Source organism: Bubalus kerabau, chromosome 4 (genome assembly GCF_029407905.1).
Source record: "Bubalus kerabau isolate K-KA32 ecotype Philippines breed swamp buffalo chromosome 4, PCC_UOA_SB_1v2, whole genome shotgun sequence".
Lineage (NCBI taxonomy): Eukaryota > Metazoa > Chordata > Mammalia > Artiodactyla > Bovidae > Bubalus > Bubalus kerabau.
This window is the reverse complement of record NC_073627.1, coordinates 48,624,509-48,767,546: the sequence shown is the minus strand read 5'-3', so window position 1 is coordinate 48,767,546 and position 143,038 is coordinate 48,624,509. Positions and strand designations below refer to the sequence as shown.

At 46.9% G+C, this 143,038-nt stretch overlaps 2 protein-coding genes and 4 long non-coding RNA genes across 9 annotated transcripts; 4 read left to right on the top strand and 2 right to left on the bottom strand.

Moving 5' to 3' along the window:
* The first annotated feature begins 12,234 nt into the window (after nt 1-12,234).
* LOC129651390 (uncharacterized) lies at nt 12,235-13,188 on the top strand. The gene is made up of 2 exons (XR_008714115.1): nt 12,235-12,368; nt 12,487-13,188. It is a non-coding gene; the product is annotated as an uncharacterized LOC129651390 (long non-coding RNA).
* Nucleotides 13,189-17,099: 3,911 nt separating this feature from the next.
* Nucleotides 17,100-30,196, top strand: LOC129651389 (uncharacterized). Its single transcript, XR_008714114.1, has 3 exons — nt 17,100-17,851; nt 27,618-27,725; nt 29,068-30,196. It is a non-coding gene; the product is annotated as an uncharacterized LOC129651389 (long non-coding RNA).
* A 24,748-nt stretch (nt 30,197-54,944) lies between these two features.
* Nucleotides 54,945-119,430, bottom strand: LOC129649631 (uncharacterized). The gene is made up of 3 exons (XR_008713203.1): nt 119,377-119,430; nt 117,208-117,357; nt 54,945-55,522 (listed from the first exon to the last, which is right to left on the bottom strand). It is a non-coding gene; the product is annotated as an uncharacterized LOC129649631 (long non-coding RNA).
* LOC129649630 (uncharacterized) lies at nt 90,597-92,035 on the top strand. 2 transcript variants are annotated; one of them, XR_008713202.1, is made up of 3 exons: nt 90,597-90,727; nt 91,528-91,642; nt 91,754-92,035. It is a non-coding gene; the product is annotated as an uncharacterized LOC129649630 (long non-coding RNA). The 2 variants fall into 2 exon arrangements; XR_008713201.1 differs by lacking the exon at nt 90,597-90,727 and having other exon boundaries at nt 91,233-91,642.
* Nucleotides 107,526-112,872, top strand: CCL1 (C-C motif chemokine ligand 1). Of its 2 annotated transcripts, none has more exons than XM_055577261.1 (4): nt 107,526-107,572; nt 109,335-109,469; nt 110,828-110,942; nt 112,330-112,872. In XM_055577261.1, the coding sequence occupies exons 1-4, from the start codon at nt 107,541-107,543 to the stop codon at nt 112,435-112,437; spliced, it is 390 nt and encodes a 129-aa protein (XP_055433236.1). In that variant the 5' UTR covers nt 107,526-107,540; the 3' UTR covers nt 112,438-112,872. The 2 variants fall into 2 exon arrangements, with proteins under 2 accessions (XP_055433236.1, XP_055433237.1); XM_055577262.1 differs by lacking the exon at nt 107,526-107,572 and adding an exon at nt 109,555-109,708.
* A 14,380-nt stretch (nt 119,431-133,810) lies between the features above and the next one.
* LOC129651388 (C-C motif chemokine 8) lies at nt 133,811-135,733 on the bottom strand. Of its 2 annotated transcripts, none has more exons than XM_055580132.1 (3): nt 135,658-135,733; nt 134,741-134,858; nt 133,811-134,334 (listed from the first exon to the last, which is right to left on the bottom strand). In XM_055580132.1, the coding sequence occupies exons 1-3, from the start codon at nt 135,731-135,733 to the stop codon at nt 134,229-134,231; spliced, it is 300 nt and encodes a 99-aa protein (XP_055436107.1). In that variant the 3' UTR covers nt 133,811-134,228. The 2 variants fall into 2 exon arrangements, with proteins under 2 accessions (XP_055436107.1, XP_055436108.1); XM_055580133.1 differs by having other exon boundaries at nt 134,741-134,852.
* Between the last annotated feature and the right edge of the window lie 7,305 nt (nt 135,734-143,038).

The window sequence follows — 143,038 nt, the reverse complement described above, 5'->3', positions numbered from 1 at the left end:
GGGGGGAAAAAAGTATTATAATTGCCATTTATAAATACAAGAAATTCAGATTCAGAGAGAGTAATTTTCCTAAAGTTACGCTGACAAGTGATAGATGTAGAATTTGATTTAGTCTATTTGGCTCTAAGGACTTTATTTTCTCAACTCACTAGGAGTGATTTAGAGATTAGTAGGAGTCTGTGGGTAAATGGAAGTGCATGTGACCTTCCCTGAAGCTTGGCGAGACCAAGGGATGTTGTTCCAAGGTTTTGCTGTGGTTCTCGGAGAGCAGCCAATGGGATTCTCTATCCATGGTGCTGAAATGTGCCCGCCACCCAAAACTCTTGATTATTTGCACGAATGAGTGGGAAAAGGAGTGACGATAAGCCATAGCCATTCACGATCTGGAATCTATCCATTTTGTTTTTCAAGTCTAATGCAATGCATGGCCCCATCCTTTGCTGTCCGTGGGTTTTGCTCATGTTCTGCATTACGTTTTTCCATATTTTGCATAATATTTTTCCTCAGAGGTGTCAGTAGAGAGAGGGGAGGGGGGTCTTTATGTATTCACATCACCTTCCTATAGATCTACTTCAATCCAATTCTTATTTCCTGAGTTTAGTGAGGTGCCTAATCCTCTGCAGAGTATCGAGGAAGGCAGAGAAAATGGGACCCAGTGCCTGCTCTTTGGGAGCACCCCCTTGAGAATGAGCACAAAGAAGGAGTGGAAGAAGGCCAGCCATGTGGACTCAATCTTTGCTGCGTGTTTGTGAAAAATCTACCTTGCAACTTAAGAGGACTTTGAATGGCACTGTGAGTTGGGAGAAATCATAAAAGGCTTTCTAGAAGAGATGGGATGTCACCTGGTCTATAAAGGCTAGGCTCAGGAGAGGAAAGGAAAAGATCATCCTAAGACACAGAAGGTGCTTAATAGACATTTCTTAAATGAAGGAAATGTGGGCACAATCCTTTTGTTTCTATTTTTAAGCATCTGTTTTGAAAAAATGATTTATTTAAAATATTAACAGTCTATTTTAACACTCTCAGTAATAGCTCCAAACTGGAAACTACCCAAATGCCCATCAACAGTGGAATGAATAAATAAATTAGGATATGCTCACACAATGGAATACCACATAACAATGAGAAGGGGAACTCTAGCATGACACGAAACAGTTTGGATGAATCAGATGAATCTCAGAAGCACAATGTGGTACAAAAGAAGGTAAGCACCAAAGAAGACCTATTCTAGGATTCCATTTATATAAAGGACAAAAAGAGGCAAAACTCATCTACAACTTTTGAAGTCAGCATGGTGGACCTGAATGGCCGTGAGTGGAAGAAGCACAAGGGGTGCTTCTCAGGGACTGAGAAGGTTCTGTTTCTTGATCTGGATATTGGTTACATGGATGGTTCAGCTTTTGAATGTGTTATTGGGCTGCACTTTTACAATAAATGCATTTTTTTCTGTGAGTATTTTGGATTTCAACAGAAAAGTTAATGAAGAAAAACGGGGTGTGTTCCCCAACTTGGCTTTCTAGAACCCCATGCTCTCTTGCTCTTTCTCATTGATATCAGGTGACCTGACCCTTTGGTGGTGGTTTTCTCCTGTAGGAGTCACTTCTCCTAAGACCAGGAGAGAAAAGACAGAGCCTCTTACCTCCCGTTTCAGTGATGGGGAAACTGAAGCCTGTAGATGGGAAGTAACTTTTCTTCTTGTCACATAGTGAGTCAAGGAAAGTAAGGACTTTGGTCTCTAGGGAACCTCCTTTCTGTGGCCCAAGTAACAGATCCCTGCTCAGCCTGATCCTCCTGAAGAGACAAAGGGTGTCTCAGGAAGTTAGAATGATGGTTGGGAATGGCTGGAGGTGTTCAGAGGGCTCTGGAGCCTCTGCTCACACTGCCAGGTCTGTATAAAGCAGCATCTGGAGGACCCTGGGCCTGCTATCTGCTTCTGTGAGATTTGAGACAGCCAGCTCCTCTCCCTAGAGCTGCGACCTGAACTGTAAAATTAGAGATTTAACTTGATGACAGCAAGGCTTAGGTGTCCTTCCAGTTCTAGCATTTCAAGATCTAGATCTGAACTGCGGTTGTCCGAGTCTGATTAAGCACAGTCTGTACTGCTCTGTACCCTCATGGGCTGGGCTGGATCAGGGTTAGAGAAGGGAGTCCTCAGGACTCTTACAAACTGTTCATTCTTGGATAAAGAAGATGTGGTACATACATACGATGGAATATTACTCAGCCATAAAAAGGAACAAATCTGAGTTGTCATGCAATGCATGAACCCAGAGCCTATTAATACAGAGTGAAGTAAGTCAGAAAGAGAAAAACAACTATCTGATATTAACACATATACTCTTGGAATCTAGAAAAACAGTACAGATGAATCTATCCACAAGGGAGAAATAGAGACGCAGACATGGAGAATGGACTTGTGGACACAGTGGGGGAAGGAGAGGGTGGGATGAATTGAGAAAGTAGCATTGACAGATGTACACTATCATGTGTAAAACAGATAACCAGTAGGAAGGTGTTATATAACCCAGGGAGCCCAGCCTGGTGCTCAGCGATGACCTAGAGGGCTAGGATGGAGTGGGGAGGGAGGCGCCAGAGGGAGGGGATATATATATATAGATATATATATATAGATATATATATATATATGATTTATATATATATGCTGCTACTGCTGCTAAGTTGCTTCAGTCGTGTCCGACTCTGTGTGACACCATAGACAGCAGCCCACCAGGCTCCCCCGTCCCTGGGATTCTCCAGGCAAGAACACTGGAGTGGGTTGCCATTTCCTTCTCCAATGCATGAAAGTGAAAAGTGAAAGTGAAGTCGCTCAGTCGTGCCTGACTCTTAGCAACCCCATGGACTGCAGCCTACCAGGCTCCTCCATCCATGGGATTTTCCAGGCAAGAGTACTGGAGTGGGTTGCCATTGCCTTCAAATATATATATATATATATATATGAATGATTACACACATATATATATATATATATATATATGACTATGACTGATTAGCACTGTTGTATGGAAGAAACCAACCCAACATTGTAAAGCAATTATCCACCAGCTAAATTTTTTTTTAAAAAAACCTATTCATTCATTCAGCATGCATTCCTTTATTGAGCAGCTTCTCTGCTACAGAGGCACTGTGCTGGGGATGTGTAGATGAATGACCAGGTTCCCTGTCCTTGTGGAGCTGATACTCTGGAGGAAGAGATAGAGTAAATGGTTGTAAAAAGTGTGATGAGTGTTGCACATACAGGTAAGTATCAAATGCTACTGATGCACGGAAGAGTCGATTCCTGTTGAGGTGAGACCAGGGAAGGCTTCTAAGAGGAGGCAATATTTGAGCCGGACCTGGAAGAAGGAATAGGTCAGACTAGAGAAGCACCCTTGACAGAGAGGACAGCATATCTGGAGGCACAGAGTGGGGAAGACAAAGCATTTCTTTCTGTGTGGCTAGACCTGGGGAAGGGGAGAGACAGCAGAGGTGTGGCCACAGGTTTTGATGCTGAGACAACCAGCTCGGGTGCAAGGGCGAGGATGCCCGCCCAAAAGGAGCCTGAGACTGCAGGAGGCGGCAGGGGCCTGCGGGGGGCCCCCTCCTCATGTATTCTTCCACGTCTTTGTCCCACATTTGAATGAGACTCAGGTTTCTGCTTCACGAAGCCAGCCCCCTGAGGCTCTCCGGTCAATAAGCTCTTTAAGGAGCCAAAGAGAGGCAAGATCAATGCAGTTGCCATTGATTCCACCGCGGTGGCCAATTAGTATCAGGGACTTGGCCGGCCCGGGAGGCCCTCGCTAATGCATCATGGAACTGAGATTAAACTGGGAGACCCCAGCGGCCCTGGGGAGAGCTTCTGCCCACCCCATATTCTGGGGGTGGGGTCAGGGGAATAGAGGAGGAGGTCCTGATCCAACCTGCTGAGGACCCTGCCACCTGGATGAACCCCGTAGACAGCTCCAGACAGGCAGTTATGGTTATGTCATTTCCTTGCTTAAAATCTTCCAATGTCCCCCATCGCCTGTGGGGTCTGCAGACTCAGTCACAGGGCAAGTGTCTCCTCTGTGATCTGGACCCTTGTTATTGTTGCCTCCTCCAGCTTTATCTCATGCACTTTCCCCTCACGCTCTGAACTCTGTCCAGAAGGACTGCCTGCTGTTCTTCCAACTCATCATCCCCATGCAAGGGGTCATTTGCCATTTCTTCCGGGAAGTCCTCCCTGACCTTCCCCTTACCACCTCCACCAAAATCCGACAGGCGCCCTTCCAAGTACTTGCCTGAGCAGAGCAAGGATGAGAACGATCTGTAACTGCTGATTTTATTGTCTCATCTGGCTGCACATTAGAGTCGCCCGGGTGCTTTAAAAAAGTACTGATTCAGATTCACTTGGTCTGAAAGAGGTCTGGGTGCTGGTGTGTGTGTATGTGTGTGTGTTTTTCCACTCCTTCCAGGGGATCCTAAGGTCCATCCATGGCTGAGAGTCACTGGATTAGAGTTTAAATTCCAGAAAAGCAGGGGCCACGTTGATCGCTTTCACCCCTCCATTATGCCCAGTGCCCAGCGCAGGGTATGGCACCGTGTGTTCATGGACTCTCCTGACCTGGGGCACCCCCTCTGCTGGGACATCTCTCTCTGCCCAGCCACCACCCCTTCCCTCTGTGGGGCAGCATGGAGAAGCAAGGGTTAGCTCTTGGAGTCAAATAGGATCACTTAGGAGGCTCTTTTGTAACATGTCACATCGCATTTAATTCTCAATGTGTTTCTATGAGACAGGAAGATGAGAAATAAACGTCCCATTTTTGCATAGGGGTGGGGACCCTGAAGCCCTAAAACTGTATGTAAAAGTGATCAGACCTGGGTGCCACGGCCAGAAATAGACAAAGCCAAGATCCTACCCTGTTGCCAACTTGAATTTTTTTTTCGCATGAGTCTCATTACCAGGGGCTCCTTTGGGCTAAATCAGAGCCTTCTCTGTGGCCATCAGTCTTGCAGCCACTGGCCCTGATCCTTGCCCTTTATGCTCCCCTCTGGGGAACAGCCTTCCCAAAGAGCGTGGCAGTGGTCTTCCAAGAGCCGTCCACAGTGGAGGCAGCCCTGGTTCTCCCAACTTCATGGAGCAAGGCAGGGAGGCTGACGCGGTGGCCCAAGGGAGCTCCAGACTGGGAATCAGAGCTGGGCTCTAGGCCTGTCTGTGCCAGCCATGTTTCATGGACCTGGGCCTGTCCCCTGTTTTCCTAGAGTCATCCTGACAAACTGGAGACTTCTCTGTCCTGAGACAGAAAGTGGGGACAAAAGCTTTCGAGACAAGGTCAAGGGTATTACACATAGTGAAGGGTTGCGTGTACCCAAAGGGCTGTGTTCAAGTGTCCTAAGATTTTCGGAAGAGGCTCCACCCAGGTGTGGGCCCCGCCTCCTCCTGAGCTTGGCCTCTGACTTTGCCTTCCCGCCTTCTCCAATATCATCAGCTTTGCTCACCTTGCCCATGGGAGCCTGGACATAGCATGGGAGGTCTCACTGGCAGGCTCCACGATATTTATTTAGACGTACGAGCGTATTTAGGCTTCCCAGGTGGTGTTGGTGGTAAACAGCCTGTCTGCCAATGCAGGAGATCTAAGAGATGTGGGTTCAATCCCTGGGTCAGGAAGATCCCCTGGAGGAGGCCATAGCAACCCACTCCAGTATTCTGGCCTGGGGAATCTCATGGACGGAGGAGCCTGGTGGGCTATAGTCCACAGAGTTGCAAAGAATCAGACACGACTGAGGCAACTTGCATGCATGCACGAGCTTATTCAGAGATGAGCTGTTTGAACAAGGAGAGTGAGCTAAGGATCCCTCCGTTCTCTGCTTCCCTGGGGGCTTGGAAGCAAGGGACCAGGGCCTCTGTGAGACTGAGACGGTGGGAACCCAGCCCTCCTGCTGCTGTGGGAAGGAGAGGAAATCTTCAGGAGCACCCATCCACAGCCGGACAGGTGAGATGGGAGAGCAAAGTGAACTGGGCAGCCCGGCACCTTCAGGGGCTCTTCCTACAGAGCTGTCCCGGATGGGAGTGGAGGGGTGGGAAGCGAAGATGAATGGGAGGTGGGAGAGGGGTCAGTGCCCTTGCCCTGGTCCTGCAGAGTGGGTGACCGTGGTATCAAAACCCAGCCCTTCTCAGGCCCAAGTCAGGACAAGATTCTCAGGGCGGAAGCCCTAAAGTGGAGGACAGACCAGGAGAGCAGGGCCTTGGGCTCCATTGCCCCTCACCCACCCCTTCAATCCCATTAAATACCCTGGAGTCATGACCCCTTGAGTCCCGGCAGAGCAGACACCATTTAGCCTACAGTGCTGTAGGATAATTTGTTTTCAATTCACAATATTTTTTCCTTGTCCAGGACACCAAGGAAGTCAGGCTGCAACCTGCTTTAAGAGAGGAAATTTTCTGGATAATCTGAGCCTCAAGACTCTACCTGGACAGCCAGGAGGGCTCACGGATCCAGGTGTCTAAGAAGCCGGACAGTGAAGCTGATCTTAGAATTTATGTTTTCCTTTGATATTTTCCCCAGCGCTTTGAAGCTCAGATACATAGAATTTGAATAATTATTCCATATAATCTTTGCCACACTCTCCTCACTGGTCCATGTTTGGAGCTATTTTTCATTCATTCACTCATTCTTTTGTGTTAAAAATAAGTACCTTTAAATCCACCACCCAGCATAAAAGCTAAGACCTTGACAATGATCTCTACGTAATTGTGTGGCTTCCTCCTGTCCCTCCCATCTCCTGCCTTCCTCCCCCCAAAGTAAGCATCATTATGAATCCTCTATCTGCCATTGATTTGCTTTCTTTTTTAACATACTTGTTTTATTGTATCTAAATGTTTTCCAGTGTCTTTGCTGACACCTCCCCCTCCCTCTCCTTAGGGTACTTACAGAATACAGGAAATGAGATGTGAGTTGCTCCATTATTTTTAGCGGCAATAAAACTCTTACTGAAACCACCTTGGCATCCAGTGTTCTCTGGGGGGAGGGGACAGAGGGGGAGGGAAATTCTCCTTCCAGAGCGGCCACTATGTAAGGAAGGGGCGTGAAAGATGTGCTTTGCTGAGCAGAGTTCAGAAGGGTGGGCTTTCTAAGTAATCCCCCTCCTTCCAAGGCTTCAATTAACCCATCTTTGTCCGAAGCTGAAAGCCTTGTAAAATTGGCATCTCCTCTGCACTCCGCCACCCCAGGCTGTGGCTGCCCAGCCCCAGCCAAGCGGCTCTGCAGAAGCCCTGTCTAGGTGGGCCTAGTTTATTCTCAATGATTCCAGCCAGCATCTGTCCTCTGGAGGGCCCAGTGCAGGCGCTGACCTGGGGATGCTTCTGAGATGTAATTATTGAGATGGGAGGGCAACCCTAGTGTCCAGTCCTGGACTGGTCACAGCGTCGACCCCACCCCAGGCCACCTCCCCCCAACACGAGCCCTAGTCCATGCTCACGCTGGACCAGGGCTCCTCCTGGACTCTTCCCTTGCTGCTCTTCAGGCCGAGACCCAATTTTATCCATGAGTGAGTCTGCGTAATCCTCTTCTGGTCGCGGTCCACGGCCTGGGGAGGCCCTGGTGGGGGCAGGGCAGGATGGGGCCCCGGGCTGGGAGGCCTGAGCCACTTCTGGGCTGCAGAGGGAGCCCGTGGATACACAGGCACCAGCTGCCAGGACAGCCACCTCTCCTGCTGGAGTCCTCCCCTGGCCGACCCACCAGCGACCCTCACTTCCTCCAGGAGGGAAGGGAGGCATGAATGAGCCCAAGAGGTCAGCTGGAGCCCACCAGCAGGGCTGAAGTCCCATCACATTTTTGCTCTAAGTAGATTTGGGGTGGAGTCCTGGTAGGGAGACCTTCCCTGCTCCTCCTTCTCCTTTTTTTTAAAACATTTATTCAATTTACTTATTTGGCTGAGTTGGGTCTTAGTTTAGAGAGAAGTTAGAGAGCTTAATTTAGAGAAAAGTTAGTGGGCTTCTCTCCAGTTTCAATGCATTGGCTTAGTTGCCCCACAGTGTGTGGGATCTCAGTTCCCCTACCAGGGATTGAACCCACGTCCCCTGCATTGCAAGGCAGAGTCTTAATTCCTGAACCACCAGGGAAGTCCCTCCTTCTCCTCCTTAATGCTGAGGGTTGAGTGAGGGGTTGGGTGAAGAGAATAACCCTGCCTGAGCAGAACTAGAGATACAGCAGAGGCCTGGGAAAGCTGAAGACTCCCCGAACCAAACGGGTCTCTAGAGAGCCCCCACCCTAGACTCGTGGATGGGAAAACTAAGGGCCACCACGGGAAGTCACTCAGTTCGGGTTTCTCAAAATCAGTCTGGCAGAATAACGCTGGCCCATCACTCCTGTCCCCTACACTGAACCCCTTCTACATGTTTCCTCTACAGGGGGCATTCTCCTCCCAGGAGGCTGTTATCCTGAGCACCTAATATCCCACTGGCTAAGCATAAAGGCTGGAATCAATGGTCTGAGGTTCAGGGCCTGCCTCTGTGACCTCAAGCACATAACACAGCTGCTCCAAGCCTGTTTCTTTATCTGGAAATTAAAAAAAAAAAAAAAAACAAACACATTGTGTTAATCATCATGTTTATCTTCAAGGCTTGTTGTGAAGTTGGAATGAGATGCTGCAAACATCCAACACGGTGCCTGCTGCTGCTGCTGCTGCTGCTAAGTCGCTTCAGTCGTGTCCGACTCTGTGCGACCCCACAGACGGCAGCCCACCAGGCTCCCCTGTCCCTGGGATTCTCCAGGCAAGAACACTGGAGTGGGTTGCCATTTCCTCCTCCAAAGCATGAAAGTAAAAAGTGAAAGTGAAGTCGCCCAGTCATGTCTGGCTCTTAGCGACCCCATGGACTTCAGCCTACCAGGTTCCTCCATCCATGGGATTTTCCAGGCAAGAGTACTGGAGTGGGTTGCCATTGCCTTCTCTGACACAGTGCCTAGAGCATAGCAAACACTCAAGGAACCCTAGTAGTTGTATATGATTGTCATGGACCCAGTGGGCTCCTATTCATCCTTCACAACCCTGCCCAGATGTCCCCTCCCCCACAAAGCGCTCCAAGGTGGCTCCACACATAGGCTTGATAACTGACCCCTCACCCCTCTAGCTTCATCCTGCTTTCTCCTATGTTTGATCCTGCAAACATCACTTTCTCCTATGGCTGGTTGACACATGGACTGTCTGTGCAGGGATGTGAGTTCCCAAGGGGAAGAGGTGTGTCTCGCTCTCCCATGGTCCCCGTGTCAGCTGCGGTGGGGCCAGGGTTGAGCAGATGGCTTCTCAGCGATGGGCATGGCATGGCGCTGTTTTGACTTGTTGGTACCCAACCTTGCAAGCCAACTCCTCTCCTGTCCTTATTTATGTCCCCTCTTTGATGCTATTCAGGTCTGTATTTGGTGGCCTTCGCTGCCCTCTCCTGACCGCAGAGGGCAGGGCAGTGCCTTGGGAGGGGGTGAGGGTGGCATTGGGGCAGAGAGGCAGAGGCTGAGTGAGTTTTGCTTCTCCCTAGACTGCCTTTTGGAGAAGGCCATGGCACCCCACTCCAGTACTCTTGCCTGGAGAATCCCATGGACGGAGGAGCCTGGTAGGCTGCAGTCCATGGGGTCGCTAAGAGTCGGACACGACTGAGCGACTTCACTTTCCCTTTTCACTTTCCTGCATTGGGGAAGGCAATGGCAACCCACTCCAGTATTCTTGCCTGGAGAATCCCAGGGACAGAGGAGCTTGTTGGGCTGCCATCTATGGGGTTGCACAGAGTCAGACATGACTGAAGTGACTTAGCAGCAGCAGCAGCAGGAGACTACTTTGGGCTTCCCAGGTGGCTCAGTGGTAAAGAAATTGCCTGCCAATGCAAGAGACATGGGTTTGATCCCTGGGTTGGAAAGATCCCCTAGAAGACGAAATGGCAACCCACTTCAGTATTCTTGCCTGGGAAATCTCATGGACAGAGGAACCTTGTGGGCTACAGAACATGGGGTCACAGAGTCGAACATGACTGAGCACACATGCGCACACAGCCTTTACATATCCTTCTGCATCTTGGGCTTTGACCCCTCTGAGCCCACAGGGAAACCCACAGAAGATGTGTGTCAAGTGGGCAGATAGATCTCCAGAAGGGCCATCATCATGTGGCAAGCCAGCCCTGCATGGTGCACAGGTACAGACCTCAGAGCGAGGGACAGCCCACTTCACCCTGGAGCTCACCTGCCCAGCAGAAGCCCTGAGGGTGAGCCCTCAGCCACGTGGTTTTACACACACAGGTACCAGGCTCGCCCAGTTGCTCACAGCTATCTCGTGCCTACTTTGGGGAGTGTGACAGATTGAATGAAGATGGTTCCAGCTAAGAGAGTCCTATAATTATCAACTGCGGATTATTTTAATTAAAAAGCTTTGCATCCTCAGCTCTTAATTTCTAAAATGATTATAAATGTTATTATTAAAGAAAAATCCTTGAAGTGAGATCCATAAATCTCAGCCTGGGCTGAGATGGGTGAGCTGGCACAGCAGAGGAGGCCCCGTGCAGGGCTGAAACCACAAGGGAAGAGAAGGAGGGAGAGAGAGGGCAGGCAGACAGGCTGGAAGGAAGGGAATGGAGGAAGGACGAACTCCCCTGTGCCTCTCTCCCTCTTGCTTCACCTCTGGATCGTTAAGCATTTAGGACTGAGCCAATAGACCAGATCTGGGTTTGAAATCTGAGTCTGCTCTTTGTGGTGTGACTTTGGGCAAGTCAAGTGACCTCTCTGAGCTTCAAGCTTCTCTCTAATGTAGTTTTCATCTTTCAGGTCTCTCACATAAAGAATGGAAATGATTGCCATCTGGTGGGGCTATTTTGAGGTATGTTGATAATGTGTGGAAAGCACTTGTCACAGAGGAGCAGTTTTTTGTTAGCTCTGGCCCCGTCTTCAGGAGGGGTCCTGGGAGTCTTCTGTTGCTTCATAGCTCCATTCCGTGGTGGTCCTAGGCTCATGATAGGTTGACCCCTCATTCTCCAGGAGGGGACCTCAGGAGGTGTGATTACTACCAGCCTGAGTCTGGGACCAAGGGAAGATCCTTCAGCTTTCCCCGGTTTCCCACCTCGGCAAGGGAGGGCAGAAGGGATAGAAGAGCCCTGCTTTTTCACTTGACATACAAAGAAATGGACTGGGGGCCCAGAGAGGGAAATGTCTAGCCCAAGGTCACTCAGCAAACTCCCGGCAGGTCGTTTTACCCATTTTAGCAGATGGCTAAAGCCTGTCTTTCTTATTTATTTTAAGCCTGTCTTTCTAATGGCTGAGAACAGATCATCTGAACCAGGAGGTGATGCTGATGTTGACATTGGCACGGTAGCTGGGGGAATGGGTTGGCAGCCGTGAGACGAAGAGGTCGAGGGGCCGCCGGGGGTCGGGACAGCTGGCTGCCAAGCGCACCCTCGGTCCCATCCCTTCTCTCCCTGGACCTTAGTTCTCTCCTCGGTAAAGTGGGGATGATAATCACAGCCCCGCTGACCTCCTAGGCTGGTGGTGAGCGTCGGATGAGATGATGGATCGGAAAGTGCTTTGTAAGCGGGAAAGCGTGAAGCAAATGTAGGAGATTATTAACATTAATATTAATGAACTTGCTCACAGTTGGCCACTGGCCACAGATGATGGAACGTGGGGAGCCGGGGGAAGACGAACTTTTCCAGGCTTTCTGTCGGGCAAGCTGAGGGGTCAGGGAGGGAGTGTCTCTGTGGTCATTTCCCAGATTCCTATAGCTAGAAGTACTTCGGGGAAAAAAAAACCCTCCAGCTTTTCAGCCATGGGAGCTGGTAGTGTGCGGGCAGCACCAGGGATGGTGCGGGAGGGACCTCTCTTTCCTGGCTAGCACAGTGATGGAGATTGCTGGCATTGTGGCTTGAGGCTGATCTCTTCTTGGGACCTGAGGACTGATCCCCCTCTGTGAACCCCACTGAGGGCAGAAGGGCTCCTTTCCCTGTTTGGTCTCCCTCTTATCCTCAGAAGACTAACCCATCCCCCCTTGGGGAAACTGCCAGGTCAAAGAGATGAGGATGGAGTCAGGCGCCTGCATCCTCTTTCTGGCACATTCCTCCATCTCTCCTCCCCCCACACCCACAGGTGGGGGCCTTGTTTCTGGGAATGCACCTGTGCGTAGAGTTGATTTGTGTCTTGGGCTAGTCCTCCACTCATTCATTCACTTCATTCACTCACTCACACGTTCTGTAAAGCTTCCTGAAATGTCTGAGATGTGCCAGGCACTGGGATGCAGGGGTGAATGAGACCCTGTCCCTGCCATTAAGGCTCAAAGCTGCTGTCGGTGACAGATGACAGAAGCGCAAACAGGCCCTTCCGCTCGCCATGGTTTGGAGCTATGGGAATGTCTCGGAGCCCGAGGTGAGGGGAGATTTTCAGAAAACATTTCCTGGAGGAAATTGTTCTGAGCAGAGGCTCGGGGTGGGGAACATGTGATGTTCATACTCACCCATTACTTAACCCAAATGGAACATTCCAGATTCTCGACTTACAGAAGAAGGAGGTGCAGATCCACAGGCTTCAGGAGCTCTGCTTCCAACTAAATCCCCGACCAGCCGCAGTGCCCAAGGATGAAGAGCCTTCCACAGCTTCTGCCCGCAGGGGCTGGGGAATCAGAGTCTAAAGATGGGATCTGAACTGCAGCTCTGCCTCAAACAGACCACGCCCTCTGGTCTCTGTGCTTGAAAGATGCGGCCAGGTTGTAAGAACCTGAGATCGTGGTTGTGAATAGCGCCCTGTCAAAGGAGAGCCATGCTGTCATTCCCTATCATTTTATTGTTCAGCTGGAAGTGTTCTGATATCCCCAGCAGGACGGAAGCTTGGAGAGCACAGTCATATTGCACTTCAATATTTGTCAATTCCTTTGCACCAAGTATAGGGCTTAATAATGTGAAGATTTATCAGGATTCTGCGTGCTTTGTGTGTGCATGTGTGACAGAGACAGAGAGAAGTGGGGAGGATGTGTGAGTGCTGGCTTGTTTCAAGAAACTCTTGCACTGAGGGTCCCACATGCACACTCGTTGGCTATGGTCCATATACGCACATCCCCTTCTGTCCCCTAGCACAACCATACCCTTGACAATTTTACTCTGTGCACCCCATGAGTGCCCTGGAGCAGCCCTGGCTCCCACTCACTCACTACGTCCCCAGGATTCTCTCTCATTGGCCCAGTCAGATCTCACTTCTTGGTCCATGAACCAACTTAATTGTGGATTTGGAGGATTAGGTGCCAGTGCTAATTCCTCTATCATAAAGAGATGATGCTGAACCCTGGGATGAGGGGTCCAAATCCTGCAGAGTTGGAGAGAAAATATTCTGGCTGGTAGGATTCTGGAGGGAGAAATCATTTTAGGGTGATGGACCTTCCAGGTGGAAGAGAGAGCAGGAGCAAAAACAAAGAGACTGGCTAGGGTAGGCTGAGTCTTAGGGATGATGGTGGTGTGGAGCAAGGGGAGCCTGGAGCCTGGCATGATAGCTATGGTCAGGCATACACACCAGGTGCTGTGCTGGTTGTTCCATCCGGCTGGGGCATTGTGAGTGCAGCTGGCTTTGACCGCCAGGTGGAGCAGTTGGTGATGGGCAATGAAGTTGGGCCTGGAGCAGAGGATACAAGCAGCCACGCATGGGCTTCTGGGAAATGAATGTGCAGCTGTGTGCTTGGTGGGCCTGGGGGAGGCCCAAGGCAGGGAGGCCTGGAGGGAGGTGGCTGGGACAGATCAGGGCGACAGTGGAGAGGTTGGCCAGGCGGGTCAGAATGGAGAGAGAAAGAAAGGATGGCACGACAGCCCGGATGTGTGGCTTGTCACTGAGTCACGGGGAAGATACTTCTAGGGAGCCAGAGAGGAAGGGCAGCTTGGAGGGGTGGGAAGGATGGCAGGCTTGGTGATGGGACACCTGAGCCCGCCCCATCCCTCCCCTTTGTCTAGAGGGATCAGAAGCACCACTTGAGAAGCGCCTGCTGGGTGCTATGCATGGGCGCCTGTGGCTATATCATCCCATTTCACAGATGAAACAATGAAGGCTAAGGATGTGTGTGGCTGGCTGGTATTGCAGGGTGAGGGTCGGACAGCACCACAAACGCTGGTCTCTCCCCTCCCTTCCTCGAGCCTGAGCTGGCACTGACAGCCCTCCCCTCCCCGCCAGTTACATGCCCACCTGGGCAGTTACAGCCCACAGCCTGGGCCGGCTTGAGGCATTTCTCTGAGCTCAGGAGGATAGTAAGAGCTCTTTTCTGGATTCCCACCCTCAAAGAGCCCAGCCCTCTATTTGCAGCGGCTTACTTACTCGGCAGGCCCTTTGATTTGCAAGAGAAGCAGGCGGCAGGGCTGTCCCTGGCCACCAACAGATTTAGAGATCTGGCTTCGGGTGGGAAAAAAAAACCTTCTTTCTCCTCTCTCTCTCTATTTCCCTTTTTTCCTTCCCCGCCTCCTCTTCTGACTTTTTTTTTGAAGATTATTTTTAACAAGGGATTTGAAACTTCAGATGAGGCAAAGCTCTGGGACAACGGGAGATGGAAGGTTGATGCTGATTGGCTGGAGAGAGGAGCGGAGATGGAAGGTTGATGCTGATTGGCTGGAGCGAGGAGTGGCCCGGAAGTAGGACTGACTCAGTCCTGTCCCTTAGCATTGAGTGAGCACCCAAGTGCACACATCAGGCTGGGTGCTTGACACCCATCCTGTCCTCCCCATGCTCCTAGGAGGGAGATTTAATTCATGTTCCAGCTGGAGAAAGAACGTTTCGCTCCAGGTCACACTGTGAGTAAGGGGTGGAGTCTAGCCGTACCCACTCCTGAGGCTGGGACGCTGAAGATTACTGGGCCCTCCGTGGACCCCATTCCCCATGAGACCAAAAGCAAAGGGGCTCAACTCTTTCTTTGCCTTCTCTGCTCCCAGACAGATTCCTGGACATTTAGAGATGTGCTTCGCAAGAGTCCATTTTTCTGGTCAACCAAGAGGACTTACTGAAGCAGGCTCCTTCCTTCCTTGGCTGTCCCATCCTGGGTAACTTGGGACTGTAATGGCGTAAGGACATTAGCCTAGCTCTGTTTTCAACCCCTCTTTGTGACTAGGAGAAGAAAACCCTAGCCTGGGAACCCCCAGGGTCCTCACTCTGCCCACTCTGTGACTATGGGCAGACTTTCTAAGGAGGTGACCGCCTTTCTAAGGTGGGCTCCTGTCCCTTCTGCAGGAGAAGCATGAGGTGGGAAAGGACAGCACAGGATGGTGGTGGGAACCTGGCTTTAGAGGCTCATTGATCCTGATAACGTTTGACAGCAGCCTCCCATCACACCTAAGAGAAAATCCAGAACTTCCTACAGAGCCAGTGAGGTCCTGCCTGGTCCATGCTATCCATCAGCTATCTGTCTTTGCACAGGTCCCAGCCACACCAGCCTCAGACACCCTCAGGGCCCTCTTGCCCTCCTCAGGCCCTTGCATATACTGTCCCCTCTTCCTTCACTTCTGGATGGTTCCTCTTTGCAACTTGGGCTGCAGGGAGACCTGTCCACCTGCTACCGTCATTTCCTCAGCAGCACTTGCGGCCGATTCTGACTCTGCCACAAGGCCAAGCATCACCCCCAGTTTGTATATCTTTGCATTCCAAGGGCTCCCCTGGAGCCTGCTGCAGCCTAGACTCACCATGTGTGTGTGCTAAGTCGCAGCAGTTGTGTCCAACTCTTTACGACCCCACAGGCTGTAGCCCACCCGGCTCCTCTGTCCATGGGATTCTCCAGGCAAGAATATTGGAGTGGGTTTCCATGCCTTCCTCCAGGGGATCTTCCCAGCTCAGGGACTGAACCCACATCTCTTGCCATCTCCTGCATTGGCAGGTGGGTTCTTTACCCCTAGCACTACCTGGAAAGCCCTTGTCCATGGGTACCTATTAACAAATCATTGACTTTAACCTGGCCACTCCCTCCATTTCTTTTTTTGCAAAATGAGTATAAGAACATCTACCCCATAAGGTTGCTGCAAGGGCAAGACCAAGTAAAGGGCTGGGCCTGAAGGACCAGAAAATACCATCTTCTACTCATATTAATATTCATTCTCAAGTAGATCCTGTTCAGTGTGGCTGGCACACACACGCATCTTGGAAACTGGCAAAGAGGAAACCAAGATTCATTCATAGAGGCAGCTCAAGACTGGTTCATAGGCATGCCGGCCACCTGGGTGCTTGGAGCTCTTTCCTGACCTGTCCATGCCTCCTGCTGACCATGTGGATGGTCATGTGGCCTCCTCTTTTTAAAAAATATTTATTTATTTGGCTGTGTTGGGTCTTAGTTGTTCCACGCGGGGTTTTTGTTGCAGCACATGGGCTCAGTAGTCGAGGTACGCAGTCTTAGTTGTCCTGCAGCAAGTGGGATCCTAGTGCCCTGACCAGGGATCAAACCCACGTGCCCTGCACTGGGAGGTGGATTCTTAACCACTGGGCCACCAGGGAAGTCCCCGTGTGCCTCCTCTTTCCTCATCGTGTCAAATATGACTGATGGGATACAGGATGCAAGACCTCGGAAAGAATGAGTGGGGTGTGGAGATGCTTCCCATGAGGGACCAAGAGCTGTCCCTCTACATGCTTCCCCACCCCCATAACAGGCTAGTCAAGCCCTTGGTCTGCCTTCCAGCTTGCCCATCCCATGTCCTTCAGCGGACTTCCCTCCCTAACGAAGGACATTGGCATGAGCAAAACATCTCCAGCGACTGCCTCCTCGCCACCTGCTGCTGTGGCTGTCTCCCCACCTGAAGCCATAAATACATATGCAAAGGCCAGTATGTTAATTTGTGTTTAAGCTCGGAGCCCTGACGCCACCTAGAAAGGGGATTAGGCGGTGGCCGTGGGTGGGAGGCAACAGATGGCCTGATTGCTTTTACCTGTTGCTAATTTGTTGGGCACCGATTCCTCGTTTGGCTTAATTGTGCCCAGACCTCCCCAGACAGCAGGGTGCCGGACATTGGACGGCCCTCGGGTACGCACATGGGGCGATGAGTCAGGCGCCTGCCTGGCAGTGAAATGTCTGCCTTGTTCTCTCCTGATTGGGCTCTGATCCCTCTCCCGGGCCAGGCACTCAGGACCCTCGGGGCACAAGCTGCAGTGAGGAGGGGGCTGACAGCGGGGCAGCAGGCCTGACCCTTATGTTAATCAGCTGTGTGACCTTGGGTGGGTCGCTTAGCATCTCTGGGCCCCATCTGCCTGATGGGGAAATGAGCCTAGTCACACCTGCCCTATCTACTTCGCAGGGTTGCTGTGAGCGTGCGCTGAGATAATGGACCTGGGAAGCACTTTGACATGTGGAAGCCTCTCTAATAGGGAGGCATTATTTGCCAGCGGAGCGGTTAAGAGCTTGGATTCTGGAGTCAGTGAGACCAGGGCTGAATTCTTCCTTAAAAATTTTTTTTGTTTATGGCTGTGCTGGGTCTTCATTGATGTGCATGGTCTTTCTCTCGTTAACGGTGAATGGGGGCTGCTTTTCATCATGGTGTGTGGGCTTCACATCGTGGTGGCTTCAGTACTTGTGGCTCCCGGGCTGTAGAGCACAGGCTCAATAATTGTGGCCCACAGGCTTAGCTGCCCCGCGGCACATGGGATCTTCCCGGGCCAGGTACTGAACCTGTGTCCCCTGCATTGGCCGGTGGTTTCTTGACCACTGGACCACCAGGGAAGCTCCGGGACTGAATTCTGACTGCCACTTATAACTGTGAGGCCTTGGGCAAGAAAACTCAAGCTTCTGGAGCCTCAGTTTCCCCACCTGTGCTCTGGGTGAGACTAGCCCCTACTTCAGGGCTGTTGGGAGGAGCAAAGAAGTTAATGCACCTGCTGGTCCGGCCCTGTGTCCCCAGAATGCAGCCCCGGTGAGCCATTTTTATTTTGCTACTGCTCTCCCTTCAAGCCTCGTCTGAGCTTCACCTATTCAGTGAAGCCCACTGTGATCTGTGTTCCCTTCTTGTTTTTTGTTCAGTCACTAAGTCATGTCAGACTCCTTGGGCCTCCACAGACTGCAGCATGCCAGGCTTCCCTGTCCTTCACTATCTTCCAGAGCTTGCTCAGACTCATGTCCATTGAGTCAGTGATGCCATCCAACCATCTCATCCTCTATCACCCCCTTCTCCTCCTGCCCTCCATCTTTCCCAGCATCAGGGTCTTTTCCAATGAGTTGGCTCTTCGCATCAGGTGGCCAAAGTATTGGAGCTTCAGCTTCAGCATCAGTCCTTCCAGTGAATATTCAGGGTTGATTTCCTTTAGGATTGGCAGGTTCTATCTGTGTCCCCTACCACTGCCAATTGTCTCCTCCTGGTGGAACTTGCTGGGGGTTTATTACTTCCCCAATAGCTGCAATCTGGTGGGATGGTAATCTGGGGCTTGTGAGCCTGTCCCCAAAAGGACAGCACATGAATAAGTGTGGCCTGAATTCTGAAAGCATCTTCTGGAGTAGAAAAACCAAACCTCAGAAAACAGGGGGAAGCTCATGAACCCACAGGGCAGGGGCCACAGCGGAGGGGCACAGCTGGCCTCCTTTCATGCCTGGCCCTTCAAGTGGTCCTGGGGCCCATCTACACCCAAACCTGACTCCCCAGCCTTCCCGCCGATCCTTTGAGCCTCAGATATACTTCCAGAAAACTTCCCTTTGCTTCTGTGAGCTTATCTTTCAAGAACCTAACTGCTATACCCCTAGGCCGTATACATACTTCAGAACAGCACTGAGAACTTTGAAACGTCTTCTATATTTGACTCCATGATTTGTTTGTTTACGGATCTTGGGCAAAGCCGATCGCCTCTCTGAGCTTCAGTTTCTTCTTCTGTATAATGAGTCAGGGGGCGGGTGGAGGGGAGGGCTCCCTGGATTATTTGGAGGGTGAAAGTGTCCTGCTGGCCTCAAGCATGTTGCTGGCCCTCAGCGATGATATGACTGGTTGGTGGAGCTCTATCAGTGGAGGATGAATGGCATCGCTCTCATTTGAGATCATGGAAAAAACAAGGCTTGCAAGTTTGTTGAGAAAAGCATCCCTTTGAGACGCTTGCTTGAGGGCTTATTGATGGAGAAGTCATCGTCTCTCTCCTTGGCCTTTGAGTCTCAGGGAAATGCACAATTATTGAATGAGGGCATGGAAGGTGGCAGAACGCTCTCTTGGGTCAAGTGGGAGTGGGGGGCGTGTAGGGGGAACCAGGGCCAGGGTAGGGGGCGGCAGGTGCTGTGGTGGAGCGGGCTGGGTTCCTTGCTGCGCCTGTGGGAGAGGGGAGAGGAGGAAGCTAGAGAAGGAGGGAGTGGGGATGGGAGGAGGTGGTGAGAAAACCTCTGACTTCCCTTTCCAGCCTTCCTGATTTCCATTGCATTTCACCCTCTCCTCTTATTTATTTTTTGATATGCTAAGTATCATGCTAAGTTTTTTTTTTTTTAAGTTTTATGTATTTTACTTCTGTCTGTGCTGGGTCTTCATCGCTGCATGTGGGCTTTCTCTAGTTGCAGTGCTCGGGCTTCTTGCTGCAGCGGCTTCTCTTGTTTCGGAGCGCGGGCTCTAGGCACACGGACTTATTAGTTGCAGCTCGCAGGCTCTAGGCATGTGGGCTTCAGTCACTGTGGCACACGGGCTTAGTTGCCCCGTGGCCTGCATCTTCCAACGCAGCATCTTCCCAGACCAGGGATCGAACACTTGTCCCCTGCATTGGCAGATGGATTCTTAACCATTGGACCACCAGGGAAGTTCTCTCCTCCTAAATTTGATTCTGCATCTAAATAACACCCTCCCTAAATCATGCCCCCGCCCCGCCACCCGCAGCCCCTCATCTGTGTTTAACTTGGAGAGGACACATCAAATGGTCCAGGAGTTTCTCACCTGAACTGAAGCCTTGGAGAAGGCTCTCCTGCATGGATCTCTCCGGTAGTTTCCCCTCTCCCAGGTGGGGGCAACACGGGGTACCCGGAACAAGGGTACATGGAGTTTGAATGAGGAGTTTCTCAAGTACCCGCTGGAGGCTTGGAGCAGTTCACAACCCCCTGTGCTCCTCTCTCTATGCAGAGCTGACGCTCTCTACCGTGCAGGAGTTCCTCTTTACAGGGTGCCCAGTACGGCACCCAAGATGTAAAAGTTCCATCTTTACAAGATGCTGGGGCTGCTGCACATCCTCCAGCCTGACACATGTTCACACGTTTGGTTCAGGGATCTCACTGCATTCGTGTCTGAGGCAGGGATGTGAAACCATTTCAGTGCTACAGAGCCTGATTACATCAGCCAGTCGGACCCAGGGATGGTTTTTTTGGGGGATATTATTGAATCTGTCCCACATTCACCTAAATTCTGCTCTTGCCCTTTTTCACATCTCTCTTCTCCAAGTCTGCTCTGCCAGACACCCTCCCTTAGAGTTAAGAAAACAGAGAGAGAGAGAGAGGGAGGAGCCGCTGCTCTGGGCCAGCACCTCTGTTTACCTTATTCCTCTAATCCTCACCACAGTCCTTTGAGGCTGGTCATCTTCTCTTTGTTGGGAGTGAAAACATTGAGGTTTAGTGAAGTTAAGTGACCTGCCCATTGTTATGTGGCTGGTGGAACTCGGGTTGGAACCCACAGGCATCTGAACGCCTCTTTATCACGCTGGCTCCTCCCTCGGTCTCTTAGCTCACAAGCATTCACTGCCCCAGTGGTAGCTGTAGATTCTTCCATCTCTTCTGACTCAGAAACCACATAATTCTATGACATCTAGACTTCTGCAGACTCTAAAGCAACTTCCTTCCTCATACCATTTACTCCCACTGTGTTCCACCCCCATGGAAGGTACACTGACCATACATATTAATAGTAATCCAGATAATGGTGGAAAGCAGAACAGGCCAATAGGAAAGGAGATGGTGATGGAAGGTTGGGGGTCTGGCTCTATGTGTGCTTGGCAAAGAGGTGCTGTGGAGCCCAGCAGGAAGCAAGCTTACCCTTAAACCCAAATTTGACTGATGTTTATGGAGAAATGGCTGCTCTTGGAAACCCAGCAACCAGTTGCTTGGAAAGTGTTGCCGAATTTTATCAGGAATTTCTGGGGCTTCCCTGGTGGCTCAGACTGTAAAGAATCCACCTGCAATACAAGAGACCCAGGTTCAATCCCTGGGTTGGGAAGATCCCCTGGAAAAGGGAATGGCTACCCACTCCAGTATTCTTGCCTGGAGAATCCCATGGACTGAAGAGCCTGGTGGGCTACAGTCCATGGGATTGCAAAGAATCAGACACGACTGAGCAAGTAACACTTACCGGGGAAAATTGGCGATAGGAAAATAACACTGAGAAGCTTGGGAAGACCAGGAATGATGATGCTGCATTGGAAGTCAACTGCTTAAAAAAGGACAAAGAGAAGCAGTTCTCAAAGGAAGGAGGACCCCAGGGAAGGCAGGACCCCTGTCCCTCACCCCTCATCCATCATCACTGGGACCCTACAACTTGTGTAAAAGGCAGCATCTGGGTGAAGGTTGAACCCTTATGGGATTCTGCACACTTTATAATTAATCTGTGTTTAACTTAGCTGTCCCAGTGCCCCTCACCATAGCTCTCATCCACTTGTGGGAAAGTGAGAAAGACAGGAGTGAGTTTTTCACAAAGCTAAGCATTCATTTTCAACAGGATTCTCTCCCCCCACCCCAGTATTCTCTCTTTCCTATTTTCTTGGTGCTAAAACATCCTTTTATGTATGAAACAATGTTGTTGGTAGACCAGACTTGACTTCTTAAGCATCTGTGCTTGGCAGGATAAAGTTGACAAACTTATGTTGAATCCTTCAATTTTTCTCTTGAAAATTTTTGCTGAACTACAAAATCCTGAAGTCTGAGGACCACTGGATTGTACACTGTCAGTTATCATTCGTATCAACTCTCTTCCCAATCTTGAGGCAATTTTTTTCTGCTTAGTACAGATAGTCTTTTGAAATTCAAATACTTCAACCCTGGGCTTAAATTTAATAACTTTTTTTTGGTCTACAGGGTAACAGGTATTATATTCCACATATGCCATAATTTGGGCACAGGATATATTCTTTTATAAGATTGTATCTTTTGCTTTTCTAGATCTGTTACTATGACTTGCTTTGAAGAGTGTTCAGTTCTTTAAGAAGACTCCATCTATGACACCCTAGGCTGGACTGAGGTTGGGAGGGGGATGAAGGGGAGGCGCGGAAGGCGATGAGTCCCCAGGGTATCCTGTGACAATTTAGATAGAGCAAAAGCTCCGATTTTAGGCAAGAGACTGCTAAGTTCCTTGGCCTGGGAAGGTCAATGCCAAGAAATTCAAATGGCAAGATGGGGGAGAGTGTGTTAGAGAGATCAATCATTTTAGAGGCTATAAGGATCTATTACAGAATGTAGTGGAGAATGAGAAGTGCCAGGCGTTCTCGACCATGGGCAGGCAGGCAGCAGTTAGGGCTGGAGCTCCGTGTATTCCCAGTGGATGCTGTAAGGTTAGAAGCTGGGTGTAGACACTGCGTGCGTCCCTGGAGCAGGGGTTAGGGCCTGTGGGTTAACATCACTGCTGTGCCAGACAAAATGCGAGGTGGCACCACATCAGTGCGTTTTGCATGGTCACAACCACTACTATTGATAATGCAGAGTGAACAACCTACTTCCTTCTTCCTGTCTTTTCCTGAGCGTGGGGTTGAGGAGTGAAATTAACTATAAATGGCTGTGAAGGATCTTACTGGGGTGATGAGAATGTTTCAAACTGGATTGTTGGTAATGGTTGTACATCTTGAAGAGGTACTGAAAAATCGTTGAGTTTAATGATTAAACATAAAATGGGTGAGTTGCATGGTATGTAAATTATACCTCAATCCTGCTTTTGAAAAATGAATGAATGGATGCTTCCTGGGCATAACTGCCTTAGTCAGGGATCTTGGAGAGGTAGGGAGCTGGTGGTGGGGACCAGGGCAGGATCTAGACCTTTCTGGCCCCTTCCAGCTGATTACCAGCATGGATGAAAGGGGCCTGGTGGGTGTGGAACAGGGACGGGTAGGAGCCTAACAAACCCTTTCTACTGATGGAGCCTCAAGATGAGAAAGCCTCTGAGGCCAGGGTGTCTGAGGAGGGAGGGCGGGAACAGAGGAACACCCCACAGTTGGCAGGCGGGAAAAGGGTGCAGACAGGGAGGTCTGAAGTCAATAACGGCTTCAGGGAAACAGAAGGGCAGCCAAGGGAGGAAATAAACCCATGGAAAGTCTTGGGGCCGCCAAAGGGAATAAGAAGGGCGTTTTACAAATATATCAGGGGAAAAGGAATCCTTGAGAGCCGCCCAGGCCATTAATAAATGAGAAGGGAAATAAAATTAATGATGATGATAAAAATGGCTGAGCTGCTGAAGTGCTTTGTAAAATTGGTCTTTAACAAGGAAAAGAAGAAAAGAAATCCAAGAGATGGGCAATTAGAAAGGGACAGAAGCCCTGGCAATTGAGCTGATGAAAGGTAGGAAAGAGAATACTGAGAAAAATTGGCTGATGCCTGCCCAGTTCAGATCACCACATCCGGATGCAGAACTTGGGGTCTGAAGGGAATTAGGTGATGAAGGGATGAAACTGTTGGCAGTTGTTTTAATTATATACATAGTTAATTTTCATATATATATATATGCATATATATATATATATATATATATATATATATATATATACACACACACACTTTTTTTTTAGAGGAGAGACAGTGAGGATTCAAGAGCTAGAGATAGAAGAGGAGGAAGTACTATATTACCATCGTATGTCGAGTTCCTCCATGGGGCTTGGCACTGTGCTGGGTACATTGCACACATCCTATCATGGAATTCCTTCAGTGGCCCTGAGTGCTTCTATGATCAGCCCATTTCACAGGCTGGGGAAACTGAGGCTCAGAGAGCTTATGTGTCCCTCCAAGATTACTCAGCTACACACATTGGTGGTAGACTTCAAACCCACATTTCTTTGACTCCCAAGAGGGTTCCTTTCTGTTCTACCAGCTGCTTAGTCTAACTTTCAAGATTGGATTCTACACATCAGACAGAAAGGTATCCACCTGCCAGTGACCTACTTCTAGTGACTGTTCTTTGTCCTGAAGCCTGGGGATTCTGACAACATAGACACCCCTGTCTGGTTGTAACTTTGAGATGTTTAGGGAGGATCTCAGACTTCACGTGTTACAGAGAAAGAAGTGGGGCAGAGTTTGGGGAATGATGGGCCTGAGGCCACAGGATGTCAGTGTCCTCAGCGGTGTATGGGATCCCAGCGTCCAAAGGCCTAATCACACCTGGGGAACCGAGGCCAGAGAGCAGGCAAGAGTTTGCTCGAGGTGGAGCCAGGAGCTGGAGCTGACTTGAAGTCCAAGACTCAAGGGTTTTCTGCTCTTCTTGGCCCAAGTCCATCATTTGCCCTCACCATTGACTTCTTTGCTTTGTCCTACAGGACTGACCTTGACTTTGATTCTCAGCTTTGGCTCTGTCCCCTTCTCTCTGCTTTTGGTGGCTCACGCCAGTGGCTTCTTTAATCTAACATCTGTTGCTGTTTTGTTAACCCTCATGCCCTGGGGGCAGGGGGTAAAGGGTAGGGATGAGGACAAGAGGGAGTAGCCCATATGACCCCTCTTGTCCCACTGGGGGCCTGTCGCTGAGGGGTCTTGTGCATGGTGTGGTGAGAACCCGCCTGTGATCGATTCAAACCCTGGCCCAAAGTCCTTACCTGCTTCATCTAACCCTTGCCACAGTTTCCTCCCATGTGGAGTTGACTTCCTCTGGACATTGGGCTTGCCCATGTGCCTTGCTCTGGTCAGTGAAATGTTAGCAACATGGAAAAAGCAGGGACTTGGAATGTGCTGTGTGGGTGGGCATCTTCCCTTGTACATCTCTGCCATGAGATGACCATGCCACACCCATCCTGCTCACTGAGGGTGGATGAGACACAGCTAAAGTGGAGCCTCGCCAGCCAGCTCCAGCCCGTCATGAAGAAGCAGAGCTATCCTGGCCACCACAAAAGTGAAACTAAAATTCACTCAGTTTTGCACAACTCTTTACGACCACCTGGACTGTACCGTGCCGGGCTCCTCTGTCCATGGAATTTTCCCGGCAAGAATACTGGAGGCAGTTGCCTATCCCTTCTCCAGGGGATCTTCCTGACCCAGGAATTGAACCAGGGTCTCCTGCATTGCAGGCGGATTCTTTAGCAGCTGAGCCACAAGGGAAGTCCACCATGGTTTGAAGCAGAATTTCCTGGCTGCACTTAGTCCAGCTAAGCTTCCACTGACCTGAATATCTTTGAGAATAGATATTCATTATCATATACCACTGAGATTTTTGTGGTTGTTTGTTACACCTCATAACTAACTGATAGACAAGGTATCAACACCATGTGCTTAGACAACTCTAGTTCCTATTTAAAAATCTCTTTTCCCCTCAATTTATTAAAATAAAAATCACTAAGCCATGTGATGTGTTTATAAGTTTGGGTTACTGTTTTTGAGGAGCTCGGCATGGGGGAGGTAAAAAGATGATCACAAAATATGATGTCAAGAAACGCTTCCTTTGGGCGGGGAGTAATGATCTCTGAGTGAAGTCTTGGGGGAGGAAAAAGAAGGGAAGGATGCTCAAGGCAGAAAGGAGCGAAGCAAGCTTGTTCGTTGGTGGAACACAAGCCCTCTTTGTGCTGGGGCTGTTACCCTTAGCATAGACAGGCAGCTCGAGTTCAGGTTTGATTGTGGCATTTTACAAGTCCCTGACCAAATGTTTATACGAAAAAAAAAAAAAAATAGACATCAACGACAGCAATTTATTACCAGATGATGAAGTTCAGGGAAACTCTATTAAATAAAAAAGTGGCACAAGAGATGATAAAACTCAAAGAAACTCAAAGGGGATAAAAGACTCAGGGTAGCGTTGCGGATGCAATAAACAACAGCATAATCTAGGAAAGCCAGCGGCGCAGAGGTAATTACACGCTGACACCTGCTCCTGGGAAGTTGGGCTGGGGTCCAGGCGGCTGCTGACACGGGGGTGCCCAGCACTGCCCTCACCCCACCTTACCCAAGCCTTGCCTTTCCCCTGGGCTTCTCCCGGCGTCCCTTTCCCTAGGATTTTTCTCAGTGGCGCTTGCTTCCTGCCGGGGCGGGAGGTGGCTGGGGGCGGCGGGGAGGGAAGGTGGGCAGCCTTTCGGACCCCACGCAATAAACACGGCCTCTCCCTCGAGCCCACCCCCTGCTTCCAACGCTCCCCCTCCCTCCAGCCCAAGTGTGTGTGATTTCCGAGTTAATCTGTCTGCACTAATTAAATATTGACGGCTGTTAAATATTCATGGGGCGTTTTAGCTGGCAGGTTTGATGTCTCCAGGCCCTGCTGACTGCAGCTCCGCTGACGGGCCATTTTGACTGGGCACGTTGCGCTCCTGACCGCCCCCTGTCATCCAGCTGTTCCCAGCTGCTCTGGGCGACCCCACCTGCTAGGGATCGCTCAGACCCCACCAGGACACGCCTGTGAGCCTGCTCATTTGGGAGGGGGTGCTGGCAGCTTTGGCCCTGGGGGCTTGATATGTGCCACAGAAGGACTCTGGCCTGGGGTGTGTGTGTGGACAGGGAAGGGGTGGAACCCAGGGGTCGCTGAGAGGTTGGGTGGCCTGTCCTCCAGTGGGGACTCCTGGAAGTTCCTTCCGTCCATCGCCTTCCGCTGGCAGCTCCGGTTCTGGGCCGTGTGGGAGGTGCTGGGGAGAGTGGTGGCCAAGGACAGCCTTTCGGATCCCTGCAGGAGGTCAGACTGAGTGGCATGGTCCTGCAAAGGGCGGTTGCGATCCCCAGGGAGAGTGTCGTGGAGCTGAGGAGTCTCAGGAGACGCCAGCCAGACTGGGGAGGGGGAGGTCAGGGCAGGCTTTGCAGGCTGAGACCGCATGCAGAATCCTGGGAGACAAGCAGAAACCAGACCTGCTGGGAGGAGAGGGTTATTGTGGAAGGTCTCTCATCAGGGGAAGGGCACAGACAGTGAGGGCCTGGGCAAGTGTGAGAGAGAGGAGCCCTGAGAGTGGGCATGGAGGCGTTCTGGAGGCTGGGTGCAGACAGGGGGTGTGGAGGGGTGGGGGGTCCTGCCCCGCCCACGATCAAGGACTGTGCTTCCTTCCTGTCTCATCTTCTAAGCCCAGCCCGCCCCAGCGCCTCGCTCCCCAAATACCTGGTTACCTCCCCTTTCTCTTCCCTGGTGGCTCAGATGGTAAAGAATCTGCAGGCAATGCAGGAGATGCAGATCTGATCCCTGGGTCGGGAAGATCCCCTGAAGGAGGGCATGGCCACCCAACTCCAGTATTCTTGCCTGGACAATTCCATGGGCTGAGCTGCCTGGCAGGCTAGAGTCCATGGGGTCATAAAGAGTCAGACACTGAGCGACTTTCATTTCACATCCACTTCCTGTGGGGGAGGACGGGTGGGAAGGGGAGGGTCAGGAGGGCTGAGGTCAGAAAGCAGGAAGTCCTGGGGGGGTACTTCTCCCTGGCTGGTGGGAAAGTCAATTCATTGCTGGGTTTTCTTTATTTTTTAAAATTATAGTTGATTGGGTTAGGTTCAGGTGCACGGCCTAGTGATTCAGGATTTTTGCAGATTATTTTCCATTAGAGGTTATTACAAGATACTGGGTGTAATTCCACTGATGCTTTGTACCACAGAGCCACACAGGCTTGAAGTGGGCCCGGCATCTTAGGCCTAAGAACCTGGTTTCCTGAAAGGGGCTCATCTCCCGGGAAAGGAGGTCGGACTGCAAGGCACATGTGGAGGTCAGTCAGCTTGCAGCCACAGGCCATAGGCAGATGGCTTCCCGAGGCCCCGAGGAGACCCCAGGACCGTCCACCTGCCCCCTCCCCTCTGGGCTGTGGGTCTATTGCTGGCCTTGGGCACCTCTGTGTGGCTTCGAAACTCAATGCAGGGCCAGGGTGTCCAAGATGGCCACCTTCCTCCCGGGTGTGCAGTTCTGGTTGGGGTTGGGGACGGAGGAGAGGCGGGTGGAGGTTGGGGAAGGAGGAGGGGAAGGGGCATCCACGTGGTTCAGGGAGACACCACCAGGGTGATAACCCGTGTCACCTCTCCCTCTAGAGGGAGAGGCTGTGCCCTTACTGTGCTGGGTCCCCGAGTCTGCCTGGCCCCAAGGACTTGTGAATCCCACTGCATTGAGTTTTGGGTCCAAGGGAATCTGAGAATCTGGAATGTTCCCTTTGTTAAAGAAACCTGGGGCAACAATTCGGACAGTAGCAATTATAACTTGTACACCGAGTGCCATTGTATCAACACTTCACATGCATTATCTCATGGGACCCTGCTGGCTAGAAACTTCTATGGCCCACATTTCACAGACAAGGAAATCGAGGGAAAGAGAGGCTGAGAAACCTGTCCAGGGTCACAGCTGGCCTCTGAACCCAGGCGGTCAGACTCTAGCGTCCACGTCTTCAGATCAGTGCTAGTGGTTTTCAAAGTACCCTCAGGCAAAAATCCCCCTTTGTTGCTCAGTCGTGTCCGACTCTTTGAGACCCCATGGATTGCAGCATGCCAGCCTTCCCTCAAAAGCTTATTAAAATGCAGATTCCAGGCCCATCTTGGTCCCACTGAATCCGAATCCTCAGGGAGGGCTAGGAAGTAGGTTCAGCTGGCAGGTGGGTCCTCTGTTCGCTGTGCTGGCACCCGTGGTCTGGTGGTCTCCTCCCCCAGGGATGGAGCAGGTAGGAAATCAGCCTGGGAACAGGAACCCCCACCTGACGACCCCAACTGCTCTGATGTTTAGCAAAGTGCTCTTTAAGATGCCAGCCTGACTTGGAGCTGCTAATGGAGCCCAAAAGAGTTAGTGTTTCCCTTGGGCCAGAGCTACAAAGCAGAGACTGTAAAATGCTGGGATGCCCCACAGCAGTGGCAGCAGAAACCAGGGAGGGAGGCAGGCCAAGCGGAAGGAAGGGCTCAGGGCTGAATTGAGGGCACAGTGTTTGGCCAGCCACCCTCTCCTGAGAGCGATGGAGTCAGAAATGTGTTGGGATACTGGCTTTGAAGTCTTGAGTAAGCAACTGATGGCCTCCAAGGCTCAAGATTCTGATCTGCAGAATGGGCTGATGGTTTGTTTCCCTTACCCTGCAGGGCCGCTATAAGCCTCAGACAGATGTGTGACGCGCAGAACACCAGCAACGGAGGCCTCTTACACAGTGCTTTGTTGTCGTTACTGTTTAATCACTGAGTCAAGTCCAGCTCTTTGCGGCCCCATGGACTGCCGCTCGCCAGGCTCCGCTGTCCACGGGCTTTCCCAGGCAAGAAGACTGCGGTGGGTTATTTCCTTCTCCAGGGCATCTTCCCGACCCAGGGATCGAACCCGCCTTTGGCAGGTGGATTCTTTACCACTAAGCCACCCAGGAGTTACTTCCTGTGTGTCAATCACTGTTCTGTGCGCTTTACATGCATTGACTCCTTTAATCCTCACGACAGCCCTGCCAGGCTGCTATCATGACTGTTCCCAGTTGTGAGACTGGGGCATGGAGATGTTCACGCACTAGCCTGCAATCTGCAGGAGGTCAGAGGCAAAGCTGGGGATTGAGTCTTGCTCCTCAGACTCCAGAGTTGTTCTCTTAACACCCAGAGGCGTCCAAAATAATAGTCTCTCGACCTCTGCTTTGCCAAAACTTCTGGAAAATTCTACGCTCTGTTATGAACAAGGCCCCTTTTCAGTGGACGATCGTCCTCTCAGGAAGCCCCCTGAGCTGAGAATGGATATCTCCTTGGTCGGCTTGAGGCAGGAGGTAGATAGATGCCCCCTCCACCCCACTGCCAGGGTAAAACAATTGGAGATTCATTCTCTGTGAACTGAAACTCCAAGACCAGAATAGCAGGACAGTTAAGGCAGGAAGCTGGGCCCTGCCCAGGCCACATCTCTCTCATTCTCGATGTGAGGAGACCTGCCCGACCACACAGGCACAGAAAAGCTCCTTGGAGATCAAAGGGTAGTGATGTCAAGGGATGATCTACCCATAGGCCTTTGTGGTAGGATCCATCTTGGCTAAGAGATGCGTGCGCAGACATGGGAGGATCCTCAGATGCATCAAATATGGACTGGGAACCAGGCAAATCAAATGATGAGCCAAAGGAAAACCAGATGAAACGCCCCATAAACGTAATTCAAACTGCCATGCGGGTGTGACTCTGACTCTCTCTCTCTGAGCCTGCCCATCTGTCTATCCACACATACTGTACCCTTTTCTTCTCCTAATAAATACTTTATTTGCTTCAGTACTTTGCATCTTTGTGGAATTCTTTTCTGCAAAGCTGAAAAGCCGGGCCCTTGTCACTGACCCCTGGCCTCGTGGCTAGGATTTGGTGCTCTCACCGCCGTGACCCAGCCTTGATCACTGGCTGGGGAACCGAAGCCCTGCTTCAAGCTGCTGCAGCCTGAGGCCGCCCGAGATCAAGCTGAGGCTCTTTTATGGGAGATTCACCCACTCACGCCCCACCCACTCGTCATTGCACAGGAGCCCTAGTCATACACCCATCCTGGGGACACCATGTGGACACTGACTATGACTCCAGGGGGAACACAATCGGGGAACAACAACAACAAGGCAAATAACAAGAGACTAAATGAAATGTACAGTGTGTGAGGGTGCGGCCACGAAACGGAGCAGGACCCCGTGGGGCCTTCTGGGGACGGGCCTTCTCCCCGTCCTCTGCTTTAGCTCCTCCGGGAAGTATCTAGATGGTAGTAACCAATGCACATTTCCTGAGTTGTTTTGCAGATGTAAAAAAACCTCCCCCACTCCAACAAAAGTGAAAGTTGCTCAGTCATATCTGACTCTTTGTGATCCCATGGACTACACAGTCCATGGAATTCTCTAGGCCAGAACACTGGAATGTGTAGACTTTCCCTTCTCCAAGGGCTCTTCAACCCAGGGATCGAACCCAAGTCTCCCACATTGCAGACAGATTCTTTACCAGCTGAGCCACAAGGGAAGCCCCTCCAACAAAAGGAAGATGTCAACCACTTGCAGTTGAGAGAGCACGTAGCCCCAGGCCTCTTGGAGCAAAGGACTGATAATGCTAACCCCTGGGACACGCCCTGCTACCCCACTGTCTGCCAGTCAGAGAACTGTGCTCAAGCTGATCACAGACCTCGTGACCCCCAGTCTCACTTGGCTTTTAAAAGCGCTTTGCCTAAACCCTTGGGGGAGCTCGGGGCTTTTTAGGGCACAAACCCACCCATCTCCTTGCATGGCCTTGCAATAAACCTTTCTCTGCTCCAAACTACAAGGTTTCCCCGGGCTCTATGGGAGGTGTGACCTGAGGGAGCCACGTGGGCGGGAGATGTGGAGAGGGTGCCAGGCAACCAGACGCCAGGATCAAAGCCAGGAGACCGGGGTGGCCGGGGAGGGGGCAGTGGAGATGCAGGACATGGATGGACAAGACCTGACTCCTCAGGGTTTGGATGGGCTGCCCTGGCTGCCATGGAGAAGAGCCTGTAGGGCCCAGGTGGGTCAGGGACCCACCCGGAGGGCCAGGTGACAGATGACGGTGGTGGCCGTGGCAGGTGTTACGTCTGAGATGGCCAGGAGGGCTCGGACGGTGACGGGTGGTATTTTGAAGGTAGAAGCAACAGTATTTGCTGTCAGGCTGAGTGTCAAATGGGGAAGAAAAAGTGACTCCAAGGGTTTTGGCCAGAGCAATGAGAAGGATGTAGTGACCATTGATCGAGATGCAGGAAGAGTGGGGGTTAGTGTGTGTGTGTGGAGGGCGGGGGAATGTTTGGTTTCTGACTATAGGTTTGATCTCTAACTACAGGTTCAAGGAGGACACTGGAATGCAGCCTGAATTTAAGGAGATGTCGGGACTAGAGATGTAAATTTGAGAGTTATCAGCTGCTTTAAATGGTGACACTGGATGAGAAGGCCCAGGGAGGAGGAGAATAGATAGGAAAGAGCAGAGGTCTGAGGACGGAGCCCTGGCAGCAGGGCTATCTACAGGGCAGGGAGCAGAGAAGGAACCAGCGCATGTTACCGCAGCCTTCAGAGTGAGGCGGATCGGTTCCAGGCGCTGGGTTCCCGGCCTTTCCCAGCGCCAGCTCTGCGCTTTCGGCAGGCCTTTCCCGCCCTCTAGTGGTTATAGTTGGGATTGCATCCAGTGGCTCTTGAGAGCCAAACCACATTTCCTGGGGTCTTCTGAGTCACTTCACTTGTTCATTAAGTGCGTGCCTATGCGCTAAGTCGCTACAGTCGTATCCGACTCTTTGCGACGCTATGGCCCATAGCCCACCAGGCTGCTCTGTCCATAGGATTCTCCAGGGCAAGAATACTGGAGTGGGATGCCATGCCCTTCTCCAGGGGATCTTCCCGACCCAGGAATTGAACCCAAGTCTCTTATGTCTCTTTAATTGTCCGGCGGGTTCTTTACCACTAGCGCCACCTGTGAAGCCTGTTCAATCAGTAGACAATCTCTAAGTGACTGCTATGCTCTGGGCTTCCCTGGTGGCTCAGATGGTAAAGAATCTGCCTGCCATGCAGGAGACCCGGGTTCTATCACTGGGTCAGAAGATCCTCTGGAGAAGGGAGAGCTACCCATTCCTGTATTCTTGCCTGGAGAATCCCATGGACAGAGGAGCCTGATGGGCTACGGTCCATGGGGGTCACAAAGAGTTGGACGCAACTGAGTAATACACACAGGCACACATGTTCTGGGCACTGACCAATGCAGAAGAGAATAGAATCATTTCCTAGAATTCAGCATGGAAGAAAAGACACAAACCCAACAACTGTCAGACTGTGGTTGTCAGCTGGAGGTAGTTATAGCAGTGTCTGGAAATAATTTTTCAGTTGTCATAAGTGGGTGGGGAGTGAGTAGGTTGCTACTGGTGTCTAGTGGGTAGGGGTCAGAGATGCTGCAAAAGATTCTATCATGTACAGGACATCCTTCTATGGCAAAGAATTATCTGGCCCAAATGTCAAGAAGTGTTTTGAGGCTGAAAAGTATTGCTCCAAGACAACACATCAGGTGTTATAAAAGGAAAAAAAAATGTTAGTCACTCAGACGTGTCTGACTCTTTTCGACCCCATGGGCTGCAGTCTGTCAGGCTCCTCTGTCTGTGGGATTCTCCAGGCAAGAATACTGGTGTGGGTTTCCATTCCCTTCTCCAGGGGATCTTCCCGACCCAGGGATTGAACCTGGATCTCCCGCTGTGCGGGCAGATTCCTTGCCATCTGAGCCACCAGGGGAGCTCTAATAGAGGTGGTAACCAAACCGTTTGGGTGCAGAGGAGAGAGTAATCAGACCTGTCTTTGGGAAGCAAAGAAGGCTTCTCTTCACAGAGGATGTGAGGCTGTCACTTCTCTTGAAGAATGAGTAGGGCTTTGCCAAGTAGAAAGGAGAGAGATTAGAAAAGAGAGGGTGGGGGCATGTTCCAATCATGTCCCTAAAGAACCTGGCTTAGCTAGGTTGAGCACAGGCCAGGCGCAGGGGGGACAGGCCCGTGCACACAAGGTATTCCAGCATCAGTTCAATTCAGTGGCTCAGTCGTGTCCGACTCTTTATGACCCCATGGACTGCACCATGGCAGGCTTCGCTGTCCATCACCAACTCCTGGAGCTTGCTCAAACTCACGTCCATCGTGTCAGTGATGCCATCCAACCATCCCCTCTGAGCATCTCTGGGAAGGCCAGGCCTGGGTGAGAGTTGGCAAGAACATGCTAAGGGCACCCCACAGGAATGAGGACAGATGGAAGCCCCCCCAGCCCAGGGTGCATCGTCTGGTCCCCCTCTGCCCTTGCAGGCCCTCCCTTGTTGCCTGTCCCCAGGAGGAGGTGATGATGAGGCAAGGGCAAAAGCCGAGGGTCAGGATTTAACTTCAGCTTTACTGCTGCCTCCCAGGTGGCTCAGTGGTAAAGAATCTGCCTGTCAAGGCAGGCAGACACAGGTTCGATCCCTGGGTCGGGAAAGTCCCCTGGAGAAAGCAAATGGCAACCTGTTCCAGTATTCTTGCCTTGGAAATCTCATGGACAGAGGAGCCTGGCAGGGCTACAGTCCATGCGGTCACAAAAGAGTTGGCCGTGACTTGGTGACTAAACAACTGCTGTGGACAAGCCTTGTGATCTGGGGCGGGTTTCAGCTCTTTCAGGCTTTGTCTTTTTCCCATGTCCCAGAATCAAGTGGACCAAATGATCCTTAAGAACCTTTCCAGTCTCCACCTCCTCTGTCCTTGCACTCCTGAGCCCCTCCGAGAGGTGGGTCCTGCAGCCCTCCAGCCCCTATTCTGGAGTTTTAGCTTCTGATCAGCCAGTGGGTGGGACCTCTTCCCAGCTCCAGGACTTGGGTCTTGAACAAAACGGGGATAATTCTATTCACTTGGAGAAGACAGTCCTGTGGGACATGTATTATCAAGTGCTCCCCTGGGGCACCCCAAGAGTCTCATGCTTGGAATCTATGGCTGCGAATTCCCAAGACCCTCCCCCCTCCCCCGGGACCTGTGTCTGATGGAGCGAGCCCAGTCGTGTTTCTGGAGAGCAGGTAATCAGGCTTTTCAACAAGAAAACCAGAAAGGGCACAGCCCAAAAAGCCATCAGAGAGAATGCTGTCTTGCTATTTACAGAGGGTTTAATTTGAGTGGGCAGAGGTGACAGCAGATGGGGCCGAGGCAGTGGGAGAGGGCTTTCTAACAAGACAACCTTCGGTATGCCAGTGACTCATAGCTCCCGGGGAGGGGGTGTGGGTGGATCATCTCCATCCATAGAGCTGAGGTTCAAAGGGGAGCTCTTTCAGTGTATGGCTAAGCACGTGGGTGGAGAACCTAGGCACTCCTGTTTTATGCTGTTTCCGGAACATCAATTCTGATGCCTTTTCTTTGATAGAGGAGGATGCCGGGGTCTAGGATGATTAAGAGACCCACAGGTCATCTAGCTGCTCAGTGACACCCTGGGGACCAGATCTGACCACTTCACCAGTGTCTCCTGCATGTAACAGGGTAAATGACGAGTGATGTCGTCCGTCTCTCTTATTTCAGAAACTAGCTGCCTCTGTGCTTCCCTCTCCCTACATACATCAACAAATGACATCACACACAAGTCTCTTCCATTATAAAAAAGACCAAGAGAGTCTAAACAATAGAGCAAAGTAGGAAGAAGAAGCATTCCACTACCCAAGCATTAATTTTTGGGTACATTCACTTCCATTGTTTTACCTGTATGTGATCCCTTTTTTTTTTTTCCTTTTCACATAGTTGAGTTCATATTGACTAGACCATTTCATGCCCTTATTTCATTCACATTATTATAAGGATTTTCCATGGTATTACATACACTTCATAAATGTCATTTTGAAGGTAGCAAGCTCACTGGACCAACTTCTGATTGCTGGATGTTTAAACTGTTTCCAATCTTTCACTGTTACGCACAGTGCTTCAAAGAGCAGCTTCATGTAGGATCACTTTGAATGTTTGGGATGATTTTCTTGGGCTGGAATTTTAGGGAGAATTCTGCACACAGGCACACAGGTGCTTCTTTCCTGAGACCCCTTCATTAAAACCCATCACATTCACCAGGATTCTCTCTCTCTGTTGAAGTGAAGGGGAAAAAAAAAATCACACCCTAAACAATATCATCAAAAATAGAACATATTGTTTCAATAAACTGAAAAGTTCTGGCTTCAGGAATAGCTGGATCCAGGCACTGAGGTAATATGATCAGAGCCTGATTTTTCACTGACTCTCAGCCCAGTTCTGCTGGTGGCTGTATCTTGAGGCCCCACACACTGTCAGGAAGACGTTAGAAGACTAGTTTCAGCCTGCCTGTTTCCACGCCTGCAGGAGAGAGAAAGTTTCTCCCTGGTAGCTCTTACATAAACCCTAGAATCCACTCTGATTGGACTTCGTTGCTCACTCACTCCTGAACTAATCACTGTCATATGGCCTGACCTTAAACTTAGACAGGAAAGAAGTTATAGGTCCTGAGTGAGAAAATGAGAAAAAGAAATCAGTGCAGACTTCAGAAAGACTGTAGAGAGAGGAGAGGAGACCTGTTAGCCTTCTGTCTGGGACCCCCAAGGCTGGGTCACCCATGGGAGAGCAAACCATGGGAGCACCTGTGTGCCTGTGTGCAGAATTCTCCCTAAAATTCCAGCCCAAGAAAATCATCCCAAACAGTCAAAGTGATCCTACATGAAACTTAGTCTCCTGTGGAGGTATGGGTTGGTGGTGGCCTGCCGCTGGGACAGGGGCTCTGGGTGCAGCAGACTTGGGTATGGCATAAGCCCTCTTGGAGGAGGTCGCCATTAACCCCACCACAGAGCCACCAGAACTTACACAGGACTGGGAAATAGACTCTCGGAGGGCACAATAGAAACTTATGTGCCAGGACCCAGAAGAAAGGAGCAGTGACCCACCCAGGAGACTACCCTGGACTTGCCCGTGGGTGTCCGGGAGTCTCGGGCAGAGGCGTGGGTCCGTGGTGGCCTGCTGCAAGGCTGGGGGCACTGAGTGTGGCAGTGCATGCATGGGACCTTTTGAAGGAGGTCACCATTATCTTCATTACCTCCACCATAGTTTGGGCCCAGGTAAATAGCAGGGTGACCATTATATCTACTACTGTGGCCAGAAATCCCTTAGAAGAAATGGACTAGCCATCATGGTCAGCAAAAGAGCCCAAAATGCAGTACTTGGATGCAATCTCAAAATGATAGAATGATCTCTGTTCGTTTCCAAGGCAAACCATTCAATATCGCAGTAATCCACGTCTATGCCCCAACCAGTAACGCTGAAGAAGCTGAAGTTGAACGGTTCTATGAAGACCTACAAGACCTTCTAGAACTAACACCCAAAAAAGATGTCCTTTTCATTATAGGGGACTGGAATGCAAAAGTAGGAAGTCAAGAAACACCTGGGGTAACAGGCAAATTTGGCCTTGGAATACGGAATGAAGCAGGGCAAAGGCTAATAGAGTTTTGCCAAGAGAACGCACTGGTCATAGCAAACACCCTCTTCGAACAACACAAGAGAAGACTCTACACATGAACATCACCAGATGGTCAATACTGAAATCAAATTGCTTATATTCTCTGCACCCAAAGATGGAGAAGCTCTATACAGTCAGCAAAAACAAGACCAGGAGCTGACTGTGGCTCAGATCATGAACTCCTTATTGCCAAATTCAGACTTAAATTGAAGAAAGTAGGGAAAACCACTAGACCATTCAGGTATGACCTAAACCAAATTCCTTATGATTATGCCGTGGAAGTGAGAAATAGATTTGAGGGACTAGATCTGATAGATAGAGTGCCTGATGAACTATGGACTGAGGTTCGTGACATTGTACAGGAGACAGGGATCAAGACCATCCCCATGGAAAAGAAATGCAAAAAAGCAAAATGGCTGTCTGAGGAGGCCTTACAAATAGCTGTGAAAAGAAGAGACATGAAAAGCAAAGGAGAAAAGGAAAGATATAAGCATCCGAATGCAGAGTTCCAAAGAATAGCAAGGAGAGATAAGAAAGCCTTTCTCAGTGATCAATGCAAAGAAATAGAGGAAAACAACAGAATGGGAAAGACTAGAGATCTCTTCAAGAAAATTAGAGATACCAAGGGAACATTTCATGCAAAGATGGGCTCGATAAAGGACAGAAATGGTATGGACCTAACAGAAGCAGAAGATATTAAGAAGAGGTGGCAAGAATACACAGAAGAACTGTACAAAAAAAATCTTCAGGACCCAGATAATCATGATGGTGTGATCACTCACCTTGAGCCAGACATCCTAGAATGTGAAATCAAGTTGTCCTTAGAAAGCATCACTACGAACAAAGCTAGTGGAGGTGATGGAATTCCAGTTGAGCTATTTCAAATCCTGGAAGATGATGCTATGAAAGTGCTGCACTCAATATGCCAGCAAATTTGGAAAACTCAGCAGTGGCCACAGGACTGGAAAAGGTCAGTTTTCATTCCAATCCCAAAGAAAGGCAATGCTAAGGAATGTTCAAACTACTGCACAGTTGCACTCATCTCACACGCTAGTAAAGTAATGCTCAAAATTCTCCAAGCCAGGCTTCAACAGTACGTGAACCATGAACTTCCAGATGTTCAAGCTGGTTTTAGAAAAAGCAGAGGAACCAGAGATCAAATTGCCAACATCCGCTGGATAATGGAAAAAGCAAGGGAGTTCCAGAAAAACATCTATTTCTGCTTTATTGACTATGCCAAAGCCTTTGACTGTGTGGATCACAATAAACTGTGGAAAATTCTTCAAGAGAGGGGAATACCAGACCACCTGACCTGCCTCTTGAGAAACCTATATGCAGGTCAGGAAGCAACAGTTAGAACTGGACATGGAACAACAGACTGGTTCCAAATAGGAAAATGAGTACATCAAGGCTGTATATTGTCACCCTGCTTATTTAACTTATATGCAGAGTACATCATGAAAAACGCTGGGCTTGAAGAAGCACAAGCTGGAATCAAGATTGCCAGGAGAAATATCAATAACCTCAGATATGCAGATGACACCACCCTTATGGCAGAAAGTGAAGAGGAACTAAAAAGCCTCTTGATGAAAGTGAAAGAGGAGAGTGAAAAAATTGGCTTCAAGCTCAACATTCAGAAAACGAAGATCATGGCATCTGGTCCCATCACTTCATGGGAAATAGATGGGGAAACAGTGGAAACAGTGTCAGACTTTATTTTTTGGGGCTCCAAAATCACTGCAGATGGTGACTGCAGCCATGAAATTAAAAGCCGCTTACTCCTTGGAAGGAAAGTTATGACCAACCTAGATAGCATATTCAAAAGCAGAGACATTACTTTGCCAACAAAGGTCCGTCTAGTCAAGGCTATGGTTTTTCCAGTGGTCATGTATGGATGTGAGAGTTGGACTGTGAAGAAAGCTGAGCACCAAAGAATTGATGCTTTTGAACTGTGGTGTTGGAAAAGACTCTTGAGAGTCCCTTGGACTGCAAGGGGATCCAACCAGTCCATCCTAAAGGAGATCAGTCCTGGGTGTTCTTTGGAAGGGCTGAAACTCCGATACTTTGGCTGTCTGATGCGAAGAGCTGACTTATTTGAAAAGACCCTGATGCTGGGAAAGATTGAGGGCAGGAGGAGAAGGGGACGACAGAGGATGAGATGGTTGGATGGCCTCACTAATTCAATGGACATGAGTTTGGGTAAGTTGCAGGAGCTGGTGATGGACAGGGAAGCCTGGCATGCTGCAGTCCATGGGGTCGCAGAGTCAGACATGACTGAGTGACTGAATTGAACTGAACTGAAACTTAGAGAACATGGATACCATGCTTTACGCCTAGGGCTGGAGTTGACTCTCCTTATCCCCAGAGCGTATAGATTAGGAGAGGTGGTCCCTGCAAAGTATGCTTGGGAGATTTATTATCCCAAGAAAAGCCAGTGGAACCTGGATGGGGGAAACACAGTACAATAGATGCTGCTGTATTTGGGGAAAGACTCAGAAGCGTAGCATTTGGGAACTGAAAGCTCCTGGGAACACATGCCTCTGCCTTTCCAGAGAAAGAGAAGCCTGTGTCAGTCTCTGAGAAGCAGCCCTTCTGATTTTGCTTGTATGGCTCTAATGACAGGGAGCTCACCACCACTGTCCAGACCAACTAACCCTGCCACTGGGATAGCTGTGATCACAACAGGGTGAATTCTCCTCTACACTGAATGTTCAGTCAGCCCTGCCCATCTATCTAACAGTACCCACATCGGACCCATCTGGGGGCCATCAGACATGTGACCACTGGAATCAGAGCCATCCTGAGGTCTTCTTGAATCAACAGCCCCTGGACTTTGTTGTGTGGGGCTCAGTTTCCCATCCTTGCCATTAGTAGGCTTGCTCCCATGGGCTCCCATTAGTCAGCATAAAGTCAAGAACTGACCGTGAGGCTGGGGTCTGAGGCAAGCACACAGATTCTGACTTTTTGAGAAGTCTTTAGTAAGCGACTCAGGCCTCCTCTTTAAAGAGCTGCCCAGCTGCAGAGAGAGTTGGTTCCAGCCCAGGTACCCGAGTCATTCCTTCCCTTGTGGTTCACGTGAATTGCTCTTTTAACCAATTTCAGGGCCCTGAAAGCCAAAGTCACAAGCTCAACCATGTGTTACTTAAAAGGAGATTTATTGCATTGAATGGACGGGATCCTTTTCAGGAAGAGAGCTCCAGGTGTGTGCAACGTGCCCACCGTGTGGCTGGCTGTGTGGTCCTCCCCCCGAGCCCCCTTTCCTGCCACTGCTGCCCTGCTGCTCAGAGCCCTTGTCAACATCCAGCGCCTCACAGGCCCAGCATATCATAGTCCACGCAGCACAGGGGTGGATCACTATGACTTGGTGACCCTACAGCATCTTGTCGACTCTGATTTTCCTCCTGCGGCCCTAGGGGGCTGCCATTCAAGATAGCCACCTATGCCCCCTTGTTGGCCAGCCTTCAATGTATGCTGCCATCATCCCTCCAACTGCAAAAAAATAAGCAAGCAAGGGGTCTGGGAAATATCCATCCGGTGGTTCAGTCAGAGTCAGAGCTGGGTGGCTCATTTTAACTCTCTGCCGTCCCTGTGGGTTAGGGTGATTCTTGCTGCTGTAAAAGATAAACCCTCAACCGTATAGTGGCTCAGATGCACCAGAAGCTATATATGTATATATATATAATATATATTTATATATAATATATTATAATTTTTTAAATTTATTTTTAATCAGCAGATGATTGCTAAAGCTGAAGATCCAATACTTTGGTCACCTGATGTGAAGAGCCGACTCATGGGAAAAGACTCTGATGCTGGGAAAGAGTGAAGGAAAGGAGTGAAGGCTAAAGGAGAAGGGGGCGGCAGAGGATGCGATGGTTAGACAGCACCACCACCTCCATGGACGTGACTCCGGAAGAGAGTGAAGGACAGAGGAGCCTGGCGTGCTGCAGTCCATGGGATCGCAAAGAGCCAGACAGGACTTAGCAACTGAACAACAAAATGCTTTACGTTGTTTTACAATGCTTCACAATGTTGTGTTGGTTTCTGTCATACAACAACATGAATCAGCCATAAGTATGCATATATCCCCTCCCTCCTGAGCCTCCCTCCCAACTCCCATCCCCCCGCTCCAGGTCATCGCAGAGCACCAGGCTGAGCTCCCTGGGTTATTCAGCAGCTTCCCAGCTGTCTGTTTTACACATTAGGTAATATGTATATGTCAATGTTAGTTTCTCGGTTTGTCCCACCCTCTCCCTCCCCCTCTATGTCCAGAAGCCATTCTCTATGTCTATGTCTTTATTCCTGTTCTGCAAATAGGTTTATCAGTATCATTTTTCTAGATTCTATATATATACGTTAACCTAGGATATTTGTTTCTCTTTTCCTGACTTAGCTCCCTCTGTATAACAGGCTCTCGATGCAAGCCATGTATTTCCTCCCTCTGTCATAGGCCTGGAGTGCGATCAGGTCAGCAGGAGGCTGTCCTTCATGCTGTCTCTGGACCCACCCTAGGCTGCTGGAAGCTTGGCCACCTTCAACTAAAGGCTTCCAGCAGACAATCCAAGGGCCGCCTCCATTCAGCCAGCCGGAGAAGGGCTCCGGCAAAGAGAAGGCTCACCGGGAGTTGCGGGGGTTGGGGGGTGGTCCCGGAAGTGACACATGTTCCTGGAGATCGCCCATTGGCCAGGGCAGACTTTATCATGTGACTGCCAGACCCTGGGAAAGACAGTCTAGCCGTGGGCCAAGAGAAGGACATAAACGTTGGTGATCAGAGAGAAGTCTTTGCCACATGATCCTAATCCAAATGACAAGCTTGGCCTATTCCAAGGGCTCAGGGGTCAAGAATCTGCCTGCAATGCAAGAGCCTCAGGAGACGCAGGTTCAATCCGTGGGTCAGGAAGATCTCCCGGAGCAGGGCACATCAACCCACTCCAGAATTCTTGCCTGGAGAATCCCATGGACAGAGGAGCCTGATGTGCTATAGTCCATAGGGTCACAGAGTCGGACACAACTGAAGCAACTTAGCCTGCACGCATGCAGGGTTGGAAGGACGTGGCTGCAGGGTGGCCAGGCAGTCAGCCAGTCCTTGTGGCCAGTCCTACAAGACTCCCCTCCAACTCTTCTTCAAGCCCAGGTCCCAGCACCCTTGGCTGGTTACGTCACCCATTCTCAGGGCAGAGGCAGACACATAAACCCTCGAGGGGATTCTCCCATCTCTCCACTCCCCTCTTTTCTTCTCAAACACACATCAGACATGATTTAAAGACATCCTGATAGAATCATCTGCACACATTCTGCAACTTCAGCTAAATCGCTGGGGATGTCTGAAGGCTTGTCAGGCAAGAGGAACTGTGATTTGTAACTTGGAGACACACAGAAACTCGGGGATGGGTTGCCGATAACGTGGCGTGATCGACGTGCAGACTTTCCTGACTTGCGAGAACAGCCCTTCAGCTACTCCATCTTGTCAGCTCACTTTATATTAACGTTCGCTCCCTTTCAAAGGACCAACACGACTCAAGAATCTTTTACAGACTCTCAGCTGGCTCAGGAGCTGTAATTATTGTCTTGATGCCCAAGTTCAAGTTCTACTTGTTTGTTTTTTGTTTTTCGCTTGACAACTTCCACAAGAGGGATCCTTCTAACCGCTTACCCCCAGGGTGGTCCGATAGGTGCTCCCCACCCCCAAGCAGAACCTTATTGCTCTCTGGTCGCTAGGTGCTCCTGATTCAGCTTTCTTTCCTGAATCTATCTCCGGAATGGCCCATCCTTCAGGGGATCCCAGTCTTCTGAGAGTAACTGTCAGGAGTGGTTGCATTTGCACTTGTGACTGTGTTGATACCACTTCCGTGCTTCTTGGTAACAGGCAAGGCTTCTCCATTGGCCATTGGGTCGTCTCAACTGAGAAAGGATTGTTTGTATTTTTAAAGTCATGTGTTGATGCTGATGTATTGATGATCATACCATGTCATCAAACCCCTTCTTTTATTACTTTCATATAAGAACCTCTTGATTTATGTCCTCGTTTCCTTTTCAAAGCTCTCAGCATTTCCTCTCACAGACAGACAAGTTTCTAAATGCCAGGCTGTACCTGGTCAAATGAAACTGTATGCTGAATTATCATAACACCCACAGCTTTCAAAACATTGACACTCAAATGCCAACCTGTGGCTATTTACTCTCCTGATAGCGCTTTATGACATTCTACACGCCACACATCAGTTAATATTTATCTGAGCCAGGGGGCTGGCATTCCTGATTGACTTTTCCCACTTTACTCGATTTATTAACAGCAGTTTCTATAGCCAGCCCATTCAGGAAACTGCTAATGGGGTAATTTCACCTGAGGTTCCACGTGTCCTTTTAATATGCTTGGATCCTTCCCAAGCGTTTCTTTAAGAAAGAATACTCCCCGTGATTAAGACGTGGACTCTACCAGAATCCTTTCCTGTTTGGACTGGCCTTTAGAATAATCCTATTCACACAGCATACGACACAACCAGGTCATTTTACCCAGGGAAGATGGCCCTGAATTGTTTCAGGAAGGCATGTGTGTGTGTGGTGGGGATGCATGGGGAACGGGGGTGGTTTAGGAGTGGAAGGTAGCGATGAGAAACAGCAGGGCTGGCGTGACCCTGGGAAGACCATGCTGGGCCCCAGGAGAGAAGCATCCCAGACTCCCAGTCTATTGTGATAGAGAACACACAGACACACACACATACAGAGACACAGACACACAGACACACACAGAGACACACACATACAGAGACACATACACACAGACACACACAGAGACACACATAGAGACACACAGAGACACAGACAGACACACAGACACACCCACGCTGAGTCTCTGTGGCTACTGCCTGTACAGTTTCATTCCTTCCGCCTGGAGCACTGCCTTCCGCCACGTCTGCCCAACCTCTGAGTTATCCTGCCTCTGCCTGTGATGTTCTGTCATGCTGCCCACACCCCCGGCCTGCTGTGCCTGACACCATATCTACACCTCTCGTACCATTTGGCACACACTCGGCTGTAGTATATATGTGTGTGTGTGTGTGTGTATATTTGCATGCAGGTCTGTCTGTGTCCCTATCTTCCCTTTTGACCACGGGCTGTTAGGGTTAAGAAGCACTTCTTCCTCATCTTAATATCTTTAGTGTCTGGCATGGGGCCAATACCCATCGACTTGTGAATGAATGACTAAATTGGTATCCAACTTATCATAAAATCTCAGCAAGCATTAAACTCGAAGGGAACGCTATCCAGTCCATAGTCTACTCTTTGGCAATATCCAGGAAGATATTTGAGGTGCAAGCTCATGACGACCATAGATATTTCATAGAAACATTTCCAGAACCTACCGTACCCCCACATCTATCATTCACAGTGGCATCATCTTATCCTACTGGTAACCTATTTTGCTTTCTTTGGTCAGGCCCCTCTTCTTTGACTTTATCACAGGCAATACCACTGCAGATGTGTTTTTGTTTCTTTGGGGCTAATACCACGAACTCTGTTACCAGAGAAAGGATTGCCGTGTTGGAGAATATAAACAGCTCTCACTCTGATTGCCTGATTGCTTATGTAAATTGGTCCAGTCTTTCTCGAAAGCGATGCTGAAAGATGTGTTTTCACTGGCTGCCCATCTTGGGTTTCATCACATTTTTTTTTTTTTTTTTTTGCGACTTTAATAGTCAAGTAATGGGACCTGAAAGGTGCTCGGTTCTAAATTTTATTTCCTAGCTGGCAGGATGGTGCCTGTTTCCATGTGGTGATTTACTGTCTCCATTTCTTGGTGCAATTCTGTTCATCTCCTTTGACCGCTTATCAGGGGGAGTCACGTTGTGGCCTGTCCATTATTTTTTGGGGCAGTAAGCAGGCTTGGGAAGGGGATATGACAAACATAATGGAGGCCACTGTTGTCCTTTTGATATTTATTTTTATTACATGGTGGTGCAAAAATTTCCATTCTTATGTGTCTGAACCCATCCATCAGAGCCCTGATGTTACCTGTTTCTTCAGGAGCTGGGAATTTATCTCCTCATCGGCCACAGGGATGCTTGTCCCTTGTTTCCGGGTTTGTCACAGATTAACGGTATGATATGTCTGAACCTGACAGGCCTGCTGTATGAATTTAAATGAAGTCTCCCATGCCCCTTAGCCAACTGTCCCAGTGATGTTTATTAAATAACCATCTCTTTCCTTTGTCAGCCTATCGTTAGCTTTACTGGGGTTCAAGTTCATCTCAGGGATCTCTCTTCTGATGCCCTTTGCTGCTTTTAACTTAGCTTTGGATGGTTCCACTGACTGGCATCGCATATCATAATTGCTCCAGAGGGATGGTCTGTTGTGACCATCGAAAGATGAATCCTTTGATGGGTCTTCACTTGGAAGAATGAACGTCCCACACTCCAAGCTGTCAATTTCTATTAGAGGACTTAGGGGGATTTACATCGTTACTGCATTAACTCTATATATTGACTTTGGGACGTAGCATATGTACTTAGGGATTACAGTTAGACCCGAGCTGGAAAGTTCCCCAAAGGACTCAGAGCTTTAGACAAAAGGAATACTCACTTTTCCTTCCAGTGGACCTAGCCTGGGGACAGTCCCCAAGAGTCATGTAGCCCCGAGGCTGATGGTTTTGAGTAATGCCACTTGTCTGTAGCTTCCCCCTCCCTCACTCCCAGAGGATGCTCTGGATATCAGAGAGAGAGGACCAAGAAGGAATCCTGACTGGACCCTATGAGTCCCGTGGTGAGGGTGTAGTGGGCAGGTGGTGGGTAGGAGTAGAGACGGCAATAGCGGATGCATAGCACCTTTAATCGGGCTGGAGTCCACGGAGTGTGTCTCCTACCACTTTAGTGTCAACATTTTCCTTTTCTCCTTTGTCTTTGGGTTACATTCTCCTGGTAAAGCTGCCAAATTGACTCAGTCTATCCGTCCACCTCCTCCATTACACCTGGGCTGCTGGGTACTACTGAGGAAGACCAATGCTACCGTCTCCAAGCCCAGGGATGCCGGTGGCCCTCCTCTGCCCCCAGGGTCTTCACTCTCCCAGCCTGTCTTCCCAGGAGCAGCATCCTTGCTCCTATTTGGATCTGTTCCTCCTGGAGTCCATCCCTTTTTGCCCTGTTGAGGACCTCACTTACTGGGTGATACTCACTGTCCTGTATCCCCAAACTCATCTTCTCTATTAACTCCTTTCCATCCACACTTAAATAGGCTTGACCATTTCTGCTATTGAAAAATTCTTTCTTTCTGTAAGATATTTTGGGATTTGGATGTTCTTCAGATATTCAACATAAAATAGTGACGATGGATAAACGCTCTGGCAAGGCGTCGTGCTAGGTCACTTCAGTCATGTCTGACTCTGGAACTCTATGGACTGCACCCCACCAGGCTCCTCTGTCCATGGGATTCTCCAGGCAAGAATACTGGAGTGGGTTGCCATTGTCTTCTCCAGGAGATCTTCCTGACCCAGGGGTCGAACTTGCGTCTCTGGTGTCTCCTGGGTTGGCAGGTGTATTCTTCACCACTATCACCACCTCTGGGAAGGTACTCCTCAGCAAAGCCTGAAACTCTCTCTGGCCACGGCCTTCCTCCAGCCCCCGCTTCAACAGCACATCAAGAGCTGGTCTACACTTGCCGTCACATCCCTTCCCTTACAACTAGCTTCTCAACTCACTAGCTTAGGGATTTTGCCCCCAGAACTCTACAGAGCCCATTTTTTCCCAATTAACAATAGACTTCTTGTTAGGTCTCACTCCCACAGTCATTGCTTCATTCTCCTCTTCTGGGTGAGCAGTGTACGGCGATGCCATTCAATATCTCTTTCTTGGACCACATTTCCCCCCCCCCCCCTCTGGCTTGGAAATAGCCTTCCCTCTTGGCTTCCCTCCCACTTCTCTGGCCAACTGCTCAGTTTCATCTTTTGGTTCCTCTTCTTCAGTGTTCCTCTGGGGGCTGTTTATGCCCTTAGTAACCACATCCATCCGTGGGTTTGATGGCCTTCTGTTCATGTGTAGATGAATTTCCAGTTACATCACTAGGCTCAGGACACCTCTCTCCTGAGCTTTACTTCCTTCCTGTGAGCTCTGGAACCCAAATGACTTCATGGGAAATCACCTCTGCCTCCCAGTGGCTGTGTGACTTTGAACAAGTTGCTTGACATCTGTGTGCCTCGTTTTCCTTCATCCTGAGGTTGTCATGGGGGCTACATTGAGTGTTGTCATTGTTATTATGAACAGTCAACTGCCTGTTGGACATCGTCTTCTTCAGGTGACCCAAAGACATAGCGAACGTGACCTGCCCAAATCTGACTCACCGTCTTCTCCACGTGTCCTCTGAAACCTTCACCTCCCCAGGGGTTCTTTTCCTTTTGATGGATGATACCACTGAAGTCCCCAAACATCCTGGACTGCCCTGCTATCTTCATCCCTGTAGCCAGTCAATCATGGAGTCCATGTATCTATCTCCTAAACATTTCTCTTCTCCCCTTCCTACCCACAGGCCCTGCCCCCACGCTTGCTCTAGTCACCACCATCTCTCACTTAGGTTTGCCCAAGTGAGCATGAGATCTCCATGGGGCCCCTTTGCTCTTGAAGACCAACTTCCTTAGCATAGCTCACAGGTTCCTATATGGTCCAGTGGTTCTCATTTCTCTTTCCAGAACCTCCTCTCCTCCTCCTAACATTCAGCCACTATCAGTGTGATTACTTTTTTACACTCGCTACATCCTCTTACATTTTCACCCACTGTTTCCTCTTCCAGGAATAGTCTTTCCCTGTTTCCTTTTTGGGCATCGTTGACTCCCCATCTCTAGAGCCTCATATTAAAAGCTATCTTCTCCAGGCAGCTTCCCAGACCTCCCAGTGTGGCAAGCGATGCCTGGTTCTGTATGCTCCCACAGCACCCTCTATTCTACCCATCCATGGACCACCCCCCGCCCCGGCCCCTGCAACACAAGCCTGTTTAGAAGCCCACGTTCCCCACTAGAGGAATGATTACACTCTTGTTCACTCTCGTTTGTCTGGTGCTTGGCACATAGTAGGTGCTCCATAAATATTTGCTGAGTAAATATCTCATTTCACATCCTCATGATGATACGCATGCTCTATCCATCCCCTTCAATACATCATTCCATTCAGCACCGGGAACTGGATATTGAGTGTATTTCTGTCCTTGAAATTATTCCCAGTCTGTGCCATTAGGAAGCTCAGAGTGCAGAGATAGAGATGTACAAGGCAGCAGGGAATGACCAGGGGGATGACCTGAGGTGATTTGTGTGTACAGGAATCAATGGTGTGGGATAGAGGCAGTGGGGGTGGGGTGGGGGTGGGAATACTTCCTGAAGAAATTGACTCTTGAGCTGAATTCTTAAATATAAGGAAGAAGTAGACTGGGGGATGAAGGAGGTGAATGGTGCTTATATTCTTCTATTGGCCAAATAACAGCTGCTGCTGCTAAGTCACTTCAGTCGTGTCTGACTCTGTGTGACCCCATAGACAGCAGCCCACCAGGCTCCCCCGTCCCTGGGATTCTCCGGGCAAGAACACTGGAGTGGGTTGCCATTTCCTTCTCCAATGCATGAAAGTGAAAAGTGAAGTTGTTCAGTTGCTCAGTCGTGTCCGACTCGTAGCAACCCCATGGACTGCAGCCCACTAGGCTCCTCTGTCCATGGGATTTTCCAGGCAAGAGTACTGGAGTGGAGTGCCATTGCCAAATAACAGCTAGGCAGACACAACCCCTAAGTCTATCTCCACTAACAAAGTTTGCACTTCCCATCAGCTCTGTTTCCTTGAAAGACTGTGATGCACCTCTGGATAGAGCATGGCACGCCTTCTGGAAACCCCTGCTATGTCTTCACTCATCTAAAGAAACCTGGCTGATCCTGCAGGGCAAGCTCTGCATAACTGATGCTACCAAGGTCCAGGGCATGCCTGCCTTCAGTCCAAGCTTGCAGGGAGCTAATTAGAAGCCCAGCCAGGAGTCAAGACCAAGGAGCTCTTCTCACCTGCTGCTTGCAACATTTTAAACGTGTGTGTACCAAGGAGTGACATTAAGGATGGCTGTTCGATGGGGATGGGCTATATGGTAGCAACACCCAAATCTTGGACTTTACTGGTTAGCCTTCCTGAATAGATTCTTCATGGAATGCACCGCTTCTCAGGAAACAAGGATATTTATTCAATAAGAAAAGACAGAAACATTTCGCCTTCCATATCCTAAGACTGCACTTCAATGAAATCAGGAATAAATCTCACAAGCCAGAAGGGGTTAGCCAGTCACACAGAAGTTGGTGCTCCTAAATAAAACCACGGAAAGGGAAGCAATTCAGAACAGAGTATTTAAAGAACAAAGATATAAACACAGCATATCATATAAATTTATGGGATGCTGCCATGCTGGTACTTAGAGGAAAAAAATATTGCGTGTGATGGTCTCTAACAGTGAGAAAGAAGAAAAACTGGGAATTAAGTCTCTACCTAAATAACCCAGAAAGGGTACAAATTACCAAGTGAAAGGCAAGTGGAAAGAGTAATAAACCCAAAACCAGAAATGAATAAAACAGAGACATAAAATTGAATTTGAAACACAAGCTAAGCCAGCTTCTCCTAACTCCAGCAATGCATCAGAATTACCTGAGATGCTTGTCTGAACCTTGGATGCTCTGGCTTGAGCCCGGACTTGCTGAATCAAACTTACCAGGGATAGGACCTTGGAATCTGTATTTTTGATAAGTGCCCCTCATGATGGCTATGGTCTCAGAACTGCTATGCTTTCTATCCTCTGATGTCGAGAGCTGTTCATCAATGCTGATTCTTTCCAACAGCTTAAGGGGTTCTGGGTCAAGATGGCTTTTGGTAACCTGGACCTTCTCCCTCCTCCACGTGGTGGGGGCAGCTCAGTCACAATGGGATACCAGCTTGTGGACACAGTTGATTGTCCACACTCCACAGGAGTGGACCCTCGGCCCTGGCTCGGCCAAGGTATCCTTTTTCTGAGACTTTTAGATTTGGATCCAAGAGAGCTACACAGTCTCCCTCATGGTCTGGATCGTTATGTACAGAGCCATTAGCTTGCTAACATCTGGTTTTCCACCCTGTGGAGTGGAAAGAGGAGGAAGCTGGTCTGTAGAGAGAGAGGGTTCAAAGCAACCTAGAAATAAAAAGAGATACGCCAGAGTGAAGGTGAAATCCAAGCATCACTCAAGTCCTGCTTCCTTTTGTCCCTAAGATTCAGTTGGTTTCCAAGAGATGCTCCTGTGCACGTAAATAATTTTCTCTTCATGTGTCAGTATGATGTACCTAATCCATCAGAGGAGACATAGGTAATTCTCAAGGTCACGTAGTTCTTTTCTCTCCAGGCACAGGTTCCCAGTATCATTCCCCCCCACACACACACCCATTCTTCTAGAAGAGTATTAGGTTATGGGAGTCATGCCATGAGTGTCTTGGTGACAATGAGGCTTTCCAAGTCCAGGTATGATAAGGCTCTCGTAGGTCAGAGTCTACTTTCTTCTCTGTGACATACCTTCATCAAGGTCAAATCTCATTTTGCAAATAGCCATGGAGAAGTTCTCAAGATACAGCAGCATGACCAAGGTGGCCCATTCTTTGGAAAAGAATAGAAGTCATAAACCATAATGACTCATAATATTATTAAAGGTTAATAAGACACACAATAGTAGGTGCTGTCAAACTAATCATCACCAAATATTCAAGAAATACATGCTGAATATCTCCTTTAAACTGAGGATGGTTTTAGGTCTGAATATTCTGAAATGGGGTTTTCCTGGGGGCAGTTAGTGGCAAAGAACCCACCTGCTAATGCAGGAGACTTGAGTTGTGAGTTCGATCCCTGGGCTGTGAAGATCCCTTGGAGGAGGGCACAGCAGCCCTCTCCAGGATTTTTGCCTGGAGAATCCCAATGGACAGAGGAGTCTGGGTGCTACAGTCCATAAGGGTCGCAAAGAGTCAGACATGACTGAAGCGACTTAGCACACATGCACATTCTGAAAAGAGTAGCACATAGCCACTGTTGCATGGGGTCTGAGTGGTGGAGGGCATGTACACATGAAGACACAGGAGGGGCAAGATAACAATGAACAATGCATTAAGGAGGGCAGACGTGGGCATTCATCTCTAAATGGGGATATCCGAAGAGGAGCCATCTGCCCCAAGTCTTCATAAGTGAGTTCATAGACAGATCAGGGGATGGGAAGAGCCTGGGTTCAAGGCACAAGCATGGACAACCCTGTGGGTCTTGGGAGACTGGAGGTACGGTGAGGGAGCAGTGGAGATAGGGCTGGTAGAGCAGGTAGGGGCCACACTTGGAGCGTCTCATGTGCTCTGTTCTGGAGCGCGCACTTGAACTTGGTGGGGAGAACGGGCTGGGAAGGGTTGTAAGCAGGGAGTGGTCTTGGCGGATGTGCCGTCATTTGTGTAGCTGATCAATTATTTCTGGCTCTCCTTTCCGGGTCCCTGGTGGCACTGCATCTCCGGGCCTCTCTGTGGTTGGATGGGATCATATGAATGGCTCCGGCCATCAAGACATAAGTGGAAGTGACATATGTCATTTCTGGGTCAAGTGTCTAATTGCTGGTGTAAGACCCCGTCAAGTTGTCTTTCCCTCCACCATGATAACTGTCAGCGTTCCAGACGGCAGCCTCTCCACCTGCCTCAGGGTGGAGCAGAACCCTTGGAAGCCCCACGCTGGATACGTGACATGAAAAAGCAACAGACCACTGCTCATTATAAGCCAATGAGACTGGGGATCTCTGGGCACCATGAAATATCTTAGCCTGTCCTGATGAATAGAGCTGACTAGTCATCCATCCCCCAAGTGGGGGCGTGTGGTAGGATGCTGGCAGAGAAGGTCTGGGTGCTGGGCCTGCTACCCATGCCAACGAAGGACATGGAGGCCTAGGGCCCCTCAGACCAGCAGCCCATAAACAGGCCATTGCCCACGGAAGCAGTACTGTTGACTGCCCTTCTCACCCCAACCCTTCAGTTAATGCCTGGAGAAGTGTGAAATTCTGGATATGACGATCAAAAGGGAAAAGTGAAAGCCTTGAGAAAGGACACTCATGAAAACTAACACATGAACTATGAAAATCTAAATCTCTTCTCAGCTAAAAAATAAATGGCACAGACAAATTTTGAAAAAATGTGATTGAAGAAAAAGGACGACAGAAAACAAAATATAATGGCAAGATGGCAAAATATAGCAGAAAGAATACGGACCGCAGAGTTGCAGACCTGAGGTCAGACTCTACTTTGGATAGTTACAATATAACCTCCCAACACTCATTCTTCCATTTGTTTTTCATTCAGTCAATATGAAGTGCCTACCTTGTGCCAAGTACCATGCTAAGGGTCCGGCCCAGTGCCTTTAAGCCCTTCAAACACCGGACTCTGCCTACATGGAAGTTACCGTCCACTGAGGTACCCAGTCAAGAATGTGGTTTCCTCACCTGTTTAGCCGGAAACCACCCACCTGCCACGTGTTGCAAGCAGCTCGATTATTGAATAAGCCACCTTGCTGTGTGCACAGCAGGCCAGAGATGTTAAACGGAAGATGACTAAGATTATGAAAATCCCAGAGACCAGTAATAGACCAACAGGAGATTGTAGGGGAAGAAAAAAATCTCCATTCAATAATCACTGGAGAGTCATGCATTATTTAAAGTCTGCAAAGAGGCAATTTGTAACGTGCAAAGTTTCAATAGAAACCAAAAGGGAATTATTGCTCCATATTCTTAAGTGCAAACACTTTTTCCTGAGCCCTTGCGTGGGAGTCTAAATGTTCTGTTATAGATTAGGTAGCCCTAGCACAAGGCAGACAGACAAGTGTTGGGAACCAGGGGTTTGAGGTGGTCAAGCAGCTCACTGGGCATTGGCTCTCTGGCCTCATGGCCTGGCACATCTGGGCTACCTGGTAATGCCCAGAGCTCCCTGCCTCCTCACTCCCCCACCTTTGGGTTTCAGTTAGTCAGTTCAGTCACTCAGTCATGTCTGACTCTTTGCGACCCCATGGACTGCAGCATGCCAGGCTTCTCTGTCTATCACTAACTCCTGGAGCTTGCTCAAACTCATGTCCATTGAGTTGGTTATGCCATCCAACCATCTCATCCTCTGTCGTCCCCTTCTCCTCCCGCTTTCAATCTTTCCCAGCATCAGGGTCTTTACCAATAAGTCAGTTCTCTGCATCAGGTTGCCAAAGTATTGTAGTTTCAGCTTCAGCATCAGTCCTTCCAATGAATTTTCAGGACCGATTTCCTTTGGGATGGACTGGTTGGTTCTCCTTGTGGTCCAAGGGACTCTCAAAACTTTGGGTTTGGTAAGACACTTTTGGGGAACTCCTGGAGTCATGAATGTGCTCAGTCACTCAGTCACATCCAGCTGTGTGACCCCATGGATTGTAGCCCACCAGGCTCCTCTGTCCATGGGATTCTCTAGGCAAGAGTACCGAGTGGGTTGCCATTTCCTTCTCCAGAGGATCTTCTTGGAGCCAGACCCAGGGATCACATCTTTTATGTCTCCTGCATTGGCAGGTGGATTCTTTACCATTAGTGCCACCTGGGAAGACCCGAAGCCCTCATTAAGCAAAGCCAAAAACTAAGCAGTGCTCCATGGGACCACCTAGGATGCACATTTAAATGCTTATTCCCAGGTCTCCCACATGGGGATTTCGAGAATAGTGTGTGATGAGCAATGGAAGCTGTTACTTTACCAGCTCTGCCAAGGCTTCTGATGAATGGCCAGCACTGGGAACCCCTGCTTTACATGGGGTCTGGATGAAGCAGGGTGGGTTCCTAAGATGGGTTGCTGACTCATCAGTGGTCATCTTTATTTTCTCCACTGATCATGGTCTCTCTTCCCAGAGACTGATTTCATCCCACATTCCCTGCCCTTTTCCTTGCTTCTGACAAGGGAAGAGGGAAGGAAGAAGAGCTCTGATTCACTGAGTGCCCAGTACAATCCAGGGCTAAGGACTCTCCATTGTTATCACATTTAACCCTCAGCATACAGTAATGTCTAGTGATGTTTTGGAATGAAGAAATTGAGGATGTGAAAGAATCAAAGTAACTGGCTTTTACAGGCATCCATGAGTTGGAATTCAGGATTTTATGACTCCCCAAGGCAGGCTTTTTCTACTAGGAGCTGTGAGTGACAGAGCAGACTTGCATTTCAGATTGGTTCCTCTGGCGATTTGGGGAAGAAAAGGTCAGGACTTGAAGCAAGGGAATAGTCAATAGGATCTTGTATTAAGGAAGAAGGAGGTGACCTGCTTGCCCCCATTTAATTCTCACAGTGGTCCTCTTGAAAAGTGACAGTGTTAGTATTTCAGTCGTGTCCGACTCTTTGTGATTCCATGGACTGTAGCCTGCCAGGCTCCCCTTTCCAAGGAATTCTCCAGGCAAGAATATTGCAGTGGGTAGCCTTTCCCTTCTTCAGGGCATCTTCCTGACTCAGATTGAACCCGGGTCTCCCACATTGCAGGCAGATTCTTTACCATGTGATCGTTACCCAATGATCCTCTATGATCCTCCTCATCTTACAGGTGAGAAAAGTGATGGCTGTCAAAGTTGAGTGGTCTACTGATGGGCACAAGCTGGCATATGGTGGTCCAGGTAGTCTGGATGCTAAGCCTAAGATCTCAGTCGTGATACTGCCTATTAACCAAAATGGTTACTTCCTTTTGGCTTGGTGAAGAGACAGAAGGGTTTAATGATATTTAAGACAGATAACTGCCACGACTCAGTGACTGGTGAGATGGGGCTGGTGAGGGAGAGGAAGGAGTCAAGGGTTACAGCTTAGATTCTGGTTGGATAACCAATGGACCAAGCGTCCTTCACCTGTGGATGGGAATACAGGATGAGGGGAAGGTTTGTGGACAAAGGGGGAGGTAATGAATTAAGTTTGGGGCATGTTGGTTTTAGTATGCCTGTGGGATTTTGAAGCCGAATTGCATGGATTCAAGAAATAATCAGAATTCATCCATCCATTTAAGAAACATTTATTTAGTGTTTAATTTGACAATGTTATATACCAGATCCTGATCATGCATTGGCCAGGTGGCCCAGCATAATTTCCAGACTAAAGCCTGCTTTACCATGTCTATTTCCTTTTAAACAATCTTTTATTTAAAAAAATATTTATTTATTTATTCATTTGACTTCACCAGGTCTTAGTTGTGACATGTGGGATCTCGTTTTCTGACCAGGGATTGAACCCAGGCCCCCTGTATTGGGAAGGTGGAGACTTAGCCACTGGACCACCAGGGAAGTCCCTCACCGTGTTTATTTCTGATATCTTCTCTGGTATTATCTTGTTCTTTTCTTCAAAATTTCCACTCCTATCAGGCGTATCAATCATATGACAGCATCTGTGGTTAGGTGACATTTCCACCACTCACAGCCACATGTACACGACTGCCATTGTGTGGCAGGCACCTTTGTGCTAACTCGAGGTCTTCATGTGACAGGGGAGCCATCAGGGAAGACTTGGAAATTCTTGTCTCTCTGGGCCATCATTTCTTAAGGGTCTTCTCCTGCCTGACCCAGTGCCAGAGATGAGGAAGGTGAGATGCCAGGACTTCTGGAGCTCAGCCTGGGGAGGGGAAGGAATCACCCTCTGATAAGGGGAGGAGATGGGTTGCCTTGCAAAGACACTGTGAGGGGAGGTTGAGGTTGATCAAGACAAACCTGCAAACCCACTGATCTTGTCTCTGATTGTGCCTAAAACTGATGAGTATCACCGTGTGGTGAGGTGAAGCCACACCCACAGGCTGTGTGATGCAGGGCAGGTTGCTTTGTTTCTCTGAGTCTCACTTCCCATCTGTATGTGAATATGACAGCTACGTTGTCGGGATAGCATGCGGATTCCACAGCAAACTCTGCAAAGTACTTGGCACATAGTAGGTCCTCCCTTCCTGTCAATCATTGAGGGGTTCTTGACTTGCAACAGCATCCTATTTCAGTTATAGTTATGAATTCACTTGCTGTTCTATAAGTTTCTATAGGTATGTATGTAGGTGATGTGTTTTGTATGGATATGGTAAATCTATATTAGATTACATACGTTTTTATCTCCTGCAAAAGAAAAATGCATTTGGTTTACATTGGTGTAATATGTGTTTTTTCATTTTTGGGGGCCCCACGGCTTGTGGGATCTTAGCTTCCTAATCAGGGATCGAACCTGGACCCTTGGCAGTGCAACTGTGGCGTCTTAACCACTGGATCACCAGGCAATCCTCATGATTTTTTAATATAAATATACAGCATGGTTCTATTCCTCAACGTTTTACATTTCTGTTGAAAGTAGTATAACTGCAAAGAAGTTTCTAAGTGTTACCTATATTCCTGGACATTAACATACCTTACTGAATCTTATCTTTGTCTGTACTCATAGCCAGCTATATTTTCCCATAGTTACATCATGGTCTGACCCTTGTTTTGTATTTTTTGCATTGAGCATTTTCAAAAGTGCTTGTATGTGTGTGTGTGTATTCTGCTTTAACACCTTTGAATTGGTAAGCTGTGAGAGTTTCATAATATTCCGTTGCATGGATAGTCAATTAGTTAAGAAGGCACTTCTCAATGGTTTATATTTCAGTGTTGGCCTGTGACCATTTCTGAATAAAATAAAATATGATCTGGGGATGGAATCTTTTCTGGGATAATGGCTGTGTCCTTTGGGCACTTGGAGGGATCTTTTTTTTTCCTAAGTGAAGGTTTAATCTCTCAGTTTGAAACTTCTGCTAAAGGATTGGGGTTTGATTTCAGAACTCAAGTCTGCTTCTTCTCTTCTAGACCATGTGGGTAGACATCCTATTTAAGAAGCAAAAGTAACAATACCAACTGGTTCTTATTTAAACAAGAAGAGAGATGATTAGGGGGAAGGGATAAATTAGGAGATTGAGATGAACATAATACACTCAAATATATAATAAAATATATAGAATATATAATCAACAAAGACCTACAGTGGTGCAGGGAACTCTACTCAATATTTTTATAACCTATATGGGGAGAGCATCTGAAAAAGAACGGATATATGTATGGATAACTGAATCATTTTGCTGAATATCTGAAACTAATCCAACATTGTAAATCAACTATACTCCAATATAAAATAAAAATTAAATTGAAAAGGTAAGAGAAGTGATTTATGACCTTTTACCCAAGGGACAGACTGTTAAGGGGACCATATGTGCATGTGCTAGTCGCTCAGTCATGTCCGACCCTCTTCGCGATGCCATGGACTGTAGCCCGCCAAGCCATCCCCTTCTCCAGGAAGGGGAACATATAGGTGAGGATAATAGAAATAACAAGTTATCTTTATTGAGTACTAAGTAAGTGTCAGGAGCTGGTCTAAGTTCAGTGCACTCCTACCACAACCTGATGAGTTAGATACACTTCTCATCCCTGTTCTGCCAAAAACAGAGTTAAATCAGAGAAGTCAACTGACATGGTCAAGTTCACACAATCAGGAAGTGGATTTCCAAGACCTCAGGTCTAGCTTAAAATCCCAGTGGTGCTATTTGTAAACTGGATGTCCTTCAATAAACCAGTTGGCTGCTTTGATCCTCAACTTCTCATTGTCAAGTGGGAGCTGCAAGTCCCATTTCAAAGGATACAGGTTAGCATTAAGCAAGATGACCTTCTTTAGGAGGATTTACAAAGCAGTTTATCCAGTACCTACCATGAGATATGTGCTTGATAACAACGCCAGCCCCCTTTGCTCACCTCCCCCCAATGCTGGAATCTCAGTCTTCTGCCCAGCCTTCACCTCTGGTCCCAGAAAGATAACTCTGTTTACAATGGAAACGTTTGTGGTTCTCAATTGTCTTGTTATTTTGGCTTGTGAGCTCATTTTTTTTTCTTGGGAATATTGGCAACTCCTTTGGGCAATGCTTGCAGTAAGAGGCCAGATCCCTCCTTTCCAATTTCAATGAATTCAGTGAGCAAGGAAAGGTGAGCCTTAGGGTGGGAGCCCCAGGCATCAGAGAACATTTCCCCAAGACAATGCTCAGGTCAGGTTTTAACCCTTTGCTGGTTGGGAGGGACAGCTTTCGGAGGGCACACTCCTTACACTGTGAAGCCCTGGAGGTTCAGACAGGGCAGGAGAGGAGGTGACTCTCAACAGTCAGTGACTCCATCTGCTTGCCTCAGCCTCCTCTAAGCACAGGACTCCTGTATGCTGTGATTTTACTCCTGAGGATACCTAGACCAGAGGGTTGAATCTCCATAGGTTTTTCTCGAAGCTATAACTGGGAAAAAGTAAAACCAGCATTCCTAACATTTCCCCTTCTCTTTTATATTTTTCGCTACTGTGCTGGGCTGCCTCCTGTGCAGACTAAAGCCGCCTTGACTTTCCACCCTCCTCTCCAGTTCAAAACAGCATCTCACCTTCAGAAGTTTCTCCTGGCTTTTTAGTCTTTCCTTTCTAATTCCTTTGGGTTCCTTTGGAGAAGTTCTTGGGTAGGAGATGAGCAGCTGTGCTTGTTCTGAATCATGATTAGAACTAGAACCTAAATGAAACCTCTGTTTTCCTTCCGTTTTAGCATTACATATCCATAGCCCATTTAATGAGGTCTTAACCTTCCAAATTCACACAGGCTCACACACACATACACACATACGCAGAAGATCACTCTCCAGGCATTGCCAGGCTCAGGGAGAGGTGTGTTAGGAGAAGCTGGCAGACGCAGTTTTTGCCCACCCTCTGCCACGGACTCTTCCTTTGGGCATCACTAGACTGACAGTGGCACCCCACTCCAGTACTCTTGCCTGGAAAATCCCATGGGTGGAGGAGCCTGGTAAGCTGCGGTCCATGGGGTCACAAAGAGTCGGATATGACTGAACGACTTCACTTTCACTTTTCACTTTCATGCATTGGAGAAGGAAATGGCAACCCACTCCAGTATTCTTGCCTGGAGAATCCCAGGGACAGAGGAGTGTGGCGGGCTACCATCTATGGGGTCGCACAGAGTCGGACACGACTGAAGCAACTTAGCAGCAGCAGCAGACTTGCATATGACCTGATCTTTTGGGGCTCTGATGTTCAGATTTCTCTTTGATGCTACGAGATGCCCCAGTATCCTTCTGATACCCTACCTATTTTCTTTTTTAAAAAATTATTATTTATTTGGCTGTATCAAGTCTTAGTTGCAGCATGTGGACTCTTTCCTTGTGGTTCATGGACTCTCTACTTGTGGCATGCAGGATCCAGAATGCACAGGGTCAATAGATGCAGTGTGTGGGCTTAGTTGCTCTGTGGCATGTGGGATCTTAGTTTCCCTCTCAGGGATCAAATTCATGTTCCCTGCATTGTGAAGCAAATTCTTAACCACTGGGCCACCAGGGAAGTCCCCTATTTTCTTAAGATACTCACTTATGCATTTAACACATATTTATGGAGCTTCCACTATTTGTCAAGGACTGTGCTGAATGAAAAGTTGAATTGGCTTTATTACCATCGCTTACAATCAACAGTGCCTTAGCTAAGACACCCAGGTATAATTAAGGTTTATTCTACAGGTACAAATGTAGGGGACAAGGGGACATGAGTGAACCTAAACTAAGAATCATAGCCATGAATGGTGGACCTAGTAAATATACCCTTGTCTGGGCTCTTTCCACTGCACGTCACTGCCTTGGGGAGTTAATTGTCAAACTTTCTCTGCATTCTGCTAAGAACAGAAGGTGAATGTGCTACAGTGTATTATATCCCAAGGGGGAGGTTATCAGCCTCCTGGGTAATGTTGAGGCATTTGATGATATCCCTAACTGTTACAGCAGTACAACATGATAATTACAAACATGAATTTTGGGAACTAACAAATCTGGGTTCAAATCCTCGCTTTACCACTTCCTGGATAGATGACCTTGATTAACTTACTGAGTCTCAGTATCCTTCTCTGTAAAGCGGGGATCATTAGAATTACAACTGACAATTGTGTTTGTCAAGAAGCTTTACTGAGATAACAGTGCATGTAAACATTGAGCGCTACATGCCTGGCATAGAGGAAGCACTTCAGTTCAGTTGTTCAGTCGTGTCTGACTCTTTAGCACTCCATGGACTGCAGCACGCCAGGCTTCCCTGTCCATCACCTACTCCCGGAGCTTACTCAAACTCATGTCCATAAAGTCAGTGATGCCATCCAACCAGCTCATCCTCTGTTGTCCCCTTCTCCTCCCACCTTCAATCTTTCCCAACATCAGGGTCTTTTGCAGTGAGTCAGTTCTTCCCATCAGTGGTCAAAGTTTCAGCTTCAACATCAGTGCTTCCAATGAATATTCAGGACTGATTTCCTTTAGGATGGACTGGTTGGATCTCCTTGGAGTCCAAGGGACTCTCAAGAGTCCTCTCCAACACCACAGTTCAAAAGTATCAGTTCTTTGGTGCTCACCTTTCTTTATAGTCCAAGTCTCACATCCATACATGGCTACTGGAAAAACCATAGCTTTGATTAGACAGACCTTTGTAGGCAAGGTAACATCTCTGCTTTTTAATATGGACTTTAGGTTGGTCATAGCTTTTCTTTCAAGGAGCAAGCATCTTTTAATTTCATGGTTTTAGTCACCATCTGCAGTGAGTTTGGAGCCCAAGAAAATAAAGTCTGCCACTGTTTCCATTGTTTCCCCATCTATTTGCCATGAAGTGATGAGACCAGATGCCATGATATTAAGTTTTCTGAATGTTGAGCTTTAAGCCAACTTTTTCACTCTCCACTTTCACTTTCCTCAAGAGGCTTTTTAGTTCCTCTTCACTTTCTGCCAGAAGGGTGGTGTCATCTGCCTATCTGAGGTTACTGATATTTCTCCCAGCATTCTTGATTCCAGCAGGCACTTCATCCAGCCTGGCATTTCTCAAAATGTACTCTGAATATAAATTAAATAAGCAGAGTGACAATATATAGCCTTGACTTCTTTCCCAATTTGGAACCAGTCTGTTGTTCCATGTCCAGTTCTAACTGTTAATTCTTGACCTGCATACAGATTTTTCAGGAGACAGGTAAGGTGATCTCATATTCCCATCACTTGAAGAGTTTCCACAGTTTATTGTGATCCACACAGTCAAAGGCTTTGGCATAGTCAATAAAGCAGAAATAGATGTTTTTCTGGAACTCTCTTGCTTTTTGATGATCCAGTGGATGTTGGCAATTTGATCTCTGGTTCCTCTGCCTTTTCTAAATCCAGCTTGAACATCTGGACGTTCACGGTTCACATATTATTGAAGCCTGGCTTGGAGAATTTTGAGCATTATTTTACTAATATGTGAGATGAGAGCAATTATGCAGTAGTTTGAGTATTCTTTGGCATTGCCTTTCTTTTGGATTGGAATGAAAACTGACCTTTTCCAGTCCTGTGACCACTGCTGAGTTTTCCAAATTTGCTGGCATATTGAGTGCAGCACTTTCACAGCATCATCTTTTAGTGTTTGAAATAGCTCAACTGGAATTCCATCACCTCCACCAGCTTTGTTCATAGTGATGCTTTCTAAGGCTCACTTGACTTTGCATTCCAGGATGTCTGGCTGTAGGTCAGTGATCACACCGCCATGGTTATCTGGGTCATGAAAATCTTTTTTGTATTTTCTTTCTGTAAGAAGCAGAAAATCTTCTTAATATTTTCTGCTTCTCTTAGGTCCATACCATTTTTGTCCTTTATTGAGCCCATCTTTGCATGAAATATTCCCTTGGTATCTCTGATTTTCTTGAAGAGATCTCTAGTCTTTCCCATTCTATTGTTTTCCTCTATTTCTTTAAACTGATCACTGAAGAAGGCTTTCTTGTCTCTCCTTGCTATTCTCTGGAACTCTGCATTTAAATGAGTATAAATTTCCTTTTCTCCTTTGGCTTTTGCATCTTTTCTTTTCCCAGCTATTTGTAAAGCCTCCTCAGACAACCATTTTGCCTTTTTGCATTTCATTTTCTTGGGGATGATCTCGATCACTGCCTCCTGTACAATCTCAAGAAACTCTGTCCATAGTTCTTCAGGCACTCTATCAGGTCTAATCCCTTGAATCTATTTGTCACTTCTACTGTATAATCATAAGGGATTTGACTTAGGTCACATCTGATTGGCCTAGGTTTTCCCTACTTTCTTCAACTTAAGTTTGAATTTGGCAATAGGAATTCATGATTTGAGCCACAGTCAGCTCCTGATCTTGTTTTTGCTAACTGTATAGAGCTTCTCCATCTTTGGCTGCAAAGAATATAATCCATCTGATTTCGGTATTGACCATCTGGTGATGTCCAAGTCTTCTCTAGTGTTGTTGGAAGAGGGTGTTTGCTATGACCAGTTCATTCTCTTGGCAAAACTCTATTAGCCTTTGCCCTGCTTCATTCCGTACTCCAAGGCCAAATTTGCCTGTTACTCCATGTGTTTCTTGACTTCCTACTTTTGCATTCCAGTCCCCTATAATGAAAAGGACATATTTTTTGGGTGTTAGTTCTAGAAGATATTGTAGGTCTTCATAGAACCATTCAACTTCAGCTGCTTTAGCATTATTGGTCAGTGCATAGGCTTGGATTACTGTGATACTGAATGATTTGCCTTGGAAACAAATAGAGATCATTCTGTCATTTTGAGATTGCATCCAAGTACTGCATTTCAGACTCTTTTGTTGACTATCATGGCTGTTCCATTTCTTCTAAGGGATCCTTGCCCACAATAATAGACATAGTGGTCATCTGAGTTAAATTCACCCATTCAAGTCCATTTTAGTTCACTGACTCCTAAAATGTCAACGTTTACTCTTGCCGTCTCCTGTTTGACCACTTCCAATTTGCCTTGATTCATGGACCTGACATTCCAGGTTCCTATGCAATATTGCTCTTTACAGCATCGGACCTTGCTTCTATCACCAGTCATATCCACACCTGGATGTTGTTTTTGCTTTGGCTCCATCTCTTCAGTCTTTCTGGAATTATTTCTCCACTGAACTCCCATAGCATACTGAAATCTGACTTATTATATTCTTTGCAGCCAAAGATGGAGAAGTTCTAAACTGTCAGCAAAAAGAAGATCGGGAGCTGACTGTGGCTCAGATAGTTAATTCCTTATTGCCAAATTCAAACTTAAATTGAAGAAAGTAGGGAAAACCACTAGACCATTCAGATATGACCTAAATCAAATCCCTTATGATTATACAGTGGAAGGGAGAAATAGATTTAAGGGACTAGATCTGATAGACAGAGTGCATGATGAATTATGGATGGAGGATCGTGACATTGCACAGAGACAGGGAGCAAGACCAGCCCAAAGAAAATGAAATGCAAAAAGCAAAATGGCTGTTTGAGGAGGCCTTACAAATAGCTGTGAAAAGAAGAGAAGCAAAAAGCAAAGGAGAAAAGGAAAGATATAAACATCTGAATGCAGAGTTTCAAAGAATAGCAAGAAGAGATAAGAAAGCCTTCTTCAGCGATCAATGCAAAGAAATAGAGGAAAACAACAGAATGGGAAAGACTAGGGATCTCTTCAAGAAAATCAGAGATACCAAAGGAACATTTCATGCAAAGATGAGCTCGATAAAGGACAGAAATGGTATGGACCTAACAGAAGCAGAAGATATTAAGAAGAGATGGCAAGAATACACAGAAGAACTGTACAAAAAAGATCTTCACGACCCAGATAATCACGATGGTGTGATCACTGACCTAGAGCCAGACATCCTGGAATGTAAAGTCAAGTGGGCCTTAGAAAGCATCACTACGAACAAAGCTAGTGGAGGTGATGGAATTCCAGTTGAGCTATTCCAAATCCTAAAAGATGATGCTGTGAAAGTGCTGCACTCAATATGCCAGCAAATTTGGAAAACTCAGCAGTGGCCACAGGATTGGAAAAGGTCAGTTTTCATTCCAGTCCCAAAGAAAGGCAATGCCAAAGAATGCTCAAACTACCGCACAATTGCACTCATCTCACACGCTAGTAAAGTAATGCTCAAAATTCTCCAAGCCAGGCTTCAGCAATATGTGAACCGTGAACTTCCTGATGTTCAAGCTGGTTTTAGAAAAGGCAGAGGAACCAGAGTTCAAATTGCCAACATCCACTGGATCATCAAAAAGCAAGAGAGTTCCAGAAAAACATCTATTTCTGCTTTATTGACTATGCCAAAGCCTTTGACTGTGTGGATCACAATCAACTGTGGAAAATTCTGAAAGAGATGGGAATACCAGACCACCTGATCTGCCTCTTGAGAAATCTGTATGCAGGTCAGGAAGCAACAGTTAGAACTGGACATGGAACAACAGACTGGTTCCAAATAGGAAAAGGAGTACGTCAAGGCTGTATATTGTCACCCTGTTTATTTAACTTATATGCAGAGTACATCATGAGAAATGCTGGACTGGAAGAAACACAAGCTTGAATCAAGACTGCCGGGAGAAATACCAATAACCTCAGATATGCAGATGACACCACCCTTCTGGCAGAAAGTGAAGAGGAACTCAAAAGTCTCTTGATGAAAGTGAAAGTGGAGAGTGAAAAAGTTGGCTTAAAGCTCAACATTCAGAAAACGAAGATTATGGCATCTGGTTCCACCACTTCATGGGAAATAGATGGGGAAACAGTGGAAACAGTGTCAGATTTTATTTTTTGGGGCTCCAAAATCACTGCAGATGGTGACTGCGGCCATGAAATTAAGAGATGCTTACTCCTTGGAAGGAAAGTTATGACCAACCTAGATAGCATATTCAAAAGCAGAGACATTACTTTGCCAACAAAGGTTCGTCTAGTCAAGGCTATGGTTTTTCCTGTGGTCATGTATGGATGTGAGAGTTGGACTGTGAAGAAGGCTGAGCGCCAAAGAATTGATGCTTTTGAACTGTGGTGTTGGAGAAGACTCTTGAGAGTCCCTTGGACTGCAAGGAGATCCAACCAGTCCATTCTGAAGGAGATCAGACCTGGGATTTCTTTGGAGGGAATGATGCTAAAGCTGAAATTCCAGTACTTTGGCCACCTCATGAGAAGAGTTGACTCATTGGAAAAGACCCTGATGCTGGGAGGGATTGGGGGCAGGAGGAGAAGGGGCCGACAGAGGATGAGATGACTGGATGGCATCACTGACTCGATGGACGTGAGTCTGAGTGAACTCCGGGAGTTGGTGATGGACAGGGAGGCCTAGCGGGCTTCGATTCATGGGGTTGCAGAGTCGGACACGACTGAGCGACTGATCTGATCTGATCTGGTCTGATGGTGATGTGATGTCAATGACCATGACCAATGCCAAGTTATTCGTCTTGGTAGATGCACTGTGGCCTCCAAGTGGTTAATATTAAGCAATTCTATTCAACAAGTAGCCTGTCTAGTTTCCTGGCAGCTAGATACTAGGGCCGTGAAGAAGACGGTATTGATGTGTGCTGTGGGGTGGGAGCAGCTGGTCCTGAGTGTCTTCATGTTGTCCATGTAAGTTTGCCTTTGCTATCATTCATGGTGAAGACCTCTGGGGAGCTCCAACCCACTAGGGTGATCAAGCCTTGGAGAGCATCCAGAGTGACTTTGCAGAAAAGATTTCAAAGACCCTCTGCAGCTCAGCAGAGTCAGAATTAGTGGTGCTGTAGATGAGGCAGAGACCCCAGTCAGACTCCTAGTCTCACCAAAGTATGTTTCTTTCATCCAACAGCAGAATCTCCCAGCCCAGTGGGTTCATTTTGGAAGCAAATCCAGTGGGTAGGTCTTATCTGCCATGCAGTTGCTATTATTGAATAAAATTGCCACAACGAGGGTAAGTCAGCTTCTCATCTTCTTTGGTGCCACTTCATGGCACCGAGGATGGGAATACCAGGAGGGAGTCCCCACCTGAGGAGTGAGGCAAAACCCAAGCCTGGAGGTCAATCCCTAGGAGATCCCAGGACAGATAAATCATTAGATGTCTGTAAGGGGGCTGTGAATGAGAACTGTCCCTCAGCCTGGACCACAATGCCGCAAACCCTTTAAAGATGGCTACAAAGGGAATTTTTTAAATCTCAAGGTTATTATATAATTTTAAAAGTTTAATATCATGTACAATAAAAACCATAGATTATTAATATTTAAATGCCGACCATTTTCCTTTTAAAGTATCTGGGAGAGAAAGAATGAGAGAGAGAGAGAGAAGAGAGAGAAAGAAGCAAAGATAGAGACCAAAGCAGGGAGAGAGAAAGCTTTCAAATATCATTTAACGCCTAAATGTCACAGGCTTAAAAAATTCAACAGAATTCTCATGAATTCTTTCCCACAGGGGGCTACCCTTTAAACAATGACCTTTCAAAAACCCCAGGCACACAAACAGCCCTGATTCTGATGACGTGTGTTCTTTTTCAGCCTGGACATTCTGCTGTTGACAGGATGAATTTCTTCAACCCAAATGGGCAGTGTTCGGGGTGGTAGATCATGGGATCTAACAGATTCTTGTGAACTACATCTGTCTGGAGTAATTGAGTTCCTGGTTCTTTCAAGATAAGATGATTTAAATAGTTGTCTTTCCCTCTGGTTGTAAAAATTGCATCCTGCCCTTCTAGCTATTGTGATTTACCTGAAGACTCTGGGGGAGGCAGGGTTGGAGTCCAGAGTAAGACATAGAAAATATATTAATTACATTGCAGGTGCCACTTCCCCAAAGATCTCAAAAAATGGCTCAAAAGGCAGTGTTTTGCTGTGGGAAAAAAGATAAAAAGGCATGGTACTTGAAAATCTGAAGGCCTGGCTTGTTTTGGCATCATTAATAAGCTCCCAGAGGGAGCTACAGAGTGGCCAGACAGAGAAGTCTTTCAGGTAATTGCAGATCTTTTCAAGGCTACTGGAGATAGTAACCCTCTTGAGAAAACAAGTAGTAAGAATGCTGCTTAAAATAAGAACTTTGGACAGTTGCAGGGACTTCCCTCGTGGTCCAGTGGTTAAGAATCCAACTTGCCATGCGGTGAACTCGAGTTCAATCCCTGGTCAGGGAACTAAGAGCCCACATTCTGCAAAGTAATTCAGCCGACATGCCACAACTACCGAGCCTGTGCCCCCCGGAACCAGTGTACCACAATGAAAGATCCCACGTGCTGCAACTAACATCCTACACAACCAAAAATCAAACAAATATTAAAAAAAAACAATTGCATACTCAGAGACTGATTAATCTCTATAATTAATATTAAATATGTTTATATATGGAAGTGATCTTCCCAACTCAGACCGGTGTAGAATCAGACCACTCTGTGCCAAGTTCAGCAGATCCTACAAATTTACACACAGAAATCCTTTTCCTAGCTAAGGGGTTCACAAGCTGTTGGTTAGGAGGACTGGAACTTAAGTATCTGAATTTTGCTCTGTACGGTATGATTACAATTCTATTCTCAGTGCTTTGCCAATCCTCAAATACAGCAACCCTTTCAGGTATTAAGAGAAGGGTAAGCTCTGTAAATAGTTGTCCCTACTGTCTTCCATTCCTTTCTTCCATCCTCTCTTGAACCCATTCTAATAACCTTTCAAAGCCCCCAGGAATCAGTGATAAATCCAGTGGCCAAGTCTCATGCTCTCTGAACTTTCAAAAGCATTGACTTGGTAGATCACCCCCTTCCTTCCTGAAATACTTTCTCCGCTTAGCTTCCAGGGACCATAGTCTCCTGGTTTTTCTATTGCTCCCCCACCCCACCCGCTTCCCTGATTCCTCCTTAGTGTCCCTTCCTGGTTTCTTTAACCTTCTTGACATTTAAACTGCAGAGAATGCCAGGGCTCAGCCAATAGACCTTGTCTCTGCTTTGCCTACATCCAGTCCTTGGTGATTGAATCCGATGTAATGGTTTTAACAACCATCTCTAGGTTGATGCATAAGAAATCACTGCTTTAGGCCTTACCTGGTGGTCCAGTGGTTAAGACTCGGTGCTTCTAATGTAAGGGATGCGGGTTCAATACCTGGTCAGGGAACTAAGATCCCACATGTCATGCAGCCAAATAGTAGCAAATAAATAAAAGTAGCAAAAAACTGTTTAAAAATAATAAATCTATAGTTCAATAAAATAAATCACCATTTTATAGGTCCAAGTGGTTGAATATTGATACTTTCATATCATTAAACCTAATAACTTCCATCACCACCCATGGACTCCAGATATCTTTACCTATCTGTGTATGGGGCTTGATAGTTTCTCTAAATGTCCAAGACACATGATAAGCATAACACTCTTGCTTATTTCTGTTAATGACAATTCCATTGTTTTGAGTTGTTCAGCTAAAAATCCTTGAGTCCTTTGTTCCTCTGACAACCAACAACGAATCCACCTGCAAATCCTTTTGATCGAACTTCAAAATATATCCAACGCTGACATCTGTCGTCCTCTCCACAAGTTGGCTCAGGGTGTTACAATCTCTCACCTGGCTCACGCTATGTTTTCTAAGTGGTATCCTTGCTCTCTCCTTGCCCCCTACAGCAGCATGGGAACTCTTGTTAAAACACAATTTTGATCATGTAAATTCTTTGCCCAAAACCTCTGACTTAGAGTCAAAGTCCTTGCAAGGCTTCCCAGTCTCTGTAGAGACCTAGCTGCTGTTTTCTCCCTGGACTTAACTTTGAACCTCTCCCTCTCACCCATTCCAGGCACACTGGTTCCTTGTTCTCCTGGACAAGCTTCTGCCTTAGGACCTTTGCACTGGTTAGTTTTTCTGCCTGGAATGCTTCTTCCCTGGATAGCTATATGGTTCACTTTCCTATTGTTCTGTTTTGGAAAAAATAGAGATATTTCCACTACCTACTGCTATGTGTCTGTCTGTGTGCCAAGTGCTACGGATACAGTGACAGAAAAGCTATACAGTTCCTACCCTTGTGGAGCTTTAGCTTAATGGGGGAGACAGATACTAACCAAATAATCACACAAGCATGCGTAAGTGGAGTTCAGATGAGTGCTGTAAAAGAGAGATACTCCCGCAATGAGAGCTTCATGGAAGACTTCTCAGAGGAGATGATACTTGAGCAGGAAAGATGGAGAGACATGGTTCTCTTGGTGTGTTGATTGGTGCAGATATGGGCATGTGACTCTTGCTGGGCCAATGACTGTTGCCAGGCCTCCATGCCCTGGGGGTTTTCTAACAGGATGTGGGAGAAAGTGATCCCTTTTCTGATAGGAAGCTGAGCCTTTGGCTGTGACCCAGAGATGCTGGTGGCTACATCTTTGTGGTGGGAAAGATGATTCCTTTCCTGCTGATAGAAAGAATCAAGACCACATTCGAAATAACTTAGATGGTCTGGATGGAGAGCTCTGACAGCTGGGGAGGCTGCTGGTCCAGTGTCCCCAAATACAGCTCTCTCCCTGGGTTACAGGAGACATTAAGCTAGTGGGGCAGCAGGAGAAGGGGACAACAGAAGATGAGATGGTTGGACGGCACCCCCAACTCGATGGACGTGAGTTTGAGCAAACTCTGGGAGTTGGTGATGGACAGGGAGGCCTGGCGTGTTGCAGTCCATGGGGTCGCAAAGAGTCAGACACGACTGAGTGAACTGAACTGAAGTTAGTGGGGCATTTTTAGCAAGTTCAGTTTAGGGATTTCTGTCCCTTGAGATGTGGGCATCCTGACAAATCCTTTTCTCTCCCTAAGAGGAACAGAGGGGCGAAGCTCTGGGAGGAAGAGCCCAGCTTGACAAGATCCGGGGCCTCCTTCAGGTCCTCTCCTCCTCCTTGGCATCTGGGGTCTCTTCCTCACCAGGGCTGGGCCAGGAGGGAGGAGGGTCTGGCTTCTGGGGGATTTGAGGAAGGCCCTCACAAGGAACATGGACAGAGCTGAACCAGGCAAAGCCTCAGTTGCTTTTTCAAGAGTTCTCGCCTTTTCTAAAAGGGGCAATTAAGGTCTAGAGAAAATAACTCTCTGAGCCCAAGATTAAATACTTATCACATCATCTGTGGGTACCAACCCGCAGGGAACAAATGAACCTCCCCGAGCCTATAGCCCGGCCTCAAGCCCACAGTGGGCCCTTCAACCCGCCTTCAACAAACCATCCATTGCCTACACTCTGATGGGAAAAGGTTAAATAACTCCCACATCTGAATTTCACTCTAGATTTCCTCTGGGTCGGGGAGAACCTAATTACAAAAATGTCCCATGTTTCACTAGACATGGAAAGACATTAGAGAAAACCAAGACAATGGAGAAGTCTTTCCAAATAATCTATTTTAAAAAGTTAGGGGTGAAATTGCAATGTACAGATTAACTTCCTTTTAAAATGGAGCTGAATTTCAAAAGTAGAAAGGAGAACTGAGCCAGTCAATTTTAGCAGAAGCTAAAGAAACGCTGGGCTGGAAGTGGCACAAGCTGGAATCAAGATTTTCGGGAGAAATATCAATAACCTCAGATATGCAGATGACACCACCCTTATGGCAGAAAGTGAAGAGGAACTCAAAAGCCTCTTGAGGAAAGTGAAAGTGGAGAGTGAAAAAGTTGGCTTAAAGCTCAACATTCAGAAAACTAAGATCATGGCATCTGGTCCCATCACTTCATGGGTAATACATGGGGAAACAGTGGAAACAGTGTCAGACTTTATTTTTTGGGGCTCCAAAATCACTGCAGATGGTGACTGCGGCCATGAAATTAAAAGATGCTTACTCCTTGGAAGGAAAGTTATGACCAACCTAGATAGCATATTCAAAAGCAGAGACATTACTTTGCCAACTAAGGTCCATCTAGTCAAGGCTATGGCTTTTCCAGCGGTCATGTATGGATGTGAGAGTTGGACTGTGAAGAAAGCTGAGCGCCAAAGAATTGATGCTTTTGAACTGTGGTGTTGGAGAAGACTCTTGAGAGTCCCTTGGACTGCAAGGAGATCCAACCAGTCCATTCTGAAGGAGATCAGCCCTGGGATTTCTTTGGAAGGAATGATGCTAAAGCTGAAACTCCAGTACTTTGGCCACCTCATGCGAAGAGTTGACTCATTGGAAAAGACTCTGACGCTGGGAGGGATTGGGGGCAGGAGGAGAAGGGGACAACAGAGGATGAGATGGCTGGATGGCATCACTGACTCGATGGACGTGAGTCTGAGTGAACTCCGGGAGTTGGTGATGGACAGGGAGGCCTGGCGTGCTGTGATTCATGGGGTCGCAAAGAGTCGGACACGACTGAGTGACTGAACTGAACTGAACTGAACTGAAAGGATCTGAAAACAACATGAATATTCTGGACACCATCTACAGCAGGAAATGGAGAGAAGTCTAAAAGCCAACAATTAATATTAGAGAAGTCACTTTTTAAAAATATGCAAGTATTTGAAACAAGAATATTTTGTCTTGTATTTTCCAAAAAAAAAAAAAAATACTTATCACAAAATGTTTCCTTTTTCTTTCTTATCTCTTACTGTAAACCTTTCCTGGTATAAAATGTGAGAAGCTCTTAGGGTAAAAATCAAGTCTTTCTTTGCCTCCTCAGGTCATCAGTTCCTCTCCTTGGAGACAGTTTTTCATGAATCCTTGCAGAGGGATTTTATACAGACAAGTGACTACATAAATCTGAGCGCTTCTGGTTCCACACAGCTTCCTGCTATGCACACTCTTTCGTCTCTAACTCTTAGTACTTACTATATTTTGGATATTGTTTCATATAAGTGTGCAGTAAAGCTGCCTCATTCTTCTCATAAGTCCCAGAACATTCCACTGGGTAGAGGTAGATGTGCCTAACCATCTTCCCAATTAATGGATTATTTCCATTACCAACGCTTTCCTGAGTGTTCAAAAGGTGATATGCATATCTTTCAGTCTGTGTACCAGGCTCTCTGTAGAGTAAATGGAGGATGTTTTCCCTTTAATTTTCATTTTGTCCTTTTCTGGATCTGCAATACACTCTCTTAGTCCAGAGAGAGGGTGTAATTAGAAGCAGATCATAGAACAAAATATGGGCAAAGTCAGAACTGGGGCTTCCCAGGTGGCACTAGTGGTAAAGAACCTGCCTGCCAATTCGGGAGATCCAAGAGATGGGGGCTGGATCCCTGGGTTAGAAAGATCCCCTGGAGAAGGGAATGGCAACCCACTCCAGTATTCTTGCCTGGAGAATTCCACGGATGGAGGAGCCTGGTGGGCTCCAGTCTCTGGGTTTGCAAAGATCAGACATGACTGAAGCATGCAGCATGCACACAAAGTCAGAATTAGAACTCAGACACTGGATCTCCTCGTCCACCCAGCATGGCCCTGCCCACCTCCACGTGCCCACCCCCATCACCAGCTCTCCAGAGAAGCAGGTAACAGTTGCTGAGCTGGGGAAGGTGTGGGAGTGGGGCTGGGGTGGAGGGTGATTACACTTCAAGCTATTGATAAGACAGGGCACCAAGGGAGGATTTTATCCAGGGTGTTTAGGACCTGGGGAAGGAAAGGCTGAAGCTGCAGGGCCCAGAAAATGAACTTAGAAGTGAAAACCAAAGGCAACTATCCATTTTTCTCTTTTTCTATTTTAGCAGAACTTTTAACTGGGTTTATAGACATGGGAGGAAGGGGAGGGTGGGATGAATTGCGAGATTTGCTGTTATTGTTCAGCGACTAAGTCATGTCCAACTCTTTGCAACCCCATGAACTGCAGCAAACCAGGCTTCTCTGTCCTCCACTAGCTCCTGGTGTTTGCTCAAATTCATGTCCATTGAGTCGGTGATGCTATCTAACCATCTCATCCTTTGCCACCCACTTCTTTTGCCTTCAATCTTTCCCAGCACGTGTGAAATAGATAGTTAATGGGAAGCTGCTTTGTAGCACAGGGAGCTCAGCTTGGTGCTCTGTGATGACCCCACCTAGAGGGGTGGGATGGAGGTGGGGGGGTCTATCTAAACATATAGCTCACTCACTTCGTTGTGCAGCAGAAACTACACAAGATTGTAAATCAGATATGCTCCGATTTAAAAAAAGAAAACAACTAGCGTGCAAAAGCTGGGAACGTGTTAGGTTTCTTTGTGCAGCTGAATTGAAACTTACCTGATGCCGAAGGCGGGCATGGTTGAGTGTGTTGAGTCTTTATGATTCTGACCATGGATTTGTCCTGGGCTACCTGAGCTCCATTTGCTAGATCACCTTTCAGCCTTGGTCAGAGTGTAAATGGAGCCATGAGAGAGCTGTGGGCGGGCCCAAGGAGTCAGGAGCCCCGGTCCTCAGCTGGCTCTGCGGTTGCCAATACGTTGTTACGCGGATTTATGCAAAGAATTCCCTTTCCCCGGGTCTCAGTTTCCTTATATCCAGAAAATGAGAAGTTTGAATCAGAAAATTTCTAAAAGTCCCTTCCAGCTGTGATGCTCAGAGCTCTGACCCAGACGTTTGACGGGATCTCCCTCTCTTCCCAGCTCTCTCCTCTGAACTCCCCACGGCATTTTAGTGGTCTCACCCTTAAACCACGGTCAGATTTCACCCTTCGTCTCTCTTCCTCTTGAAGTCCTCTGAGGTCAGACTCTCGGGCTTTTTCCTGTCATCCCCTTGTCTAGCTTCTAGAATAGCACCTTAGGTATGATGTGTGCTCATATACCTTGTCAAATAGATGACTTGTGGGTACAGACATGTTCTGGTTCAAGATAGAATGGAGAGCAAAGTGTAGACAAAGGTCTGACCATGAAAGAAACATTGTGGGACTCTCATGTGGTTGGTCTGACAGTACTGTCTCCAATGACACATGGGTTCATGGGGGTCCTTGTGTAAAGGAAAGTGTTTGGGGAGATTTAGGAGTTTGGTGGCTGACTTTATTTTTCTGGGCTCCAAAATCACTGCAGATGGTGACTGCAGCCATGAAATTAAAAGATGCTTACTCCTTGGAAGGAAAGTTATAACCAACCTAGACAGCATATTCAAAAGCAGAGACATTACTTTGCCAACAAAGGTCCGTCTAGTCAAGGCTATGGCTTTTCCAGTGGTCATATATGGATGTGAGAGTTGGACTATAAAGAAAGCCTAGCACAGAAGAATTAATGCTTTTGAACTGTGGTGTTAGAGAAGAATCTTGAGAGTCCCTTGGACCACAAGGAGACCCAACCAGTCCATTCTAAAGGAGATCAGTCCTGAGTGTTCATTGGAAGGACTGATGTTGAAGCTGAAACTCCAATACTTTGGCCACCTGATGTAAGAGCTGACTCATTGGAAAAGACCCTGATGCTGGCCAAGATTGAGGACAGGAGGAGAAGGGCAAACAGAGGATGAGATGGTTGGATAGCATCACCGACTCAATGGACATGGGTTTGGGTGGACTCCAGGAGTTGGTGATGGACAGGAAGGCCTGGTGTGCTGTGGTTCATGGGGTCGCAAAGACACGACTGAGCGACTGAACTGAACTGAGGAGTTTGGTATTAATAGATACACATTCAGTTCAGTTCAGTCACTCAGTCATGTTTGACTCTTTGCAACTTCATGGACTGCAGCATGCAAGGCCTCCCTGTCCACCACCATCTCCTGGAGTTCACTCAGACTCACGTCCAACGAGTCAGTGATACCATCCAGCCATCTCATCTTCTGTCGTCCCCTTCTCTTCTGCCCCCAATCCCTCCCAGCATCAGAGTCTTTTCCAATGAGTCAACTCTTCACATGAGGTGGCCAAAGTACTGGAGTTTCAGCTTTAGCATCATTCCTTCCAAAGAAATCCCAGGGCTGATCTCCTTCAGAATGGACTGGTTGGATCTCCTTGCAGTCCAAGGGACTCTCAAGAGTCTTCTCCAACACCACAGTTCAAAAGCATCAATTCTTTGGCGCTCAGCTTTTTTCACAGTCCAACTCTCACATCCATACATGACCACTGGAAAAACCATAGCCTTGACTAGACGGACCTTTGTTATTATTATTATTAAAAGAATCTGAAAAAGAATATATGTATATAACTGAATCATTTTGTTGTACACCTGAAATTAACACAGCATTGTAAGTCAACTATGCCTGTGTGTGCATAAGTCACTTCAGTCATGTCCAACTCTTTGCAACCCTATGGACCGTAGCCCACCTGCCTCCTCTCTTCCTGGGATTCTCTAGGCAAGAATACTGGGGCAAGTTTCCATGCTCTCCTTCAGGGGATCTTCCCAGCCCAGGGATCAAACTTGTGTGTCTTGCATCTCCTGCCTTTGCAGGTAGATTCATTACCACTAGCACCACAATTCAATTTTTTTTTTCCTTAGAGAAAAGAAAGAGTGTATGGCATTCAAATCAGATGGGCCACTCTGTCCCTGTGCCAGCTGGTGGCCTTTGATGAACTTCTTTACACATTAGTGCAAGGAACTTTCTCCTGGGGGAATGTCAATACCTGCTCTCCAGGTTGCTGCCTTGCTGAAGAGGCTGATGTCAAGCTTTTATTGCAGCCTCTGGCACATGACAGGGCCTTGGGGAAAGTCCATTCCCTTTCTTCCTATATCCCAACGCATCCTTGCAACATCTTTTTGGGGGAGAAAAAGGACCCAGAGGCAAAGGCCAGAGCTGCTTGCTTTCTCCAGGGAAGGGCTGTGCTCAGTCGTGTCCAACTCTCTGCAACCCCAAGGACTGTAGCCCGCCAGGCTCCTCTGTTCACGGTGATCCTCCAGGCAAGAATACTGGAGTGGGTGGCCATGCCCTCCTCCAAGGGATCTTCCCAACCCAGGGATCGAGCCCAGGTCTCCCGCATTGCAGGTGGATTCTTTACAGTCTGAACCACCAGGGAAAGGGAGGGTTACTACTACTACTACTAAGTCGCTTCAGTTGTGTCCGACTCTGTGCGACCCCATAGACGGCAGCCCATCAGGCTCCCCCATCCTTGGGATTCCCCAGGCAAGAACACTGGAGTGGGTTGCCATTTCCTTCTCCAATGCAGGAAAGTGAAAAGTGAAAGTGAAGTCGCTCAGTCGTGTCCGACTCTTAGCGACCCCATGGACTGCAGCCTACCAGGCTCCTCCGTCCATGGGATTTTCCAGGCAAGAGTACTGGAGTGGGGTGCCATTGCCTTCTCTGAGGGGGAGGGTTAGGGTCATGAGTAGTCCCTAGAAGGAACCTTCCTGATTTAACTTTGGTTTGCACCTCAACTGGACCTTTTGCAGTTCCCTCTCATACCATGATCTCATGCTTCAACACACCAGCAGACAGAAGAAATTGCATTTAAGATGATCTGGCTGCTAGATCACAGATATGAAGTTCATTCTGGGTCATCTACTTCCTCCTGTTAGATTACCTGCCTTTCTGTGGGCGTGTGTGGACCCAGCCAGATGCACGAGCCAGGAGCAAGTAGCATCCAGGGCCAGGAGGTCACATACCTGGCTCCTCCGCTGACAGCCCCTGGGGCAGGGGTCTGCACCAGGAATCCTGGGTCCTTGACCAAGGCTGGGGAGTGAGACCAGGCACCACTGGGGATGGGGTGGGGACCGGGGGGGGACTTCCAAGGGGAGAATGAATGACTATTTCTCAGTTATTGTATGGCTCTGAAGTATCAGTAGAGCCCCACACACCTAGGGTCTGATATCTAGCTGACTATTTACCAGCTGTGTGGTGTGGCCAAGTCCCATAACCTCTCTGCGCTGTTCCCTTCTCTGCAAATAGGGATGAAAGCAGTCAGGTGGCAGGGTTGTTGTAAAGATGAATGAAATAACACGCACCCTGGCGTGTCCCAGCAGGTACTATCCTTACAGCTGCATTCTCTCCTTCCAGCTACTCAGTGAGATAGCTTTTATCATCCCATTTCAGAGATGAGAAAATAAAGGCTCAGTACTGTACAGCACATGGAACTCTGCTGAATGATATGTGGCAGCGTGGATGGGGGAGGGTGTTTGGGGAAGAATGGACGCATGTGTGTATGTATGGCTGACTTCCTTCATTGTTCACCAGAAACTACTCCAACATTGTTAATCGACTATGAAAGTGAAAGTGAAGTCGCGCCGTCGAGTTCGACTCTGCGCCCCCGTGGACTGTACCCCACCATGCTCCTCTGTCCGTGTTAATCGACTATACCCCAATACAAAAAGAAAAAAAAAGTTCCAAAAAAAAAAGAAAGGCTCAGGAAATGTGTCTTGCCTACAGCCACACAGCTGGAACATTATCCCAGATCTTTCATGCCCCCCCACCCCCCCATCCCCCCCCCATCCCCCCCCCATCCCAGTCCATTGTGGTTTCACTTTGTTCCGGCGGAAACTGGCAGAGAGCAGGGGCTCAGGAGCCGCGGTCCACCCCACCTTCCCCTGCCCCAGCCCTGCTTCTCTCCGAGCTGCACCCACGCAGGGATTCCCGGCTCCACCCTAGTGCTAATTTCGGCGGCATCCCTGCTCCACCCTGTTGCTAATTTCAGTGGCATCCCCACTCCACCTAGTTGCTAATTTGTCTCTGCGGCTTGGCCCTCCCCCGGTTCACCTTCCTGTGAAGTTCTCCTTCGGCCCCACCCCCTAGCCAGGGCCAAAGGAGGGAGATACCATTGAATTCCCCCCCGCTGGAGTGGGGGTTCTTTGCTGAGGCCTTCTCTCTTTCCTTTCCAGTGGTTTATTCCTTCTTATCGTCATCCCTCCCACTTAAGAGCTTTGTGGCCATCCCTTTCTCCTAGTGGGGAGACCAGAAAGAGAAGGAGCAGAGTGGGCGAGCAGCTTCCCCCGGGTTTACACAGTGGGAAGATCTCTGCAGGCTGCCTTACGCAGAAGGTGACAGAATGGGATAAAGACCCCTGATCCCGCGCCCACTCATCTTTGCTCTGTGCCTATGAGAAGCTCTCTCTGTGGCTGGGGAAATGCCCACTTTGGTCTGGCAGGAGGGTTTGGATCTTTCTGGGCATCTACACTTTCTTCCATGCCCCTTCCCCTCTCCTCCTCAAGGCCCACAGATCATCAGTCTAGTCCACCATAGGGAAATTCCAGGCCCTGCCTCCTGGTCTCTGGCCCTCTCTGAACCATGCTCAGTTTGGTTCAGTTCAGTCGCTCAGTCAGGTCCAACTCTTTGCAACCCCATGAATCACAGGATGCCAGGCCTCCCTGTCCATCACCATCTCCCGGAGTTCACTCAAACTCAAGTCCATCGAGTCGGTGATGCCATCCAGCCATCTCATCCTCTGTCGTCCCCTTCTCCTCCTGCCCCCAATCCCTCCCAGCATCAGAGTCTTTTCTAATAAGTCAACTCTTCGCATGAGGTGGCCAAAGTATTGGAGTTTCAGCTTCAGCATCAGTCCTTCCAATGAACACCCAGGACTGATCTCCTTTAGGATAGACTGGTTGGATCTCCTTGCAGTCCAAGGGACTCTCAAGAGTCTTCTCCAACACCACAGTTCAAAAGCACCAATTCTTCAGCACTCAGCTTTCTTCACAGTCCAACTCTCACATCCATACATGACCACAGGAAAAACCATAGCCTTGACTAGACAGACCTTTGTTGGCAAAATAATATCTCTGCTTTTCAATATGCTATCTAGGTTGGTCATAACTTTCCTTCCAAGGAGTAAGTGTCTTTTAATTTCATGGCTGCAATCAATTTTGGAGCTCCGCAAAATAAAGTCTGACACTGTTTCCTCTGTTTCCACAGTTTCCACTCTTTCCCCATCTATTTGCCATGAAGTGATGGAACCAGATGCCATGATCTTCGTTTTCTGAACGTTGAGCTTTAAGCCAACTTTTTCACTCTCCACTTTCACTTTCCTCAAGAGGCTTTTGAGTTCCTCTTCACTTTCTGCCATAAGGGTGGTGTCATCTGCATATCTGAGGTTATTGATATTTCTCCTGGCACTCTTGATTCCAGCTTGTGCTTCTTCCAGCCCAGCGTTTCTCATGATGTGCTCTGCATATAATGGGCCACCGTTACCCTGCGCAACGGCAGCATCACCATCCTCATTCTAGAATGAAGGTGCTGATGTTCAGAGACATCTAGTAACTTGCCCAAGGTCACACCGTGAGTAAGGTAGACAGCCTGGCTCTGAACTCAGGTCTTTAGCCCCCAAGCCCGGGGCTCTCTCCACTGCAGCTGACACCGAGTGGGGGGCAGCCGGGCTTTCTTCCCCTCCCCCGAGGAGTGGCTTTTCTGGAGAAGAACACAATCACTGGGGCAGTGGAGCGCTGGCCCTGCACTAGGCTTGGCTCGAGCGCCTTCATTCCTCATGACACCCTATGTGGTGGTACCACAGTCTCTGTGGTTTACAGCTGGGGAAACTGAGGCTCAGAGAGATGGGTGAACGGTCCAAATTAACGTAACTAGTAGTTGGCAGATGTTTGAACTCGAACCCAGGCCTGACAGCCCCAGTCCTTAAGCGGGGTGCTGACACTGACATCAGTCTCTCAGCCGTGTCCAGCTCTTTGTGACCCCATGGACTGCAGCCCAGCAGGCTCCTCTGTTGATAGAATTCTCCAGGCAAGACTACTAGAGTGGGTAGCTGTTATCTTCTCCAGGGGATCCTCCTGACCCAGGGATTGAACCCAGGTCTCCTGCATTGCAGGCAGATTCTTTACCATCTGAGCCACCTAGGAAGCCCTGCCTAGAAAGAAATGCATGAGTCTGAGAGAGCTGTAGGTCTGAGTCTGAGGCCTAGCTCTGCCATGTCTAGCTGGTGCCATCTCTCTTCCCGGGCCTGCTAGATAGGCAACGGGGGTGCTACCCCACAGTGTGGGGCTGTGTTGACACATGGGAGGCATCCAGAGATAAAACTCATGACAAAGTTCTGGCCCTGGGCACAGGCTAGGGGTTTAGCCAACTCGAGTTCCTTTCTTCTCTTTCTAGGCTTCAGCGAGGGCTCATTGGCCTCAGACCATGAAAGAAGGATCTTCAGTGAAAGTGAAGAGGATGTTCTACTGATGTTGGAGCCGGTTTCTCCCCAGCTCCAGGCAGCTTGCTCTTTTCATCTTCCTGGACCTCGCTCCCAGGGGGCAATGGGAGACCCTGTGCCCTGAGTCTCCCTCTCTATTTTCCAGCCTGAATTATAATCTTCTTGCCTCCTTGGCCACCCTGGCATCCTCTTTGAACCTCCCTAGCACACTACCTGTGAGTTTCCACCATGGAAAGGCCTTTCTGCCTAAACTCCTATCTGCTTCCTGTGGTTAATATTGGGGCAGGTTCTCTGATGGGAACACTTGTCTGAGTCACTGTCCCCTCCCCAGGGCCCACTAACTCAGCACTGCGCTTCCCTTCCTGTCCCCATCCGCTACCAAGGCGACCTGCTCCCTGCTCTGCTCTGACCACCGACTCCTCCTTCACCAGACGCCTCTGAGAGAAGGTGGGGCTCAGTTTCAAGACCCCAGTCCTCCTGAGCATCTGCCCTGAGCCAGGCTTTGTGCTAAGCATTTTCCTCACATCATCTTATTTGACTTTCAAAACCTCACTCTGTGGTCACCATCAGTTAGGGACTGTTTCCTCGTAGAGGTTCAGGGAGGTTAAGGAATTTGCCCCAAATCACATAACCAGGTGGAGCCACTACACCAACCCATGTCTGGCTGACTCCCGAACCCAGGTTCTTAAACACACTGTCCTATCTCAACTAAGCCCCAGTGCAGCCAAATAAATAAATCAATAAATAAATATTTTTAAAAACACAAAACACACTGTCCTGTGTGATATTCAGTTCTGAAGCAGAGGGAAAGACAGATAGGAATCCTTCTGCCTGGGAGAATTTGAATGCCTCCTTGCTCACTCAACTTGGGGGGAAACTTTGACTCCTGGACACCCACTTAGAGGCCAGAAATTGCCCTGGGGTTTCCCAAAGACCAGAGAGGCCACCACGTGTGGGCGGGAGGAGGTGTGAATCTCCAGGGGCCAGCAGGGTTCTCAATGCCTGGAGTTCTCAGTGGTTTGGGGCAGGGTGGGGAGAGTTCTCAGCTCCTCCGAGGTCTGGGTTTCCTGGACTGGGCTCTTCATTCCCTAGCAGGCCTTCACAGAGGGCCCTGCCCAAACTCGCCCTCTGCCATCAGGGCCTTCTGGGTATCACAGGAGACATACATGGCAGCAAGCATCAGCAGGGCTGGCGACAAGGTCTGGGGCGAAAGCAGGAGAGAAGGGACTTAGAGCCTTGAGGAAGGCTCTGGAGAAGGGCAGGGACCCACACTCCCCCAGGCCTAGTGCAGTGTGATGGAGAGTGAAAGAATGCTTGGTTCATATCCGGGCTCTACTGCTTCTGATCTGGGGGACCTCCAGCAAATTTCTCTGAGCCTCGGTTTTGCCATCATGAAATGGGACTAATCCCATCTACTTCACTGGGGTGTAGTGAGTGTTAAATAAGGTGGGTTTTAAAGCACCGAGAGGTATCAGAGGCTACTCCCTCTTTTCATCCCCACCTTGTCCTGTCATCAAACTAACACCTGCAGGAACGACCTTTCCAGCAGCCAGGGTTGCTGTCAAAGTCAATGGCTTGACCCTCAGGTTAGACAGTAGCCCTGGGCTCTGTTCTTTTGTCCTGATCAGAGGGTTTTAGATAAGAGACTGAGGACTGGGGGCCACTCACACACCTCTTCTTGAAAACAAAGTGAAAGAAAACAAAAAACCCCAAACCCCAAAAGGTGAGCGATGCAAGGTCTGCTGATGGAGATTCAGAAACGATAAATCCAAACGATACCACTTAACCCTCAACTGGGAGGCTTACAGGGTGGGTTCAGAACACAGATTCTAGAGCCAGGCTACCTAGGTTTGCTTCTTGGCTCCATGATGCTCAAGCTGAATGAAATTAAGCATGCTTCTTAAAGTCCAATATCCTTTTATGGGTGCTTCCCAGGTGGCTCAGTGGTAAAGTATCCACCTGCCAATACAGGTGACGCAGGTTCAATCCCTGGTTTGAGAAGATCCCTTAGAGTAGGAAATGGCACCCCACTCCAGTATTCTTACTTGGAAAATCTTGGACAGGGGAGCCTGATGGGCTACAGTCCACGGGGCCACGAAGGGTCGGATATGACTGAGCCTCTAAGCACACAAGCACATCTGAGTCTTGTATTCCTCATCTGTAGAGCAGGGATTCCAACTAGTACTATTAGGGTCTTCCCCATGGAGAACACGTGAGGACAAAATGAAATAAGATGTGTCAGGATTTAAGCACAGAACCTAGAGTAAGGGAAGCTCTCAATAAACATTAGCTGGTTTGTGACTACTTGGAAACTGTGCCTTAGAGTGTGGCAGTGTTAGCCAGACTCTGGAGTCATCTAGATGCATGGTTTTCACCCAGGGGATGTGGACGTGTTCCAGGAGCTCCTTGTCAGAGTCAGAGATGGGGAGTGGGCAACCCACCCATCTTCAACCTCTGCCCCAATCTGTTTCATAGTTTGGGGTTCCCTGTGAAAATAGTTTGGATAAAAGTGTGTGTGTGTGTGTGTGTGTGTGTGTGTGTACACGTGTGTTGCTGGGGTTGGCGGGTGGCAGTGGGGAAGTACTATTGGTTTTTTAGAAGTCTGAAATCTGCAGATTTGTCCCAGTGATTTCTAGCTCCCTCCACCACATGAGAACTTTGGCTATCTTTTCATCATAGGCCCCGTGGTTTGAAGAGTTTGGTCTACCTCCAAACTGCATGTATTCAGCAATGTGAGATTCAGTGTGAGGTTTTTTAGCTCTGGTCAAGGCAAAATTTTAGAAAGATCTTTGGCAAACTTACAGTTCAGAACCTTTACTGTCTGTTTCAGGGTCTGAGAAGAGACTGGGTCCCTGGATCTGGGACCTGGATCCATCCCCTTCACTCCTTTTCCTACAGGGGACCGTGTCTTGTGAGCACTTTCGGTGAGCATCATCTTATTTAACTTTCACAAGCATCCTTTATTCTGATCTCCATTTTAGATTCAGAGAACAGAGGCATGGGTGGGTATTGGTGGTGGAGGTATGTGGTCTGCCCAGTATTGCTCATTTGATAAACATTTTTCAAAGCCCCAGCCCACTGAAGCTTTATCTGTTTTCTGTATGAAAATTAGAGCCTTGTAGGATCCATTTACTCTTTTCCCAAATGGTCCCACCTCTCCTAAACATTTTATTGCTATTTGGAATTTGCTAATTTGTACCCTATGTTAGCAAAGCTATGCAAGAAGACATAGATAAAAAATGTGTGTTAAGTCATGAGTGGTCGATGTTTGATTTCGATCCTTACATTCATGTCCATGATCCTACACTACAGTTCACACACTTGAGCGTATTCCAAGGATTGTGTGCTCAGAAACTCAACGTGTGCAGCAGACCCCAAGACATATACACTCCACAACACACGTGTTCTTTGAATCATAAACATGGAAGAAGATGCACAGAGATGGTCAGAAATTCAGACACATACATATATCCAGACACACAAAACCATATCCACACAGCATGCACGCACATACACAGACACCCCGTGTGTGTGCTCAGTCGTGTCTGACTCTGCAACTCTACAGACTGTAGCCACTGTAGCGCTCTGTCCATGGGATTTCCCAGGCAAGAATATTAGAGTGGGTTGCTATTTCCTTCTCCAGGGGATCTTCCTGACCCGGGAATCGAACCTGCATCTCCTGCATTGCAAATGGATTCTTTTATCACTGAGCCAACAGGGAAGCCCACACGGACGCACCAATTGAAATGAAGTCTCTTTCAAAGCCAGCTTGACAAGATGCCTTTGGAAAGAAGAAGGGATGTAGGATTTACAAGTAAGGAAAATGGCAACAATAATAGGGTAAACTTACATTCTCAATAAATTAGCAAAAAAAAAAAAAAAAAAAAAAGGCAGAAGGGAAGTGGGATAATGATACCCAATGCTGAGGACTACCTTTTATAAAACAAGTGTCTTTATACATTACCACTAACAAAGAAATTACTACTTCTTTTTAAAAACATCTTTCCTATTGCTCCAGTAGTCAGATGTATTGAGACTCTTCTCCTGTAACTCCACTTCTACGGAGTTATTCTAAAGAAAAACATCAACAAAAAGAAAATGCGCTTATAGAAAAGTAGTCACAACATTATTATTTAGGAAACACTGGTAGCCAGATAAATACCTTCAATCAAATCATATGTCAGTTTCAAGGAATATTTTCTAGTCATCATAATGGCAATTATGAGGACGAGGGGGCATCACAGAAAATAGTTATGATAAAGCCAGTGAAAAAAAGAAAAAAGAACACAAAATTGGGAGTCCCTGTGACTGGGATGGGATGAAGATTTGTCTATAAAAAATTAACAAAAGTGAAATATGAACAGTATTTTGAGGAAGATATGACTGGTATTGACTTGGTTTTTTATTTTTGTTTATTTTAAAGTTGCTATCATAAAGATTTTGGTTCCCAAAGCTATCTGGAATGTAAAAGATAAACCTAAGGTAAGCCAGCCTGATACCTGCAGTAGAGATTTAACCTATTTGCAGATAACGGACCTTTAGCAATTCATCTATGAGGGGCTGTATACACAACGTATGTATCTCTCAGAATGTCACGTGTACATTGGAACTGGTAATCCTCCCAGCCTCAAAGTGTCATTTAAGAGTGTCCATGGTGCTTCACAGGCCCAAGTTCCACTCTGTTATTCTTCTAAGCCCCGGATTGATTATTTCCAGGTAATATATTTAATACCAATATCTGACTTTGCAGCTAATCTTCCCAGCTTGGAAGCTCTTGATCCTTGAAGATAAAACTCAGTTGGTGGAAAAAGTTATCCAGGAGGGCCAGAGACCAAGAAATGCCAGGCCTTTCCATGAACTAGTTCTGTGACCTTTGGCCAAACTTGCTAGTGTCCACTGAGAATTGACCAAGTTGGGTGCCCTACATCAGTGATTCTCAAACCTCAGGGGCACCAGAATCACCTGGAGGGGGTTTCTTGTTGATACAGAGATTACTGGGCCTCACCTCCTGTGATAAGACTCAGTGAGGGACTTGCCTGGTGGCCCAGTGGTTAACAACCTACCTGCCACAGCAGAGGACACAGATGAGATCCCTGGTCTGGGAATGTCCCACGTGCCACAGGACAACTAAGCCTGTGTGCCGCAACTATTGAGCCCATGCTCTAGAGCCCACGCTCTGCAGCAAAAGAAGTCACTGCAATGAGGAGCTCACACAAGCGACTGGACAGTAGCCCTCACTCACTGCAACTAGAGAGAGCCCGTGTGCAGTAACGGGCTCCGCGCATCAAAATAGATAAATAACGGATTAAGAAAAAGACTCATAAGACTGGAGTGAGGCCAAAGAATTTGCATTTCCAAGTTCCCTAGTGATGCTGAGGCCGCTGATCTAGTATGGAGGGCCACTGCTCTGTGCATATTCTGCTCAAAATATCCTTGCAAATGAAGTACCTTAAATATTACCTCCACAAACAAAGAGCACAGAAAAGTTGGATGACTTGAAAAGTCATTTAGCCTTCTTGGTATAATAAGATTACCTCCTTCAAGAACTGAAATACAGAATGAATGTGACAATCAAGGTATTAGTCATTTGCTGGGATGTGAATACCAACACACACACACACACACACACACACACACCTCTCCTCTATTATGGAGACTCATTGCCAGGGTGCTTTCTTCTTTAAATATGAACCATCTCCAGGTGTCAGGGTCCTGCCTGTTTTGGGTGTTTTCTTTTTTTTTAGTTTGATGAGAATGAATTGACCCACGTGGTCAACTTGGACTTAGAAGCTGCACAGTTTCTGCTGTGACCAGGAATCCTCAGCAAAGTGAGAGCATGCACTGCCTGTGACTTTGCAGACCCAGGGTTTGTGGTCTCAGGCTTATCAGTGTATCCTCCACGCTGCCTGGGTGAGCTGGGTGCTGGCAGCTGCAGAAGCTGCTGCTTTGTAGCTATGGACCAGCCGTCCATCTCTGTGCATCTCAGCTGTAGTATGGGGAAAGCAACACCGACCTTCATCGGGTAATGGTGAGGGTTCATTGAGCACGTGTAAAGAGCACAGCCTGGTACCCACCAGAGAGCTTCCTGGAACTTGATGAAATGGCTCCAAATTTGACAAACAAGAGTAAAAGGGTGAGCATAGCCAGAACACTTCTGGCTGAAACACACACACACACATACACACACACACACACAGAGGGGGGATATTACTTAACCAAATACCATGACTTATTATGGTCCGTGCAGTAATAAGCTATGAAGAGAAAGCCTAGAAACAGAACCATGTAGGTCTGATGCAGTGGTATGTGATGTGAGGTTCACGTGTCACCTCAGTTCAAGAATTAGGCCTGGAAAATTGGCAGTCAATAAAGAAGAAAAAATTAAATCAGATCCTCACATTATACCATATACAGAAATCAACTCCAGATGATTACATGTTAAAAATAAGTCCTTGAAAATTTTAATAGAAAACCTTAATAGAAGTGTCTTTTGAACTTTGGAGAAGGGAAAGATTTCTTAAACATAAGATACAAAAATGTTGACTCTCAGAGAAAAGAGTGATATATTTTTCTGTACTAAAATTGAGTTTTATTTCTTAGACAACTTGAAAATAAGCTACAAATCAGAGACTATATTGCAGTAAACACCCTAACAAAAGATTATATAAGAATGTATCAAACACTCTTTCACATCTGTGAGAGATTATATTCTCATTCAGAATGATTCAGAATATATTGGCTTACATCATTGGCTTTGGTCTTGGCCATATAACTTCCTTGAGTCAACAGAATGTAAGTAGTTAGGACATGTGTCATAGCTTAGCGGAAGGTTTAAAAGCATTGCATGTCTCTTTTTCCTGCATCTTCCAACATATCCTGCTGCTGCTGCTGCTAAGTCACATCAGTCATGTCCGACTCTGTGTGACCCCATAGACAGCGGCCCACCAGGCTCCTGTCCCTGGGATTCTCCAGGCAAGCATACTGGAGTGGGTTGCCATTTCCTTCTCCAGTGCAGGAAAGTGAAAAGTGAAAGTGAAGTCGCTCAGTCGTGTCAGGCTCTTTGCGACCCCATGGACTGCAGCCTTCCAGGCTCCTCCATCCATGGAATTTCCCAGCAAGAGCCTTCTTCCCAACATACCCTAAACTACAACTATTCCTTTAGCCTGGGCCTAGAAGTGGGAAGACATGGAGCAAGGAGCTGACCCACAGTTTGGAGCAGAGATGCAATTGACCTGCAGACTTAAGAACAAAAGAAAATACTCCTTGTTATAAGCCACTGTTTGGGGGAGTTGGGGGATTGTTTGTTACTGTAGCGAAAGCTGATCGATATAGAAACTTAGTACCTAGAAGTGGGATGCTGTGCTAACTAAAGAATGGAATGTGTAGTTTTGGTTTGGGGGCTGAATGGCAGACAATGAGGTAATTATTATAGGGGGCTGGGAAACTATCAAGCTATGTAATGCCGTAGTGAGACATTTGGGAAAATGGTCACATGTGATCATTTGGAATGCAGGAAATATACCTGCTGAATTCATGGCTTTGGGAGAAGAAATTTTGAGACAGAATGTTGTTTGTGTGAGTTACTTGTTCCTAACTACATTTCATCAGATACTAGAGGTGACAGCAGATAAGACTGGCTCATTTGCAAGCAGAATTGAGAGAGAACATAGTAAGTCTTGAAATTCTAGAGTTTGCAGAGTGGACAGGTGCAAACATCTGTCATTTCAACTTCTGCAGCCTGAAAAATATCCTCAAAATAGAAACCAGCTTTAGGGGCAAATTTCAAAACAGAAGTATGACCTGGGGTCAAGACCAAATCAAATGCATGACTGTTATTCCATCTGTTAACACCTCTGAGAGGATTTAGATAGTCCCAGGGAATGGACAAGATGGCACAGTGGTAAAGGATCCACCTGCCAATGCAGGAGACGCAAGAGATGTGGGTTCGATCCCTGAGTCAGGAAGATCCCCTGAAGCAGGAAATGACAACCCACTCTGGTATGCTTTCCTGGAAAATTGCATGGACAGAGGAACCTGGTAGGCTACAGTCCACGGGTTCCCGAAGAGTCGGACACAACAGAGCGACTGAGCACACACACACACAGGAAATGGACAACCTCATTTCTTGGAAAAGAGACTGAATCTCATGAATCCTGATAGCGTTCAAATACTTAAAGAGTTATATCTAGAGAAAAACAGAGAGGTGTGTCTCAAAGCACATTGTGGCTACATGCACTTCACAGAAAGGTTTTGATTGTTCCATCGCCAAAAGTGCTGCTGGTCTGAATTAAATAAGACTGACTCTTTAGGACATAAAACCGTCTTGAACTCTGGCCTTTACAGGCAGGAAGCACACTGATGGCACTGATAAGAAAAACAAAGATACCCAGAAGAAAAATAGTGACAAACAGGAACAGATATTACACCAAAAAAGGAAACACTTACAACTGATGGACAAGCAAAGACAGTTTAGCTTCATTAGGTCAGGGCAATGCAAACCCAAAGCAAAAAGTGATCTCAATTCAAAACAATTTGGCTGGCCCAAATGGGAAACTCAATGGATATCTAGCGCTGGAGAGAACGTGGATCTACATGATCTCTTACACATGGCTATTTTCATGCAGCTACTTTAGAAAATGATTGAAGCTATCTCATAACAGTGATTATCCTAAAGCAGCAATTCCACTTTTACATATACATGTAGTAAAAGTCTTGCCTATACAAAGATGTTCATAGCTGCACTGTTTACAATGGCAAAGATCTGGGAAAACCCTCAAATGCCCTTAAGAGAGAGTGAATGAATAAATAATGCGTTTAACCAATACATTTAACAATGTATTTAACATTTAACCAATCATTTTAACAGCAGTTAAAATGAACTGCAGTGCATACTGTATAAAATGGATGTATATTATCAAAACATTTTTGGCCAAAAAGTAAGTCCCTACAAATAAATAGTATGGTACACTTTTTTTGTAAAGCAAAAATATACATAACTTAGACACACATATCGATGAAAAATAAACAAGAGAGTTTAGGATGTTGGTTACCTTGGACTGAAGGAGTCAGGGGAAATTGTATAGAGGAAAATATGGTTAGAAGCAGGTTATTGTCAAGGTGCTAGCTTTTGTTCTGAGTAGTGATTCATATGGAGAAGGAAATGGCACCCCACTCCAGTACTCTTGCCTGGAAAATCCCATGGATGGAGGAGCTGCAGTCCATGGGGTCACAAAGAGTCGGACACGACTGAGAGACTTCACTTCTCTTCACTTCACTTCATTGCATTATCAGAAAGAACTGCAACTTAAAAAAGAAATTGTTTGAATACTTTTCAAAAATATTTTATTTTTTTGCCTTCTTTATAATATTTTATTTACTTTTTATGTTTAGCTATGATGGGTCTTTGCTGCTGTGCAGGCTTTTCTCTCATTGCAGAGGATGGAGGCTGCTGTCTAGATGCAGTGTCCAGGCTTCTCGCTGCAGTGGCTTCTGTTGTCGCGGGGTGCAGGGTCTACACGAGGGGGCTTCAGGAATTGCAGCTCCCGGGCTCTAGAGCACAGGCCTCAATAGCTGTGGTGCACGGGCTTAGTTGCTCTGCGCCATGTGGGATCTTCCCCGATCAAGGATCGAACCCATGTCTCCTGCATTGGCAGGTGGATTCTCTACCACTGAGCCACCGGGGAAGCCCCTGTTTTGTGTTTAATTGACGTACAGTTGATTTACAATGTTGTGTTAGTTTCAAGTGTACAGAAAAGTGATTCAGTTATAAATATATACGTATATATGATTGTTTGTTCTAAAATCATAGACTATTAGAGTTAAAAGCACCCTTAGAAAGAAATAGTTCTATATTTTTCCAAATGAGGAAATCAAGGACCAGACTGGAGGAGTCACTGATCCAAGTTACACAATTCTTGCATGGCACAACCCAGCCTGTTCCTCTTGTAATCCTCCTACTTCAGGGCTCAGGTTCAAGCTGAGACTTTTTCTTTTCTCACTCTCCCCCACGTTTAACGCAGCCATCGTTCTGTTCTGCTCTGCTATGACACTGGGTCCATCCCCCTTGCACAGCACCTCCTGCCACCCAAAGCCTCCATTATCTCTCCCCCTAGACTTCTGCTAGTGCCTCCTGACTGGTCTTCCTACATCCTCTCTTGCTCTTCAAATGACCTATTTCCCATGCAACTGAGAGAAGGATCTTCTTTTGTTAAAAAAAAAAAAAAAAGTCAGTTCTTATCTCTGACTGACTTTCTCAACTGTCTTCCCAAAGCACCTAGAATAAAATTCAAATTCATCACAGCTTCCCAGCTTCACCTGAACTGATCTCTGCCTTCCTCTCAGGCTTCACTTCCTATCACTCCACCCCCACCCAAGTTTTATGTACCACTCTCACTGACCTTCCTTCTGGAACATTCTAGATGGGTCTCTGCCTGTCACAGGTGCTGCCAGTATCCAGCTTACATCCTTCAGCTAGGCTTTTCCATCTTAGTGCACACAAGCTGACTTCAGCCATGGAAGACAGCTCTGTCCATGAGCAGCCAAGGACAGCAGTGGCAGGGAGCAGGCCTCACCAGTGACAGACGGCAACCGGAGGATAAATACCCCGACTCCCCTGCTCTTAGGGGAGATAATTCAGCTGTGTCCCCTACACTGCATCTCCAAGCGCCCTGGGGAGTCAGCCCCGCCACTCAAAGTAGCTTGCCTGATAACATGCTCTTTATTAAGTCCTTGTTTTGCTCTCTGGTTCCCTTATTCATCTTTCCTGCACTTCCCAAATACGTTACTTTCTTCAAATCTTTGTCTTAGGTCCTATTCAAGGGTCATGTTAAGATACCACGTTAGATCTTTGCACTCCCCATTCTCTCTGCCTCGAATATTCTACCCCTCCAAGTCTCAGCTCAAATGCCAACTCTTTAATTCCCCCTCCTGTCATATCTCTTTGTTATGTGTCTTCACTGACTTATCCTATTTGAAATTATCTTGTTTATATAATTAACTGAAAAATTATGTCTCTCCCAGGGGATTAGCTCTACAAGGCAAATGTCTTGAGTATCTTGGTTCCCAGCACAGGGGGAGGGTCTGGCACATAGTAGGCTCCCTTGAAATATTTGTTGACTTAGTTAATGAGTAGTTTTTGCCAGGAGGGATGTCAAATACAGCATCAAGGGTAAGATTTACAGTAGCTGTTTGAGCTTATGCATTTCTAATTGGCAAGCAAATGGTTGGCGTGTAAATGGATACTGCTATTGTGTTTGAGTGGTTGATTCTCTTTAGTGGGTTTAATCTGCTTCCAACTACTCTAAAGTGTTTGCAATTGCTGTGCTAATTACGAATCCTGATAAACTCTCCATTAAAGTCTATCTTCTAAGTACCTTCAACACAATAATACTGTTAGAAGGAATTATATATGGTTGGCAGTCAGAGAGCCATATTTATTTAGTAACGGTCTTAAACTCAACTTGCCTTTCCATTGATGTACCTGGAGAAGTGAAACTAGACTGCGTTTACCTGATGGCTTATTTATGCAGGGGAGATCTTGGCAGAGGCTTGCCCTAAGGGAGAGAGATGTGGAGGCCAGAAAGAAACTCCATGTGCAGTCCTTCGGAGAAAACTCAATTCTTATGTGGCCTTGGCCCATCTCATGCTCACCTGGCATGAACACAAGGCAAGCAGCCGTTTGGATTCATAGGGCCCAACCCTTTGCTGGGGGCATTTGGGTGCAGACCAGTATGTGTGTGTGGTATTAATAATAATCTCTATGTTTTTATTTCCTCATTTGTAAAATTGATTTATAGCAACCATTTCATACCTTATTGTGAGGCTCAAATTAACAGAGTGTAAAGGACCAAGGAAGCTATAAATAGCTGTGAACACATAAAGACCTATTGTTGTAACTGGCAGCCACTGATTCCTATTTGGAGACAGTTCTGTCTGTGAAGCATGTCCTCGCTTATCTCTTGTTTATAGAAAAGCTTTAGTCTCCCAGGCCTCCACTGAGTACCAAAAGGCTGGCTCAGGAATTACTGACTGGAAGAATATGAACACGTAGTAACAAAAGACAGTAATTGGGCCAAGAGAACAGGTAATAATTTAAACAACAGATCAACTATATAGTAGAATTACATAATCTTTATTTCCTCCCTGACGGACTTAGGTAACAGTGTCTGACTCATATTCCTGAATTGTCTTACAGATACTAAAACCCCCACTAGATGGAAGGAGATGACTTCATGATAACAATGAACACAGAGCCCGAAGACTGGTTGGAATTGGCAAGTTGATGATATTAACTCCTGATTAACCACCACCGACCGATCAGAAGAATGTCCACAAACGAATCAAACCTCACAAGTCTCTTCCTTAAGGATAAGGGATCTTTAAAAACATTTTCCCCAAATGAGATCTGAGGCCTTTAGAGCATTCGCTCCCCTCATACACCTTGCTTGCCTTTCAATAAATGCTGTTTCACCACTTTGTTTCACCACCACCTTGTCAGTAAACCGGCCTTACTGAGCTTGGGCGAATGGACCCAAGTTTGTTTTGGTAACATCAGGTTCCACTGAGACATGGGCCAGATCTTTAGTTCACCTAAACAGGCAGGATCACATGCCTGTGTTAAGCCAGGAGCTCAGAGTCTAGACAGGAAAGCAGGCTCAGGAATAGACAAATTACATCAGAAGGCAGTCTGTGCAAGCCCAGAAGGGAAATCATGATGTCTGGGATCCAGGGAACAAGGAGGGTTGGGAGAAAGGAGAGAAGGCTTCACTGAGGAGGTGATTTTGAACAAGAGTGGAACTTACCACATGAAAAAAACAGTTCTCCTTAAAGAAAGGAGCGTGTGCAAAGACCAGAGTGTATCTGGCAGGAGGGTGTGGAATCCAGTGTAGGGGCACTGAGTGTAAATATGGGGTTACAGGTGGTATAGGTTGTGGCCACATTAGGAGGCCGATTGCAGGATAAGCTAAGATGCTCAGGCAGCATCTGGGAGTGAGTCTGACGAGAGGCGGTGCAGAGTGCTGGTTCAGAACTGGAGCCAGACTGTCTGCTTTTGAATCCCACCTTCCCAGTGACTAGCTGAGTAATCTCGGACAACTTTTCTGCACCTTGGTCTCCTCATCTGTGCAATGGGTGCTAATAGCAATAACTACTTCCAGGGCCATGAGGAAGAAAAGACAGCTTAAAACACATGAAGTGCTTAGAGTAGTGTAGCACATGTGAAGTACACAGAGTGATGTCAGCTCACAACTGCTGTTTTTCTACAGAGTGGATCACAAGAAACTGTGGAAAATTCTGAAAGTGATGGGAATACCAGACCACCTGATCTGCCTCTTGAGAAATCTCTATGCAGGTCAGGAAGCAACAGTTAGAACTGGACATGGAACAACAGACTGGTTCCAAATAGGAAAAGGAGTACGTCAAGGCTGTATATTGTCACCCTGCTTATTTAACTTATATGCAGAGTACATCATGAGAAACGCTGGACTGGAAGAAACACAAATGGGAATCAAGATTGCTGGGAGAAATATCAATAACCTCAGATATGCAGATGACACCACCCTTCTGGCAGAAAGTGAAGAGGAACTCAAAAGCCTCTTAATGAAAGTGAAAGTGGAGAGTGAAAAAGTTGGCTTAAAGCTCAACATTCAGAAAATGAAGATCATGGCATCCGGTCCCATCACTTCATGGGAAATAGATGGGGAAACAGTGGGAACAGTGTCAGACTTTATTTTTCTGGGCTCCAAAATCACTGCAGATGGTGACTGCAGCCATGAAATTAAAAGACGCTTACTCCTTGGAAGGAAAGTTATGATCAACCTAGATAGCATATTGAAAAACAGAGACATTACTTTGCCAACAAAGGTTCGTCTAGTCAAGGCTATAGTTTTTCCTGTGGTCATGTATGGATGTGAGAGTTGGACTGTGAAGAAAGCTGAGCGCCAAAGAATTGATGCTTTTGAACTGTGGTGTTGGAGAAGACTCTTGAGAGTCCCTTGGACTGCAAGGAGATCCAACCAGTCCATTCTGAAGGAGATCAGCCCTGGGATTTCTTTGGAAGGGATGATGCTAAAGCTGAAACTCCAGTACTTTGGCCACCTCATGTGAAGAGTTGACTCATTGGAAAAGACTCTGATGCTGGGAGGGATTGGGGGCAGGAGGAGAAGGGGACGACAGAGGATGAGATGGCTAGATGGCATCAGTGACTCGGTGGATGTGAGTCTGGGTGAACTCTGGGAGTTGGTGATGGACAGGGAGGCCTGGCGTGCTGTGATTCATGGGGTCGCAGAGAGTTGGACACGACTGAGCAACTGAACTGAACTTAACTAAGGAGCCTCGAACCAAGTCTCAGAAGTAACAACATAGATGTGGGAGGAAAACCATGAGGGCCACCTGTCGTAGAAGCCACAGCAAGGGGATGTTTCCAGAAGGAAGGATCAACAGGATCAAGGGTGCTAAGATGCCAGGCAAGATGAAAGCCAAGGTGGCCATGGATTTAGCAGCGATGAAGTCACTGGTGACTAGAGCCATTGCAGTTTTTGGTGGCATGGTAGAGACCGAAGCCAGTTTGCAGCATATTGAAAGCATAGGCAGGGAAGAAGTGGGGAGAGTGGGGCCAGCACTTCCAGTTGTTTGCCTGAGGATGGGCACAGGTGAGAGACAGCAGAGGTAGAGAGACAGTAAGGTTGGTCACCATGTGCTTTGTCAAATGCCCATTACATCCCACCATTGTCTCCTGTGTGGCTCACAACCTCTGGTCGGTTAGCCAGGAGAAAGATCAGAATCAATAACTCATAGATGAGGACACTTCTGGTAGACAGAGATCAAGAGGGGGCAGAGCTGGGACTTCCCTGGTGGTCCAGTGGTTAGGAATCTGTCTGCCAATGCAGGGGGCATGGGTTCAATCCCTGGTCTGGGAAGATCTTGCATGCCGTGGGGCAACTAAGCTCAAGGGCTGCAACTATGGAAGCCTGCATGCCCTAGAGCCCATGCTCCACAACGAAAGGAGCCCCTGCAATGATAAGCCCATTCATCACACGGTAACTAGAGAGCAGCCCCTACTCAGAGCAATTAGAGAAAACGCCTGTGAGCAGCAATGAAGACCCAGCACAGCCCAGGGTAAAATAATCTCAATAAATAAATAAATAACATTAAAAGAAATTTTTTTTTAAGAGTGACAGAGCTGGGACAAAGTCCGGGTTACCCATTTCCTCTCTTTTCATGATGTGATTGTGGGCAAGGGAGGACTGGGCAAGAGGAGGCGGGATGCTCAGCACCATCTACCTGCTTTATCACATCCGGATCTAAAGGATCCATCTGTTGAAGGTGGATGGAGGCAGAAGAGATTGGTGACAGAGTCCTTTAACCTAACACAGGCTGGTTAAATGTGTCGCATCCTACTGAATCACCTCCTGTTGGGGGTGGTGGGAGAAATCTCTGGTTGAGATCGGTTCCAGCTGGAAACAGTCGGGGCAGGATGGATCCCAGATCAGCAGAGGGAACAGTGTCTATTCTCCACACCTGCCCCTTCTCCACAATCAATTCTTGGGCCATTTTAGATAAATCTGGGTTTTCTTGGACTCTGCAGCTGGGGAGTTGGGGCTGAGTGGGGCCCTTTGGTGAAAGAGATGCCATCTACTTACCATGACAGGTTTCTCTTTTTAACCGGCTGTTTAGGGACAAGAGCCAAGTCAGTTGGCTCTTCTGGTAGGGTGAAGATCTTATTTTCAGGACCTTATGACAGTGAATAATGAGGGCTAGATCATGCTTACATGCTTAATTGGGAACTGTTTTCCTTTAATATCTTACATCATACTATAGTATTTTTCCTGTTGACGTGATTCAGAGAAATTTGTTTATGGTGCAACCAATTGTGTTCTCATTAGCATGAAGAATAAGTCCATGTTTTATTTAGTTTTCATAATTTATTTTCAGAAGTGTCAACACTACTCAGAACAGTGTGACAAGTGTGGTAGGGAGTTATAAATCATTTAGTCAAGACTTTTCTTTATAATACAATTCTATATAGTTGTGCAGACATGCTAGTGATCTTTAATTTTTGACTCTGCTCTTTTCTTTTTATGCTCCTATTGACTTTATTCCAGGAAAGCCACATTAAACTCCTAGGGTCTATTAAATTATTTTTTTTCTGATAAATATTTTAGATGCTAACTTTGAGAGTAGTTTAAGCAGTAACATTTTCACTAAGACATCTAGGAAAATTTTACAAGCTTATTACAATATTCCAAGAGTGTTTTATAATGAAAGCTTTTTAAAAGGCTTTTGATTAGTCCATGACATGTTTTATTTATTTATGCAAGTTAGTACCATAACCAATGAAATTTATTGTTAAAGTGTAAAGTGTATAGCTTATTTTTTTTTACTAAGATTTTGACAATTGTATTTTTGCTTTCATGAAATTGAATAGAGAGCCAAGGTCAATGAAAATATAGTTTAGTCAGAAAATAATGTATTATATTGTTAGCACTAGGCTTTGGTGATGTGGAAGACATAAAAGACAGTGAGGCTAATAAACCAAAAAGGAAGACAGTCTCCAAAAATGGAAATATTTTTTTTTTCTTTTATATAGTAGTAGTATTTGGGGGCTTCCCTTGTGGCTAAGTTGGTAAAGAATCCACCTGCAATGTGGGAGACCTGGGTTCAATCCCTGGGTTGGGAAGTTCCCCTGGGGAAGGGAAAGGCTACCCACTCCATTGTTCTGGCCTAGAGAATTCCATGGTCCATGGGGTCACAAAGAGTCAGACAGAACTGAACGACTTTCACTTACTTACTTAGTAGTAGTTAGACTACTAAGTTGGAGAAGGCAATGGCACCCCACTCCAGTACTCTTGCCTGGAAAACCCATGGGCGGAGGAGCCTGGTAGGCTGCAGTCCATGGGGTCGCTAAGAGTCGGACACGACTGAGCGACTTCACTTTCACTTTTCACTTCCATGCATTGGAGAAGGAAATGGCAATCCACTCCAGTGTTCTTGCTTGGAGAATCCCAGGGGCGGCGGAACCTGGAGGGCTGCCATCTATGGGGTCGCACAGAGTCGGACACAACTGAAGCTACTTAGCAGCAGCAGCAGGAGCCTGATGAGTCACTTAGAACAACAATGATTGTGGGAAGAAAATGCATCCTTCTGATTTGTTTGGGCAATGCCTTTAAGTCAAAGACTTTGGAACGAGGAAACCATAACAATGGGATTTTGGAAAATCACGTTCCAAACCAGGGCAGAGGAGACCCAAAGAGGGCAGTGGGAGGTTCCAGGGAATAAACCAATGGATGGCCATCCAATATGAGGCCAAAATATCGCAGGAGGGCTGAGAGGGGCAGGGCAGCCTTCAAGGCCTATAACTTGTGCAGTCTCTGCTGCTGCATACTTGAAATGTTTAGTTTTTAAACAAGGGATTCCCTCATTTTATTTTGCACCGGACCCTGCAGATTATGTGAACATCCTAGTCAGGGATGCAGGCTTGGTGGAACACATGGACTATACAGACTTTTTCTAGGGCTAGCAGGCAAGCCCTAACTTCAGATGCTCCCATGTGAACTTGGCTCTTCAAACTCACCCACCCCTGAAAAAGCTGAGCCAGCCAACCAGAGTTAAGAGAGAGGACCTTGCCAATTTGCAATCAGAGCACTGCAAAGAGCAGCTGTAAGATGTATTAGACAAACCAAGCAGGGAGGGAGGAAACACAGAATACTATCAGAAACCATGGACAATGAATGGGGCTCTGTGCTGCAAGCTTTCTCAAGCATTTCCATATTAAAAAGATCCTAGCACAGAGGCATTGGGAACCCAGTTTTAAGGATAATAACCCAGAGGTTCAGGAAGATGATCAGAACCAATGGTTTTAGTGTTAACACAAGTTCATGTGCCCAACGCATAGTGAGGCCAAATAAACTGAAACTTTGGAGTTTTGAGCAGAAAAAGGTTTATTGCAAGGCCCTGCTAGGAGACAAGGTGGCTTGTACCCTCAAAAGCCAGGTAGGTGGTGGGAGGGAGGTTCAAAAGCGGGGGATGTATGTGTACTTATGGCTGATTCATGTTGATGTTTGGCAGAATCTAACAGTGTTGTTAAGCAATTATCCTTCAATTAAAAATAAATACATAAAAAAAAAAAAGCCTGGAGCTCCCCGAAAGGTTTTGGCAAAGCACTTTTAAAAGCAGGTGAGGATACCTGTTTTAGAAAGTGTATTTTCTTCACTTAACAAAATGCCATCTACATTGCTTGTTAAATCGCTGAACTCTCTTTAAGCTGTGGTCTTTCTGATCGTTCCTTTTATTAGCTCAGCTTCTCAAGATACTCTGGAGTGTGAGGTAGAATTTCTGTGTCAGATTCAAAATGTCAGATTCAAAATGCTGTACACATTTTAAAGAAAAATCCCCTAATTTACTTATTCCACATTCCACCTTTTAAATGAATAAAGCTATTATTACGCCTAAGTGTGAATAATGTTTAAAAAAAATAAAAAGCAGGTGGGGTGGCGGAGGGGTGCAGCTTGCAACACGTGCACGGCTTGTGCGCAATTCTCGGATTGGCTGATGATGAGGAAACAGGGCGGAGTCACGGGGTTAACTTTGTCAGTCCTTGGGCTGCAGTCCATGGGGTCGCTGAGGGCAAATAGGCTCCAGGAGGCCTGGGCCTATGTGCTCCTGGTCAGCACGTAATTAACATCTTCCATTAGGTGAAGTGGTGGGAGAGAGTTCACATCTGCAGAACAACTCAGGAAATCCTCATCAAATACTATTATCAAAGTACGTCAGAAAGGAGCTAAAGCAGAGGACAAGGGGGAAGGCCCCATAGGCTCCTGTTCAGTTACACTAGTAAGTGGTGACCTGGATTAAAATGCAGGTGTCTGTACCCCAAGTCCAGGGCTTTCCCCACTACGCCAGAGGACAGAGGGAAAGGCCAGAGGACCCAGATGTCCAGACTCTTCAGGCCAGAACATCCCAGGCCCAGCTCCACCGCTGAGCTGAATACACTGTCTGTGACCAGATCAGTTCACTCCAGACACCAGGAGGCCAGACCAGGCAACAGGGGTGTCTCTTTGGGTGGCCAGCTCTCAGCTGAGCCCAGGAGCCAGGCCTCAAGGGTGCTGATGGAAAAGTGTCCCTGCCTGGGCTCCCCTGGGCTCCCAGGGCTGTGGTCCCAAGATGCAGTGGGAAAAGGGCAGTGGCCGAGGTGAGGCCCGGGCTGTCCAGCCACTGCCCCAGGGGAGTGGGCTCCTCAGGGGACTTTCCTAGCAGCCTGTGGACGGGAGGCCTTGGTGGTTAGAGGGACATATTTTGGGGTCAGACAGTTGCCACTTCCTGCCCCTGCATCCTTGCTCTATGGGGTGCAAAGGCTGGGGCTTTTTCCCACCAGTCCCCTGCAGAGGGGGCACCGTGCCCTGGCCTCCAGGTGTGCCACAGGAATCCTGCAGCACTTTCTGCTATCTTAGGGGTCCCTATTGGGTCCCGCTTCTCTCTCTGAGCACAGCCCAGCTCTGTAGTCCTGAGCATAAAGCCAGAAATCACAGAGGAAGAGCCCCGTCTGGGAATTAAGGCGGGGCTGTCTTCAGGGGTCCTGGTGTGGCAGCTGCCTTGTCCTCGACTTCTGGCTCCTCATCTGTAATGTGAGATGAGATGTGTGTGTGCATGTGTGTGTGTGTGCGTGCGTGTGTGTGTTAGTAGCTTAGCCGTGTCCGACTCTTTGGTACCCCAGGGACATGGCTCCTCTGTCCTTGGAATTCTCCAGGCAAGAATACTGGAGTGGGTTGCTATGCTCTCCTCCAGGGGATCTTCCCAACCCAGATATTGAACCCAAGGCTCCCGCATTGCAGGCAGATTCTTTTACCATCTGAGTTACCAAGGAACCCAGTGAGATGCGATGGTTCACCCCAGTTGTCCTGGTAGTCCTCCTGAGGGCCGGGCTGATTCGGCTCACACTTGACCCCTGAATACTCACAGGAACTTTACAAAGCGTGTATTTTGGGTTCAGGGCATGACAGCTCAACAACCACAAAACTGAGGTGACAAAACATTCAAAATCCAAGTCCAGGTCTTGCCTATCAGGCCTCTGAGCTTCTGGTTTTGTGGGAGCTTTCTAAATTTTAGATGGGCCTGGCTCCTAGGGTGAGTGGTGGGTGCTTGACTCCACGGACTGTAGCCCACCAGGCTCCTCTGTCCATGAGATTCTTCTGGCAAGAATACTGGAGCTGGGTACCATTTCCTCCTCCAGGGGATCTTTCCAACCCAGGAATCAAACCTGGATCTCCTGCATTGGCAGTGAATTCTTTATCACTGAGCCATAGGGGAAGCAGCTCCTAGGGTAGGTGGGATCCAAATCCTTAGAGGCTGCGATGAGCCCTGCTAAGCTCTGTTTCCCTTGATCATCATCAGAAAGGGCGGGGGACTGCCCCAGCAGTTCCCTCAGCAGTTATGGCTTGTTAAGGCATGATCCAAAAGGCTATCGTTCCATGTCAGATGGAAGAGGGGGCTGTTTAGGATGTAGCTTGTGGCTGGGGCTCTGTTTGTACTTGGAGACCAAGAACATCATTTAATGCCAAACCAGAGAGGGTCTCAGTAGCCATCCAGTGAGGCTAGCAGTAGGGCTGGATTATCTGGAGAGCCCTCTCCTGATACTCCAATGACCTTGAACTCAGAATACAATGGTCCACAGTGAGGTACAAGCAAGTGTCTTTTGATAAAATCTTCCTGAGTCATCCTAATATGAATCACATTTCTAGGGAAAGAGTCACTGATTTAGGCCAACCTCCCCAAGTGGCCCAGTGGTAAAGAATCCACCTGCCAAGCAGAAGACATGGGTTCAACCCCTGAGTCGGGAAGATCCCCTGGAGAAAGGAATGGCAACCCACTCCAGTATTCTTGCCTGGGAAATCCCATGGACAGAGGAGCCTGTGGCTACACTCCAATGAGTTGCAGAGAGTTGGACACGACTTAGTGACTAAACAACAACCCCACATTTAACTTATTTTTCAACAGTGTTTTCCCCTTTAATATAGTGAATAGGTTACTTCTCCAATGGAAAAAAAGTTATAAAATTGGTTTGATCAAGCATTATCTTATAAATTTTCTTACTAAGAATACAATTAATCTACAATTATAAATAACTTATTTCAATTCACCATTATATCAAAATTAAAAAGACAAGACCAGTAGTTTTTTTTTTCAAAATTATATATTTTTATTAAGGCATTTTTCCCTCTATGAATTTTCCCACATTCACTAATCTCAAATATATCTGTTAAAAATTTGTTTACGTAAAGAACTGAAATACATCATTTTGTGTATTGGTTAGTATTTCTATTGTGTCTTTTAAAAATCCTTTACATGCCCACATTATCCATGTTTGATTATAAATCTATTCTAATCAGACAGTGAGACTGTGTTTGTCTAAATCTCTTTGTAGCAGAATTGGTTAGTGATGCTAGTTATCAAAAAGTTATCTCTATGTATACAGAAAACCATATCATTTTTATCAGCTCAATAGACCACAGAGCCTTCCACAAATAGCTCTGGGCCCCAAGGCCAGTCTGACTATTGCTTAATGCAAATAAGTATAGAAAATGGAGAACATAGGCAAAACACTCTCCAACATAAATCACAGCAGGATCCTCTATGACCCACCCCCTAGAATATTGGAAATAAAAGCAAAAATAAACAAATGGGATCTAATTAAAATTAAAAGCTTCTGCACAACAAAAGAAACTATAAGCAAGGTGAAAAGACAGCCTTCAGAATGGGAGAAAATAATAGCAAATGAAGCAACTGACAAACAACTAATCTCAAAAATATACAAGCGACTCCTGCAGCTCAATTCCAGAAAAATAAACGACCCAATCAAAAAATGGGCCAAAGAACTAAAAAGACCAGTAGTCTTGAAAGAAGATAAAAATTAAGTAGAAACAGCATAGGAATGGAAAGAAAGATAAAGCTCACCAAAGATAAGTAAAAATGACTGTTACCAAAGTCCAACAAGAGAGCCAGCATAGTGTGTTAAGAGTGTGGGCTCTAGTACCACACTCTTAACAATGTATATATACAGTGTTATGTATATATAACATAGAATGTATAACAATGCCACATTTTACGTGGGAGAACTAAGGCCCAGAGCAGGGAAGTGACCTGCCCCAAATTTCACAGAAAACCAACGGCAGAGCCCAGAAACCCTGTCTCCCGATTTTTTGCCCTTTTTCTGCAGAAGAACCACACCTCCTTACCTGTCACAATTCCTGGATTCTTTCTTTCTTTTTAGATTTTTAAAAATACATTTATTTTTAATTAGAGGATAACAATATTGTCTCAGTTTCTGCTCTACATCACCATGAGTCAGCCACACGTACATACATATGTCCCCTCCCTCTTGCACATCCCTCTCAGCTCCCATCTCATCCCATCCCTTTGGCGGCAGTTTAGTCACTAAATCGTGTCCGACTCTTGCGACCCCATGGACTGTAGCCTGCCAGATTCCTCTGTCCATGAGATTCTCCAGGCAAGAATACTGGAGTGGGTTGCCATTTCCTTCTCCAGGGGGTCTTCCCGACCCAGGGATCGGACCCAGGTCTCCTGCATTGCAGGTGGATTCTTTACCAACTGAGCCACGAGGGAAGCCCCTCCCACCCCTTCGGGTGTCACGTAGCACTGGGTTTGAGCTCCGTGATAAATATAGCAGATTCCCATGACTATCTATGGAGAAGGCAATGGCACCCCACTCCAGTACTCTTGTCTGGAAAATGCCATGGACAGAGGAGCCTGGTAGGCTGCAGTCCGTGGGGTCGCGAAGAGTCAGATACGACTGAGCGACTTCACTTTCACTTTTCACTTTCATGCATTGGAGAAGGAAATGGCAACCCACTCCAGTGTTCTTGCCTGGAGAATCCGAGGGACGGGGGAGCCTGGTGGGCTGCCGTCCATTGGGTTGCACAGAGTCGGACACGACTGAAGCGACTTAGCAGCAGCAGCAGCAGCATGGCTATCTATACATATGGTAGTGTATATGTTTCAATGTTACTCTTTCAATTCGTCCCTCCCTTCTCCTGGGCTCTTTCAAACCCCCTGGTCCTACCACCTTCTTCCATTCATTGAGTCCTGCAGGCTCCAGCACAGGCCCTCCGTGCAAACCACAAACCTGGCCTCATCCCAGGCCTGAGCAAAAGATGACTTAAGGCTTCCTTAAGTCATGACTTAAGTCATGACTTCCTCCACTGACAACAGGCCCAGGTCCCAAGGCTCAAGCCCAGGAAATAGGGACTTGTGAATATGGCCCAGGTCCTCCAGGCTCCATTTCCAGACTCTCCCTGCAGGCCCATTTCCTTCCCCACTGCCAGATGCATCCGCTCCACGTCATCCATTAGCAAGCCATCCAACAGTTGTTCAATTTTCCTTAAGGGATACACCACGTTTAATTCTCAAACAAGCCTGTGAGCAAATGGCATTATTTCGAGATGAGGCTGAGAGGTTAAAAAAGGAAAAGAAGTCACACAGATGGTGTACAGAGGAACTGGGGCTGGGGCCAGGCAAAGCCCACTCTCATAACCACACACAGCATGCTATCCAAGCCCCACCCCCCACCCCCACTCTGGTAAATTCCACCTTCATCCTTCCAGGCCCAGTCGAGATGCCACATTGCACCCCAGTGAGCACCTCCTTCCCCCATCCTGGACACGTGCAGAGCCTGGTCTGCATATTACAGCAGCCCTGACCGTCGGTACCCACTTGTTGGTTGGCATATCTGTTTCCCTTTCGAGACCCTGGCTATGTGGTCAACTCTCCTTTCTCGCCTGACTGCCTGAGTACCAAGCAGGCCCTCAGAAGATGTTTGCTGAGTGACTGAGTGAGTAAGTGAATAGATGAATGAATCAGCACATTAGAAATTGGGTCTGTCACCAGCATCCCACGTGTGGAATGGTGCCCATCACACACTCGGGAGGTGGTCTGATTGCGTGTGCTAGAGGGTCCAGAGAGTACAAACCAGCAAAGGGTTTGGGCCAGAGCTGTTCACCCTAATATTGCCACTTGCTCCCCATAGGACTCCTTTCACCTCCAGGGCATCTGCTACTCGTCTGCAGCAGGGGGATGACAAGAGTCACTGTGAGTCCACCCTGGACGGGGTGCTGGGGCATGAAATGGGAACCATGACAGAGGCACTCCTGCCCTTCAGGAGCTTCCAGACAAGAGAGGGGTGTGGACCACCAGGCGGCAATTCCTAGAGTGCAAGGTGGCTGCTGTGGGAAGCGAGCCTGCTTCATGCTGTCGCTCGGTGGTGGGGTGGGGTCGGGGGCAGCCTGCACAGGGTCTGCCGGATAAAACTGGAACACGTATCTCAGGCAGAAGGGGCAGTGAGTTCCCAGCGTATGTGGGGCTAGAGCTCTGGGGACCACATCGTCCAGGACTGTGTAAGCTGAGCCAAGACATTTGGACCTCACTTCTGAACAGTAGGTTGACTGGCTGTCACTCAGGAGCTCCATGGCTGTGGACACAAACTGAAAAGCTGGTACATGGATGGACCTGGAGACTGTCATCCTGAGTGAAGTAAGTCAGACAGAGAAAGAAAAATATCATATGACATCCCTTATGTGAGGAATCTAGAAAGAAATGATACAAATGAATTTATCTACAAAACAGAAACAGGCTCATAGGCACAAAGAATAAACTTATGGCTGCCAGCAGGAAAGGATGGGGAGAAGAGATACTAGGCAATTTGGGATGGACTATACACACAGCTATATTTTAAATGGATAACCATCAAGGATCTACTGCCTAGCACAGGGAACTCTGCTCAATGTTACGTGGCAACCGGGATAGGAGGGGAGGCTGGGGCAGAATGGATACATGTATATGTACAGTTGCTATCCAACGGGACAGGTCCCTTTGCTGTCTACCTGAAACTATCACAGCATTGTTAGTTGGCTACTCCAATATAGAATAAAAAGTTAAAAAAAAAAAAAACCTAGTGACCATCTCTGCTGTGTCATTCTTTGGGCATCCCCGGGTCGCGGCTGCTACAAGAGACGCTTGATGCCTCGTTGGCTTTTTCCCTGAGAGCTGGTTCACACAGGCCTCCTTAAAAGCACAAAGGGGCTGAATGTTAGAGGGACGATGGGGGACAAGGGAACCCAGAAAGAGGGTAAGAGATGCTGGAAAGCACAAGAAAGCGTTTTCAGTTCAAGGGTTTTAAGTGCTGGGGGCACTGTGGCTGGGCTTGTGCTTACGGGAAGCAGCTGGGTGCAGACGTGGGGATACTGCTCCTGGAGGGGACACTGAGTTCCTGGGCACCCAGTAACCCAGGATTAGAAAGAAACCAGGATGCGGGTCCCGGATAGGGAAGTGGTGCCACTGCCTGGGTCCTATAATGAAGCCCCAGATGGTCCAGGACTGAGGGACAGAGAGGGAGGGGGGTGTGGTTTTATTGAGTCTCTACAACGTGTCAGGCCCCGGGGTAAGCACTTCCCTGTACTCTGCAGCTTGCAGGACACGAGGTCTATTCTCAACCACTGACCTCAGCTCCCAGGATGCGCCTCCTCCAGTGAGTTATAAGCCCCACGGGGCAGGCCTGGTATCCGCCTTGTGCCTGCTGTGTCCCCAGGACCTGACGTATTTTAGGTACTCTACGGTGATTTTTTTTTTTAATTTTAAACTTTTAATTTTGTATTGGAACATAGCCAATTAACAATGTTGTGATAGTTTCAGGTGGACTGCAAAGGGGCTTGTCCCTACACTTACATGTACCCATTCTCCCCCAGACTCCCCTCCCATCCAGGCTGCCACATAACATTGAGCAGAATTTCACATGCTCTCCAGTAGGTCCTTGTTGATTATCCATTTTAAATAGATCAATGTGTACAGGACCACCCCAAACTCCATAACTATCCCTTCTCCCCACCCTTCACCCCAGGCAATCCTAAGTTCATTCTCCAAGCCTCCGCAGTGATTTTGGATGATCCCACTTTCTTTTCCTCTCTCCTCCTTCCTGCGCTTCTTAGTTTTCTCTCTCGCTTCCTTTCTTCCTCCTGTGTTCCAAGACAAGGTGAGCCATCTCACTGAATCCTTTAAAGAGCCCGAAGTTAGGTTATGGTTGGGGAGTTTATTTTGAAAACAACAAAGAGTTTTACCAGACCCGTTAGGCAGTGGATTTGAAGAAGGAAGGAATTAAGGCTCGGAAGTGTTAAGTTACTTAACCAAAGTCACACAGCTAAAAAGGAGTGGGGCTGAAATCTGACCTAGTTGCTTCTGAGGGCAAACACACTTCCTCCCTAAATGAGAGAACTCAGAAAATTTGGCCTTAGACATGGACAATGGGAGGCCAGGATTCCCACAGGTGTGTGATGTCAGGCAAACGACACCTCCCACCATTGGTTTCTACCGGGTCCGAAGAATCAGGCTGAAATGTAACTGGAGAGGTGGCATGCAGGGCCAGGCTCCAGTGCCCCCAGGCCAGCAGGGTTTAGGCAAGAACCTGGGGAGGAGGGAGGAGGTGATCTTAAGATGAACTCACACCATTTGAGCTCTGTCTGACCTCTACCCATCCTCAGTAAATTGGTCCCCACTTCACCAAAGATGACTAATAAGAAAACCTTTCTATAGGCACAAGTTAGTTTTTAAACTTCTAACTAAGAAAAGGGTTGTTCTCATGAGAAACTGATTCAGTGTTGATGCTGCAGACCATTTCTTATCTCTCCATCATCTATGCAGTTCTGACCCATCTCATTCAAGGCCGTGAATTTTTTATTGAGTTATTACTTGGCCTGTGCTTTGTGTCAGGCCTGCGCAAGAAGAGATGGCATTGGGGCGGGGGAGGTATCGTGTGGGATGCTAGATTTCCATGTGGTAGTCACCTCAGGGGGTACCTCTTACTGCTGCGGGAGCTGGGAAAGGGGGAGGCGTGACTAAGTCTTTCTGTCTTCTCTTTTCCTGTCCTGGGTTTGCGGTGGCCACAATGAGGGGGAGGAGGGGAAGTGAACTGCTGGAGGGGCAGCCCCGTCCTTGTCTCGAGTGGGCTGGGCAGCAAACCCAGAAGGAGGGGAGAATGAAAAATTTCCTGGGTGGCCACCTGGCTCCTCACTGTGTCCCAAGTGAGTCTAAAGGATCTGTGGTTACCTTTGGCCAACTGACGATGTCCCTTTATCTCCTTCCTCTTTAAGACCCACTAAAGTGACAGTCAAGGAATAAAAAAGGATCAGTCTGTGAGGGCAAAGGGAATAGGAGAGCGACTACAGTGTCTTCGAGATTTCAACTGCTTTAAGTACTTTTTGGGTAGCAAGAAGCAGCTGGTCAATGAAAGAACTGATGGAGCAAGGCAACCGTTAGCTGTGGTCCTTCATGAAAGTGTGTTCTCAGAGGTGGCTGCATGTGGTGGTCAGATGGCCAGACGCTTAGGGGTCCACCATTCCATCTGTGCAGTGAGGTCTCAGTATAACCTTGGCAAAGTCAGTTTCTTCATTCTGAGACTCATTTTTTCCCATCAGTAATAGGAAGAGACCCTACTGAATTCTTATCTGCTGGTGCCTGAATTACCTTGAGTTTCCCATTCCCGCCCCCCAACATGTACAGGCACATTTGTTTTGATGCTGCTTCTGAAATGGAGCGAAGGTATTTTTGCATTTTTTTTCCTCTCCCAGGATACTTTTCAAGCCACTGCTGCAGGTGGTCTTCAAGGGGAATTTCATCTCTGACATGCCAGGACTCTCACCCAGGTGTTAGGATGAAGAACACATGGAATGGAGGGGTTGTGAGGATGTAAGACCTTCATGTGGAAGAGCCAGGCACAGAGGGGCTTCAAAGGGAGCTGAAGGACTCTTGGCTGGGGATGGCAGAAGGGGCTTTAAAGAGACGCTGGTGTTTGCAATGGGTAGAAAATTCAGAGGGAGACAACGAGGAGGGCCCTGTGGATGGAGCTTACAGTGGCAGCAAATCCTGGAGATAAGAAAGCATGTGACACCTGCAGAGAGTTGCAAATATTGTAACTACAGGAATCCATGGAGACATCCCCTGAGTTACAAAAGGCCAGGTCAGCAAGTTTGCACTTCAGCCTACTGACCATGGGAAACTGTCAAGTTGGCATTGTGATTTTTTGAATAATTAATTAGTTCATTAACTTGACTGTAATGGGCCTTAGTTGCAACACCCAGGATCTTCGTTGTGGCCTATGGACTCTCTGGTTGGTTGTGGTGCATGGGCTCAGTTGCTCCACAGCCTGTGGGATCTTAGTTTTCTGATCAAGGATTGAACCCTGATCTTCTTAACCATTGGACCACCAGAGAAGTCCCAGCCTTGTGACTTTTAAAAAATTTATTTATTTTTAATTGAAAGATAATTGCTTTATGGTATTGTATTGGTTTCTACCAAACATCGACATGAATCAGCCATAGGTTTACCCATGTCCCCTCCTACTTGAACCTCCCCCCCACCTCCCTCCCCATCCCACCCCTCCAGGTTGTTACAGAGCCCTGGTTTGAGTTCCCTGAGTCACACAGCAAATTCCCATTGGCTATCTATTTTACATATGTTAATGTATGTTTCATGTTACTCTCTGTACATTCCCCCCTTTCCTTTTTCCCCCCACCCCCACCCCCGTGTCCATAAGTCTATTCTCTATGTCTGTGTTTCCATTGCTGCTCTGCAAGTAGGTTCATCAGTACCATCTTTCTAGATTCCATATATATACGTCAGTATACGATATTTGTTTTTCTCTTTCTGACTTACTTCACTCTGTATAATAGGCTCTAGGTTCATCCACCTCGTTAGGACTGACTCAAATGTGTTCCTTCTTATCAACCTTGTGATTTTAATACACAGATATGGGCCAGCTACCTTTCTTGAGCATCTAGTATGTGCTACTTATTCCATGCATCTGCACTGCACACCAAGTCTTCATGACCTGGCCACTCAGTCGCTGGGCAGTCACATGTCTCTCTGGCCATTTCCTCACTGTCCTTCATGCCTAGCTGTGTTTACACAAGCTCCTTCCTCTATGGACAGGCCCCTTTCCATTTAACAGCCTTCCTGCTGGAGACTTTGCTTGAAGAACATTCCTCTGGCAGGCCTCTCTGCTGTGGGCAGTTCCCAGGCCTCCCCTGCGCCCTCCACATGGCACATGCCCTACTGTTCTTGCACCAACTGGCTTTTCCTTACTTATCTGTGAGTCAAAGGGCAATGACTTTCATTTTCTTGTTAGCTGTCTTTCCTGAGGCTAACCAAGGACTGAGAACAGGGCAGGCTGTTGAAAAGTATTGCGATTGGGAAAATAGAATTTGCAGCTATCTGGGCCAGGCCCTTGACATAAAACATAGCAGATCTTATTTTTTTAATTTACTTATTGTTTAAAATTACTTATTAGTACTTATTTGGCTTTGTTGGGTCTTAGTTGCAGCACAGGGGATTTTTAATCTTCATTGAGGCGTGCAAACTCTTAGCTGTGGCATGAGGGGTCAGATTCCCTGATCAGGGATCAAACCCGTGCCCCTGGAATTGGGAGCACAGAGTGTTAGCCACTGGACCACCAGGGACGTCCCAGCAGATCTTATTTAATGCTCCCGCACACCTGCGAGACTTGAGTTACTCTTCCCATTTTACATGAGACATGTGACTAAGGTGAGTTTATGCATCCGCTGATTTGCAGATGTGGGATTTAAACCCAAGTGTGTCTCCTCTGTGCTGCTGCAGAGCTCTTCTGCTCCGTCATGTGCCTGGGACAGTGACTCCATTGATGGATGAAAAGACATGAGGTCAGAGGAGACAGAGGCCACTTCCTCTCATTCAATTTTCTCTAGGCCCTACTCAGCTGGGACAGCTTCTACTCGGCCTCTCAAGATCCTTATCTGCACCTGCGCCTGGGGAACTTTTCCTATACCTCTCACACCTCCCAGGAGAGTTGGAGAAAGGCGTTTTCCACGTGGTCACTGGACGTGAGTAACTGTGGCTTCCCCACCTCTGCACCGGGGGTTGGAAAACCCCACCCAGGTCTTCTGATAAAAGCCCTGGGCCCTGCAGGATAGACCAGAGGAGAACTCTTTGCTTCACCAGACTCACTGAGACCCTTGCAGTGAGGTCTGAGCAGGACAACCCGAGATGAAGCTCATCATCGCCGCACTGGTGTGCCTGCTGCTGGCCGGGATGTGGTTACAGGATGTGGACGCCAAGAGCAGTGAGTTTAGCTGGAGTCACTTAGGGGAGGGTGGAGACTCAGACGGGCACTCTGGGGTTGCAGGGTGGGGGAACAGGTTCACCTTGAGCTCCCTGCCTCCATCTCCACTCCTTCGGGAAGAATTCTCCCCGAAGAGGAGGAAGAGAGGTCTTGGATGGGGGCAGGGGGCCAGCAAAAGAAACGTGAATCTGGAGTCCACACTGACCACTGAGCAGCTCGCTTCAGTCAAAGGAGGTCTGCTTCGTCTAGACTGCTTCGCAGCCTGATGGATGAAGTGGTGAGGTCATTTAGGCCAGCTGGAGGCCTGAGGTCCAGAGGAGGGACTGATAGGGGTCTTGCCTCCACCAGGCAGAATCTGAGGTCAGGACAGATTGGCTAACCTTGGGCAAGTCACTTGGCTTCCCAAACTCTGGTTTTGCCATCAGTAAATTGGGATTTGATTATGCCTACCCTCTAAAGCTGGTGAGAGAATACTGACCTAACGACAGACATATGACATGGGCTTTGCAAGCAGTCAAACTAGGAGGTCTGAAATGCAAGTCCTTTGAGGGGGTTGCAAACTGGCAGAGTGGAACTTGGGGGTCAGAGCTGTGAGCAGGGTAGAGGACCTTCTGGAGTGGCTGGGGGTGGGGGAAAGCTTGGTGGTTCCCAGAAGCACTTTCCTGATCACTTCTTCGAGTTTAAGCTCCTAGCACAGTCTCTAATCCTGCCCCAAATAGCAGACTGCAGTTGAATCAGACTCACCAGGGCCCCAGGGCCCTTGAACCCAAATGTGGGGGCAGAACCATGCACTAGCGATGGGATGTCATAGCTAGAAGAGCCTTTAGAAATCAGTTTTAAAAGTCTTGTTTTACAGCTGGGAGGTCTGGAGTTCAGAGGAAAGGCTCATCTTGATCAAAGCTACACAGCTGTTTTGTTGGGGCCTGGGATCTGAACCCCAGTGTCCTGACTCTGCCTGAATACAGAACGAGGTGGCTGATGAGACACTAGGGTCCTTTGGATGTGGCCCCAAAGCCTGAGCCTGTCCCGGAAGCGTTTTTTTCCCCCTCCATCCTGGGTGAGAGGAACTCAGAATGGGTTGAGAAGTAAATGCAAGCCATTCTTGTGCTTCTCTTCTAGTGCATGTGCCATCCTCCAATTGCTGTTTCAGAACAGTGAAGGGAAAGATTTCTCCGAAGAAAATCCAGTGTTACAAGAACATCAGCTCCACCTGCTCCTACAACGACCGTCTGATGTAAGAAATGTATCCTCTTCCGTCCCTAACTTGCTTCTCCAGAGAACAGAAACTGGCCCACCTGGGATTAGAGTAGCAGACGCTAGATGGCGATGTTCCACTAGATTAAGGTGTTTTTTTTTTTTTAACCACGCCATGGAGCCTGCCATAACCTTGAGTGCAGAGCCAAGAGTGAACTCTAGGGGGAGCACCTGTGCTCCCGCAGTGACATGGGTTTCTTAAAGCTCCAAGGTGCCAAGTATTATATCTTAGTGTTTTATGCCCAGAGCTTAAAAGCTCCAGGCACTACTGTGTGATGGTACGAGTGAGGGAGGTCTCAATTAGTTCCTGTCTCTAGATTTGCCATCCTATAACCCTGGGTGACTCCGGGCAGGTAACTTTTCTGAACCTGATTATCTAAGCAGCTCTCGGCACTCCGGAGCTGTGAAGCGGCATAACCACAATAGCTGCATCACAGGGTCCTTACCAAGCTCCAAGGAGGTATCTTACGCTTGACACGCAGTGTCTGTGAGACATGAGACACTTTCATGTGTATTATCTCAGTCAGCTAACTCCCCTGGGGCACGCATTTTCATCATCATGAAAACTGAGGTTCAGGGAATTAAAGAAATTTGTCTAAGGTCGTGCAGATAATTAAAGGCAGAACTGATCTATGGGTTTTGGACAACAGCCAAGTTTGGGAGGTCGACAGATCAGAGAAGAAACACATGCGCACACACACATCCCCGCAAAGCAATGATTGCTGCTAAGTCGCTTCAGTCGTGTCCAACTCTGTGCGACCCCATAGACGGCAGCCCACCAGGCTCCCCCGTCCCTGGTATTCTCCAGGCAAGAACACTGGAGTGGGTTGCCATTTCCTTCTCCAATGCATGAAAGTGAAAAGTGAAAGTGAAGTCACTTAGTCGTGTCCGACTCTTAGCGACCCCATGGACTGCAGCCTACCAGGCTCCTCCGCCCATGGGATTTTCCAGGCAAGAGTACTGGAGTGGGGTGCCATTGCCTTCTCCAAAGCAATGATTAGAGGGTTGCAAATGGATATAGACACATGAAAAGATGGAGCAAGTGAACTCTCAGAGATATTTCAGGAGAGGATTTGTTTCCATGCTAACAAGTTGTCTACAGCCTTCGCTCTTCCCTGATACACTGAATCCACCAAAGGGTCCAGGAAATGCAATTTAAAGAACTACCACCCCACCCCACCCCTGCTGAAGCTTGGGTGTTCCTCCCAGTGTACACATCATAGATCTTATGTAAGACTTCATTTTACAGGAGAACAGCTCAGGGGCACCCAGGAGCGATGTGGGGGCCATGGGGTGGGGCGTGATGTGTGTGTGGCACCCAGGGGTGACTCAGGTGACTCAGTCCCTCTTCTATTCTCTGCCCACAGATTCAAGCTGACTGGAGGCCTACAGTCTTGTGTCTTGCAAAAAGATTTATGGGTTCAGGCTTATTTAAAGAGGATAAACCTCTGCCAGTGAAAGGAAATGTGTGCTGATCCCTTCTCATCCTGGACTCAGGACACCACGTGGCTTCACTTGTCTAACTTCACACCAGTCCTTCTTCCCCCATCTTCACCAGGTCACGCCGAAGGGTCTGCTGGGTTCTAATAAGCTATGTTGTCGCACTTTATATATTTAAATTCTAGAATCTTTAAGTTCTGTCCCCCACCCACTCTGTGCCTCTTGGACCCCACAGGGATTTCAAGGTGCAAAGTTGATTGACATTGAGGGGCTGGGCCCAAGGGGTGGAGAGGAGGGAAGCAGGTTGGAATTGGTGTCAGGGGAACTGACTTCTTTTATTATTATTTAATTTTTGTTGGAGTATAGATGCTTTACAATGTTGTGGTAGTTTCCACTGTACAGCAAGGTGAATTCTTGACACTGTGGAACTGACTTCTTGTCAATAGAAGCCAATAAATGACTCAACACAACTCAGCTGACTGCCTTTGTCTTGGGGGAATAAACGTTAATTTGGGTTGTGATGTAGATGCTCTGCGGGGCTGGGTCACCATTTGCATGCTCTCCGCCTCTGCCCTGCCCTGCCCAGAGGGTTTGGAGGCTATTGTTATCCAAAAGTCACAGCTGCCCTAGCTAGGGGTTGGGGGTGGGGCGGGGAGGGCATGCAGGGGGTCTGCCATCTGCCTGTTGCTAGCCCTTCTGTAGAGAGGAGGTGGCTAAGGGCTGGAGAGATTGAACACCTACAGGCCTGAGGACACGTTGCAAGTCAGGATCGGATCCGGCCTTAGAGCTCAGGGTTCCTCCTGTGGTCAAGTCATGTCCTACTGCTTGCTAACTGCTAAGTTGCTTCAGTCATGTCGGACTCTGTGTGACCCCATAGCTGGCAGCCCACCAGGCTCCCCCGTCCCTGGGACTCTCCAGGCAAGAACACTGGAGTGGGTTGCCATTTCCTTCTCCAATGCATGAAAGTGAAAAGTGAAAGTGAAGTCACTCAGTCGTGTCCGACTCTTAGCAACCCCATGGACTGCAGCCTACCAGGCTCCTCCGCCCATGGGATTTTCCAGGCAAGGGTACTGGAGTGGGGTGCCATTGCCTTCTCTGTTGAATATGCCTTTGTTGTTCATTTGTTGGCAATGCTCTTGGTAAGTGCCCATTGTAGTTGACATTAGTCTCCCCAGTCTCCCTAGAGTCACAGGTTACACAAGTTGGAGCATGTGATTGCTCCTTTTAAAGGGACAGGGCCTCCTCTTCCTCTCTGTCCCCTGGGGGTTCACCTGTTTCTTCTCGAGACTACCTCCCTCCTCTGGATGACCTCTGTTGGCATCTCCATCAGACATGGACCCACATGCCTGGACCCTCCCCAGGAAAGATCCTGCTAATTAACTCTCCAGGCCCTGTCCAGTGGACACAGGGTCCCTCTGCCATGCTGTGCCAGGCAGTCACTTGGCACATGGGGACTTGGAAAAGATTTCTACCCTGGAAAGCAGTGTAAGCAACTTTTGGCAGAAAAGAGCTCTCTTCAGGAGGCCACTTTTGTCTTGTCACTATCCTTAAACCAGGCATCCCATGCTGTATCATCTCCAGCCTTAGCACACCTTTCAAATCTTTTGATCATACAATAGGTTACCTAACTTGTTGCTTTTTCCATAGATCAGAGAAGTAGAAATAAAGAGTAAGTAACAGATAACCAGATCTCTTCCCCAGTTCTTCTCATTCCTTCAGGCATCTCGAGATGAGATGTCAAAAGATAGCATCTAAAAAAAGATCATGAGCAGTCAACAAGCATTGCACACCATGAGGGATGGTGAGGACTCTGACTGCCATCCCATCCAAATGATTAATTGAGATGACTTTCCTGTTTCCCTTTAGAAGCTTTCATGGCTGAGCAGAATCCTCCGAGATGGTTTTGGGGGGTACCCTGAGTCCACCATCTCCCCAGATTGCTGGCATGCTGATTAAAGGCAATTCTCCTTTCTGTCAACACTTGAGAGTTTGGTTTTGTAGGCAGCCACGTGGCTCGCAGTCTCGGGTTTCATGGTGATGGGATTAGTTTCCGGATTGTCTTTAACCAATGATTCTGACTCAGAGTCCTTCCTGGTTCTGCCAAGATGGATGCCAGCGAGAAGGATTCTGGGAGGTGGTCGGACACGTGGTGTCACTTTTTGACATTTCCTGAACTGACTCGATGGACGTGAGTCTGAGTGAACTCCGGGAGTTGGTGATGGACAGGGAGGCCTGGCGTGCTGTGATTCATGGGGTCGCAAAGAGTCGGACACGACTGAGCGACTGATCTGATCTGAACTCTCCCAGTTGGTGGTGGCTTATTAGTTTTGTGTTCCTTACTGCAAATGTTTACTATGGTGCCTGGCCAGGGTGGGCGGTTTCAGTCAATGTGCTTCCCCTAAAACTCTCTAGCCAACCCTGTCCTGCCCTTGGGCCCTGCTCCAGACTACTCTTCCTAGCATCTCCCACCCTCCGCCCTCCCCATTGCTCCAAGGCCTTCAGAGCTGAGTCCAAACTCCCATCTTGACATTCCAATTCCTCTGTAAGCACGTCTCAACCTTCCTTTCCAAAGGTCTGCGGCTTTTCCCTTCTGAATCCCACACGCCGACTATCTAGGGGTGTTCGCTGCAAGCCCTCTCCCCTCTTTTCCATCCTGCATCTCTTCCACAACAGTCTCTGCTCTGCCGGTGCTACACCATCCTCCAAGGCCCATTCTCTCCAAGTCCCACGTTAGATATCAAATCCGATACTAATCAGGGCTGTGTTATCTATTTCCCCCTGGGACTCTAGTATACTTAATGACTGCATTACTCCCAGGTGGAGGACTACTCGGAGCCGGGAGGCAGGGGCGCAAGGAGACCCGTTGGAAGCTGGTGCTGGGGACGGGAGCCATTGTTCTAGAATATCGTGGGCTGGTGAGCCAGACCCTCCGTGACATACAGATGAGTCCAGTTAAGTCACACAGTCAGGGAGGGTCTGGCTACACCTGTATGTAGGGAGCCTCAAAGCGCCCCCTACTGGTTGGGAGTTATCCCTGAAGAAAACACTACTGCTGTATTGGAGATTTAATTTATTTATTTATCTGGCTGCACTGGGTCTTAGGTGCAATGTGCAGGATCTTTAGTTGCAGCATCTGAAATGCTTAGCTGTGGAATCTGGGATCTGGTTCCCTGAGCAGTGATCGAAACCAGGACCCCTGTGTTGGGAGTATGGAGTCTTAGCCAACGGATCACCAGGAAAACCGCTGCATTTGAGGTTTTAAACAAAATGTATTTTCTGCAAAAAAGTCAGTGGTCCTACAACTGTACACATCTTTCCATAATAACTTCCCCTGTTGGCTCAGGCAGTAAAGAATCTGCCTGCTAATGCAGGAGACCTGGATTTGATTCCTGGATCAGGAAGATCTCCTGGAGAAGGGAATGGCTTACCCATCCCAGTATTCTTGCCTGGAGAATTTCATGGGCAGAGGAGCCTACAGTTCATGGGGAGGCAAAGATTTGGACATGACGGAGTGACTAACACTTCCACGCTTTTCCATAATAATATATTAAGCAATACCTCACACTCACCAGGCACTGTCCTTCTTAGATTGCAATGGCCCTTCAAACCCATGGCTCTCTAGGCATGTTCACTTACCCACTGGGGAGGTAGGCAGGAGGGAGACCCACTCCCCATAGCTTACAGGAGAAGGAGTCGGGGCTCCTGACAGGAATCAAGTGGCTTAAGACCTTACTTTAAAAAAAGAGGTCACCAATATTCAAAATAAACCCTCAACCAGCCACAATCCAAACAATACTAAATATTATTTAAGACATGGTATATATTTGCATCAGGAAACCAAAAGGACTCCATTTGAAAATTAAGGTCAAATTAGTCCAGGGTAGGGACAGGAGGCCCTGGGGGGTAGGGAACATTTCTCATCCTCTGGTTTGGTCTTAGTGTGGCCAGAAGAGTTCAAGTCTTCAGGGTGTGATTTTTTAAAAACACATTTAATATTTGAATATTTAAATATTTAAAATATTTATTTATTTGGCTGTATCGGATATTTGTTTCCCCATGAGGGATATTTCATCATAGTGCACAGACTCTCTAATTGTATTGCACAGGCTCAGTAATTGTGGCCTGTGGGGTTAGTTGCTCTGTGGCATGTGGATGTGGGATCTTAGTTCCCGGACCAGGGATCAAACCCATGTCTCCTGCATCACAAAGCAGATTCTTAACCACTGGACCACAAGGGAAGTCCTGGGTGTGAGTTTTTGATCCAGGCTTTTCACATAATTCTCCTTTGGGTTGGCACTGGCTGGTTCTGAAGCTGTGGATGAGGGTGGGCTGGCAGGGTCAGGTGACATGCTGGAGGGTTTTATCTCAGGGATGACTCCTTAGACGCTAAAACCTGTCAGGCCCACCTGCTACAGGGGAGGGGTCCTCTCTGGGACAGGAAGTCAGAGCGGAGTAGTAGGGAGAGACCCTCTGGAGGTGGTCACTGTGCTTGCCAACTGCCCTTCCCCCAGGAGAAGCTGGCCAGGCATCCACCACAGTAACCACAGAAGTGTGAGCTGACACCCATTCAGGGAGCAGGATGTGGAATGTTACCAGCCCTCTCTGGGCCTGTCCCTGGTGTAATAATAGGAAGTTTTGGATTACATAGTCTGGTTGGATCTTATCCCCTGAGTGTAATGCCTCAAATTTGTCTGATGTCTGTCTGGTGAGGCAGAACTTAGACTGAGGGGATAGAGAAGGGGATGTGGAGTGGGGGAGGGGTAAGATAAGGTGGGAGTGGAGGGGAGCAGGATTTTTCTACTTACATGACAGCTTCCCGGGGACCCTGGCTGCTGGCGATGCGATCGCTCTTCAGCTTCTGTGAGGGAATCTTCTGAGGTTTCTTTAACCAAGAGGAACCTGCTGTTTCTTATGGTTAAATGGGAAACAGCAGGTGACCAGGACATGGAGCATGTCTAGAAATAAAAGTCACAAAGAAAAAGCATTGGAGGAGATGCCAGGTTTTTCTTAGCTTGAATGCAGCACGGGAAGGCGAGCACAGAGGTAGAAGTGGGTCTCATCCACCCCAGGTCCAGTGCTCCTGCCCACTGCCCTGAAGGCGGGGTAAGGCCAGGAATACGTGCCTCAAGATTTCTGAGGTTGATCCGCATGGAGGGGACACATCATTGCTGATTGAGGAAGGTTGGTGTGACGGGACTCGGATATGGACCCCAACCTACAGGGTTTGGAAAGATTCATTGTATTTAGGTGCCAAGTCATGTCTGACTCTTTTGCCACCCCATGGACTATAACCCACCCAGCTTCTCTGTCCATGGGATTTCCCATGCAAGAATACTTGAGTGGGTTGCCATTTCCTTCTCCAGGGGTTCTTCCCAACCCATGGATCCTACCCGCATTCCTACATTCACAGGTGGATTCTTTACCATCTGAGCCACCAGGGAAGCCCTTGGGAAGATTAGCTGGCATCAAAGAACAGGCCTTGGATTTGGAGTGGGCAGTGTAGGCTTTATTCTGGCTCTTCCATGGCCTGGAGGTGGGACGGGGCAGGCAGGATGCCTGCTGTCCCCAGCATGGGCTCTCGCTTCTGTCTCCAGAATTAGAAGTTGAAACCTTGAGGGTCCCTGGTGCTCTGATAGGGTGGGAAGTGAAGGGCTTTGTCTTAGGCTTTCCTAGAAGACAAGAAACTGAGAGTGAGAGAGGAAGGGAAGAGGGAAGAGAGATTGAGCTGACCTGGCTGAGTCAGCACCTGGGTGCTGAAGGCATCTGCTGGGAGCTGCAGACCCAGAGATGCTGTGGAGACCTTCCTATGGGAAGGGGCGGATGCCAACGTCACCCTGAAAGCTACTGGTTTCTGATTTTGTCTGATTTTGTCTCAGCCCCGCGGTAGCTCTGGCTGTCCTGCCTGTCTGTGTAGGTAGCAGAGAGGATGGAGTAGCAGGGATTGCAGAGGGATGTTTGCCTGGCTGGGGTCATGGTCAAGTCAAGATGGAAAGGGTCTTGAGTCTGCTAAGCTAGAAACTGAGCTGCCAAATTGTTTTCCAGGAAATGCAAGATGGAAGTTGTGAAAAATGTAGCCGGGTAGGCACTGTTTCCCCCTTAGCTGCTCAGACCGCAGAAAGGAGGATGGAACACGTATGTGCTGGCAATCGCCCTAGGAAGTGACCCTAGGAGCTGCTGTCTCCAAATGAAATGGGAAACCATAGAAAATACCTCTGGTGCTAGGGACTTTCCCCTATTACGTATTTAGTCCTGACAAGGTAAGTACCATTTATAGATGCAGACACTGAGGAGCAGAGAGCTTAAATAACTTGCCCAAAGTGTCATGGGGAGTAAGGGGTGAGGCTGGGAGAAACAGCTGTAAGTTTACATATAATCACCAAGAGTTTCATGTTGCTGATGTCTTTTTCCAAGGTTAGAAGTCTCTTGGGCGTGCTCAGTTGCTCAGTCATATCCGACTCTTTGCGACCCCATGGACTATAGCCCGCCAGAATCCTCTGTCCGTGGGATTTTCCAGGCAAGAGTACTAGAGTGGGTTGCCAGCAGGAGATGTGGATTCGATCCCTGGGTTGGGAAGATCCCCTGGAGGAGGAAGTCTCATACTGGAGAAAAACTAAAGCTGGGGTCTGGTGACTGGGCTCCTCCCATCACATATAGGTGCTCCCTTCTCCTGCTCAGACCTAAAGGGATATGGTTTGAAAACCACTGATTTGTCTAGGTCCCTTGTTTTCAGGAAGGTTTGTTGATGGGAGAGGATGGGGAACAGAGCAAAGATGTTGGCTCCTTGCTCTTGAACTTAGCTCCTTCCTGCAAGGAGTCTGAGCTAGGAATTTGGGAGGTGGGTGAGCGGGTGGGGAGTTCCAAAAGGCACGGTGGCAAGGAGGGAAGAGCTTGGACTCTAATGGAAAACCTAGCAAGTCTCTTGGCCTGGATATTTCTATCCCCACGCTCACTCCTGGCTCCCAGATTTTGCTTACCTTTTGTACCTGCTCGGAACAGTCTCCCGTCCAACCTCCGTTCTTGCGAGTCTTTCTACTCTAGCAAAACAAGCCCAGTGAAGTTAAAGGAAATGAAACAAACAGCCAAGATTAGTGAAAGGAAATGAAACAAAGAGCTAAGATTAGCAGAGGAAGGTGGTTCTTTGACAAGCCTATGATGAAGCTGAAACTCTCCTGAGGCTGATCAGGAGAAAAGGAAAAAACAACCACACCAGTAGGGGCGGTCCCTCCAGAATCCACAGATCCCAGGAGGAAAATAAGAACCTTCTGCCAATAACTTTAGTTTCGATGAAGTGGATGGATTTCTTAAAATCTGACTTACCAGATTGCAAGAAAAAAATGTTTAATTCTTAAACTATTTAAAAAGTTGAGTAATGGAAAATTTTCCACAAAACATCCTCCAGTCTTGGAAAGCTTTAACAACTCTTTCTCCAAGCATTCCAAGAGTTACTGATTCCAATCTTACACAATTGCTTCCAGAGAATATCAAACGTGTGCGCTCTTCAACTCATTTTGTGAGTCTTGGACATAAAAGCTTGTCAGGAATTACATGAGAAAAGATGGCAAGCTTGTCCCGGCAGACACACATTCCATTTCTAATATTCCATCCTCTTCTCTGGCCCAGAAAGTCAGCCTGTGTGGATCGCATCAAAGAGCTTGCAGGTCTCCTGGCTTCAGATTGGGTTTGGACACAGGAGCCCTTCACGGTGTTGGCGAGAGGGAGTCGTTAGGGTGAAGAACTGATTTCTCTGACGCCTTCCTGTACCTCTCCCTGGATGCAGCCCTCGATCAATGGTTTTCCCTTTCTCTCCAGGTGACCCTCTCCACTCTCTTCATCCATGTTCGGGGGAGCTACATTGTCCTTGCGCCTTTGGGTCCAGCGGTGGTCACCGTGCTGTTACTAGCCTCAAAGAACCAAGCAGCCTTATGGTTTCACCACACTCAGCCAAACATTCAATTGCATTTTTATTATTAAACTCTCCTCAAATCATTCCAACATCAGTGTCATTCACTTATCCCTGACTGACATAGTTTTGGGTACCAGAAGTGGCTCCTGGCAACAGAACTTCCAAATAGGATTCTGGAACTGGGTTGCTCATATATTTTAGGAGTATAATAATGGCATCTGCTGGCATCATGATTACTTAAATTATCTCCAATAGTAGGATGGCAGATTGAGTTGTATCAAGCCCTCCAGGTGATTCTTAATGGGCACTAAAATTCAAGAACCAGGCGACTACAGCATATCCCGTGGGCATCCCTGATCTACAGAAAATAGATACTAGAGGGCTCTTAAGGACACTGCCCTTCTCTCATGGCCCTATCAAGGCATCTCTTAATCCATGTAGTCAAAGCTATGGTTTTTCCAGTAGTCATGTAGGGATGTGAGAGTTGGACCATAAAGAAGACTGAGTGCCAAAGGATTGATGCTTTTGAATTGTGGTGCTGGAGAAGACTCTTGAGAGTCCTGTGGACCACAATAAGAACAAAGCAGTCAGTCCTAAATGAAATCAACCCTGAATATTGATGGGAAGGACTGATGCTGAAGCTGAAGCTCCAATCCTTTGGCCATCTGATGTGAAAAGCCGACTCACTGGAAAAGACCCTGATGCTGGGAAAGAGTGAAGGCAAAAGGAGAAGGGGGCGGCAGAGGATGAGATGGTCGGATGGCCTCACTGACTCAATGGACGTGAAATTGAGCAAACCCCGGGAGATGGTGAAGGACAGGGAAGCCTGGTGTGCTGCAATCCATCGGGTTGCAAAGAGTCAGACATGACTGAGCGACTGAACAACAACAGAGGAAGTGTCCTCTGGCCTTCTCATGGAGTGCAGTTAGGGACGGCTGGGTAGCTTGCACATAATAGATACTTTTCAATAGCTCCACTTCCCGGAGCCTTTGGACACCTTCCTAATGTCCCAGGGAGTTCTGGTGTTTCAACTTCATCAACTGCAGGCTTCTTTTGAAGTCTAGATTCCAATCAGCCAATCTGGCTAAACAGTCATCACTCCCAACTACTTGTGCTAATGCACTGAATTGTGAATTCTGCACAAGCACATTCATACCAATGGATTTGACAAACTTAGTCTTGTATGTTAATGTCCTCTTACAATGTAGCGCTCCACATGCCCCGCCCCCAAACTTTCCTCCAAATTGAGCGACTGCGGGGACTTTCATACCCTTCCAGCAGGGACTCCTGTCTGTCCTTCCCTCTGTTTCAGGACCTATTATCTTATAAGAGAATACGTTTAGGAACCTGGGGTCTGGGGTCAGCCAGACAGGGGCTTAAATCCTGTATTCACTATTTACTTGTTATGTGGTTTGGAGCAAGCTGTTTACCTTTCTGAGCCTCTAAGAGGAACTGGTTGTTAATTATTACATCATTGTGATGCTTCAAGAATCTAATAAATAATGAATGCATGGTAAGTGCTCAGTCCAGTGCCAATAATTTTTATTTAAAATTTTTAAAATTTTTCATTAAAGTATAGTTGATTTATAATGTATAGTTTCTGGTACACAGCAAAGTAATTCAGTTATACAGATATATAATACATATAATATGAAAAAGAATATGTAATTATTTTTATATTCTTTCCCATTATGGTGTATTTCATGATATGGACTATAGTTCCTTGTACTATATAGCAGGAGCTTGTGCTTATTTATTTTGTATATAGCACTACTAATTTCACTACTAATTTACTAGTAATTTTTATCTACTAATTTCACACTTATCTCTCCCCATATCTTTTCCCTTTTTGTAACAATAAGCTTGTTTTCTGTGTCGGAGATTCTGTTTCTATTCTGTAAGTTCATCTGTACCATATTGTCGATTCCACATATGTGATAGCATATGGCATTTGTTTTTCTCTTTCTGAATCATTGCATTTAGTATGACAATCTCTAGGCACACCCATGTTGCTGCAAATGGCATTGTTTTATTCTTTTTTATGGCTGAGTGATATTCCATTGTGTGTGTATATATATATGTGTGTGTGTGTGTGTGTGTGTGTGTGTGTGTATACTTGCCACATCTGTCGATGGCCATTTAAGTTTCTTCCATGTCTTGGCTACTGAAAACAGCACTGCTATGAACATTGGGGTGCATGTATCTTTTCAAATTGGGGTTTATTCCAGCTACATGACCAGGAGTGGGATTGTTGGATCATATGGCAACTCTATTTTTATTTCTTTAAGGAACCTCCATAGTGTTCACCATAGTGGCCATATAATTTACATATCCCCCAACAGTGTAAGGAGGGCTCCCTTTTCTCCATACCCTCTTCAGTATTTGTTATTTGTAGACTTTTTAATGATGGCCATTCTGACCAGTGTGAGTTGATACCTCATTGTAGCTTTGATTAGCATTTCTCTAATGATTAGTGATTTTGGTGTTGACCATCTGGTGATGTCCATGTGGGAGTCTTCTCTTGTGTTGTTGGAAGAGAGTGTTTGCTATGACCAGTGTGTTCTCTTGGCAAAACTCTATTAGCCTTTGCCCTGCTTCATTCTGTACTCCAAGGCCAAATTTGCCTGTTACTCCAGGTGTTTCTAGACTTCCTACTTTTGCATTCCAGTCCCCTATAATGAAAAAGACATCTTTTTGGGGTGTTAGTTCTAAAAGGTCTTCTAGGTCTTCATAGAACCATTAAACTTCAGCTTCTTCAGCGTTACTGGTTGGGGCATAGGCTTGGATTACCGTGATAATGAGGGATTTGCCTTGGAAGCGAACAGAGATCATTCTGTTGTTTTTGAGATTGCATCCAAGTGCTGCATTTTGAACTCTTTTGTTGACCATGATGACTGCTCCATTTCTTCTAAGGGATTCCTGCCCACAGTAGTAGATATAATGGTCATCTGAGTTAAATTCACCCATTCCAGTCCATTTTAGTTCGCTGATTCCTAGAATGTCGACGTTCATTCTTGCCATCTCCTATTTGACCACTTCCAATTTGCCTTGATTCATGGACCTAACATTCCAGGTTCCTATGCAATATTGCTCTTTACAGCATCAGACCTTGCTTCTATCACCAGTCACATCCACAGCTGGGTATTGTTTTTGCTTTGGCTCCATCCCTTCATTCTTTCTGGAGTCATTTCTCCACTGATCTCCAGTAGCAGAGGAACCTGGGGAGTTCCTCTTTCAGTATCCTATGATTTTGCCTTTTCATATTGTTCATGGGGTTCTCAAGGCAAGAATACTGAAGTGGTTTGCAATTCCCTTCTCCAGTGGACCACATTCTGTCAGATCTCTCCACCATGACCTGCCCATCTTGGGTGGCCCCTCAGGGCATGGCTTAGTTTCATTGAGTTAGACAAGGCTGTGGTCTGTGTGATCAGAAAACTACTGTGATTATGGTCTCAGTGTGCCTGCCCTCTGATGCCCTCTCACAACACCTACTGTCTCACTTGGGTTTCTGTTACCTTGGACGAGGGGTATCTCCTCACCACCACCCATCCTGACCTTGAACGTGGAGTAGCTCCTCTAGGCCTTCCTGTTCCCACTCAGCCGCCACTCCTTGGACTTGGGGTTGCTCCTCTCGGCCGCTGCCCCTGACCTCGGGCATGTGGTAGCTTCTCTCCCAGCCACCCCTGACCACAGGGGTGGTGTAGCTTGTCTCGGCTGCCGTCCCTGATCTCTAGCATGGGGTCAAAGATGGAGAAGCTCTATACAGTCAGCAAAAACAAGACCGGGAGCTGACTGTGGCTCAGATCATGAACTCCAAAATGCCAAATTTAGACTTAAATTGAAGAAAGTAGGGAAAACCACTAGACCGTTCAGTTCAGTTTAGTTCAGTTGCTCAGTCGTGTCCAACTCTTTGTGACCCCATGAATTGCAGCATGCCAGGCCTCCTTGTCCATCACCAACTCCCGGAATTCACTCAAACTCACGTCCATCGAGTTGGTGATGCCATCCAGCCATCTCATCCTCTGTCGTCCCCTTCTCCTGCCCCCAATCCCTCCCAGCATCAGAGTCTAATCCAATGAGTCAACTCTTCGCACGAGGTGGCCAAAGTACTGGAGTTTCACCTTTAGCATCATTCCTTCCAAAGAACAGCCAGGACTGATCTCCTTCAGAATGGACTGGTTGGATCTCCTTGCAGTCCAAGGGACTCTCAAGAGTCTTCTCCAACACCACAGTTCAAAAGCATCAATTCTTCAGCACTCAGCTTTCTTCACAGTCCAACTCTCACATCCATACATGACCACTGGAAGAACCATAGCCTTGACTAGATGGACCTTTGTTGGCAAAGTAATGTCTCTGCTTTTGAATATGCTATCTAGGTTGGTCATAACTTTTCTTCCAAGGAGTAAGTGTTCTTTAATTTCATGCAAATGTGACTGGTGATAGAAGCAAGGTCCAATGCTGTAAAGAGCAATATTGCATAGGAACCTGGAATGTTAGGTCCATGAATCAAGGCAAATTGGAAGTGGTCAAACAGGAGATGGCAAGAGTGAACGTCGACCTTCTAGGAATCAGTGAACTAAAATGGACTGGAATGGGTGAATTTAACTCAGATGACCATTATATCTACTACTGTGGGCAAGAATCCCTTAGAAGAAATGGAGTATCCATAATGATCAACAAAAGAGTCTGAAATGCAGTACTTGGATGCAATCTCAAAAATGACAGATTGATCACTGTTCGCTTCCAAGGCAAACCATTCAATATCTCGGTAATCCAAGTCTATACCCCAACCAGTAATGCTGAGGAAGCTGAAGTTGAATGGTTCTATGAAGACCTAGAAGACCTTTTATAACTAACACCCAAGAAAGATGTCCTTTTCATTATAGGGGACTGGAATGCAAAAGTAGGAAGTCAAGAAACACTTGGAGTAACAGGCAAATTTGGCCTTGGAGTATGGAATGAAGCAGGGCAAAGGCTAATAGAGTTTTGCCAAGAGAACGCACTGGTCATAGCAAACACCCTCTTCCAACAACACAAGAGAAGACTCTACACATGGACATCACCAGGTGGTCAACACCGAAATCAGATTGCTTATATTCTTTGCAGCCAAAGATGGAGAAGCTCTATACAGTTAGCAAAAACAAGACTGGGAGCTGACTGTGCCTCAGATCATGAACTCCTTATTGCCAAAATCAGCTGAAATTGAAGAAAGTAGGGAAAACCACTAGACCATTCAGGTATGACCTAAATGAAACCCTTTATGATTATACAGTGGAAGTGAGAAATAGATTTAAGGGGCTAGATCTGATAGAGTGCCTGATGAAATATGGACGGAGGTTCATGACATTGTACAGGAGACAGGGATCAAGACCACCCCCATGGAAAAACACCATTCAGGTATGACCTAAATCAAATCCCTTATGATTATACAGTGGAAGTGAGAAATAGATTTAAGGGACTAGATCTGATAGATAGAGTGCCTGATGAACTATGGACGGAGGTTCGTGACATTGTACAGGAGACAGGGATCAAGACCATCCTCATGGAAAAGAAATGCAAAAAAGCAAAATGGCTGTCTGAGGAGGCCTTACAAATAGCTGTGGAAAGAAGAGAAGCAAAAAGCAAAGGAGAAAAGGAAAGATATAAGCATCTGAATGCAGAGTTCCAAAGAACAGCAAGAAGAGATAAGAAAGCCTTCCTCAGCGACCAATGCAAAGAAATAGAGGAAAACAACAGAATGGGAAAGACTAGAGATCTCTTCAAGAAAATCAGAGATACCAAGGGAACATTTCATGCAAAGATGGGCTCGATAAAGGACAGAAATGGTATGGACCTAACAGAAGCAGAAGATACTAATCAGAGGTAGCAAGAATACATAGAAGAACTATACAAAAAAGATCTTCAGGACCCAGATAATCACGATGGTGTGATCACTGACCTAGAGCCAGACATCCTAGAATGTGAAGTCAAGTGGGCCTTAGAAAGCATCACTACGAACAAAGCTAGTGGAGGTGATGGAATCCCAGTTGAGCTATTTCAAATCCTAAAAGATGATGCTGTGAAAGTGCTGCACTCAATATGCCAGCAAATTTGGAAAACTCAGCAGTGGCCACAGCACTGGAAAAGGTCAGTCTTCATTCCAATTCCAAAGAAAGGCAATGCCAAAGAATGCTCAAACTACCGCACAATTGCACTCATCTCACATGCTAGTAAAGTAATGCTCAAAATTCTCCAAGCCAGGCTTCAACAGTACGTGAACTGTGAACTTCCAGATGTTCAAGCTGGTTTTAGAAAAGGCAGAGGAACCAGACATCAAATTGCCAACATCTGCTGGATCATGGAAAACGCAAGGGAGTTCCAGAAAAACATCTATTTCTGGTTTATTGACTATACCAAAGCCTTTGACTTGTGGATCACAATCAACTGTAGAAAATTCTGAAAGAGATGGGAATACCAGACCACCAGACCCGCCTCTTGAGAAACCTATATGCAGGTCAGGAAGCAACAGTTAGAACTGGACATGGAACAACAGACTGGTTCCAAATAGGAAAAGGAGTATGTCAAGGCTGTATATTGTCACCCTGATTATTTAACTTCTATGAAGAGTACATCATGAGAAACGCTGGGTTGGAAGAAGCACAGCTGGAATCAAGATTTTCGGGAGAAATATCAATAACCTCAGATATGCAGATGACACCACCCTTGTGGCAGAAAGTGAAGAGGAACTAAAAATCCTCTTGATGAAAGTGAAAGAGGAGAGTGAAAAAGTTGGCTTAAAGCTCAACATTCAGAAAACTAAGATCATGGCATCTGGTCCCATCACTTCATGGGAAATAGATGGGGAAACAGTGGGAACAGTGTCAGACTTTATTTTTCTGGGCTCCAAAATCACTGCAGATGGTGACTGCAGCCATGAAATTAAAAGACGCTTACTCCCTGGAAGGAAAGTTATAACCAAGAAAGTTATGACCTAGATAGCATATTGAAAAGCACAGACATTACTTTGCCAACAAAGGTCCATCTAGTCAAGGCTAGGTTTTTCCAGTGGTATCTATGGATGTGAGAGTTGGACTGTGAAGAAAGCTGAGTGCTGAAGAATTGATTCTTTTTAACTGTGGTGTTGTAGAAGACTCTTGAGAGTCCCTTGGACTGCAAGGAGATCCAACCAGTCCATTCTAAAGGAGATCAGCCCTGGGTGTTTATTGGAAAGACTGATGCTAAACTGAAACTGCAATACTTTGGTCTCATGCAAAGAGCTGAGTCATTGGAAAAGACCCTGTTGCTGGGAGGGATTGGGGGCAGGAGGAGAAGGGGACAACAGAGGATGAGATGGCTGGATGGCGTCACGGACTCGATGAACATGAGTTTGAGTGAACTCCGGGAGTTGGTGATGGACAGGGAGGACTGGCATGCTGCAATTCATGGGGTCGCAAAGAGTCGGACACGACTGAGTGACTGAACTGAACTGAACTGAATGATTAGTGATGGTGAGCATCTTTTCATGTGCCTATTTGGTCATCTGGATGTCCTCTTTGGAGGACACTAACTGATATTCTCTGCCCCTCAGTCTGGGTATCTCCATAGAACGGCAAGATTACAGAGGAAGGGAACATTGACATTGTGACTGGGAAGAAGGAAGTCCACCCACCACCCCTGAACATGATGCAGGTCAACTTGCCTCCCTTCTTTCTTCACACCACCTTCTCTACTATTTCTGTTTTGACTATAATATCCCATCCACCTACAACTTTCATCTTTCTTTTTTTTTTTTTAAAAAATGAGCAACGCTTTTATTTATTTTTGGCTGTGCTGGGTCTTCGTTGCCACACAAGCTTTTCTCTAGCTGTAGTGCGTGGGGGCTACTCTCGAGTTGTAGCACGTGTTTCTCATTGCTGTGGCTTCTCTTGTTGCAGAGCACAGGCTCTAGATCAATTGGCTCAGTACTTGTGGGACTCAGGCTTAGCTACTTCGAGGCATGTGGGATCTTCCTGGACCAAGGATCGAACCCGTGTCTCTTGAATTAGCAGGTGGAGTCTTTACCGCTGAGCCACCAGGAAAGCCCCCAACATTTGTGTTTCTGTCTGACCCATATAGGAATTACTTGAGGTCTGGCTTATGCTGTATCTGGCTTCACAGATTTCATAGGGGATCAAATCTTGCTCTGAGATGGATGGCTGATGACCTTCCAGGTCAAACTCTCCTACGTCTGCTCTAGAAAACAGATTTCTTGTCATGTTCTCGACCAGCATATTGTCAAAATGAATACTTACCAAGGATCCAGGGAGCCTAAAAAGACATAGTGGGAAGATTATCGTGTAATTGATCTTTCTAGCCAGACAGGGGTAAAGCAGGATTGCAATAGGCAAGTTGAGGTGTGCAATCTCCCTACCCACTGGGCTGTTAGTTTTAACCCGTCGTTGCTTTGCTAATTGAGGTGCTTATAGTGTTTAGTTTTTGCTGCCTTCTTTTTGGGAGAACTCCTAGGATAAATACTTGACGCCGTCCCTTCCCATGACTAAATAAAAAGCGCAGGCAGGAAAGACTTCAAATTTGGCACGCTCTAGTGTTGTGAACAAAGAACGGGAAATTTTTCTGTCCACAGGCTGGTGGAGCCAAGTTTGGTTCAGTAACAAATTCTCCTCCCGGTTCAATGTAATCCCAATTATTAATACAATCAAAACAAGAATTTTGTGGAGACTGATAAGCTAATTCTGAACTTCTAGAGGAGAAGTTAAAAAACAAAACAAAACAAAAATAGTTAAGACAACTTTGAAGAAGAACAAAGTTGTTGGGCTTACACTCCCAGATATTAACAGTTTTTAGAAAGCATTAGTCATTATGACATAGTGCCATTGCCCCAAGAATGGATGAATGTGCCAAGGGAACAGATTAGAGTGCAGAAATAGAACCATATGTATACTGATGTTGAATATATATATATATCAGAGTTTGCCCTCTGGAGTAGCTAAGGAAAAAATACCCTTTTGAATAACTGATCAATCCATTATTCAGTGTGCTGAATCAATTTGATATTTATACGGAAGAATAAAATCTTGATCCCTAACTTTCAGCAAACTGAAATATATATATATATATAAAATCATGTTCAGGTAGATTGTAGCTCTAAATGTGAATGACAAAAATAATGCTTTTTGAAGACAACATAAGAGAATATCTTTGTGACATCTGTTTTGAAAAAGCTTGCTTACACAGAAAACAAAAGCACTCACCATAAAGGAACATGTTGATAAATGGACTATTTTAAAATCAGGAAGCTGTATCATCAAAAGGTAGTGAAAAAGAAAATCACAGATTATGAGATGTTTCAGTTCACATGTTTGTCAAAAGATTCCGATTCAGAGTGTAGAAATTCTTCCACAATTTCATAATAAAAAGACAGGCAATCTATAAATAGACAAGATCCACCAAGTCTATCAAAAACGGGTATAGGATATGATGAACTGGACCTTCATAAAAAAGATGTCCAATAAACATTTAGCAAGATGTTCAAGCTTATCTGTCATGAGTAAAACACAAACTTAAACCATGATTATATGGAATTATACACATAATCAGAATGGCTAGATTAAGAAGAATGGCAGTACCAAGTGTTGCAGTATCAGATATGAACTGACTCAAACTCTCATACATTGCAGGTGGAAGTGAATGTAAATTGGTGAAACAGATTTGGAAAACATTTAAGCCATATCTGGAAAAGTGTTTGATGGCTGAGTATATGCTTAATATATGCATATCCTGTCAACCATGTATGTATTTCTGTCTTTTTTCTTTCTCTCTTTCTTACCTATATATCCATATTTATTTCTATCTATCTATCTGTTTATCTGCCATCTACCTGCAAAACTGTAAGTTCACACTGATAACTTTTAATTGCAGTCTAGCCCCACAGAGTTTTTCTAGCCTCCAACATTCTATATCTCTCCATAGAAGCTTCTCCAACAGTAAAGGAGTTGATTTCCATTATCTTCAATACATTTACTTATTTGCTAAATCCTTCTTCAGGTCAGCATTCTCTTAAGTACACGGCTAACTCAGTCCTGGTGCTATGGATCCTAACTTGTGGACTGCTCTCCTGAACCCAGTCCTATCGAACATGCTGGCTGAGTGCTCCACAGTCTTGGCTCAGCCCTGGTCCCAAAGAACTTACTGGGATCCCTGATCCTGGTCCCAGCTTCAGCCTTGGTAAACACACCAACGGAATGCCCAGCTAAATCCCTGGCCCTGAGCTAGTGAACTTGCCTGGAGAAATCCAGGCATCGCCTGGAGGAAGGAGAACAAATATTGAAGGTAAAAAGCAATGAATCAATAAGATAGAGACTGAGATGAAAACGTCTGTCCAGGTAGCTCTTTTGAGAAGTGACCCCAGGGATGAGGACTGAGAGGCAGCCCAGTGAGATGGAAAAGGAGAAAGCAACAGAAGCATGCATAATTAAGGTCAGAATAGTGAGCTATGGGGACAGCTTCTCCTGGAAATACCCGATGAGCGTACAGAATGGCTCCCAGAATCAACTGCTGGAAGGAAGAGTGGCAGAAGCTTTAAAACATCTGCTCTGTACTTCCCTGGTGGTACAGAGGATAAAAATCCACCTGCCAATGCAGGGGACACAGGTTCAATCCCTGATCCAGGAAGATCCCACATGCCGCAGGGCAACTAAGTCTATATGCCACAACTACTGAGCCCAAGCTCTAGAGCCCAGGAGCCACAGCCACTGAACCCATGTGCCGCAACTACTGAAGCCCTCGTGCCTAGAGCCTGTGCTCTGCAACAAGAGACGTCACTGCAATGAGAAGTCCGTGCACTGAAATGAAGAGCAGGCCCAGTTCACCACAACCAGAGAAAGCCCACATGCAGCAAAGAAGACCCAGCACAACCAAAAATAGACTAATTAATTAATTTAAAAAAATCTGCTCCACTCTTCACAGGTGGAAAGTTGTCACCCATGGTGTTTGCTCCCCTGAACTGTGAGCGTCACACAAATGTGTAAGCTGAGCCAGCTCCTGACCTGAGATGGCATCCAAGGAGAAGCCGGTGGACAGAAAGCAAGAAGCGAGGAGACACAGAGCAGATGTTGAGAGAGTGAAGTGAATCCAAGCCTGCAGCAAGCTGCCTGTGCGAGGCATGGATGAAATCAGTAGTGAACCCAACAGGATGCTCGTCAGCTTCCTGTGACCTCACCAGTTCTTTGCCCTCAATTGACAAAGGAATGAATTGTGTTCACAGAAATGAACCCATTAGTAGAAGGATGTGGATTTTCAAAACACAGCTATTCCAGTTGAGGCACATAAAGCATCAATACCTTAAATAAGGTGACATATCACTTACCACATTTATGTTTCATGTCATTAACAAAGTTCATTGTGATTTGAAATACGGCAACACAATCCCGGAGTGCCTCTGGGGAAGTGACACTTGGGGAAGACACATGGACTGTGTCTTCTGCTGTAGCCTGGTGACAGTTTAAGATGAGTCTCATGCCTTTGGAATTTAGGACTTGTGTCCAGGGAGTTCATGAAAACCTGGGCCCAGATCTTTGGAGCCAGCTTGACTTTGAGACTGCGAAAGTGCGTGGTTAAGAATCAGATGGAGCCTCTCTGGTTGGCAAGCACTCTTTTTACCCAGCTGACATTTAGATGCCTTATTTTAGACACCTGGGGTTTCGGTGTGCTACCTTGGGCTTCCGTGGAAAGCTTATTTTCAGACAGGTGATATATCTGACTTGGGAGTATTTGCCTCTAGGCTGGGCTCATGGTTGGCTCTGTGGTTTTAATTCTTGGCACTTTCTTCCTGACCCTTCCCTAGCCAACAGGCATGACCAATTTCCCAAGAGACATGGCTCCTAGGGTAGGAAGGAGCTTGTGAGATCATCTCCCAGATCCTCTTACTTCCTGCCTGTGATACAGAGCTACTTTCACTTTTATATGGAGCATCTTAGTGCCAGAGAGAGAAACTGACTTCCTGTAAGTGACTCAGAGAGTCAGAACCAGTTTTGGGATCAGAACCCAGGTCTCTTGCATTGTCACGCTTCCGTGTTTGTACTGGAATCAGGGCATCTCTCCAACCTGTGACAGGCTCCACAGACCTGGGTAAGCCAGACAAGAGTTGTCTTCCTTCAGGAGGGGTCTTGGTCTTTGTGCCTCAGTACAGTGGGCCTCATGTCTGAAAAAGTAGCCAACTATGGTGGCTCAGGTGGTAAAAAATCCACCTGCAATGCGGGAGACCTGGGTTTGATCCCTGGGTTGGGAAGATTCCCTGGAGAAGGGAACGGCTAACCACTCTGGTATCCTTGCCTAGAGAATTCCATGGACAGAGGAGCCTGGCAGGCTACAGTCTACGGGGTTGCAAAGAGGCACATGACTGAGGGACTTTCACTCACTCACTCATGCTCATGAAGTACAAGAGAATCTTGACCTTAAGAGGCTGTTAAGGAAAGGAGATTCCATGCCTTTAAAAGGATTTTGCAAATTCTTGGGACTGGGGTTGAGGTATAGTGATGGAGATGAATTCATTCTGTATCACAAAGGTAACAGCCCTGTGGATAGTCGATTTGCAAGATCATAAAAGAAGGGTCTATGTTTTGGTCAATTACTCTCTTCTTCTATAGCATTTAACATGTCATTCTATCTGGCCCATTCTTCCTCACCTCATCCCACTCCCACCATGCACCATTTATAGTCCCATCATTTCTCTGCTCCATGGCAGCAGTCTGCTCTCAGACCTTCCCTCTCATGCTCCATCTTGTATTCAAACACGAAGTTATTCTTCCTGATGCTCACCTCTGCATGTGAGATTTTCCTTCTCTCCTATTTCAGAACTCAGTGCATCTCTATTATCTGCTGAAGTTCTAATCTGAAATTCAAAACCCACTACAATCTGGCTCCAAACTGTATTTCTAAAACCTCAACTCCTCTGTTTTCCTAGAGCCCAGCCAGGTGGGATTCCTTCCTCTGGCCCACTCCCCTCACCTCCTCCTCTATCAGCTCTGAAGAATCCTTTCCTTTTCCATTACATTCAAATCTCTCATGAACTGTCTGGTTGAAGACTTATATCCAAGGAATAGTCTTAAGTGGATCTCTGGGCTATAGGCATCTAGTTTCCTCTTGGATTTGATTTCATTCCTGGGATGTTATTCTAGGTTTGAGAATGAACGAAACAGAGAAAACCTGGGGTTGTGGGAAAATGGTTAAAGACTGTTGCAAGAGATCAAGAGAGAGACCAGGCAGAGGTCAATGCGGAGAGAAAAGAATTGGGAACCTAGATGCTATTACGGGCGAGTGACTCAGAGACTGGAGCCAGAAGACTGGAACAGCTTGGTCATTCTAGGTTCTCCCTAATCCTAAATTGAGTCCAAAAGATGTATTAGAGGATGACTTTTACACTCCAAATTGTCATTCCTCACTACCATTTTCTCCCTCCCCACAAAATGTTATCCCATGAAAAATAAGACCAAGTAGCTTGAAATTACATGTATTTTTTATTTGAAAATTCCATAGTCATGTAATAACATTACTTTTCATCACAATACTACATAGCACACATCCACTCACAGGAGCACTGATTTCCTAAGATTCCAGAGGTGTTTCACTCTGATAATCAGTGGAAGGACCTCACCATCCTACATGCAGTAGGATGGGGAACAGCACCATCTTGCTATGAACTTAATCAAGCTCACAGGAAACTCATCACCAGATGTTGTATCTTATATTCATTAGGATTTATGGCAGATAAAGTAAAACAACAATAACTTAAACATAATTAAATATTGTTTAAGAAACTCCGTGTTTAAATTATTTAAAAAAAAAAACTCTTTTTGGCCATTATAATACAATAATACACCTGGGGAAGGTGGGGAAGAAATAAATAAGATTTTCCAAGACTCTGTCTCTCAGTCTAGGTATGAAGGTTCAAGGCTTCGGTGTTCGGGACTTTTGGTCCAGGAGCTTTATGGAAGTCTGGACCCACTTCTGCTTGGGGTCAGCACAGACCTCCCTGTCCGCTTTGGTCTTGAAGCTGTGGGGAAAAGAGGGCAGAGTTAAATGGAGTGTCTTGAGGATTTTTCCCAGGAGTTTGATCCATTGGCCCCTAAAGCTGATTAGCCCTTGCTCCCTGGTTGAGGAGCCTGAATGGGGACAGGAAGAAGGGGAAATAGGAGGAAGAAACTTCTTTTCCAGAAAAGAAGTTCTGCTGTTACTGCCCCAGGGGAAGCCCTCCAGACCCTTGGCTAAAGGAACTTGGATGATCTGACCAAACTCCTAGAAGAGGAGCCCGGAGTGTGTATATTTTCCTTCTTGTGGGCTCAGTTTGTCTATGGAGTAAAGGGTCCTTTGGCTTAGATGTTTCATTTATCTGACTCATTTGGATGCATAGAAGTCAGATAGAACTTTTGGCTGTGGGTGCCAGGGCATGGTCCACTTACATCACAGCTTCCTGGGGACACTGGCTGTTGGTGATTCTCGTGTAGCTGTCCAGCTTCTTGAAGGGGATCTTCCCATTGATCACACTAAAGCAGCAGGTGATTGGGGTAGAAACTGAATCTGAAAAACATTTTGCAAAGAACCAGAGAGTTATGAAGTGTTGTAAGTACACATGTGTCAGAGAAAATAAAGAAGTAGGAGATAAAGCTAGTGCTTGAATTCTACTAGGACCCACCACTCCCACGTTCAGAGCCTTAGTCTAGATCCCGCAGGTAAAATGGTACCTGTGAGTCAGTTTCTTCTACTGAACTGTGGGGTCTCTCATTGTTGACTGCAAATGGGGAAATCTTGAGTAACAAGATTAATCCTTGTAGTGTGATTTCAGAGAGGCTGTTGATCCAAAACCTCTGAACCTGGGAAGACACTTTCTAAGAACTTGCTTCCCAGCTCTGTCCCCATGGGCTTAGAGCCAACCTATGTCACATGCTGAGATAGATGCCTATGGGTCTTTATCCTTCATAGCCACCATTCTGGAAGTTACGCTGGACCATAATCCAACATTGGAAGCCTCCAGCAAGAATTTCTTCCTCTCGACCATTGCCTGAAATGTCTTTTCCATCCACAATGAGAAATAGTCCTTCCTTCTGTGCCCCATCCAAAAACAAGATGAGGATTGTTGAGAGTGCATTTAGTGTCCCGAAGGTCAGGCAAGATAATGGAGCCTGGCCCCAGGGGCCTGAGCTTCTAGCTCTGGTCCTGCCTCTGACCAGCTGTGAGGTGCCAGCTCTTAATTCTTCTCTTGCTTTCACCTTCTCCATCTTTGCAATGGAAGCTATGCAGCAAGCATGGGGTGACGTATGCCCGGGGTTAGTAGCTGGGGTAGTGAAAGCGTTAAGGCTTAAGAAGAGAGGAGCCTTACCTGGCTGAGCGAGCACCTGGGTGCCGAAGGTGGCTGCCACAAGCAGCAGACACAGAATCCCAGTGGAGACCTTCATGTTGGAGGGTGAGCACCAGGGGCTTCAGCCTGAGAGTTGGCGGTTGCTGAGTTGGTCTCAGTCTGTGGAAATCTGGCTCCTCTGGCTGATCTGCCTGCCTTTTATAGGGAGCAGAGTGCATGGGTAGGGTCATGTTTAAGGAAGGACCGAAGAAGCCCCTGAATGTGCTGAGTAAGCACCAGATCTTGGTGGTGATTTCCGAACACTGAGAAAAGGAAGTTGTACAGTTTCCATCATCTGTTTGGGCTGCGGGGCAGAGGTGAAAGGATATGTGGCCATGCCAGCAAAATGTACAAAGTGACATCATCAGACTATTAAGAGCTCTGATTTCTTTGAAACAGAACTTGATCTATTGGAAAGGAAGAATGGAAGCTGAGTTCCTAGTGGGATGGAAAGAATCAATGGCCTGGGGCCTCCTCAGGGTCCAGGAGGTCGGGGAAGGGGCCCTAAGTCTTTGCCTGGGCTCTTTGTCTCTGGTCTCTGCCATCCTAAACCAGCTACGCTCCTTTAGAATCTCACACAGGTAGCTTGATAGAATCTTGGCAGAATGGTAAATCCAGGCATCTTCAAGTCTTCAGGCTCTGGAATGTTCTGTCGTGAAGCCTAAGAACTGGACAACACATACTGATCTTATAGGGTTGCTGTTGTTTTAGTTGCTAAGTCCCGTCTGACTCTTTGTGACCCCATGGACTGTAGCCCATCAGGCTCCTCTGTCCATGGAATTTCCCAGGCAAGAATACTGGAGTGGGCTGACATTTCCTTCTCCAAGGGATCTTCCAGACACAGAAATCAAACCTGCATCTCCGGCATTGGCAGGTGGATTCTTTACCACTGAGCCACCAGGGAAGCCTACAATCTTGCCGAGTGGTGATTTCCAAATATTTTATCAGACACTAAAGTTTCTTTCCAAGTGAAATGATACAAAGAAGTCCAGTATTTCATGCAGATTCAGATAGAACAGGTCTGTTTGAAAATTGCCTTTTACTTTTGGTGTCCAGTGTTTTGCCCACTTAAAAAAATTGGGTTGTTTGTTGCCTTACAATTGACTTTGAAAAGTTCTTTTTACATTTTGCATTCAAATCCTTTACCAGATATGTGCATTGCAAATATTTTCTCCACAGGCTGTAGCTTATTTTCTTAACAACAGTTTTCACAGGGCAAAAGTTTTAAATTTTAATAAAGTTCAATTTATCAATTTTTTCTTTCATAGATGTTGCTTTTGGTATTCTAGCTAAAATCTCTTCATCAAATCCAAGTTTGCATGTTGTCTTTTCAATGAACATTTCCAGACTTTTCACTAATCATTCAATATTCCCCAATAATCTTGAATGCTAAATATTCCATAAGGGTCCATATATAAAGTCACCATAATTGAGTGAAGCCTTTCTCTACAGTTGGAAATTATACCATTTTCACTTTTTCACCATTGTAAACAACAATTATGAGAAAACTGATGCAACATAATCATTATTGTCTCCAATTCTATAGCTAAAGGATTAATAAATCAGGTTATATGGCTATTATTAAGGCTCTTAATCAAATTACAGCATTATTACATTGCTGGAAGATTTCCATCTTCATTAAAATGTGAGTTTATTGTTCTTAAAAATATTTAACAATTGCTAAGAAAAAGATATTTGTCTTGTTAAAGGGTAAAACTAAACAATGGAATCGTGGTTTTCTTCGTGGTGTTGACATCATGCAGGAGCCTTTTTAGAGGCAGACATGTTCTTTATCTTACTCAGAGGGGTGCTTAAGCAGTTGTCTATTTAAAATTCATGAAATTGTACACTTAAAATGTCTGCACTTCATTGTACATAAATTAAATTTCCACATGAAGTAAATAAAAAGCACAGCACTATTTTGCTTACATTCTAATGTATTTGTTGTCTTTAGCGAGAGTGTTAATTATTTTTTTCTTGTGGTTAACTCATTCATATTTCTATAACATATGGCCTTTTATTGTTCTTACTGATTCCGAAGAGACTTTAGAACATTTATCTCATGCATTTTCCTTTTATTATACTGTGCAAACTTGTAAGAGTAGAGAAATTGCAGAACATGGGATAAATCACTATCGTCAGAATTTCTTCTGACCAGAAGGGAACTTGAGTTCTTCCAGACAGTCCTCTTGCCAGATGTACCTTGTAGCCCTGATCTCTGTGGGAGTGTGTTGTCTAAGAGGTCATTTGCACACATTTTTTTGTTTAGAAATAAAGTCACTGTCTCACAGAATACTTTCAGGGCCCTGTTAATTTCTCCTCTGAGCTGCCATCATCTGGAAAGTTCATCCATAAGACACAAATGGTAGCGAAAATGATATTGTTGAGAATCAACAAGTATTAGTCAAATGAAGGGAATTAAGGGTCAAGTAACTCAATTCTAATCCTGATGGAGCCAATAATGAGCCAATGACCTGCCCGGTGTGACCATGGATAAATCTTGATTCTTAAATTCATTGTTCTTGTCTAGAGAAGAGAAGGGTTTGACAAGTTCAGGGATGACAAATAGTTTTCAATAATTTGTTAACTTAATAGATTGATGGCAGATAAACAGAAAGGTTTGTTGGAAGAAAAAAAAAAAAGAACCAAACAAAAGCTCCAGTGAGGCCTTACTTTGGGTTATTGAATGCAATGCTGTGATTGATTAGTGATGTCTGCCAAGGATGCAGCAATAGAAAGTGGTACTACCTGCGTAACACAGATGTCGTTCCTGGATTAAATCGTGTTTAAGCTCTTCTGTAACTTAATTCATCTATGTTTGGGAAGTATCCACTGAGAGACTAAGAAGCTAGCATGCCAAGAGAACTGGCAGAGAAATGTGCTTAGCTGTCAGCCCTAGGAGAAGGCGAAAAGTCTGGATCTGGATACAAGAAATACTAGTTAATATCTGTGTCAGAGATTCTTTACTCACCTATTGTTTACTTTATGTGGAAATGGGGTTTATTGTCAATATTAAGTGAAAAGTAAAATAAAGTAAAGTGAAGTTGCTCAGTCGTGTCCGACTCTTTGCGACCCCATGGACTGTGGCCCACCAGGCTCCCCTGTCCATAGGATTCTCCAGGCAAGGATACTGGAGTGGGTTGCCATTTCCTTTTCCAGGGGATCTTCCTGACCCAGGGATTGAACCCGGGTCTTTGGCGTTGCAGGCAGACACTTTACCATCTGAGCCACCAGGGAAGCCCAATATTAAGTGACCTGATATCCAAAACTTGCTGTGCAGAGCAAGTAACATGCGTGCATGCATTCTCAGTGGCTCAGTCATGTTCGACTCTTTGCGATGCCACAGACTGTAGCCTGCCAGGTTCCTCGGTCCATGGGATTTTCTCAGCAAGAATACTGCAGTGGGTTGCCATTTCCTCTTCCAGGGGATCTCTCTAATCCAGGGATCGAACTCACGTCTCCTGCACTGCAGGTGGATTTTTTACTGCTGAGCCAATGGGGAAGCCCTCAGTAACATATGATGAATGATCATTAAGTTAGCTGTTATTAATAGTCAAGTAAGAAAGGTATTGTGTCTAAAACGTGCTAGAAAGGGACCCACGGTGCGGTCCCTGGTCTCTTGTATTAGTTCTCCCTAAAATTGCTTCCAACTAAGATATGTGGTAGAAATAGACCGCCAGGAATGTCTGGATTGTAGATGAAGGGGAAAAAAAAAGAGACTCCCAGAGGAACAGAAGTGTGGTCCTGGGATCCTGCCATGAATCACATGCATGGAGTGTTGTGGGGCCCACAGTGGGGATGGGGGTCAGACTCCAGGGCTGACACACCAGAAAGCACCGAGGTCTTAATTCTTCAAGGAGCTCAGAGACCTCAAGTGGTGAGTCACTTTGATTATGCAATTTCCCTCTATTGTTTTGTCCTCAACCTGAATTCAAGAAATCCCAACATAAAAAGTTAAAACGAAACTTTAGGCCATGCAAGTTCAGCAGCTGTTCTTTCCAGTAGCGGGGTCATGCTGTTGTTTAAGGAAGTGGTCACCCTGCCTTCTCTCTTTTCTCCTCAGCATCCTCCCAATGTGCATCTTCCTTAAGCAGTTTTGACAGCTCACTTAGGGCTCAGTGGCTGTGAAGGGGCACTGGAGATCAGAAACAACCTCTGTTAATCAGATCAGATCAGATCAGATCAGTCGATCAGTTGTGTCCGACTCTTTCCGACCCCATGAATCGCAGCACGCCAGGCCTCCCTGTCCATCACCAACTACTGGAGTTCACTCAGACTCACGTCCATCGAGTCAGTGATGCCACCCAGCCATCTCATCCTCTGTCATCCACTTCTCCTCCTGCCCCCAATCCCTCCCAGCATCAGAGTCTTTTCCAATGAGTCAACTCTTTGCATGAGGTGGCCAAAGTACTGGAGTTTCAGCTTTAGCATCATTCCTTCCAAAGAACAGCCAGGACTATCTCCTTCAGAATGGACTGGTTGGATCTCCTTGCAGTCCAAGGGACTCTCAAGAGTCTTCTCCAACACCACACTTCAAAAGCATCAGTTCTTTGGTGCTCAGCCTTCTTCACAGTCCAACTCTCACATCCATACATGACCACAGGAAAAACCATAGCCTTGACTAGATGAACCTTTGTTGGCAAAGTAATGTCTCTGCTTTTAAATATGCTATCTAGGTTGGTCATAACTTTCCTTCCAAGGAGTAAGCGTCTTTTAATTTCATGGTTGCAGTCACCATCTGCAGTGATTTTGGAGCCCAGAAAAATAAAGTCTGACACTGTTTCCACTGTTTCCCCATCTATTTACCATGAAGTGACAGGACTGGATGTCATGATCTTCGTTTTCTGAATGTTGAGCTTTAAGCCAACTTTTTCACTCTCTACTTTCACTTTCATCAAGAGGCTTTTGAGCTCCTCTTCACTTTCTGCCATAAGGGTGGTGTCATCTGCATATCTGAGGTTATTGATATTTCTGCCAGCAATCTTGATTCCAGCTTGTGTTTCTTCCAGTCCAGCGTTTCTCATGATGTACTCTGCATATAAGTTAAACAAGCAGGGTGACAATATACAGCCTTGACGTACTCTTTTTCCTATTTGGAACCAGTCTGTTGTTCCATGTCCAGTTCTAACTGTTGCTTCCTGACCTGCATACAGATTTCTCAAGAGGCAGGTCAGGTGGTCTGGTATTCCCATCTCTTTCAGAATTTTCCACAGTTGATTGTGATCCACACAGTCAAAGGCTTTGGCATAGTCAATAAAGCAGAAATAGATGCTTTTCTGGAACTCCCTTGCGTTTTCCATGATCCAGCAGATGTTGGCAATTTGATGTCTGGTTCCTCTGCCTTTTCTAAAACCAGCTTGAACATCAGGAAGTTCACGGTTCACATATTGCTGAAGCCTGGCTTGGAGAATTTTGAGCATTACTTTATTAGCATGTGAGATGAGTGCAATTGTGTGGTAGTTTGAGCATTCTTTGGCATTGCCTTTCTTTGGGATTGGAATGAAGACTGACCTTTTCCAGTGCTGTGGCCACTGCTGAGTTTTCCAAATTTGCTGGCATATTGAGTGCAGCACTTTCACAGCATCATCTTTCAGGATTTGGAATAGCTCAATGGGAATTCTATCACCTCCACTAGCTTTGTTCGTAGTGATGCTTTCTAAGGCCCACTTGACTTCACATTCCAGGATGTCTGGCTCTAGGTCAGTGATGACACCATTGTGATTATCTGGGTCATGAAGATCTTTTTTGTATAGTTCTTCTGTGTATTCTTGCCACCTCTTCTTAGTATCTTCTGCTTCTGTTAGGTCCATACCATTTCTGTCCTTTATCGAGCCCAACTTTGCATGAAATATTCCTTTGGTATCTCTGATTTTCTTGAAGAGATCTCTAGTCTTTCCCATTCTGTTGTTTTCCTCTATTTCTTTGCATTGATCTCTGTTAATAGAGGGCCAGAAATGCGTACCCTGCTGTGGAAATAGCAGGGCGCTTACGTACTTTGTTTATTTTTGTGGTAATTGTTTTGCTTTGTTTTGTTTGTTTTTTACTGCTTCCCTCATTTTTAAAGAATTTTTATTAGCGGATAGCTGATTCACAATGTTGTATTAGTTTCTGCTATCCAGCAAAGTGAATAAGTTATACATATACATATATCCACTCTTTTTAAGATTCTTTTCCCATATAGGTAGTTACAAGTATTGAAGAGTTCTCCATGCTATACAGTAGGTCCTTATTAGTTATCTGTATTAGTTTGTATATGTCGATCTTAAGCTCCCAATTTGCCCCTCCCTTGTTGCTTCCTCCCCTGGTAACTGTAAGTCTGTTTTCTACAGCTGTGACTCTATTTCGGTTTTGCAAATGAGTTCATTTGTAGTATTTTTTTAGATTCCACATATTAGCAATCTCATATTATATTTGTCTTTCTCTGTTTGACTTACTTCACTCAGTATAACAATCTCTAGGTCTATCTATGTTGCTACAAATGATATTATTTCATTCTTTTTTATGGCTGAGTAACATTCCATCATATATATGTGTGTTCAACTCTTTTGTGACCCCATGGCCTGTAGCCTGCCAGGCTCCCCCATCCATGGACTTCTCCAGGCAAGAATACTGGAGAGGGTTGTCCTTCCCTTCTCCAGAGTATTTTCCAGACCCAGGGATCAAACCTGGGTCTTCTGCATTGTAGGCAGATTCTTTACCATCTGAGCCACCAGAGAAGCCCTGTACATATAGATCACATCTTTTTTTATCAATTCCTCTATTGATGGACATTTAGGTTGCTTCCCTGTCCCGGCTATTGTAAATAGTTCTACAATGAACATTAAGGTGCGTGTATCAGTTCAAATTGTGATTTTCTCTGAATATATGTCCAGAAATTGGATCACAGGATTGTATTGTTTGTAATCTGTGGAAATGTGGTTCTTAAGGAATATGACTAAATGGGAGAGGATCTCAGGAATCAAAGTTTCTGCTTTCGTTTTCCAGCTCTGTTCCAAGTGTCTTCGATGGTCATAAAATTATAGAATGAGTTAGAAAAAAGTGCATTTAATTTATTCAATCCTTTTCCTTTGAGAGAATGAATTATAGAGGTGAAATGATTTGTCATAAAGTTGTACAACTGCTCTGTGACAAGCCAGGGCTGGTAAATGAGCACGTCAGAATGAAAGCCATTATTCACTTTCGAGTTAGAAGACAAGAACGAGGCAGGAAAATACAGAGAGGTACCCAGGCACCCCAAAGACCATCCAATGCACCAGTCCCCAGATCTGCCTATCACATCAGAATGCCCTGGGCAGGGACTTATACGGAAAGGCTGCCTTAACCCACTCTAACATACTCAGAATCTTTGGAGATAATGCCTCGA

Excerpts from the sequence above, each read along its gene's own strand:
- CCL1 (XM_055577261.1), top strand. The coding sequence starts at position 107,541 with ATGGAGACATCCCCTGAGTTACAAAAGGCCAG. Across the intron at positions 107,573-109,334 it reads CCTGAGTTACAAAAGGCCAG|GCCCTACTCAGCTGGGACAG; the intron begins GTCAGCAAGTTT and ends AATTTTCTCTAG. Across the intron at positions 110,943-112,329 it reads TCCTACAACGACCGTCTGAT|ATTCAAGCTGACTGGAGGCC; the intron begins GTAAGAAATGTA and ends CTCTGCCCACAG.
- LOC129651388 (XM_055580132.1), bottom strand. The coding sequence starts at position 135,733 with ATGAAGGTCTCCACTGGGATTCTGTGTCTGCTGCTTGTGGCAGCCACC. Across the intron at positions 134,859-135,657 it reads CCAGGTGCTCGCTCAGCCAG|ATTCAGTTTCTACCCCAATC; the intron begins GTAAGGCTCCTC and ends AATGTTTTTCAG. Across the intron at positions 134,335-134,740 it reads TGTCCCCAGGAAGCTGTGAT|CTTCAAGACCAAAGCGGACA; the intron begins GTAAGTGGACCA and ends TTTTCCCCACAG.